We start from the raw sequence: 144,179 nt of genomic DNA, 5'->3' as shown, positions 1-144,179 counted from the left end.
CTAGAACCAAAGTGAAAGAGAACTTGGTAAATGATTGCTTTTAATGTGTGCATGAAGAAGATATACATATGTTGCTTCTCTTCATGTTTCACTGGCCAAAAGAAGAGAAATGGCCATACTTTAAAGGATAAAGAGGCATGGAAGTTCAGTTCTATAAAGTGTCCAGAAGGGCATCAGATATGTTTGCAAAAGTTCATATACAGCATGACAACAATGTTCAAGAAAATCTCTCCTGTTCTCCTTCATTATATTCACAGCACTAATCTGTACTCCAAATTGCGAGAGTGTTTCCCACCCCAAGAAGTTCTCAGGTTTTAGAGACATTTGTTGGGTGTACCATAATTTTAGCTTAGTTCTCACACTGTATACCTGGTATGTATGGTATGTGGTTGAATGCTGAGTCATGTCTGACTCTTTATGACCCCATAGATGGTAGTCCCGCCAGGTTGCCCTTTCCATGACATTTTCCAGGCAAGAATACCAGAGTGGGTTGCCATTTCCTTCTCCAGGGGATCTTCCCCAAGCATAAACCCACATCTCCTCTGTCTCCTGCATTGGCAGGTGGATTCTTTACCACTGAGCTACCTGGGAAGTTGTATACCTGGAAATAATGTCGAATCTCACAGATTCTACAAGTTAAGGGCTCAATCCCACAGGACTGCAATTCCCACCCCTCCACCCCCACCTCTGATGCTAATCCCAAGTTCAGCTTGTTACCCTACGCTTCTGACCAGTCAGCTCTCAATTGGAGGTTCCCATGACCCTCTCTTGAGGTCTTATTGATTTGCTAGAAAGTCTCACAGAATTCAGGAAAACATTCTACTTACTCAGTTCAGTTTGGTTCAGTCTCTCAGTCATCTCTGACTCTTTGCGACCCCATGAACTGCAGCACACTAGGCCTCCCTGTCCATCACCAACTCCCATAGTCCACCCAAACCCATGTTCATCGAATCAGTGATGGCATCCAGCCATCTCATCCTCTGTTGTCCCCTTCTCCTCCTGCCCTCAATCTTTCCCAGCATCAGGGTCTTTTCAAATGAGTCAGCTCTTCACATCAGGTGGCCAAAGTATTGGAGTTTCAGCTCTGACATCAGTCCTTCCAATGAACACCCAGGACTGATCTCCTTTAGGATGGACTGGTTCGATCTCCTTGCAGTCCATGGGACTCTCAAGAGTCTTCTCCAACACCACAGTTCAAAAGCCTCAATTCTTCTGCACTCAGGTTTCTTTATAGTCCACTTCTCACGTCCATATATGACCACTGGAAAAACCATAGCCTGGACTAGACAGACCTTTGTTGGCAAAGTAATGTCTCTGCTTTTTAATATGCTGTCTAGGGTGGTCATAACTTTCCTTCCAAGGATTAACTGTCTTAATTTCATGGCTGCAATCACCATCTGCAGTGATTTTGGAGCCCAGAAAAATAAACTCAGCCACTGTTTCCACTGTTTCCCCATCTATTTCCCATGAAGTGATGGGACCAGATGCCATGATCTTAGTTTTCTGAATGTTGAGCTTTAAGCCAACTTTTTCACTCTCTTCTTTTACTTTCATTAAGAGGCACTTTAGTTCTTCTTCACTTTCTGCCATAAGGGTGGTGTCATCTGCATATCTGAGGTTATTGATATTTCTCCCAGCAATCTTGATTCCAGCTTGTGCTTCTTCTAGCCCGGCGTTTCTCATGATGTACTCTGCATATAAGTTAAATAAACAGGGTGACAATATACAGCCTTGATGTATTCCTTGATTACTCATTTATTATAAAAGGATAAAAGTCAGGGCCAATCAAAACTATAGGACATGTGGGATATGGTATATGAGACGGGGTGCAGAGCCCCTCTGCTCTCTCTGGGCACTCTACTGTCCCAGCGTCTCCACATAGTCATCAACCAAGAAGCTCTCGGAACCTGCAGCTCAGGGATCATTGTGGAGGATTCATTATGTAAGCATGATTAATCGAATTGTTGGCTATTGATTCAGTAGCCAATTGAATTGATTCAACCTCTAACCCTTTTCAAAAGAAAGGGGATCAGGAGGTGATACTGAGAGCCCCAACCCTCTAATCAGATGGTTGGTGTTTCCTTGGCAACCAACCTCCCTCCTTATGGGCTTTTCAAAAGTTGCCTCATTAGCATAAATTCAGTTGTAATTGAAAAGGACTTGTGATGAATACAAAAAAGCACCTGTTTTACCTTTATCACTCTGAGCTATTTCAAGAATTGAGGATGAAACAAAATATTGTAAGAAAGGTGCTCCTGTTTCTCTAATTACTTAGGAAATTACAAGGGCTTGGGGAGCGGCAAGCCTGGAACAGAGACAAAAACCAAATATGTATTTCTTATCATAAACGGCAATATCAAAAACAACAAGAGAAAGTTAGAACTGATGTGCAGGGGAATACTGTTATATCAATTAAAAATTTGACTCTGTAGCCATTAAAAGAGATAATAAATCATTTTATTTGTTTTTAATATTCTTTTTGCTGAATCTGAGGAGGTAAGTCTTAGATTTGGGGAGACCCACTGCAGAGCATTTGGAAGAAGTTGAGTATTGGCTGGAGGGGGACGCCTGTGGAACACTGATGTTTGGATGACCAAAGAAGGTAATGAGAGAGGCCGAGGAGAAAATGTAAGTGCTTGAGAAGAACCAGAAGAGTCTTAAACCAAGACTGTAGAAAATTTGTGGAAATAAGTAGTTAATCCTGTGAAGTGCAGCAGAAGCCTCCAGGAAGTTAAGAACGGAAAAGAGACCACGGAAGTGGGCACTGTGGTGTTAGTGACATATTCACTTAGAACCCCAATGCATCTCAAATTTAAAGTCACAGTTCCAAGTTCATCCTCCTTTTCTCTGATCACACTCTTCCTCCGGCACTTTCTATTTTAATTTTTGGCATCTAGCCACCAAAGCTAGAAAGCTGAGAATAATTATATGCTCCTAGAACACCCACATCCACTCAATTTCATGCAGGTTTCTATTCCTGAATATTTCTCAGATCCTCCTCTTCCATCCATCTGTAGCCCACAGTCATAATTCAGGCCCTTGTTAGCATTTACCTTGACTATTTTATGACCTCCTGAGCAGTCTCCTTGCTTCTGGTCTTGTTCCTGTAGATCTGTACTGGTTATCTATGTCTGAAAAACAAATTATCTTATGCCTGTAACTTAAAATAACAGTAAAACATTATCTCTCACAGTTCCTGTGAGTCAGGAATTTGGAGAAAGCTTAGCTGTGCGGTTCTGTGCTGAAGTTGTTGTCAAGGTGTTGGCTGGGGCTGCCATTGACTGAACCCTTGACTGGGGCTGGGGATCCACTTCCAAGATGGCTCCCACACACGGTCCATAAATTGTTGCAGCTTTTGGAGTAAGGCCTCAGGTCCTCTTTGGGATTCCTGGTCAGTAGTCCTCCTCACAGAGTGACTGGAATCACCTCATGGCCTGGTAACCTGGCTTCTACCACAGCAAATGATCCAAAATGTCAAGAAAATGTGTTCATTGCTCAGTCGTGTCTGACTTTTTGCAACTCCATGGACAGTAGCCTGCTAGGCTCCTTGGTCCAGGGAATTCTCCAGGCAAGAAAACTGGAGTGGGTAGCCATTCCCTTCTACAGGGGATCTTCCCCACCCAGGGTCTCCCGCACTGCAGGCAGATTCTTTACCATCTGAGCCACCAGGGAAGCCTCAAGATGCCTAAACTGAGGCTCTAATTCCTATTATGACCTAGACTCAGAGCTTACATACACTGTACCCCATTTATCATGCAGTCTGTTGGAGAGAGGAAACACATGAGGGCATGAAGGTGTTGAAAGTTTAGCCAAGCTACTCCATGGTGTTGCTGCCTTAGTACCCATTTTGTTTAGCCAATTGGCCTGCAGAGACTTTAAACTGATGCCAGCCCCTCATGCAAGCACATGCCCCACATAGCAGCCCACAGAGCAAATGTAAGTTCCTTATACGACATCCCAAACAACCCCCGCTATCAACAGTCTCCCTTGTCTCCCAGCACCTGTATACTTTATGCTTCCTTTACTAAGACCTCCATTGGGCTTACCTGTCTGCAGGTCTTGACCTCTCTCTCTATCTGAACACAGCCTTGACCTTCCTATGTGATCCCTTGAGGTATTCCCTATATTTCTCCTGGGTAGTAGTGAACTTTTCTCTTATAATTTCTCCTGTCATCTGTTGTTGAACCTCGGCTCATCATCCAGCATCTTGGCATCCTGTTTGTTCAATGGAACATTTGTCTGTTCCATTTAACAAATGTTAATTTAACAGAGTCGGAACAGAATTCCAGGATCGCTCAGATAATCTCAAAGGCTGGTTACCTAAACATTCTCTTCATTGTTATCAGAATGCCCTCTTAAAAGCTCAGATGGTAAAGAATCCGCCTGCAATGCAGGAGACCTGGGTTCGATCCCTGGGTTGGGAAGATTCCCTGGAGAAGGGAAAGGCTATCCACTTCAGTATTTTGGGCTGAAGAATCCCATGGAGTGTATAGCCCATGGGGTCTCAGAGTCAGACATGACTGAGTGACTTTCACTTTCACTTTCAATTTGAAGTGGAAGTAGTGACATTACAGTGTGCAGGGAGACTGTACAGACTGATGAAGGTTTGGCACAGTTGCTATGGACTGGAGAGGAAGCAGTAGATTACAGTAGACAAGCAAAGAGATGCGTTGAATGACACTGAGAGTTCAGCTGGAGATCACGAATCTGTAGTGACACCAACCTGATTGTTCGGAACATATTTTTGCAGTGCTAAACATTCTAGCCACAGAGAAATAAGAGATTTTGGTTGTGATGCAGTGCTGGGATTTTAACAGGAACATAGAGTGTAGGAAGGGGGGTGTCTGGCCACTTGATTGCTGGTGAGGAATTCTAGTCATTAACCAAGATGCCAGTTTGAACAGGAAAGCAATTGAGTTTCAGAAGAAACTGATAAATTGAGAGAAAATGAAGTTTGCATATAAAATAATCAACAAGGATTTACTGTACAGCACAGGGAATCATATTTAATATCTTATAACAAACTATAATGGAAAGAATAGAAAAAATACATAGATATATTAATACACATGTATAACTGAATCACTCTGCTGTAGACCTGAAACTAACACAATATTGTAAATGGCATCGGAACATGTATAATATCATATGTGAAATGAATCGCCAGTCCAGGGTGGATGCAGGATACAGGATGCTTGGGGCTGATGACCCAGAGGGATGGTACAGGAAGGGAGGAGGGGGGGAGTTCAGGATGCGGAACATGTGTATACTTGTGGTCGGTTCATGTTGATGTATGGCAAAACCAATACAATATTGTAAAGTAATTAGCCTCCAATTAAAATAAATAATTTTATATTAAAAAATAAAAAGTAAAAATTTTAAATATGGGTTTAAATCTGAATCTGGTCTATAGTCTAGTTAACAATATTGTACAATGTCAATTTCCTGTCTTTGGTATTATACTACATTGCATAAGATGTTACTATTGATGGAAGCTGAGTGAAGGGGACATAGGGCTCACTGTATTATTTTTTCAATTTTCTCTGAGTCAATAATGATTTCAAAATAAAAATTAATCAATAAAGGAAGATATAAGGCATGATGGTGGACTAAATGGGATGGTGTGGGTGGTTGAGGAAGATGTGTTCATGGCGGTTTCCCAGTGACTGGGGGCTTGTCATTCAAATCTATGGATGGGATGCATGGAAGCTTCTCTGTGAATCTCATTAAATGTATTGATAGAGTCAGAACTCCTTATGGACAGTGACTGTGTCTCTTGGGTGACTGCTGGATCTTCAGCACTTAGAACAGTCAATATTTTGTTCAATGAATGAGTGAATGAATGATATCTCAGAAACTAATGCTGTGGTCAAAGTTCTAAAAGTTATTTATCTATTTTTTTCTCAGTTTATTTTCCAGAACTTACCCAAGATGGCCGTTAAAAATGAACACATGACTTCTAGAGACCATCCTCAATATTTTAGAAAAAGAATAGAAAATAATTCTTGTAGGAGAATAAGAGTTTGCTTGGGAAGTAAAAGAGACACTCTTTTTAATGGGGCTCTGGTGTTCCTTTTTAAAAAAGTTCTCTAATAAAACTTGTGCTTTCCTATTTAAAAGGGAAACCCACACAACTCTATCTAGAAACCTCTGCCCTAAGCAACCTCTTAGCTCTTTAATGGAGGGTAAAATAATTAATACCATTTATTAAGTACTTGTGTGGCCTGGCATTGTGATAAACAATTACATACATCATTTTATTTAATTTTCCCAGCAACCGTCTGCAGTTATTAGCTCTGTTTTACAAGTTAAGAAAATTAGAAACAGAAAGGTTATGTAAACTCTTTTCACATCGCTGAAATGTGGAGGAGCCAAGTTTAGATGCAGTCTGATTCCAAAGTCTGGCCTATAAAAAAAATTTCTTTCTATTAAAGGTGTAATTTACATACTGAATAATTCATCACTGTTAGCGTCCAGGTCCGTGAATTTGGACTAATACAGGCAGTAGGATAACTACGACCACAGTCAAAATGTGGAACGTTCCCATCACTTCAAAAACTTCTCTCCTGCTCCTTTGTAGTCAACCCCCTTTCACATACCCAGCTTCTGGCAACCACTGATCTTGCCTCTATAATTTTGCCTTTTTCTGAATGTCATATAAATGGAGTCATAGAATATTTAGCTTCTGAGGCCTGGCTTCTTTTACTTACTCTCATGCATCTGTGAGCTTCAACTCTGTTGTCTCATGTGTCATAGTTCCTTCTGTTATTAAACAGTACTCATTGTCTAGATGTATTAGAATTTGAGTATGCCATTCACCAGTTAAAGGACATTTGTGTTATTTCTGTATTTTAGCACCTAAAAACAAAAATTGCTAAAAATACTCACATGTAGGTTTTTGTGTGAACATAGTTTTCATTTTTTCTAGGGTAAGATTAGGAGTAGATTGGTAGATGTTCAAGTTGGATTTAGAAAAGGCAGAGGAACCAGAGATCAAATTGCCAACATCTGTTGGATCATTGACAAAGCAAGAATTCCAGAAAAACATCTACTTCTGCTTTATTGACTACACCAAAGCCTTTGACTGTGTGGATCACAACAAACTGTGGAAAATTCTTCAAAAGATGGTAATATCAGACCACCTGACCTGCCTCCTGAGAAATCTGTATGCAGGTCAAGAAGCAACAGTTAGAACTGGACATGAAACAACAGACTGGTTCCAAATAGGGAAACGAATGCGTCAAGGCTGTATATTTTCACCCTGCTTATTTAGCTTATCTGCAGAGTACAAAATGCCAGGCTGGATAAAGCACAAGCTGGAATCAAGATTGCTGGGAGAAATATCAATAACCTCAGATATACAGATGATACCAACTTTATGGACAAAAGCGAAGAAGAATTAAACACCCTTTTAATGAAAGTGAAAGAGGAGAGTGAAAAAGTTGATTGTAAAGTAAAAAAAAGTAAAAATTAAAATTAAAAAATAAATAAAGTAGAGAAACAACAACAACAAAAAAAACCTCAACATTCAGAAAACGAAGATCATGGCATCTGGTCCCATCACTTCATGGCAAGTAGATGGGGAAACAATGGAAACAGTGAGAGACTGTGTTTTCTAGGGCTCCAAAATCACTGCAGATGGTGACTGCAGCCATGAAATTAAAAGACACTTGCTCCTTAGAAGACAAGCTATGACCAACTAGACGACATATTAAAAAGCAGAGACATTACTTCGCCAACAAAGGTCCATCTAGTCAAAGCTATGGTTTTTCCAGTAGTCATGTATGGATGTGAGAGATGGACTGTCAAGAAAGCTGAGCACCAAAGAATTGATGCTTTTGAACTGTGGTGTTGGAGAAGACCCTTGCGAGTCCCTTGGACTGCAAGGAGATCCAGTCAGTCAATCCTAAAGGAAATCAGTCCTGAATATTCATTGTAAAGACTGATGCTGAAGCTAAAACTCCAATACTTGGGCCACTTGATGCGAAGAACTGACTCAATGGAAAAGACCCTGATGCTGGGAAAGATTGAAAGCAGGAGGGGAAGGGGACAACAGAGGATGAGATGGTTGGATGGTATCACTGACTCGATGGACATGAATTTGAGCAAGCTGTGGGAGTTGGTGACAGACAGGGAGGCCTGGCATGCTGTAGTCTATGGGGTTGTAAAGAGTCAGAAACGACTGAGTGACTGAACTGAACTGAACTGATCTGCTGACTCAAATGATAATTTTATGTTTTATTTATAAGAAATCCTGCCGTTATGACCACTATAGTGGTTCAAGTCATTCTCCTATAACCATTTTGGAGGGAGCTAATGAGACCACTAATAGCAAGTTGGAGGTACAAAGATTGAATGCTAAACTCCAGAAACCTAGCTATAAATCTTATATCTTATTGTGCCTTCTTCAAAGGAGTAATATTTGAAGAATCAATCCTTGCAGGTGCTTTGTAAGATGAAATTGAAAATTACATTGATGAAGTTTCTTAAATGAAGCATCTCTGTTGACCCTGATCTCCCTGCCTTGAAACTGATCTGTCCAATAAATAAATTAATGTTATATAACTGCTCATGAGGGGTTGGCTAGTACTGTACAAGAGGAAAGAGTGGTATGCCTGCAGGACTATTTTCTTTACAAGAGATGCTACAGGGCTATGTTTATAGTCATTCTATTTTCAAACTTATTTCTTTCCTGTCAATTCATAAATTATGAAAAATAAAAAATTAGAAGTGATACATAAAGCAATGACAAGTCACAAAATTAAAAGAAAAATGATAATGAAAAATTAAAATAAATGCTAGGATAAAAAAGAAGCAGGAAATAAAAATATAAAGTGATAGAAAACTATAAAAAATATAAAACTAGAAGGAAAATAAACAACAATTCAAGAGTACAATGAACACAGAGTATTGTTTTAAAAAGAAAAACAGAGAGGTTATTTTTAGGGCCTCAAGGAGGTTAAGGAATAGAGCCAGATTTTATTTTTACTGCAATAAGGAAGCAGACCAAGCTGAAAGTTTATGTCATGTATTATTTTGGCATTTTTCCATACTTATTTTCTTCATGGCTTGAGGTTCCCTACACATACAGCGTGGGCAGAGCTCCTTCAGACTGAGCTCAGGACAAAGGAAAGACCCCTGACCTCTCCCAGAACATTCTGTTCACCTTTAGTATTTCTCCCATTTTAAGATATTAGTGTTGCAGTTAATATGCTGTGTCCACTTAGCATTTGTTAAATTGGGTAGCATATCTCACTATAGATATTCTTCTTCAGGTTCTTGTCCCTTACAGGTTATTGCAAAATATTGAGTAGAGTTCCCTGTGCTATACAGTAGGTCCTTGTTAGTTATCTATTTTGTATATAGTGGTATGTATACGTTAATTGAAAACTCCTAAGTTATTCCTCCCCTTTCCTTCCCCTTTGGTAACCACAGTTTTTTTTTTTTTTTCCTGTATCTGTGAGTCTATTTCTGTTTTGTAATTAAGTTCAATTGTATCTTTTTTTTAAAGATTCCCTTATAAGTGACATAAAAAATGAAGTAAGTCAGACAGAAAAAGACAGATATCATATGATAAGGCCATATTATTTTCTTTCTCCTTTGTCAAGTGGCCAGTGGTGAATCCATGTCTCACTCTAAACAGCTAACAGACGTGTCTGCCAAGGACTCGTTGCCAAACCACTCAGAAATAGCCAAGGGCTTCAGACAAGCCCTAAATGCAGAGGTCTGTGTTAGGCGGCACTGGGCAGGCAGTCCATCACTGAGTTAATGGAGTTCCTTCTCGCTCAGCACTACAGTCACAGCTCAGAAGAGTCCCCGGGGGGCTGCTACTACATGAATTACCATCAGAAGCCCCCGCATCCCAAACAGACTGACCTGTGTGAAAGGCTGAAAGTGTGGATTAGAAACTGAGCAGGACGTTTCAGTGCTAGGATACCCACCTCTGTAGAGTCGAATTCACAAGCTGCCCATGCAATGTAATCAACCCACTGCCTTCCTACTGAATACTGCAGAATGAGCCCACAGATGCCTGTTCTTGGGGAAGTGGGTAGTTTCCCAGCCTGAAGAAGCACTGCTAGAAAACCACCCAGTCCTTCAGTAATGGAGGAAAGACCATATCTAATGTGACATACACTGACATCTCTCTTTCCCGGCTCCAGTAGAACTAAGGGTCTCATGAATCTGCCTTCAATTCTGCTCTTGGGACTACTTGGTAGTTTAGAAGACAGCGTTCTGGTTCAGCAGGATCAAGAGTGTCCTTCTGTGATAGTTCCTCTTGGGTGGGTTCATTGATTAACTGACACTCCAAAAAGACCTGGGTAAGCTGAGCAGGGCTTCCCTTGTGGCCCAGCTGGTAAAGAGTCCGTCTGCAATTTGGGAAACCTGGGTTTGGTCCCTGGGTTGGGAAGATCCCCTGGAGAAGGGAAGGGCTCCAGTATTCTGGCCTAGAGAATTCCATGGACTCTATAGTCCATGGGGTCACAAAGAGTCAGACACAACTGAGCGACTTTCACTTCAAGCTGACAGGGTCTCCAGTCTGAGCAGCTGGTGTTGTCCCCTATCACTGCCTGACGATCCACTCCTTCATTGCCTGGAGCAATGTCACCTTACTTCTCATACATTCTATCAATACCATGAGACCTGGCAGATCTCTCACATACGATTGTGTTGTGGCACACTGTGTAAAGGGGACCTACAGAGAAGATACATAAGGGTAAAACCCAGCCCCAGATTCTCTAGCCAAGGTTGCTTCCACCTGGTGACATTATCACCTTCTAAAGGATTCATGGCCACGGAGTTCTATAGTATTCAGGTAACATACTTACCTCTGCTTTGCCTGGCTTTCAAGCCCTGCCCTCCTCACCAACCCCCACACCCAGCCCAGGCAGTCAGAGACAGGGAGTCAGGTCTGTAGTAACAGCAGCAGACTCCTCCATAATCCACATAGGAGAGACGATGTCCTGAGAATGCTCCTTAAAGAAATGTGTGTTGGGGTTCTATTTTTAGCCTATGTTCACATTCCATCTTTGTCCTCTTTTCTTTTTCTACCTTAATCAACTCTATAATTTTCTGCTTTATTCAAGGTTATTGGACTCTTGTTAAGACAAAGATCTCAGAGAAGGCCTATGAGTAACACAAAGATGGAAGAAGTCGATACTATGCCCTGGGAACTTACCAGCTGATGTTTCTGAAATGTTAAATAAAAAAGCATATTTTTCCACATCACCAAACCTGACTTGGAGGCTGATTTACTCGGATGGACTAGAGTCTGAGATCAACTATGAATCAAGCAGGTTTTTGAACACCCAAATTGATTTTCTGTGAAGAAAGAAAAGCTTTGGCATTACAAGGCCACCCCACTGAACTACACAAAAGAACATTTAAGTTGTCTGATTTGTATTCATCTAAACATATCAAAATGTGACCAGAACTTTGAAAAGAGTGAAAGAATCTGGAAACAAGAAAATATGCAGAGGATTAAAAAAACAAAGTGGGGAAAGGGATGTATGGGCTTTTTAAGACTCCCATGGATTAAGGTCTGTTGACATAAAAACTAATTCTACCTACGTAAGATGAACTTTGCCAACTTAACAACAGGAGCAAAAAAAAGATAGTAACTATGTCTAACTATGAAAACCCCAATATGTTATAGGACCCTTCACCTTGAAATGCTTTCTACTTCAGATCATAGGCAATGGTGATCTGAGCGGTCTGCCCGTCCACATCATATGTACCCCTGCATGCATCTTGGCTTTTATCACTACTGTGGATCAGAGCTGACTGATATGACATTATCTGGTTCATCTCTGATTTGGGGGCTCTTCCATTTTCTCTTGGTGAGCAATGGGCTGTATGTGTTGGTTTCAATTTACAAAGAAAGGAGCTGCCTGTGTCTCCTTGCTGGGCTCAACCTCAGGGTTGTTTACTCATGAGTTTTCTCATAGAATCATAGAGGACTCTGGCCTCCTCCTATTGCTCATTTGTATGGAACAGTCCAGAATGTCCTTTTTTGACAAGGACATCACTCATCACTTTTCATCTTCCTGACGTAAATTCTGCCAATTTAGCCATTGTTTGTATGAGTTGGTGCTGAGTATTCCTACACATTTTAGCATCAGTCCCATCATCTCCTGTGCTTTTTGCCAACAACTGTTTTTAAATTAATGATACGTCTACTTCCCCTCCTTTCTCCATCTGTAGCAAGACCAAACTTGAGTTAGTACTTAAAGTTAGGAAGAGTAATAAGTCTCATTTAATTGCTTTTGTTTTAAATACACACACACACAGAAGCCAGGTGTATCTAGCATTTATCTCCTTGGAGTTGACAGGCCACAGTGATGATCTCAGCATGATGACATCTAACAAATAACACATTACCTCCGCCTTCCAGAGACCTCGAAGCTTTGTGATTTATTATCTGGCCTTGCCTTTCCCACCTGTTATTATTCCCTCTTTTGAGTCCTATTCAAGAAGAGATTTCATTTTTAGGATATGCTGTTTATAAAATTAAAAGCAGCAACTCTCATTTTCTCTTTTATGAGCAGGTTTCAGTTCGGTTCAGTTCAGTTTAGTCACTCACTTGTGTCCAACTCTTTGTGACCCCATGAATCACAGCACGCCAGGCCTCCCTGTCCAACACTAACTTCCGGAGTTCACCCAAACTCATGTCCATTGAGTCGGTGATGCCATCCAGCCATCTCATCCTCTGTCGGCCCCTTCTCCTCCTGCCCCCAATCCCTCCCAGCATCAGGGTCTTTTCCAACGAGCCAACTCTTCGCATGAGGTGGCCAAAGTATTGGAGTTTCAGCTTCAAGCTTCTATCCTTCCAATGAACACCGAGGACTGATCTCCTTTAGGATGGACTGGTTCAATCTCCTTGCTGTCCAAGGGACTCTCAAGAGTCTTCTCCAACACCACAGTTCAAAAGCATCAATTCTTCTGTGCTCAGCTTTCTTCACAGTCCAACTCTCACATCCATACATGACCACTGGAAAAACCATAGCCTGGACTAGACAGACCTTTGTTGGCAAAGTAATGTCTCTGCTTTTGAATATGCTATCTAGGTTGGTCATAACTTTTCTTCCAAGGAGTAAGCGTCTTTTAATTTTATGGCTGCAGTCACCATCTGCAGTGATTTTGGAACTCCCAAAAATAAAGTCTGACACTGTTTCCACTGTTTCCCCATCTATTTCCCATGAAGTGATGGGGCCAAATGCCATGATCTTAGTTTTATGAATGTTGAGCTTTAAGCCAATTTTTTCATTCTCCTCTTTCACTTTCATCCAGAGGCTTTTTAGTTCCTCTTCACTTTCTGCCATAAGGGTAGTGTCATCTGCATATCTGAGGTTATCGATATTTCTCCCAGCAATCTTGATTCCAGCTTGTGTTTCTTCCAGCCCAGCGTTTCTCATGATGTACTCTGCATATAAGTTAACTAAGCGGAGTGACAATATACAGCCTTAGACGAACTCCTTTTCCTATTTGGAACCAGTCTGTTGTTCCATGTCCAGTTCTAACTGTTGCTTCCTGGTATTTAAATGCCTGAGGCCAGATAGCTTCTATTGAGAGGGAGTCACAGTGATAATTAGGGAAAGAGAAGGCCTAGCCAGTGCCGGGAGCTGCAGAGTTGCTGCTCTGTGCCCTGAAGACTGCTGACTGGGGCTCTGTACACCTCCCTGGGTCCCAGCAGGTCAAGAGTTCAGACACTGAATGTTTTTCTAAGGAATAAATACACCACAGTCACCACGTCAGCTTTAAGCTGAGGACCATGGGGAGGATAGGTGAGAGTAGAAATAGTTTTCTGAAATGTCATCAGTGGGAATTGCCCAATTAAAGTTTGGTGTGGTCACCTGATGGACTACTGTGCAGACTTTGAAACTGAAAATTTCAAGCCGGTGAAGTCACCTGGGAAACTTTATGACAAAATGTTAGTATAAAATGTTTATGATAAAATGTTAGTATAAAAATCGGAATGCCCAATTTAATCAACACTATGTTGGCGGCAAGTAGGAAGGAATATGGAAAAAAAGTTTAATGAGTTCTTTGTTATATAGGTGGAATGGAGGAACTTTAAAAAATATATTTGCAATTTTTTAGATGGCGGCATTGCTTTTAAAAATGGAACCTGCTCATGAATGAATTTGAGCCTAGTCCATAATGATTATACCATTAAATCTTTGATTTTTCAAAAATGCTGTGTGTTTGATAGAAGGGTAAGATCTTTGAGGAATATAACCCTGTTCTACTCCCTGGTTCCCTGTTTCTCTCTCTTCTTCTTCTTTTTTTTTTTTTTTTTAGTATGTATTCATTTACTTATTTATTAGGCTGTGCTGGGTGGTTGCAGTATGCAGGATCTTGGATCTTTAGCTGCGGCATGTGGACTCTTAATTGCAGCATGTGGAACCTATACCCCTGAGCAGGGATCAAACCCAGGCCTGCATTGGGAACACAGAGTCTTAGCCACTGAACCATCAAGGAAGTCCCTTTCTCTCTTTTTTAATTTCCAGAACCTATAAGTAAGATGACTTAATGAAATATCATGACTCCAGAGAATTTGTGAGAATTTTTGAAGTGTAAGCATAGCACATGAGAAGTATCATATTAAAATTTTTCATAAAAATAAACAAAAAGAACTTTTTCATGTTCTTTAAAATGGTATTGATTTTTTAAAAATAAATTTTATGTGTGTAGAACAGCATCATATTTATAGAAAAATTGGAAAAATAAGATATAGTGTTCTAATGTGCTCTGTAACCAGTTTTCTCTATAATTAACATCTTACGTTAGCATGATATATGGTATATTTGAATTATTGAATCAAAGTCGATAAATTATTGTTAACAGCAGCCCATACTTTACTCATATTTCCTTAGCTTTACGTGTTGTCCTTTTCCTCGTCCATCCCACCCGGGATGCCGCATTACACTTAGTTATCATGTCTCCTTAGCCTCTCATGGCCGTGACAGTTTCTCAGACTTCTCTTGTTTTTGATGATCTTGGCGGCTTTGAGGAGTATTGGTCAGGTATTTCCTAGAATGTTCCTCCATGGTGATGATGTGTCTGATGTCTCTCTTGTGATGTGTCTAGGGTCATGCGTTTTGGGGAAAGACCACAAGGGTAAAATGCCATTGTCACCATATCATCTTATCAAGGGTACCTACTATCAACATGACCTGTTCAGTTGATGTTAACCTTGACCACCTGGCTGAGAAAGTGAAAGGCAATTTTAAAACATTTGAGGACTTGCATATCGCTAAGGAAAAGAGTTAACAGACATGGCAATATGCAACAAACGAACAAATATGACAAAGCTCAAATCTGTGACTCCCAGGATTTACTAAGTAAGAAAACATCACTCTTCACGTGAGCCTGTCTTCTTCTCTCCATATATCCATCTATTCCAGCCCTCCCTGACTTGGCATCAATATTTGCTTTTATTATATCTTAGTGACATATTCATATTTATATTGTTTCAGAAAGTAAAATGCCATAGACCCTCCAGAATTATTTGGAAGCTCTCATGTAGAGTTTTGTGCTATGAATACATAAGCTACTTTGTCAAGGGGGAGATTATGCACATAAAGATATCTTTCTTTCATATTGACAAAATGAATGCATTTTAGAGAGGGTCAAATTAAAACTGTGCTGCTGTGATGAATGTCAACTGCCTAAACCTCTGCAGATCTGGGTGAGATGAGACTTGCAATGAAAGGAGTCACTGGGGAGCAAGTACTCTTAAGTAGCCTCACTTTCTACTTCACGTTGTCATTTTCCCCCTACAGTTGACCCATTGGAGTTGCTTAATAAAATATTGAATGAATGAATAACTCAGTATTTGAATAAAGAGCTGAGAAGATATAAAAAGTAAACTCTTCGAGAGATATGGTAACTGTCAGGTCTGCTCTATGTCTTCCTAAGGAATGGACTCTATCCATGGCCTTTGCTCCATAAAGTCTTGGTTCGTTCTGTCAACTGCACACCCCAACCCAAAACACACAGATATTGGACAAACCTGATCCAAGGACAGCCAATTGATAGTCTTACCACTACTCAGAGGCTGACATACAGAGAGGAGCTGGCCTAACTTAGAGTCTTCCTCTTGGGAATTTAGAATAAGGAAAAAAAGGAATGAACTGCCAGCAAGCCATTTTACTGGCCCTGTCAAATTGAGAAGGAAAAGCTATGTGCAAGATGAAATTATGAAGTGGCTTGAAGAAGAGAGTAAAAAGCTGCTTAGGAAAAGATTTCCTTGAGGGAATCTGAGTCAGAGAGAAGCCAGCAAAGCAATATGAAAAGGACCAAGCGAAAAAAAAATCAGTGCCCAAACCTAAGTAATATCTAGGGCCTGTGACTTGTGATCTTTTCTGATTTGTGTGAAAACCTCAGATAATACCCACCTTTCTTCCCCAAAGTCGAGTGAGTCTCAGTTCCTTAGAGTTCAAAGAACATTTATGAAAACAGTACAGTTCTGTAGGCTTCTGGGCCAGTAACAGTCTGTTAAAAGATTTTTCAAATTTGAACACTTTTCCTTATTAAAAAATATATAATTATAATGCCTTATAATTGTGTATCCTACAGTCAAAATTTCAGTTTACTGTTTCCTAAAAGGTTTAGTTGAGAGTCCCTTGGACTGCAAGGAGATCCAACCAGTCCATCCTAAAGGAGATCAGTCCTGGATGTTCATTGGAAGGACTGATGCTGAAGCTGAAACTCCAATACTTTGGCCACCTCATGCGAAGAGTTAACTCATTTGAAAAGACCCTGATGCTGGGAGGGATTGGAGGCAGGAGGAAAAGAGGACAACAGAGGATGAGATGGCTGGATGGTATCACCGACTCAATGGACATGAGTTTGAGTGAACTCCGGGAGTTGGTGATGGACAGGGAGGCCTGGCGTGCTGCAATTCATGGGGTCGCAAAGAGTCAGACATGCCTGAGTGACTGAACTGAACTGAAATGAAAAGGTTTAGCTAGACATAATGGAGGAAAGAGGAAGAAGATAGAAAGACAACAATGACCACACCCCCACCTTTCCCAAGGCTAAGCTGGAGCTCTTTTCACAGAACGCGCCCACATTCTTTCACCTCCTTCTGGATGGAGCCCATTGCAAAGCTTTGAAGTCCAATTTGTAAATGCACCTGGGTGATGCATAAATCTGCTTGCTCCTAGAAGTTACTGGGCTGCTATTCTTAGTCATGGTAAAGACATGCATCTTTCTCATTGTTGATGTTTTTATGAGATTGGTTATGTTATGTGCTTGTTGAGTAATAATAACATTGTATTTGTTATTTTATAACATGACCAAAGAGTGTATTAAAATAAGCTACAAGTAGATTATTATGTATAACAACAGATTTATGAAACACTAATTAAAAGATGACTGTTATTTAGACCAACAAAATATTTAAATAAAAATATTTGGATAATTATGTTTCCCTTGAATGTACTCTCTGTTTCTTTTCCATGGTAATTTATTTGTTCCCTTTAGAGTACATTTATTGATACTTTCTTGGAGTTTAACTTTCCAATTTAGGAAACATTTTTAAAAAATCAACAGTTAAAAGTATAACTATGAAGTCTTCAGTTAATTTTTTAAAAATCTGTTGTTTTTAGTAACAGACAAAAATTTGGTACTTTCTGTGTGCTTCGTGAATTTTTTGAGCATGAAAATTTGAAAAGATTTTATTACTACAGCTGATACTTGAAAAATAAGGGAGAAGGTTTATCTGAGTATATAAGTTACCTATCCTCCTTATGTGAGATTCTTCCACATTTGCAGATCCAATACTAAATATTTATTATTAAAAATATCTGAATATAAGTGGAACTCCACAGTTCAACTGCCTATTTTTCAAAGGTTAAGTGTACATCTAAAGGAACAGAACATCTACATGTCTCTCCAGGCTGATTCATGGGATGCCCCATAGTGTTGGGTAGAGCATTCACTCAGTGTTGCATATGGATTCTAAAATGTAGGGGGAGTAAGGTTGCAATGAAAGAAAATGGAGCTGGGTGTGTGGACTTTGCAAACCATCAAAGTCAACAGACACTTTGCATTAAATGCTTTATACGTTCAATGGTTCACTTACAGGGAATTGTGAAAACAGAACTTGAGTTATTTGTGTGACCTTATAACAGTTCCAACTCCTTTTATCCAGAGATTGGCTACACAAAGATTGACTATTTGTTGGTGGCCTGCATAAGCCTACCTGTTTGAATTGGTGAGAATTATACTTCTTGGACATTGAAGTACTAAATGAATAGACCCAGATGCTAGTTTCTTTCTTACACACACACACACACACATATGAGAAAAATATACATGTGTCTTCTTGGAAGATGCTAATGGGTTAAAAGTATTCCTTCTCCTTTCCTTGGAAACTATGTGCAGTACCTGAGATAATGCTGTATCTACAGGGATGCTTCTGTGAATGTTGTGGTCCCCAAGAGATGGTTATTCTATTTCTACCCCATAAGAATATGGAAAGAATAACCAACTTTATTTTATTTGTTTCAGATCAAGAAGTTGTGTGTTTTGGTTTCTGTTCCCATTTTTTAAAATGTATTATTTAGAGCTCTCACATCATAAGCTCCTTCTTTATTTTCTCCTTTTAATTCTTTTGGCTGTTCCTCTCAAATTATAAAAGTGATGAAGATTGCTATGAATATTTCTGTGGAAAGCAAGATAAAAAGCCTAATGAAGGTTTATTTTCACACAAATGGCACTTGTGTTTTCTTCTTTGGTGCTTCTTAGAATTTTCCACTAAAGTAGTTCCAAATGGCAGAGGGTCATGAACACAAACCTAGAAATCCCCAGTCTTTATTTTGAAGAACTTGAAGCAAACTGCTGTAAACACAGTATTTCTTAGATATATTCTCTTTTTTCTTATTCATTTTTGTTTTTGCCTTATAATAAATATTCACATTTGAGTGATTTAATATAATTTCCTTCAAACCTTCATATACAAGTAGGTAATTGTGAGAGATGTATCTTATACTTCTTGTGAGTTGGCTACACATCCACATTGGTGTGTACGTTCGATTTAAGTATGAGCTAAGAATCGCAGAAGATGAATTCTTTTGCTATGGTTTAAATAATTCACTTATTATTTAAAACATTAATTACAAGTGATACAAATATACAAACAGAACTATCAAGTTTATGATATCCTTGTCATAACAAAAGCTTATGTCATAACAAGAGCTTATGACTGAATTTTTGTTAAGAAATATGCGATGATTTGTTTTTGTAAGCTTTGTCTAAAAGTTTATTGGGGGCTTCCCTGGTGGCTCAGCAGTAAAGAATCCACCTGCAGGACTTGCTTGGTGGCCCAGTGGCTAAGACTCCCTGCTCCCAGTGCAGGGGCCTGGGGTTCGATCCCTGGTCAGGGAACTAGATCCCACATGCCACAACTAAAAATCTTGTGTGCTACAACAAAGAGCTGGTGGAGCGAAATAAATAAATAAAATATTTAAAAAAGAAAAAAGAATCCACCTGCAATGCTGGGTGCACAGATTCAGTCCCTGCGTTGGAAAGATCCCTTGGAGAAGGAAATGGCAACCCACTCCCAGCATTCTTGCCTGAGAAATCCAATGGACAGAGGAGCCTGGTAGGCTATAGTCCATGGGGTAGTAAAAGAGTCAGACACAACTGAGTGACTAAACAGCAACAACAATAACAAAAGTTTATTAGAAATAATGAGTTTTTTTGTTTTTTTTTTTTTATGTAGCTGTCTTGATTGTCCTCCCTGATATGAAAGAAACAGCTAACAAAATTTTATGGGCCTCAACTTGCTGTCTAATAAAAGTCACCTCTGGCAAGATCTAACAGCATTTTGTGTATATTTCCAAGGTTACCTGGTGACCTTTGCTAAGTAAGCTGGAGGTAGTAAGTGGATCCATTAACCACAAATTTCTCTCATTCACCACTCAGGGTTCTTTGATTCTTTGAAATCATGGGATCCATCCCTGGAAAGATGCTCTCTTCACTTTGTATGTGTGTGCATTTGTTGCTCAGTCATGTCTGACTCTCTGCAACCCCATGGACTGTAGCCCAGAATGCAAATCCAATTTGTTCTCTTGGGGACCATGGCCCAAGCCTCTCTTTTTCCAGGGCCAAAACAAGAAATAATAATTTTTAAATCATTGTGAAGGCAGCACTATGAGTAGAGAATGTCAATCTCTGCGATTGTGTTAGAGTCCTGACTTTATTCACTTACTATATGACCTGTGGCAGAAAGTAAAGAAGAACTAAAGAGCCTTTTGATGAAAGTGAAAGAAGAGAGTGAAAAAGTTGGCTTAAAGCTCAACATTCAGAGAACTAAGATCATGGCATCCAGTCCCATCACTTCATGGCAAATAGATGGGGAAACAGTGGAAACACTGGCTGCCTTTATTTTGGGGGGGCTCCAAAATCGCTGCAGATGGTGGTTGCAGCCATGAAATTAAAAGATGCTTACTCCTTGAAAGGAAAGTTATGATCAACCTAGACAGCATATTAAAAAGCAGAGACATTACTTTGTCCACAAAGGACCATCTAATCAAGGCTAAAGTTTTTCCAGTAGTCATGTATGGATATGAGAGTTGGACTATAAAGAAAGGTGAGTGCAGAAGAATTGAAGCTTTTGAACTGCGGTGTTGGAGAAGACTCTTGAGAGTCCCTAGGACTGCAAAGAGATCCAACCAGTCCATCCTAAAGGAGATCAGTCCTTCATTGGAAGGACTGATGCTGAAGCTGAAACTCCAATATTTTGGCCACCTGATGCGAAGAACTGACTCATTTGAAAAGACCCTGATGCTGGGAAAAATTGAGGGCAGGAGGAGAAGGGGACGACAGAGGATGAGATGGTTGGATGGCATCACCGACTCAATGGACATGGGTTTGGGTGGACTCCGGGAGTTGGTGATGGACAGGGAAGCCTGGCGTGCTGCAGTTCATGGGGTCGCAAAGAGTCAGACACGACTGAATGACTGAACTGAACTGAACTGATGTGACCTGTGTGTGTCACTTCACCTCCTTAGTTTAGTTTCCTCACCTATAACATGGAAGCATTACTACTTACAATGTTGGGTTGCAAGAATGATTAAAATAGTAAATATAGATAAAGTGCTGTGAATGTCATCTGGTATTACAAAACGATTGGGTAAAATTTACGTACAGAAGTCTTTTATCATATATGGATATTTGTTTTATTTAAAAAGTGCCATCAATGCAGGGTTAATTTTAAAGGGTGGAACTCAGACCCTGCACTCCCAAGCGAGTTAGAACAGCAGACGTTGCTGCCACCCCCACTCTCATAAAACTGTGACAACGGTTCACAGCCCTCTATCTCCCCTAAGTCTCTGTCCCAAAAGATAAGCCATGAAGCTGTTGGAAAGAAGCCATCCATCATGACATCACTCGATATAATTATTCTTTAGAAACTCAGCTGTCGGCCTGAGGTGGAAGTGTCCTGGGCAGGGCTATCAGGAAACACAGCTGAACAGGCTTTGTCTTTCTGGCGCTGTCTTGTCTCTACAGAGTATTGTTCCAGGGTATACACTCTTTTGTTTGTTCCCACATTTGGACTGGCAAACTTTAACCTTTCAAAAAGTCAGTGATGAAGATGCTTGTTGACATTGACCTCAGAGACTACCTTTCAATGGAACCACTGGCTATTAATATTTTTTCCATCACCTTGGTCCCTTATTATCTTTTGATGATAAACCCAATGTGGATATTTTTCTTTGTTGTTGATAGCTTAGCAACCAGACTTTGGGAATCCATGTTTATACTGTTTAAAATAAGCCCAGTTTTCAGTTGAATCTGCTCCCACTACAGCACTGAGATGATACTTCAGAATGAAAAGGGCCTCATTGCAGCTATAAGGACATGCAACAAAAACAGGTTTCATAAACAAGAATGAGACATAGGTATTGTGCATGAAAAGAACAATGAGAACAAAGCTCTCTTGATTATGTTTAAGCACTTGAACCTCTAAAGAGAAAGAAGAATCAGGAACATTCATAGTTCAAAGAGCCTATCTGGAACAAGAATGGGATTCCCATCTGAGGAGAAGGTTACCATGTGACTGCTTCCATCCACTGGTTGATTACCTGCCTGAGGTCTGGAACTGTAAACCTAGAGAGGTCTTCTCTTAAGAGCACTTCAAGCACTTTCCCTTTTCCCATTAGTCCAGACAGGTAGAGGTGTAACAAATTTATAAAATGGTGGTTTTATAACCCATCTATAAGGAAATGGCAACCCACTCTAGTACTCTTGCCTGGAGAATCCCATGGAAGGAGGAGCCTGGTAGGCTACAGTCCATGGGGTTGCAAAGAGTCAGACACAACTGAGCGACTTCACTTTCACTTTCATTAAAAACAAAAATGAATGTGCACTCTTTACAGCAAAAATTCAGTGGTTATTGACATTATCAAACTCAAATTACAAAGAGCTGGTTTAAATATTAGGTCTTCATTGTCAAAAGCTGAAGTACATCGGGGGCAATGAGAAGGAAAGGAGGTTCTGAAATCTACATATTGGAACTTAGGGACGGAGGTGGTGTGTATTTCAACAGTGTTTAAAACCAATATGTACTAAAGAGTAAAATTATAGACTTCATTTCCAGACAGATCAAGGTTCAAATCCTAGCTTTGCTACTCAATGTATAAGACTTTTCTAGCTTCTTGCAATCTTGGTGTTCTCCTGAATAAAATGAAAATTTTTATAAGGTTGTTGTAATGTTTTAAAAAATAACGTATGCAAGGTTCTAATATGACAGATATTGAATAAATGATGGCTATTATTTAACTGTTAATTGAAGGCAATGAAGGAATAATACACTTTGGGACTTGATTTTGTAGCTACAGATACAGGATACATTTGGCACAACTCTCCTGAGTCAATTATGTAAGCATTTCTGAAACTTCTGTTGATACTGCATGCCACATCATTTCTAGCTATTATGGCATAGATAGGAAGAAGCAACAACAGGCAAAGGTAAAGCTTATCACTCTGTGTTTTCATGCGGTTGTATCTGATTTCTTTCCAAACTTAGTGATCCTAACATGTAGTGGACAACTATTGAATATTTTTGGAATAAGTAAATGAACCAATGAATTTATAATTTAAGGTATGATTTCTTCTCTGAAAGAAGTATGCAGTAAAGGAGAAAGAGATACATGTACACAAGTAACAGTAGGGAGAAAGACAGGGAAGGACATTGTTTACCCATCTCGAAGATTCTAACCAAAATGTTGTTTTAAAGCCTAAACCAGTGGAATGATAATGCCTGTGAATCCTTAATGGAGGGCCTGCTAAAATATCAAATCCATATACCCTTATTGATGCCTGCTACATTCTAAGCTTAGAGCTAGACAAAGAAACAAAGAAATGAATGATACTTAATTGGGGTTCTTGAGGAACTCACAATGTACTAGAGCTGTTACTGCTAAAGTCTTTATATTGTTACCTTGAGCTAGACCAAAAGCTTTACCAAACAGAGCGCTTGCTGTGTATATTTCCAAGTATAAACAAAATTATGCCATATACCAAACTATGCTTAATAAGTGTGATTGATTAAAAACTAATTTGAGGAATGTACCATATCAGGATAATACCCAGATAAATATATGCTAATGGAGTTATGTTTAATAACATTGAAATTGCATCTTTTCACATTTTTAATTATAGTGAAGTCTGCATGTTCATGGGGTATCCCTGGTGGCTCAGATGGTAAAGAATCCACCAGCAAGGCAAGAGACTTGGGTATGATCCCTGGGTCAAGAACATCCCCTGGAGAAGGGAATGGCTACCCACTCTAGTACTCTTGCCTGGAGAATCCCATGGACAGAGGAGCCTGGAGGCTTACAGTCCATGAAGTTGCAAAGAGTTGGACGTGACAGCAACTAACACCACGTGTTCAAGATTAAATTGAGAGAGACACTCTCAATCTTTTTCCCCCTAAAAATGCTTTTTTTTCTTGTTAGTTACTAACACAAGCCACTCACCATGATTCAGAATTCATTCATCTACCATCTTTCTTTTGGTTATTTTGTTGGGTTCCAGCACCTTTAGCACAAATTTATAATGAAAAGAAGCAGAAGAAAAACTCAGATCAGTGATTTGTCATATCTATTTGCTGTCACCCTGAAATTTTATATAAAAGATAAACAAATAAAATTGTTAATTAATTTAATTGCATGTTTTAAATAATCGGAATTTGAACTTCCTTGACCATTTGGTGATCTATCTACTTCCACTGTAGGCCATGTGATTCCACATTTACCCTCACCAGGGACCACAAACCAAAACCAATCCATGCATCTCAGTCTCCCTGAACTCAGTTTTTATTTCAGAGAATGGCACATAACCCAGTTAAAGACAAAGGAATTTTTCTAGGTCTTCTGCAAAAGGTGTCCTAGACTTTCTTTCCATTGAATGGATCTAAGAGGATAAAGGATTCCAATGCTGCTATTTTGTAATTTAGCTAAGACCACGGAGAAGGCAATGACAACCCACTCCAGTACTCTTGCCTGAAAATCCCATGGACGGAGGAGCCTGGTAGGCTGCAGTCCACGGGGTGGCTAAGAGTCGGACACGACTGAGTGACTTCACTTTCATGCATTGGAGAAGGAAATGGCAACCCACTCCAGTGTTCTTGCCTGAAGAAACCCAGGGAAGGGGGAGCCTAGTGGGCTGCTGTCTATAGGGTTGCACAGAGTCCGACACAATTGAAGCGACTTAGCAGCAGCACAGTAATACAGCTGAAGGCAGAACTGATGTTTCCATGGTATCGTTTTGGGCCTGACTACAGACATGCTGAAGCCATCCTCTAATCCTGAAAATTGCAGTAATAATAACAGTATCTTTTCTCCTAGGCCATTTTCGCTGGGATTTTGTACCACTTTAAAACAAGAGTCTGCCCACTTTGATTTTCCAGAACACCTTCTAATTTTAGATAACTTTCTTCTTTTCAATTAAGACAATTAGTTAAGTGTTAGTTAACTGTAAAACCCAGCATGCCTTCATTTCCATACTACTGTAAGACTTTTCATATAAAGGACTGCCACAAAGCCCTCTTCCATTTTACATAATTTTGCTCTGTTTTGGGTACAGAAAATACTATTTCTTTATCTGTGGATATCAAAGATGATTCTCATGATCTTGTTATTTTATGTAAGTTGGAATTATTGAAGTCAGACTTCCAAGAAAAACAAAACACCAAACACTAATTCCCTGAATATCTCCCTACCAAACTACCAATCCGGTCACGTGCATATGTATCGTCTGTTCTTTCTGTTAAGAAAACACACAACCCTTTCTATGAAAGGCCCATTTCTCTACTCATGCTTTGACCTTTCTCTCCTTCAAAAAAAGTCTTTCTTCTCTTAGAAAAAAAAGCAAAAAGAAAGTAAAAAGGACAATTACCCTCCTATAACTATATTAAACAGTAAATGAAGGAATGAGTAGATGAATGAATAAAACCTCTCAGCTCTGCTAACCTTCATCATCCTGCTTTTCTTTCAAGCTTCTCAAAAGAATTATCTTCATTTATCATCTTCGTGTCTTAATTTTTTCATCGATTATTCATTCCAAGTTGACTTTTACCCTGTTCCTTCCACCAAATTTCTTTCATCAAGGTTATTAAAGACCTCGCTGTCAAGAAATCCTGAGGTCATTTTTAGTTTTAGTCTTCCTTATCTTTTCATTAGCATTCACTTTTGGATATCCATTCCTTTTGAAATTCCTATGCCCTTAATTTTCACTATATTACAAGTACTTTGGCTTTTTTTCTAAAGTATTTGATCACTTCTCCATTTTTCTTTTCCAGGCTGATCTTTCTCTACACAGACATCAATTATCAGAATTCCTCAAAACTCAAGCCTATAACTAAAATATATCCTTGCCAAGGCCATTACAAAATTTATTTTTCCTTTTTGAATACAAGAATACTTTGCTATGTCAGGGAGTAATATTATGATAGTTTGTGGGAAAGAAGACTATTTTGAGTTCCCAAGATAATTTTGCTTTCCAAAGAACTTTGAGTACTTTCAAGATACTTCTTCCTTTCATGACTTACCTAGGGGGATAAAAAAAATAGCTGATGGAGTTTGTGTAGGGTCAAGGAATAAACTAGTAAGAAGTGGGGGAAAAAGAAAGGAAGAAGGGAGAGAAGTGGGAGAGAAGTGGTGAAAATGAAAGTGAAAAAAGTTTTCTGATAAATGTCTGAAGTTATAAAACCTCTGGGTCTTACAAATCAGATCCAAGTGAGTGGCCTTTTCCTTTTTCTCTTTTTTTGATTAGATATTGGGTACGCTGAGGATTTGAGAATGATTATATTCTAAAAGGTTCCTAACAAAGAATGTTCTGGTGAATGTGTAAATCAAACCCCTGTAACAACCAGACAGTCTCTCTTCAGTGTCTCCCATTAATGCTGTTTCTATAGGTCAAGGCAGAAAAAAAGTGATCTCAGTCTCTTAATGTATTCCTAGTGGATCACTATCATTATCTGCAATCAGTTCTATATATAATTAGAGGGCTTATTTTTGCATTACAAAAACTATCCCTAATTATGTGTTATTTGCAAATTGCTGCAGATCTACGTTCATCTTTATGATGAAACGAGGGTCTTGCTCCTCACTGTATTAATATCATTTCTACATTCTTTTTCTCCTACTCCAAATCTCTTTATTTAGTGGTAGGTCATATTCAAAATGTGTTTTAAAAGCATTCATCTAACTTTCCAGCCTCCATATGTGCGCTATGTCAAAACACCTATCCATCACTTGTCTGTCCTCTAGCAAAGGCAGATGGAGATAAGTCACTAAGACAAAAGCAGACAGTATAACAGGCTTTTATACAAATGTTGTGCTTTGCTATCTTGAGGTCTGACACAGATGCTTACTCTAATAATTTTCTTGTTTCTTTGTTTAAAAGTGTCTAGCAAAGTTATAATAAGGGATATCCTTTTGGGATGGACCTCCCTCTAGGCAAAAGGGATTCTTTTAACACTAAACAAATGAGTCCAGGCTATCCTGACTGAGTAGAGACAGGATAATGGAAAATAAGTTGATTGCTTCTTCAAACTTTTAGTATACCTAAGGATTCATATGAACCCAGAAGGTGAAAGAAAATTTTTTCAAACAAGAACAGTTTAGAAAACTAAGGAATATACAATTAGAACAAGTGATTTCACAGTCTTCAAAATTTATTTCAATGATTGACTAGGGTTATTGCCAGAAAATGGTTCTAAAGGCTAAATATATCTCCTAACACATAAATCAACAAAATCCTGAAGGCACTGTAAGACTGTGCTCAGTAACAAATGAAAGGAAATTCAAAGGGGTTAACAATGTGTCCTTATGGCTGTGTGAGGTGTGTGGACACCAAGAATTAGTAAGTTCCAAGCATTTGCAAATATTAAGAAAACCATTTTCATTTTCAAGTTTGAGATCAAGTTGAAACATTGAGGATGAGTTGTGCAAAAAAGACCAGAAGTTAAATCTCCATTCTGATGCTTATTTTCATTAGAAGTAGAAGACTCAATAGCAATAAAAGCAGTTATTCAAATTGATATCCATTATTTAGCATTTACTTATAAAATATATTTATTAAAATGTAGATTGTCTTGTCTCTATATTATTTCTCCCATTTTTAGCAATGTAAAAAATCCAGTGTAGTTGAAAATATATGAAGAAACATCACAGTATGGCATTGAATGATGACTTAATGAAGTAGTCCTTTAGGATACCTGAGGACACAACTTTTCATCATCAATATTATTACCAAAAACTTTTATTAAGAGATTCTTGCAATTGTTCTCTGTGTTAGGAAATCTAGTACTCCTTTAAAAAGCCAGTGTGGGTTCAAATATTTTTCAACCTCTTCCAATCCTTTACCTTCATCTGCCTCTCATATTCATGATTCTCCAGGATTCAGTATTTAGCCTGTATAACCTTCTTAAGTCGGAGAAGGCAATGGTACCCCACTCCAGTACTCCTGCCTGGAAAATCCCATGGACGGAGGAGCCTGGTGGGCTGCAATCCATGAGGTCACTAAGAGTCGGACATGACTGAAGCTACTTAGCAGCAGCAGCAGCAAACTTCTTAAGTAACCTCACTCCCTTTGTCAGTATTAATTAGTCTCAACAGATATGATAGTAATCTGAAGGCTCGGGCCATGAACTTAGGCTGCTGCTGCTAAGTCGCTTCAGTCGTGTCCGACTCTGTGCGACCCCATAGACGGCAGCCCACCAGGCTCCCCCGTCCCTGGGATTCTCCAGGCAAGAACACTGGAGTGGGTTGCCATTTCCTTCTCCAGAACTTAGGCTCCCTAAGTTCAAATCTCATCTCTCACACTCACACTATCTGAGGCTCAGTTTTCCAATCTGCAAAATGCAGAGAATAATACCTACTTGATAGAGGTGTGAAGTTTGTATGTGTTACCATAGTAAGGTGCTTAGAACAGTTTGTCACGTTGCAAGTAGTCAGTGCTTGTTGTTATTATCTTTATGTCATTGGTTCCCAAATGTAGATCTCTAACCAGTAACCAAAACTCTAAAAAACAAAACAAAACCAAAAAAACTCCTCAAGAAAAATAAAAAGTGTTCATAGCCTGCAGTAGTATCTCCTGGGAGGTATATTCAAAATGGAGATTCTCAGACTTCATCCTGTATTTCGTGAATTAGACTATCTGGGAATGAGACTCAGGAATCTGTGCTTTAACAAAATGTTCAGACATCCTGATACAAAATATCATTTGTAACCATTTTTTTTTAAGTTTTATATTTATTGTCTGAGTTATCTCTACTGGGTGATCCTCAAGCAACTAGACCTGAACTTGTCCCAAACTTGTTTCATCATCTCACCCTCAGAAGTCATCCCTTCACGGTCATTGACATCACCTGTCTAAGACTCAACATGACATCCTGAAGGTATCTTTGACCACTGACCCTGTCAATCCTGTATTTGATCCCTATGATGTCCATATTTTCTAAATATATCCTCCTCTCTCCATTCTTATTGTTACTGACTTCATTCATTTGATGATGAATTATTCAGTACCTACTATATGGCCAGCAAGGGATATGGCCATGTATATATTGAGACTTCAATGTAGGCAAGCTCTTGTTATTTCTCTCCTGGACTATAATAATCGCCCACTGACTGGTTATTTGTGTCTTGAGTGCTTTTCGAACAATCCTTCACACTGCTTACTAAAATGAAATCCAGTCGTGTCAGTCTCACGTTTAAAGCTCTCACTTCTAAAATAAAGTTAATCTCTAAGGTGTTGGAAACAACTTTTGCCAGGATGTGCCAAGACCCCTACCCTTCTTCATGTTACTCTTTCCACCTAGGACTTTTGCTTCAAGAACATGAGGAAATTGTAGATCCCTCTCCTATACCACGACTGTCAATTAAACACGCATGTGTTTGGGTGCTACTCTTTCCCAGATGTGTGGGAAACACATAACTTTGATATGAGAGCAGAGGTGGAGGGCCTTTAGCCCAGCCTTGCAGGGTAAGAAAGCTTCCTGTTTCATGTCTCAGCGCCTTTCCTAGTTGTGTTCTTTCTCAAAACCCCTGTAATCCCATTGTCCCCTCACCTCAATTCCCTCTTTTCTAATTTACCTTATTCATCCTCCAAGATTCATCCTCCCAGATTCATCCTCCCCAGTCAGTCCATACATCTTCATGCCAGACTGGCTTAAGGGACTCTCTTCTGGTATCTCAAAGAATCCTAAGTGTAGTATTCACTGCATAGGGCTAACATGATTGATTTATGTGTTCATCTTTCTGACCAGACTGAAAAGTTCCTGAGAGCAGAAATCAGTATCATTGGTGAATTCCTGGCAGCTCAGGAGTAAAGCAACCATAGAAATATAGGTACCGTCCCATCTGACTACCTCTCCTTGTCGTCTCAGTCTCAGTTGGTTTCCTCATCCTTTATGAGAGCACATTCAAACTCTGTCCAATATTCTTCCTCCTTCTCTTTACTCTGAGTCACTCTTTGACTTCCTTTGGCCATAAGAGCCAGCATTTTCAGAAGGGCTTCCATACTATGGAAGACAGACCTGAGAGAGTCTAGACCATCCCTGGGAGTGGGGTCAGGTCATTAGGGTAGGGATTCCTGTTCTCAAGTAATTGGAATGTCAATAACCTCAGATATGCAGATGACACTACCCTTATGGCAAGAAGCAAAGAAGAACTAAAGAGCCTCTTGATGAAAGTGAAAGAGGAGAGTGAAAAAGTTGGCTTAAAGCTCAACATTCAGAAAACGAAGATCATGGCATCTGGTCCCATCACTCCAAAGCAAATAGATGGGGAAACAATGGAAACAGTGGATGACTTTATTTTGGGGGGCTCCAACATCACTACAGGTGGTGACTGCGGCTATGAAATTAAAAGACGCTTACTCCTTGGAAGAAAAGTTATGACCAACTTAGATAGCATATTAAAAATCAGAGACATTACTTTGCCAACAAAGGTCTGTCTAGTCAAGGCTATGGTTTTTCCAGTAGCCATGTACGGATGTGAGAGTTGGACTATAAAGAAAGCTCAGCACCGAAGAATTGATGCTTTTGAACTGTGGTGTTGGAGAAGACTCTTGAGGGTCCCTTGACTGCAAGGAGATCCAACCAGTCCATCCTAAAGGAAATCAGTCTTGAATATTCATTGGAAGAACTGATGTTGAAGCTGAAACTCCAATATTTTGGCCACCTGATGTGAAGAACTGACTCATTTGAAAAGACCCTGATGCTGGGAAAGATTAAAGGTGGGAGGAGAAGGAGACGACAGAAGATGAGGTGGTTGGATGGCATCACCAACTCAATGGACATGAGTTTGATTAGATTCCGGCAGTTGGTGCTGGACAGGGAGGCCTAGCGTGCTGCAGTCCGTGGGGCTGCAAAGTGTTAGACACAACTGAGTGACTGAACTGAACTGAGCTGAGCTGAAGTAATTGGAGTAAATGGTCTTGTTTAGGAGTGGGACCTGGGCAAACACATTTCCTTCACCTCACAGGGAGGGTGGAGGCCAGAGGAAGGTGTCTCTAAGGGATAGGGCCCTGGCCATCTGTGTTTAAAGGCAGGACCAACCCTGGGTCTAACAATTGAATGCAGAGTAGTTTGTCATTGGTGCCCAGTACACAAATGACCCTCAAAATGGAACTTTGGATAACTGTCTGACTCTGCATGTCCCAATTTGCCAAATGCAATGTCATAACACACTCCTGTGCTGCCATCAACTGTAAAATGGGTGCCAAGAAAATTTGGGAAATCTGATTTTTTTTTCTTAATAAATAAAATACCGCAAATTTAGAGTTGTCACTCTCATGATATCACTCCCCCTGGCAATCTGAGTTGCTTTATGGCAGGAGAGAATGTGGTGGTGTGAGGGTGGAGAGATGCTGGGGGTGAGGCTCAGCCCACGCATTCTTTTCATAACTCCTCGAGAGAGAGGTTTCACTTATGGGGAGGCTATAAATTGTGCTTTTACTTTCCCACAGTTTTATTTTGGTGGGGAGCTTATCCAAAATTTTACTTTTCACACGAACTGTTGTTGTTGTTTAGTTTCTAAGTTGTGTCCAACTCTTTTGCAACCCCATGGATGGTAGCCCACCAGACTCCTCTGTCCATGGGATTTCCCAGGCAAGAATACTGAAATGGGTTGCCATTTCCTACTCCAGGAGATCTTCCCAGCCCAGGGATAGAACCCATGTCTCCTGCATTGGCAGGTTGAGTTTTTACTGCAGAGCCAACAGGGAAGCCTCTCTCACATGAACTAGATTCCTTAAAAAATAAAATCCTTTAAAAATACTGATGGTTTCAAGCTTTAAACACCAATTTTACCCCGAGAAAATGTGATTTAAATAAGAGGGTTTCACAGAAGTCTCATCAGTATCTTTGGAATAAAGCTGTGTTTCCTTCCTTGTTGAAAACAGCATCATACGGAAACAGAAAAAAGTTCTGGGAGCAATCTCAAGATTTTTGGATTAAAAATATATGAATTAACCATCTACATGTATAAACAAAAGCATAGTCCCTAAGATAAAATATCAAATCAATGTTTCAATGTCAAAATAAAAGAAAAATTGCTAATAAAATTGCCTTAGTAATAAAATCTTGATTAAAGGGAAAAAAGCAAAGAAAATTTAAGTCACAAAAACATATTGAAAACATATTTATAAAAAAAAAAAGAAGTATGCATTGCTGACCTACAAAATAGTATAAATGGCAGGCATCATTTTGACGTATCATTCCAAGATAAGGTGCATTGTGTGTGTGTGCGTGTGTGCTGAGTCACTCAATCCTGTCTCTGACTCTTTGTGATCCTATGGAATGTGGCCCACCAGGTTCTTCTGTCCTTGGAATTCTCCAGGCAAGAATACTGTAGTGGGCTGCCGTGCCCTCCTCCAGGAGATCTTCTTGACCCAGGGGTCGAACCTGCGTCTCCTGGGCTCCTGCGTTGTAGACGAATTCTTTACCACTGAGGCAGTGGGGAAGCCTAAAGGGGATTATTTCATCTCAAAAATAAGGTAATGATTAGAGTGAAGATGTGATTGTCCTTTGTATATTCTGACATATGTAGCACAAGTTCTATATTCAGAATCTGTCAATATTTAACTTATAATTGAAAATGACTATATCAGGTTGGCATTAGGCTACAGTGAGTTTCGTTGTCATAGCAAGTAAACTTTGTGGTTGTAGCTGACCAGTTCATTAAGCATCACAGTGCAAATGTAACCACCAAAAGTTAACATAATTTTAAACTGGAAATAGAAATATAGCTCTGGACAGCAAAAGCTAGGTTTGATATTTAAAACAAAAGATTGGAGTCCTGATCATACAGCTGGAGTATCTTAAAGTGGTGTGTATTCTAAGACGAATAGGAAGAATAGAAATTATGATGTCTCCTATATATGAACCTTCAAGTTGTGAACTTTCAAAGATGCGACCATGAAGCTTACTAATGAAGACCTGTTGGAATGGGAGACCCAGAGAAGGGATAAAGAGAGACTAGAGGAAAAAGAAGCAACTGAAGAATCAAAGAGATTCATGGTGCAGAAAATGGCAAGGGAATTTTCTTTATTTGAGGAGGCATTGTTAGTTTTTGAGGCATAGGACCAAAATGTAGAATGGTACATAAAGGTTGCAGCAGCCATTCAGAATGCAATCCAATGATACTGTGTCATCTATGATGAGAAAAAAAGAGCTGTTACCCAGGGCTTTCCTGGTGGCTCAGACAGTAAAGAATCTGTCTGCAATGTGAGAGACCTGAGTTCGATCCCTGGGTTGGGAAGATACCCTGGAAGGAGGGCATGACAACCCACTCCAGTATTCTTGCCTGGAGAGTCCTATGGACAGAGGAGCCTGGCAGGCTATAGTCCCTGGGGGTAGCAAAGAGTTGGATACAACTGAGAAACTAAGCGCAGCATAGAACCCAGACACCACTGGATCATTTGTTCAAAGAGAGTAGATAGATTTGAATTCAGCAAGGAACCACAACCCATACTAGCAAAGTCAAGGGTGAGTGATATTGCAGCTTGCCCCCCATCTTCTATTGCTGACAGTCCTTCAGCTCTACCATCTCCCACCCCACTCCCTCCTCCAGTCAATAACCCTTCTTGTCTGTTCACTTGATGCCAGCCTGTGTGTGCCAGCTATTGCACTGTACTACTGTATTTTTCAAAGTACTGTACTGTGAGATAAAAAAAGAAACAGTTTTTATTTTTTGTGTTTGCTTTTTTATATATTATTTGTGAGAAAAGTGCATGTATTAAAGTCGCTCAGTCGTGTCCGACTCTTTGTGACCCTGTGGACTGTACAGTCCATGGAATTCTCCAGGCAAGAATACTGGAGTGGATAGCCTTTCCCTTTTCCAAGGGATCTTCCCAACCCAGCGAACAAAACCCGATCTCCTGCATTGTGGGCGGTTTCTTTACCAGTTGAGTCACAAGGGAAGCCCCGTGAAAAAAGTTTTATAAACCTATTATAGTACAGTACTATATAGCTGATTGTGTTAGTTGAGTACCTAGGCTAACTTTGTTGGATTTACGAATAAACTCTCAGAATGGAACTTGTTCATATGTAGGGGACCTACTATCTACCATACAAGGAGTAAAGAAAGTGAGAGTATCCAGTTTAGAGAAGAGAGAACTCTTGAGAGATTTGATAGTCTTTCCTAGGATCTAGAAGGCTATCATGGAAATAGCAGAAACACAGACCTGCTTCCACACATAGAAATGTTCAGAAATGAGTTACAAAGAAATCAGATTCCTGTAATAGGGGTGTTCACACAAGGCCATTTGATGGAGACATTGTGAAGTGTTTTTTAAATCTGACCCAAGACCTATTTGAGAGTCATGAAGTGAAACCAGCTTACTAGATCATTATAGCATTTTTTCTCTTTACAGAGAATAAGAAATATTCATGTTCTCAGCCTGCAGGAAAGCTTATTATTTCATAAAACTTTTGCTACACAAACACACCACATACACACACATGCAAGCACATGAATTGTGTTCTAGGTTTCAGTTTAAAGTAATTTTTTCTTGTGAATTGCAGTCCAAAAAACAAAGCGTGAAAGTCAGTGTTTTGGTTGTCATCTTTCTAATTCCCAGAAGAAAATCAGGAACCAGACACATCTGAGCTGACATCCCAGTCACAAATCTTTCATTTAACCTCTTTATGACTAAGTTCCCCATTTGAAAAAGTGGAGAAAATCATGACAGCTACCTTTGGACTTTATACACACATAATATTTTTTTAAAGATATATCTAAGTGCTTAATGCTTTTTAAAGATTAGGTCATCATTTCTGCACTTAACTTCTTTGAAATGACTTTGAAGAAAATCAGAGGTTATTAGGAATTTCTTCGCGGTCCTAAAGTGATTAGGACTTGGCACTTTCACTGTTGGGGCCCACGTTCGATACTTGGTGTGGAAACTAAAATCCTGCAAGCCACATATCATGGCCAGAAAAGAAAAAGAAAGAAGGAAAGAAAGGAGGATAAGACAATCAGGGGTTCTTGAGGGTTTTAAAGACTCATTCCTTGTTTTCTTCTGTCACTGACCCTGGCATGTACAGACAGGTGGCCTTGATAAGATAAATAAATTAGGACAGTGTCCCTGGGAACTGGTTGCAGGGGTGGGGAAGGGTAACAGAGCATGTGTTCAGCAATTTAATACAATAACATGATTCATTCCCAGACACCCAGATGTAGCTCTCTGGGATTCTGCGATGACTTTGGAGGGAAAAGGACTCCTTCCATTTTTTTTCAATGGCTCTTTTGCGACTGTTAACTTTGGCTGTTGGTGTCTCCCCAGCTGGGACATTCATGTTATCAGAGAATTGGCCCCTCGTGTGTAAGCCCCATTGTGTGACCAAGGCTGCTGTGTGGGTTCTGTACCATTGGTGTTTATTGCTGTTTGGGTAACAGGAAGAAACCTGGTACTTTTGTACTGTTCAAACACTCATCCTATTCATGGCCACTGTTTATGCCAAAAGAAAATGTTCTCACAGAGAGACCAATAATTTAGAAAATATTTGAACGGGAGGTTGAATAGTTTCTATTGGAGTCTTTATTAGTGATCTTGATTTCTGAATACAATGGGACTCTGTTAGAAAATGTTCTCTACCATGGATTTGGTTTATTGCAAGCCAAATCTCGTTCCCCATGTACAGAATAAAATCTCTATTGCCACAAGACAAAAAGCTTGTAATATAGGTGACTCTTATTCCCAGCTTCTGGGACAATAGGAAGATTTGTAATCAAATAATATATATTTATATTATATATATTTATATATATTTGCATTGATACATAAATATTTATTTTATATATATAATATAAATATATATATCAATGCAAATATATATAAATATATATAATATAAATATATATTATTTGATTACAAGTACTCTTGCCTGGAAAATCCCATGGATGGAGGAGCCTGGTGGGCCGCAGTCCATGGGGTCGCTAAGAGTCAGACACGACTAAGCACCTTCACTTTCACTTTTCACTTTCATGCATTGGAGAAGGAGATGGCAACCCACTCCAGTGTTCTTGCCTGGAGAATCCCAGGGACGGGGGAGCCTGGTGGGCTGCTGTCTATGGGGTCACACAGAGTCAGACACGACTGAAGCGACTTAGCAGCAGCAGTGGCAGCAGCATATTAATATATAATGTAATATAGTTAGATTATAAATCTTCCTATTGTCCCAGAAGTCGGGGATAAGTATATATATGTGTGTGTGTGTGTATATATATATATATATATATATATATCACTCATTGGGAATAAGAATATATATATATAGCACTCATTGTAGAAAATGAACAAACTAAATAAAATGTGAGATGTCATTGCAGATATTTTAGAAAGTACAAAGGTGGTACTATTCATTATCCTTAAACATTTAAACATTTTCCAAGTTAGGATACTGAATTGGGTAGATATGAAAGAGATTTAGACTCTTAGGAATATCTGAAAGTTTGTTAGGTGGTGACTTATCTCTATTACTTTTCATTAAAGTAGTACAACTGAGGAAGACTCACTTCTTTGAAATGTTATTTATGGGTATATAATAAGCTATAAGTCCTCAAAATCAAGCATGCTTTATCTCTGTAACAACTTTATTTCTCTATAAATTAACTTTATTTATCTCCTAATGTCTAGAAGTTTGTACCTCTTAATCCTCTTAACCTATTTCACTCTTCCCCAACTCTTAGCTTAGCAACCACTAGCTTGTTTTCTCTGTCTATGACTCTTTTTGTTTTGTGCTTATTGTTTGGTTTTTCTTGGATTCTGCATATAATTAAAGTCATATGCTCTTTGTCTTTCTCTGATTTATTTCACTTATCTAAGTCCAGCCATGTTGTTGCAAATGGCAAGACTTCATTCTTCTTTTAAGGTTGAGTAATATTCTTGTGTGTGTGAGTGGGTGCATGCCACACACATCATATGAGTGGCAGAGAGGGAAGTGGATTTCAATGTATTTTACTTTGCTAAAGTAAAATTGGCCATAAATGAGCTTATTTCTTTCTTTCTTTTTTTTTTTTGGTGTTGACAAATTTGTTTTAATATATAATATATATATACACTCACACACACAGTCATAGGCCAATGTGACAAATACCCTTCTCTGCCTAGGAAAGGGTGCCATCATACTCTAGGTTCCTGGAGACTCTCCAGAAGGAGCCCAGGCCTGGCAGTCTTCACAGGTGACACCCAACAGGGGGCGGGGGCACTTTTATTAGACAAATGGGAAAGGATGGGGTGCACCTTAGGTGTACTGTCGGGCACCTCACACAGGCCCAGAACTCTGCTGCACCCTCTTCAACAGCTCCTCATCCTGCATAGACAACTCTGTCAACTTCTTGCCCATCCGGTCATGGATGCCCAGGTACTTGGAGACACACAGGTCCAGGCACATGGACTTGCCCTTGGACAGCTCTGCTTCCTTGTAGTGGGGAGGCATGCACTTCCGGTGGTAGGCACTGGTCATTCTGTTGTAGATGTCAGCCATCATCTCTACTCCGGCACTGCGGCCAGCTAGGCCCTGAGTGGGTCTATCTCAGCCCTGCGCCCTGGAAGAGATCTCCTGCGGGCCTCCTAGTTCCGTGTGCGCGGCCAGGGAAGGGCGGAAGTACGTGGGGAGTGACGGGAGGGAAGTCCAGCCAAATCAGCCTATTTCTATAAAAAGCAATAAATACTTCGGACCCTCTAAATTTCTTTATACCTTCTCTATTCAGAAGATGTAGTCATCCTTTTAGTGGACAGTACTTCTTAGAAGGGATTCTTCAGCTTGACTAATGGATGGCTGCTTGACATATCCAGAGATACATGTTAATAACTTTAGTCCTGCTTTTGACATGAATTAATCATTTCCCCTCTTGAGGTTCTCTTTCACACAGTTAAGTTCTCTCTACCCATTTCTGATAAAGGTGTTTGTAGTGGTCATTATCTCAGATTGGGGCAGATTTTTTCTGAGATAGCTTGCCTCTCTGAGGTGATCTAAAGGGAAATCAAAAAGTTCAAAAAGTAATAGTCTCATGTGAAGAAGGAAAGAGGGAGACAGAATTAGATGAACTGAAAAGCTTTACTTTGCAGTGCTGAAAAATTCGTGGTTATTCAGTGGCTTTGGGACTCATATTAAGTATGTTTCACCCCTCCATTATTCAGTGGTTTCTAAAATGAAACCCACCAAAGCAGCTTTCATTGCAGTTAACTATTTCCAAAATATATATAAACAATCATAGAAAGGTTCTCAGAAGTATATTGGGAATCAAATAAAAACATCTGAATTTATCAGTATATTTTGATAAGAATTTTTATTTAATATTTATCCCTTTAAAGTTGAGGAAGATGTAGGGCAAGCTAAGAACTGCACCCCATAAAGCACAAGCCAGTCTATTTTTTAAGAGTATAAAGAAAAGCAGATACATATAAATATTCTGAAACAGATGAAACAAAAATGAGGCTAATGACTCAACATTTTTGATACTTAACAGTGGGTTGACTTAGTTTTAGTTCCAGGCGCGGGCAAAGGTTCAAATTGGAACTCATTTTATTCAAACTGGTTTTCCCACCATCTTTAGTTACATCGTGACTGAACTCCCACCACTCTGCCTCAAATACCAAACATTTTGCCAATACTTTTACTGGATTAAAGAAAGAGCTGAAGTAAACGTGTTGTGATATCCCCAAAGAACGCGTATCTTTTTTTCACCAGTTCCCTGTATTTTCTAGAGTCTTTCACTAATGTGAGACTGAACTCAAACAAGACCACATCTTTGCCGCCAGCTATTTTTGTAGAGAAATCATCTGTAAAGGACAGACACACTCAGTTCATTGCCCAGCCAGCTTCCAACTAAGTCCAAACCCATTTAGCTGCAAATCCAATATCATTATTTTGTACAAAATGTCTAGCCACTTTCCTTTAGACTACAATCCTTAAACTTTGTGCAATCCAAGGAATGCCTGTTTATCTGTCAAATAAAGGAAGGAAATGGCTTCATCTTGACTGACAACCCTAAGATATCCTAGAAAACCTTTTAGATCTACTATGCAGTGAGGCTGATAGGTTAAAGCCATGAACTTTTCTTCCTCTCACAGTAATATTTTAAGGTTTATGAAAACCATATAAAACAAACTAGATTTGTTCCCATAATCTCAGACCTCTGGGCTTAGTTATTGATTTGTAAAAACCCACTTACACAGGAACATTTAAAATGTGCCTGTTACCAAAATACTTTGGAGAATATTAATTTTTGCCTCAAGAGTATCTTAAAATTACCTCATTCCCCACTGCTGGTACCCACTTCTATCCTAGTGTGAACTGTTTCTTCACAGTGGAAGGACTTATATTCTTTTTTCCATCTCTTTTGCATAGCATCAACTGATTCAAACCAACCATGGTTCTTTAAAAAAAAAAAAGAGATATAATCGATTTACAATGTTTCAAGTGTACAGCAAAGTGATTCAGTTATAGGTATATTTATTCATATATTTATTCTTTTCAGACTCTTTTCCATTATAGATTATTATAAGAAATTGAATATAGTTCCCTGTGCTATACAGTAAGTACTTGTTGTTTATCTATTTTATATATAGTAGTGTGTATCTGTTAATACCAAACTTATAGTTTATCCCTCCTCCCTACCTTTTTCTCTTTGGTAATCATGTTTGTTTTCTATGTCTATGAGTCTGTTTCTGTTTTGTAAATAAGTTCATTTGTATCATTTGATTAGATTCCACACATAAGTAACTTCATATATTTGTCTTTGATGTTCTTTGCTTATTGTAATAATCTCTAAGTCCATCCATGTGACTGCAAATAACGTTATTTTATTTTTTATGGTCAAGTAATATTCCATCATATATATGTATGCATGTGGTTGTGTGTGTATACCACATCTTCTTTATCCATTCATCTGTTGATGGACATTTAGTTTGCTTCCATGTCTTAACTATTGTAAACAGTGCTGAAATGAACACTGAGCTGCATGTATCTTTGAATTAGAGTCCTTTTCCAGATATATGCCCAGGAGTGGGAATGATGGATCATGTAGTAACTCTATTTTTAGTTTTTTAAGGGAACCTCCATACCGATGGTTCTTTTTTCCTTCAACTGTGGCTTAGTTCCCCAAGGATGCCATCAAACAGTTACTCTAAAGGTTTCCACATTTGAGTTGTTCTCAGGCAAGAGTCTCAGGCTGAAGGTAAAGGACACAGGAACAAAGAGATCCCAGGATGGTTGGTGTGCTTGATTGAAAAGAAGGAATCCTACTTTGTGCCAGAAATTACTGTTTATGCTTGGAACACAATAAGTGCTATGGTAAGTTATTAGCAATGCATTTCAGTTAAGACCAAAGGCCTGGTCATAATTACAAAAAAATCACAGAGATTTGTAAAAAGAGCACGTAATACTTTGGATAATTCTGATAATTTATCATACTATTCCAAATAAAATTAATCTGTGAAGCAAACATTTCACACAGGATTCAATCAGTGATCAGTTATAATTATTTTCTGTGTGTGGTCTTGGAATGTAAGAAATAGGATTCTGCCAGTAGCATGTCATTTCCTGCCCAGTTATGCCCAAAAGGCCAAGTGGGTTTATGTGTTCATAGAAGAGTATGAGTTTGGTCTGATAATGAGCTTTAGTTTAAGATTGGCGATCAATTACGTAAAGCTGTTCCCATCTAAATAAGCATCTTGGAGATTATTACATTACTTAAAAGTGAAGTGCTGTAATATGCTAATTTCACAGTACTGAATCCTGCCAAAAGTTGGAGAGGAAGTACAGTGTTCCTATTGGGCTGTTTATAGCCTAGAGCTTGTCAGCTTCAGTCCTTATCTGTATCATGACCACAGTGTTACATAGGTACTAGTTGTCTCTGTATTCAAGATACAGAGATATACCTTGCATTAAGATAAAATATCAGAGGAGATATCATGGAAGGGCTTTATATATAAATATATATATGAAGGTAAGAGTGAGTGGGAGGTGGACTGGGAGGATGGGAGTGTTCCCTAGTCATGTCAATTCATACTTTAAACACATTAAAAAATCATCTAAGAAATAGTCTGATCACGGCTTTAATTAGTCCCTGGTTCAAAACTATCTGTCCTGAGACTAAGCATTTGCTATGGACCACTTACATGGCAATCAGAATGATAAAACCATGTCTATCAATCAATCACATTATCTTTCAGTATATTATTTTGCTGATCAGATTGTGAAAAGTCATATTTATTCAAAGAAGTAATTCAGCCAAAAGGAAATATAACCAAAATGATATAATGTGGGTGAGTTTCAAGGAAATATTAGAGCTATCCTATTGACATTTTCATAAAAGGGACAAAGAGAGACTGTGTTACACTTGAAATGTCCCAAGAAGAAAAGTATTCTAAAAAGAAAAGTCAAGAAAATACTGCAAAGAAAATTCAACAATAGATTGCCTAATTAGCTATCAAGAGTATGTTGTAAACATTGCCTTCCTAATCCCCAAAACATTTGGTATAGGAATATAAAAATAATCAAGCAGTATAATTATTTAATGAGGTAAAAGCACAAAATAATATAGATAGCAGTTGCCAAAAATCTTCAGTAAATAAAAATCTATTTGAAAGCTTTTGAAACTGATTTCATTGCAGTGCAGAATGATGGAAAAGGAAAAGGTCAATACCAATAATCAGTACTGTTGTACATGGGGAGGTTGAGATAGGCACATTGCATTTTCTCTCCCAGCATGAACGAATCAGAGCAAATGGAATAATTTACCAACAATACAAATCATTGAAATGCAAGTTGCTCTCAAATCCAGAGATTCTTTCCACAGTATCTGCCTGAAAGATTGAAAGCTGAGTTGGTTATTTGAAATGATTTAGCTATTTGACACCAAATATCTAGGAACAGGTACACAGATAAGAACTAAAATTCTGTCAGTGGACCCACAGGAAAGGTGATTCCAAGGCTACTTACCAGCTAATATATATATTCAGGTTTTCTTATTTTTAGATGACTAAATATAAAAAGAGAATTCTACTTCCTACTTTTCAAGTAGAAGGAAAAAGCAACACAGGCATATGCATCCTGAAGCAAATAAACTTCCTTAGCCCAATCTCAAAAATGACCTTAGTCACCATCAAATATAAGGCACACTGTGGTGAAGGAGAAATCAGAGTAGAAAGACACAGTGTTTTAAATGAATTAAACAAAAACAAAAGGCTTACTTTTGCAAATCTTGCAAAAATATATGACAACATGGACACATTGCTAGACCTCCCAGAGCCCAGGAAGAGGTGCCCAGAAACTTATGTTTCATTAGTTTCACAGTGAATTCACCTGCACTCTTTGTCCTTTGGATTTATGCCCTTTAAAAGTTCCTTTATTTTAGGGTGACCAATTGTTACATTCTCTCTATTCACTGAGAAAATGAAGGAAATAAAGTATGCATGAAAAGTGGGATAGGGATGAAAGACAGTTAAACTTTCATCATCCACATTATGAAATTAATGAAAATATCTGAAACTGAAAAAATCAAGAAAAAGCAGCATAAACATGTTACTTTTTTAAATGGAGGGAAATAAGCTATAAAAAAGTTGGAAATGGTTGTCACAGGGAGAGAGTAAATGATAAAGAGTGAGGCATAGAAATATTTTTTGTGAGAAGCCTTGTCCAATATTTAAAAATAAAATTTAAAAAATTTAAATATACTTAAATGGATCGCAAAGAAAGGCAATGCCAAAGAATGCTCAAACTACCACACAGTTGCACTCATCTCACATGCTAGTAATGCTCAAAATTCTCCAAGCCAGGCTTCAGCAATACGTGAACTGTGAACTTCCAGATGTTCAAGCTGGTTTTAGAAAAGGCAGAGGAACCAGAGATGAAATTGCCAACATCCGCTGGATCATTGAAAAAGCAAGAGAGTTCCAGAAAAACATCAATTTCTATTTTATTGACTATGCTAAAGCCTTTGACTGTGTGGATCACAATAAACTGTGGAAAATTCTGAAGGAGATGGGAATACCAGACCACCTGACCTGCCTCTTGAGAAATCTGTATGTAGGTCAGGAAGCAACAGTTAGAACTGGACATGGAACAACAGACTGGTTCCAAATAGGAAAAGGAGTATATCAAGGCTGTATATTGTCACCCTGCTTAACTTACATGCAGAGTACATCATGAGAAACGCTGGGCTGGAAGAAGCACAAGCTGGAATCAAGATTGTCGGGAGAAATAGCAATAACTTCAGATATGCAGATGACACCACTCTTATGGCAGAAAGTGAAGAGGAACTAAAAAGCCTCTTGATGAAAGTGAAAGAGGAGAATGAAAAAGTTGGCTTAAAGCTCAACATTCAGAAAACGAAGATCATGGCATCTGGTCCCATCACTTCATGGCAAATAGATGGGGAAACAGTGGAAACAGTGTCAGACTTTATTTTTTTGGGCTCCAAAATCACTGCAGATGGTGATTGTAGCCATGAAATTAAAAGACACTTACTCCTTGGAAGGAAAGTTATGACCAACCTAGATAGCATATTGAAAAGCAGAGACATTACTTTGCCAACAAAACTCTGTCTAGTCAAAGCTATGGTCTTTCCAGTGGTCATGTATGGATGTGAGAGTTGGACTGTGAAGAAAGCTGAGCACTGAAGACTTGATGCTTTTGAACTGTGTGTTGGAGAAGACTCCTGAGAGTCCCTTGGACAGCAAGGAGATCCAACCAGTCCACCCTAAAGGAGACCAGTCCTGGGTGTTCATTGGAAGGACTCATGCTGAAGCTGAAACTCCAATACTTTGGCCACCTCATGCAAAGAGTTGACTCATTGGAAAAAACCCTGATGCTGGGTGGGATTGGGGGCAGGAGGAGAAGGGGACAGCAGAGGATGAAATGGTTGGATGGCATCACTGACGTGATGGGACATGAGTTTGAGTGAACTCCAGGAGTTGGTGATGGACAAGGAGGCCTGGTGTGCCGCTATTCTTGGGGTTGCAAAGAGTCGGACACGACTGAGCGGCTAAACTGAATTGAAATGGTATCTTACAATGCATTTTGTTCTTCAGCTTGTCTTTTCACTTACTACACCTTGAAGTTTTTTTTTTTTAGAGCAGTACAGATAAATCTACTTCTTTTTCTTAATGACTGTCTAATCAGCTATTTTATTGGTAAAATGTAACTTATTTAACCAAGCTGTTACTAATGCACATTCAGTTTGGTATCAGATTTTTTAAATTATAGAACCTTAGTGGCAAATCCTTCATGGCATATTTTTACTTGTATATATTTAGAATAAATAGCTAGTAGTGCATTTTTAAATGATTGTTTGAAAAGGGTTTTATATTTTGCATTTTTTTAAAATACATTTTTCATTTTGGACTAGTTTTTTAAAAATAAAAATGTGGAGGTGTATAGACAATTCTTGTATACTACATAACTCATATATTGCACATTAACATCTTACATTAGTGTGGTCTATTTTATATTAATGAACAAATGTTGATAGATTAAAATTAACTAAAGTGCAAACGTTATTCAGACTTCTGGAGTTTTTAACTAATGTCCTTTTTCTATTTCAAGATGTGTGTTTTTTGGTATTTATCCTGCTTTTTTTGTTGTTGTTTGTTTGTTTGTTTTATCAGTTGCTGGTCTGTGGCTTGGTGTTAGTCATCAATTTTGGAAAATCCTTCTCCATTATTATTTCAAATATTTCTTCCTGTACATCGTCTTTTTCTTCACCTTCTGATATATTAATTACATGTATGTTACATTTTTAAAAATTATACTACAGTTGTTGGTTGTTATATTCTGGGTTGTTTTTTTTTTTTCCTCTTTTTGTTTCTTTGCATTTCAGTTGGGAAGTTTCTGTTGACCTAACATTTAGCTAACTGATTCTTTCCTCAGCCATTTCCAGTCAGCTAATAAGCTTCTCAAAATTATTCTTTATTTCATAACACAATGGTTTTGTTATATTGTTTAATTTTTATTCTTTCTTAGAATTTACATCTCCCCACTTGCATTACTCATCTCTTCTTGTATGACAGATCCTTTCAACATCTGTGTCACATCTCAGTCTGATTCTGATGTTTGCTTTGTCTCTCCAGAGCGTGTTTTTTCCTGCATTTGGCTTGCCTTATAATTTTTTGTTGAAAGCCAGACATGTCATATTGGGCAAATAAATATGTTGGCCGCTAGTGTGAGGTTTTATGTTGATTTGCTAGGGAATTAGGCTGTGTTTCATGTTTGAAGTAGCAATAGATGCCAGTGACTTTGAATTTTTCTGGTCTTCTTGTTTTTGACTTTCCTCTTCAGTGATGGCTCTCCCCAAATGCTCTGCACTCAGAGAGAGTTTGCAGATTTCAATTCTAACTATGCAACTCCCAGCACGTTCTCTCTCTCAGGCTAGGCCACACTCAGCCTCCAGCAATGTGTCAAAATTGTCATGTAAGTGTTTGTGACTTCAGGGGCACCTGCTCTTGGTAAGCAAATGTGACTCTCTATTCTGTGACCTCAGTTCTCTAATGAGTCCAAGAAAAGTCACTGATTTTCAGTTTGTTCAGCTTTATCTCATCATAAGAAGTGACCACTTTCAAGGTCTTTACACATCAGGCTGAGACTAGAAATCTCCTAGCAGAGGAGATACCTGGATAAATATTGGCAAGTTACCCTCCAAAAAATTTTCACCGATTTATATTTTCATCACTATAACTTAAACTTAGTTTTAAATAGTTTGACATCCACACTTGCTAGTATTTGACTTTGAGACTGGGAGACAAACCTTAAGAGGATAGATATTGGAGAAAGTCTTAAAGATAACTTACATCAAAATGCAAATGTATTTTTGCGATGTATTCACATATCTATTAAATTTTACTGTTGTGTGGTGGTAGTTGTCTGTTTTGATTTCCAAGGGGACTCATTAGTTTGACCTAAAGAAGGATAAAGTGGGGTGAGGTGGATTGTGTTCGAATATATTTTAAGAATTCCTCCAGCTATGCTCTTTCTTCATAGGTAATAGGCAAGAACATTGACTTGCTGAAAAAACTGATAGGTTTGTAGGTATCTGGACTTCCACAAACAAAATGTGTCCCAATTTTCTGGAAGTTAGGAATCAAAATAGAAACTTCTAACCTTGGTCTGACTCCAGAAGGGAACAAAGTTCAGCTATTGAGTGTATGTAGCTGACTTTTACACAGAAATTAATCTTCTGTAGTTTCAAACCTTACCTCTTCTTTCCTCTTTTAAAACAGAAATATTCTTCATTAGAATTTCTCTGTTTCCTTGATTATGTGCCAGGAAAATAACGAGTGCTTTTTCCCAATCTATCATTCTATGTAGAGATGATGAAGCAGCAATGAGTTGATTTTTCTCTTTTCCCACGTGAATGTTATTTTTCCATAAATGTTTTTTTCCATAAGTGGAAAATACACTTAAAATCCAGTGAATGCTTTTTCAGTCGGCACATGGCAAAATTCTAACAACTCAATGATTTTGTTTTTCTGTGAAACACAACCTTTCAACCATTATTTTATTTCACTAAATATTTTATACTGAAATAGGTAACCTTTGGTGTAACGGAGAAAAGATGAAAAAAAAAAAGTCATGATATTTATCTCAGAATCAAAACAAAGAAAAATTGATTCAAATTATTTTGAATAATCAAGCCATCTTAACTCAAGCTTAATTTACTCTGAAAGTGAAAGAAATGAAGCCTGTTTCAAAAGGGCTACTTGGGACTTCCACGGTGGTCGAGTGGTTAAGAATCCACCTTCCAATGCAGGGGATGCCGGTTCGATCCCTGGTTGGGGAACTAAGATCCCACGTGCTGTGGCAACTAAGCCTATATGCCTCAACTACTGAGATAGCATAGCATGTTGAAAAGCAGAGACATTACTTTGCCAACAAAGGTCCGTCTAGTCAAGGCTATGGTTTTTCCAGTGGTCATGTATGAATGTGAGAATTGGACTGTGAAGAAAACAGCGCTGAAGAAGTGATGCTTTTGAACTGTAGTGTTGGAGAAGATTCTTGAGAGTCCCTTGACTGCAAGGAGATCCAACCAGTCCATTCTGAAGGAGATCAGCCCTGGGATTTCTTTGGAAGGAATGATGCTAAAGCTGAAGCTCCAGTACTTTGGCGACCTCATGCAAAGAGTTGACTCATTGGAAAAGACTCTGATGCTGGGAGGGATTGGGGGCAGGAGGAGAAGGGGACGACCGAGGATGAGATGGCTGGATGGCATCACCGACTCGATGGACGTGAGTCTGAGTGAACTCCGGGAGTTGGTGATGGACAGGGAGTCCTGGCGTGCTGCGATTCATGGGGTCGCAAAGACACAACTGAGTGACTGAACTGAACTGACTGAGCAGCTAGCAGGCCACAACAAGAAAGAATCCTATGCACTGAAACAAAGAGCACACGCCTCAGTGAAGATCCCTGCATGTGCAGCTAAGACCTGATGCAGCCAAAAGAGAAACAGCTCCCTAAAAAATAAAAGCTTAAAAAAATTTTTAATGAAATGGCTACTTAATTATTGTTAAAAATCACAGTGTCATTTGCTCACTCACTTTAGTGTCATTTGTTCACTCACTTTTAAACAAAAATGTTTACAAACAGTAACTTAATTCTATATTCTAAGGTTAATTGGTTAATTCTATATTCTAAGGAATATCAGAAGGCTTGCCATTCTTATAGACAATAAGTTATGAAAAGGAAATAAAATATGAAACAAAGCCAGTGTGCTTATTGACTCTTTGTTTTGTTAAGCTCTGTGCTCAGAAGATATTGTCAGCCACAGTGAAATGTGACCTTACAAAATGTTATCATTTAATATCATAAAAAATGAAAAAATAAAACAAGTCACACCAGATACTGAGATTGTGACAAACTGAAGAAGTTGTTTCCACAGTTATATGATAATGTTACTATAAATAGTGTTGAAAACTGTACAAGTTTTTAAACATAAGTTAGGTCCAACTTCTGACTTACTTCTAACCACAGAGGAATATCTATTTCATAGTTTAATCCATTGCCCATCTGGATCCCAATCCAATTCTTTCAGACATTCACTGTCTTTCACTAAAAAACAACTTTAGGACCTAAACAATTTAAGTAAATATGAATTACATTTTTTAGAAGAGATCATGTGGCCAATAAAAGTAAAATTATCAAAATGAAAGCTTACTATCTGAACATAAGGCTTTTCACTTCCAAATCCCTCTGCTTCTGTTTTAACAGAGTTTCTGAGTGGGAGAATGTACAGAAATCGCCCACTTTACAGCTCACATTATAAACCAGCAGCCTAGAATTAGAGGAGTTTTATCCATGTATGGAGAGGCACTGATAATTATAATATCTTGTACATTCAGTGATCAGAAATTACCCTTGCTCTATTATTTCTCTTCAAGTCAAAAACAAGTTTCTCAAAAGATTCTCATGCTACTAAGTTGTGCTTCAGTATTTGTTTATCTCATCAAAATTGTGACACACAAAATTTATGTGTCATTTTTTCTTGTTTTGGACTGAAAATATAATTCCAGAGAATACTCTCAATCCTGAAAACTTTCTTATCATGAGAGAAACAATACCAGGAATGATGGTGCCACTTAGGTCTGTGCATGCTAAGTTGCTTCAGTTGTGTCTCTTTGCAACCGCATGGACTGTAGCCTGCCAGACTCCTCTGTCCATGGGATTCTCCAGGCAAGAGTACTGACGTGGGTTGCCCTGCCCTCCTCCAGGGGATGTTCCTAATCCAGGGATAGAACCCACATCTCCTCCATCTCCTGCATTGCCAGGTGTCTTCTTTACCACTAGCACCACCTGGGAAGCCCTTAGATCTGTAGTCCTGCCAAATAAACACTAACCCTAAGCTTTTGACAAGAGTCTTAGTGATGAGAGTCTAATCGATTTCACGATAGTTTAGGGGCTGAAATTTAGTTTATGACTTTTTTAGATTGAAGATTAACTACTTTCAATAAGTGGTGTGTCCACTCTTATCTGTGGGCTAGATCAGAGATTCATTTTACTCTGAACAGACTAGGAATTAGAAAGAATGGAGAAAGAGAAGTGGGAAATGGGAAATATAGTTGACTTTTTGCCTTTAGAAAATTGGGCCTTTCATATTGGTGACCTACTCTCAGATGCAAGAGTGAAGAAGTACTTACACTAGCAATCAACCCCCGTGGCAATAAAAATCATGTCAGTGCCATCTCAAGCATGTCTGCAGTAAGCTACCAATTCTTTTTGGAGACCCATTACCTCCTCTCTTTTCTTGATCAATCAACCTGCCTACTTACCTTCTCAAAAAAATGTGTTATTGCTCAGAACCAATGGTTTGTTTTCTTTGGCCTCTTTTTTTCCTGATTTTGCATTTTTAAGCTCTGATAGTAGCATCTTCTAACATTTTGGACCTAAGTAGTCTGTGCTGTGCTGTGTTTAGTCACACAGTCCATGGGATTTCCCAGGCAAAAGTACTGGAGAGGGTTGCCATGCCCTCCTCCAGGGGATCTTCTCAACCCAGGGATTGAACCCAAGTCTCCTGCATTGCAGGTAGAAAGATGTCTATATAGTTCAGTAATCTGTTTGTTGAAAATGTATTATCCTTAGCCTGTGTGTTGCTACCAAATACAGCATCTTCTTGTACAATGAAGTAGGATTCAATGTAGAATAATGAGTAAGAGCTCAAGCCCCAGTGTAAGAAAGCATGGGGCCATGTCCAATCTCCACCACTGTATAGATGTATGTTCTTACCAAACTATATAATTCACTGGGTCCTGTTTTCTCATTGGCAAGTGAGTGTGAAAATAAAACTAGCGTCATGGGTTTTTGAGTCAATATTAAATGAGCACTTAGCACAGAGCATGGGAAATAACAGACTCAGTAAATGTTTCTATACAAATAAGTTTCAGCGAATGGCATTATAAATCTACTCTAACTGGAAAGAAATTGAATACAGTATCCATACCTTGTTTTTGACTTCCCAGATGGCTCAGCAGGTAAAGAATTTGCCTGCAATGTACAAGACACAGGAGATGTGGGTTCAGTTCCTGGGTTGGTAAGATCCCTTACAGTAGGAAATGGCAACCCACTCCAGTATTTTTGGTCTGAAAAATCCCATGGACAGAGGAGCCTGGTGGGCTACAGTCCATGAGGTCACAAAGAGCTGGACATGACTAAGTGACAAGCACCTAAGTCAGATACCTTGTTGAAAGTGATTCCTTGGAAGTGTGGTAAGGAGTTTGTCAATGGATATGCATCTTAGAATCATGTGCTCATTGTGTGACTTTCTGGATTAAAGACACAACTTAGAGGGCATAGACTGACTCTGATTCAGATAGGCAATAGACCCTAAATGTCGTCCATTATGCCTTAGGCATTAGACAAATTTGTGGTATTCTAAACATTACCAATTGTTAACTAATTTAAATATTAAAGCAAGACTGAATTTCTGCCACAAGTAAGGTTCAAAGGTTTTTATCAAAGGTCCAAACAGGTGGTCCGGTCCATTTTGTGAGCTCTTCCTTATAAGCTGACTTAAAATACAGAGTAGACTTTTCAGAAACTTTCGTTCTAAAATCATCGAGACTTGGCCTTTCAGTTATGCATCACGATTCAGCAGAGGAAGAAAGGGTAAAGAATCAGCAATTATTTTCTAGCCAATTACTTCTTGCTAATTTTGAGTGAATTCACATTTCTATAATAAGGTATGATTTGAAATTTAAAAGATAAGTGGTAGATGAAGTAACTATTCTCCAAACATTAGGCTCAGTGTTCTTTGTGAGCTCCTATAGCTGTATGATGTAGTTATGTAAAGTCAAAGTAAATTAGTCATTTTTTTTCATAGCAATGTGCAATAGCTCATTTGTTTGTTATCCCTTGTTTGTTTATGACTACCCAACAATGCTCTGATCCAGTCTTTGACATTTATTCCTGCAGGTCAGCAGATGGCATAAAAAGAAGTTAAACACCAAGTTGTCAATTGACTCTTTGTTAGTTAAGTCTGGTGGAAATTTTGATAGAAAAATGACATTCAAAAGCCACTGTTTAAAATAAGGTTTGTGAATGATGCATGGTTTCCAATATTCTATTCTTTGCTTTTTCTCTTTTACCACTGATAATCCAGATTTGGCTATAAATAACTCTCCAGATGCAGAGGCTAAAACAGTCAATCGACATTCTCTGCAGTGTCTTTTATGAGTTCCTGGATTAGTGCCTTCCCCCCCCCCTTTTTTTTTTCTGATAAGGAAATGTGTTCAGCATGCCTTATGCTGGTACTTCAATATTAGCTCTTTTTCCACAGGGCATTCTAACTTAATATATACAAAATTATAGATGCTAGCTAGCATATACAAAAAGCCATATAAGATCCTGATACTATCACCAAGAAATTTCTTTAAAATAAGCCACATTCTAAGGCAATATTCCTCAAAATGCTACTGTTGCAACTCAAAGGAGGAAAGAGGCAATCTTTACATCCCTCTACCATCTCCTAAGAAGAGGCTTGCTGTGTCCCAGTGTCTTATGCCCTGTATTGAAAATGTCAGGGGTAACATTTAGCCTATTTCCTCTTGCACTGTTCTTCCATCTCAATTCCTGGTTGATAAGCGGGCCCTATGGGCTTGGATTTCCTCTGCCCAAAATAAGAAATAGATAATGGACTAGCTATAACAATCATTGTTGCAGAATTCTGAGTGACTGAGGTTAAAATTGGTAATAGTCATTAAGATATCAATGCAAATCATTTCTATCTTCATCTCTAATTTAATAAAAAGTCTTCAACTCAGGTAGCTAGATTATTTCTCCATGTGTATTTCCCTGTATTTTGGTTAGTCTTACTGCCTAGTTTCTACGAGGATGAGTTATAAATTGCCCTGCTGTTAGTCTTGCTGCCTTGTTTCTGTGAGGCAGGATTATAAATTGGAGGAGACTTTGCTGATCCCAAAAAGATTTTCTGAAATAGCTCTGTGGTCAAAATAAGAAATAATTATTGGGAAGAAGCAGTTTCTCAAGACAACAGTAAAGGAAGAGTTAGGAGTATTAGTCTTTTGCCCCCAGGGCTGGATTCATGGGCATGCAAAGTGCTCAGGAGAGCCTTGGGCTTGGTTTAATTCTCTACTTTTGCCAATTTAAGATTCTTAATTTTATTCTCAAACTCGTGTTTTTTACGTGAAACCAAAAAGAACAGTGGAACACGTGCACGAGCAGGGAAGATACATACAGTATGCATGATTGCTGACTCGATTCTGCCCCATTCTCATCAAGTGTTCATGATGACCCTTGAGCAAAGCAGAGGAATTCACTGAGACTCAAAGCAAGTACAAGAAAAGTGTATTAATTAGGTCTATGACTAAGGGAGTGGTGGGGGGAGGCAGTCTGACAGCCATGAGAGGTCATGCTTTCCTTTTGCATGAGAACTTGCTTCAAACGTAGATAGGAAACAATGGAATTCTAAGAAACAAGAACAGGTAAGGAACTCTATCACATCCTTTCTTACGCTTGTTTAGCTGATCACATGTGCTAGCAATCATGACATAAAGGAAACAGAAAGAATGATCTATTATTACCTTTCTGTTTAGTCCTTTCTTACCCATCTAGTAGTTGAGGGTATAGCGTGTTAGCAGAATGTATGAATACTGAGATGTGAAATAAAAACAGTTGAGTTAGTATCCTGTAGCATTTTCACTCTTCCAGAAAATACATATTCATGTATGAGCTACAAAATACAAATTACATAATTACATAAAAGCACTTTACTGCTTTTACTTTTGTATTTGAGACTGGCATGCATAATATAAAGATGAATGATAAAATTCATGAAGAGACTTTAAAGGTTTATGTTTTCTCAATTTATAATGGCATTAAATAAAAAATTAATAAAACACCATGACAAGTCAAGAGAGAGATGGTGGAAGAAAGGAAAAAGCTTTATATTTAAATATCTCCAGAGTTTCATCTCTAAATGTGATAGTACGTTGTTTTCTGCTTTTTGAATAAGAGATTCTGTATTTTCCTTTTGTTCTGGGCCCTGCAAATTATGTAGCTGACGCTCGTTGCTCCAGAGCTGCCTGCTAATTCATTTTGCTAAGTCATGAAGACATGCAGTTTGGGAAGAATGGAATGGAGGTGAGGCACTGAGAAATCCCTCAAGCTTCTTCTCTCCAAAGGCCTGGAGGACTCTATTTATTGAGGTTTTAATAAATAGAGGTTTTAATGAGGTTCTTTCTTGCCTTATTCTGAAATTATTTTAATAGTAGTAGTTTCCATCAGTTTCCTAACCAAAGAGTGGTCTCAATATTCCTCCTTGTTTCTGATTTTCTAAACACACACAAATTTAAGTTATCTTTGCTTTCATTACTTCCCACAGAGCAAGTTCAAGAGCTTGTATTCAATTATCTACCTTCAAAACCATTTCCTTTTCATTCCATTTTTAATCTCATAATTTGAGGTCACTAAAAATATGCTACAAATATCCTGCAGAGTTTGATCCTTTCCTTTTCTCTTTTTCATTGTGTTCTGGTTTTTCTTCTCATTTATTCTTAGACACACAGAATTGCAGTCAGGATCTAGGACTTTGTAGATGTCCTATTGGTTTCTAAGAAAGAAAAAAAAAGATGAGTCACATCACTAATGCTGTTTAAAGTTCTCATAAGAGGCCACAACCTACTGACCAAGATGTCAATAATGTTTTAGCCCTGCCTGCCTTCTAGCTGCTGCCTTTCATCACCTTCAAGTAAATCTTTTGATCTTAGTATAACCTCAGTCTTGCCTTTTCAGTTGCTTTGATCCCAAATCTCACACTGTCGAATTCCTGGAGTCTTAGAATCAGAAAATGCTAAGAACTAAATCCTCTTCTGATTTCTTTTATCCATATCCTAACAGAAACTTTAGTCTGAGAGCAGTTTTCATGCTTGGCCCCTGTAGATGTACCCTGCCCCATTTCTGCCTTATTGTCAACATTCCAGAAACACTGTTGTTTATAGTTTTTCAGGCTTTCCTCATAGTTCATTTGGTAAAGAATCTGCCTGCAGTGCAGGAGACGTGGGTTCGATTCCTGGATTGGGAAGATCCTCTGGAGAAGGAAATGGCAACCCACTCCAGTATTCTTGCCTGGAGAATCCTATGGACAGAGGAGCCTGGCAGGCTATAGTCCGTAGGGTTGCAAGAGTTGGACATGACTTAGCAACCAAACCACCACCATAGTTTTTCAAATGTGCCTAGTGTTTCAGATCCCCTTACATTTCTCATGTTAGTCCTTCTATTTAGATCTCCTTCCCTATCTTCTTCACCCAGATAATTACTTTTCAAGCCTCAAGTATCATCTCGAGCATAAGTATATCCTCACAGTTCTCATTACAAGGAAAAATAGATTTTTCTATTTCTTTCATTTTCTATCTATATGAGATGATGGATGGTCACTAAACTTAGTATGTTACCATTTCGTGATGCATGTAGATCAAATCATTATGCTGTACACCTTCAATTTATATAGTAAAAAAAAAAATGAAAGTGTTAGTCTCTCAGTTATGTCTGACTCTTTGAAACCCTGTAGACTGTAACCCAGAAAGTGAAGAGGAGCTAAAACGCCTCTTGATGAAAGTGAAAGAGGAGAGCGAAAAAGTTGGCTTAAACCTCAACATTCAGAAAACGAAGATTATGGCATCTGGTCCCATCACTTCATGGGAAATAGATGGGGAAACAGGGGAAACAGTGTCAGACTTTATTTTGGGGGTCTCCAAAATCACTGCAGATGGTGACTGCAGCCATGAAATTAAAAGACGCTTACTCCTTGGAAGAAAAGTTATGACCAACCTAGATAGCATATTCAAAAGCAGAGACATTACTTTGCTGACTAAGGTCCGTCTAGTCAAGGCTATGGTTTTTCCAGTAGTCATGTATGGATGTGAGAGTTGGACTGTGAAGAAGGCTGAGCGCCGAAGAATTGATGCTTTTGAACTGTGGTGTTGGAGAAGACTCTTGAGAATCCCTTGGACTGCAAGGAGATCCAACCAGTCCATTCTGAAGGAGATCAGACCTGGGATTTCTTTGGAAGGAATGATGCTAAAGCTGAAGCTCCAGTACTTTGGCAACCTCATGCAAACAGTTGACTCATTGGAAAAGACTCTGATGCTGGGAGGGATTGGGGGCAGGAGGAGAAGGGGACGACAGAGGATGAGACGGCTGGATGGCATCACTGACTCGATGGACGTGAGTCTGAGTGAACTCCAGGAGATGGTGACGGACAGGGAGGCCTGGCATACTGCGATTCATGGGGTTGCAAAGAGTCGGACACGACTGAGTGACTGAACTGAACTGAACTGAGAATGTAACCCACAAGCTCCTCTGTCCATATAATTCTCCAGGAAATAATACTGGGGTGGGTAGCCATTCCCTTCTCCAGGGTATCTTTCCCGACCTACGGGTCTCCCTTTACCATCTGAGCCACCAAGGAAGCCCCAACTTATATAGTACTGAACATCAATTATATCGCAATAAAACTTGAATAAGTAAATTAATTAAATTAACTGAATCAGATGTGCTTTAATAAAATATATGATATCTCTTCTGGATATTATTTATGTGGTCCTAACCCAGAGAACACCAATATATGTATAGAAATTATATGCACTAGCATTATTCTCCTAGGATTTTTAAAGTCATAGAATCTTAAAATTGGAAAGAACCTCTGAATATCACACTCAATGCAGAAATCCCCTTTATAAAATTTTTCTACTCGTTATCCATCTTATAATTTCATTTCTTTTCTATTCTCTTAACTATGGTTGAAGGAAAAGGATGATAGATAGAAAGTGATAGTTAGATAGACGCGTACTTTCTATCCAAAGCCAATTGCCAATATAAATTCTCTTTTCCAAAACCTACTGAAATCAAGAATGAGCTCTTCAAGTCAGATATAGGGGAAATGTCACCAGAATCTTTTACAATACCTAAATTTGGGCAAGTCTTTTCCCAAGGATATCCCAGAGAGAAGACTCCACAAAATTTCCAGGTATTCAAGAGTTTTATTATTAGCTCAGCTAAAGATAAGCCATTTAGAGAGCAGTTTAAGTTCTACTTATGGGGTTTAGCTAGAATTTTTATTTCTTAGGATTTTTTTGAATCTTTTCCCTTCTTGGGAAAGTTAACTGCCCGGGTTGTTATTTTCCTGTGTCCTGCATCACTTATAAAATTGATGTCTGTTCTTTTTAGATTAGAACAAGTATAGTCGCCTCCAAGAAATAATTTTCAGGTTTTTCGAGTTTTCCAATATCAGTATCTGCTGTAAGTATGTACCTCTGTCACAGCTACCTTCACATAAACACATAGACATGTGTTTATACAGACTCATACAGACTTTAGCAAGCCTTGATGGTCAGACTGAAGATTGATGGTCACCTGTCCACATGCCTAGGGGAACCTGTTTGATGATCAAGGCCTTGGCCCGGAACCCTACACATGAATTTTCCTTCATGAACTGCTTGCCAGTTCTTTATGAGATTTAAGGGTCTCTGACCTTGTTCTGTCTCTCTGCTAATTCCCAGTACTGCTGAAATAGACAATGCATACCTAACTTCATCAGCTTGTTTTGAGAGTCAAAAGAAAAACAATATTTATGCAGAGTTAAAGTGCCATGGAAGTGGAAAATTTTCATGTTCACTCTTCTATCCATACTGTGAGTTAACTGTTTAGGTTCCTTTGTATTATAAATTGGTTGGTACAGGTGGAGTACAGCAGAGAAGAAAGGGCAACGATAGGTGGGAAGAGGTATCTGAAAAAGGAAAAATGGACTAAACAGTGTTGGCTTGTTTCATGTACTGATTTAGACCTCTTCTTAGTCAGAGAGTCTTTATTGAATCCTGAATGTTTTTCTCTGAAAAGAAGATGAATTGTTAATAAACCAGGACAATAGGATGGAGAAACTTCTTACTCATGCTTTAATGCTGTGGATTACTTCCTCTTCCCCTTTCTTGTCCTTTAAGAACCAGAGTTGCCCCCCATGATAAATAATGAAGGCGGACTTGCTTCTGGGAAGATTCCCTGAGTGCCCACAGCACTCAGACTATAGTTCAGTACCACCATCTGTGGCCTGTGGCATTGTGCCCACTGTAATAACTAAAGCAACAAACACTTCCTGGTCCAAAAGTCACCAAGCGTGCATGTGCCGCCCAAGGGTCATCCCGGAGGCTTTATGTCTCTTCTCTGACAGAGCTAGTGCTTCATCATTGAGCCAGGATGGCGGAGGCTTTGACTGTTTTTTTGAATTTTATTTGTAATGTTCCTTCTAGGCTCCAGACTCACTGGAGACATCCTGACACTGTCTGCTTTGTCTAGCACGATGTGATGCCCTTTACCTACTAAGAGTGAGTGAGCCTCATAAAGGTGCTGCCTTCCCCCCAGAACAAACAACGGAAATGCATCAGGAGAGCTCAGCTGCAGACAGAATGCACATCATGAAGCAGGAGCCACCATGGGATTCCTTAGATGAAAGCCAATTTCAATGAACATTGTGTTTCAAAGCCTGCTTCCTCTTGCTCCGTAAGAGCCGCAGAAGGAACATCCCACTTGCGTCTGCTGACACAAAAGAATGCTGTGGCTGGGAGATCTTATCAAGCCTTCCTGCGCCACAGTAACAGAGCTCCACTTGTGTCTTGTAAGAATTACTCATTGTTTCATGGGGACGACTGGCTCCTTTGGGTGGGATCTGATGGCATCTCATGGAGTGGAGGTAGGTGGTGCTGGGAGGTCAGCCAGCCACATGACCCAGCTTGCTGGCTTCGGGGAAGTCAGAGAGGGGAGCAGACTTCACCCAGGCTGTTGAATAGCAAAACACATAAGGTTAAACTATTAAAACAGGCCTATGGGCTTCCCAGGTGGCGCTAGTGATAAAGAACCCGCCTGTCAATGCAGGAAACAAGAGATGCAGGCTAGATCTCTGGGCTGGGAAGATCCCCTGGCAGAGGGCAAGGCAACCCACTTCAGTATTCTTGCCTGAAGAATTCCATGGACAGAGGAGCCTGGTGGACTACAGTCCACGGGGTCACAAAGAGTTGGACATGACTGAAGCAACTTAGCACACAACACATACTGTTCACTTACTACTATCTTCACCTGTGTAAGTTGAGAATAAAAATTAAAAGTGTTGGTCAGAGTTTTTCTGTCGGTATAAGCTGTTTCTTCTCTTTTAATCAATTCACCTAAAGCTGGGTTATTCTGATAAAACTGAAAAGAATAAAGGAAAATTTTTTTGAAAATAGAAATACATTGATTTAAAGCCATCTCTGGAGAATTTAGATGCTAATAAGTAAACATATTAGTGTTTATGACATAAACCTCAAAAATAAATACTTTTTTATGAAGATGAACCTCAGGTTTAAAGGCATCACCTTTACATTTAAGAATGTAAGTTAATAATATTGGATTAATTAAATTTGGTCAATTCAAAATGATGCATCCTTCGCTTAGAAAGTTTGTGGCTTCCCAATTTGGGTCTCTTCTAATAGGGAAAATTGATGGTTACCTGCTTAGCTGTGTGGAGAGTAGAGTTAGAATTTTCTTCTCTTTCCTCTTCTTCTTTCTAAATGCTTGCTGAGTAATTATTACATATAAGAAATACATAACTGGAAGTATGATAGGCTAAGAAAAAAGGATGACCATGTGTTTCCCAAGGGGACAATGCTTGAGATTAACAGTTTTAATCCCTCCCTCCTATATCTCCATGTGGCACTTTCTGAAATGCCCTTTGCCCTAAATGTACTCACATTCAGTTGTTTCAACTACAAGAATTATTTTCCTATTTCTCTGTTAAGATTCTGAAAATCAAAATATTACCAAAATACATCTCTGATATTAACATATTTTTTATTGAAATTATCAAATGTTGTAAATAGATGGTTTTCTCTCAGTGAGCTGTGAACATCTTGAGGAAAGGAGTTGGATAACATTCATCTTCTTGTCTCCATTGCCAAGCAAAATGTCTTGCACATATTCAGTTCAGTTCAGTTCAGTCACTCAGTCCCGTCCAACTCTTTGCGACTCCATGGACTGCAGCACGCCAGGCCTCCCTGTCCATCACAACTCCTGGAGTTTACTCAAACTCATGTCCACTGAGTCGGTGATGCCATCCAACCACCTTATCCTCTGTCATCCCCTTCTCCTCCCGCCTTCAATCTTTCCCAGCATCAGGGTCTTTTCAAATGAGTCAGTTCTTTGCATCAGGCGGCCAAAGTATTGGAGTTTCAGCTTCAACATCAGTCCTTCCATTGAATATTCAAGATGATTTCCTTCAGGATTGACTGGCTGGATCTCTTTGCAGTCCAAGGGACTCTCAAGAGTCTTCTCCAACACCACAGTTCAAAAGCATCAATTCTTTGATGCTCAGCTTTCTTTATAATCCAACTCTCACATCCTTACATGACCACTGGAAAAACCATAGCCTTGACTAGATGGACCTTTGTTGGCAAAGTAATGTCTCTGATTTTTAATATGCTGTTTAAGTTGGTCATAACGTTTCTTCCAAGGAGCAAGCGTCTTTTAATTTCATGGCTGCAGTCACCATCTGCAGTGATTTTGGAGCCCCCCAAAATAAAATCTTACACTGTTTCCCCATCTATTTGCCTTGGTGAGATGGGACCGGGTGTGATGGGACCAGATGCCATGATCTTAGTTTTCTGAGTGTTGAGTTTTAAGCCAACTTTTTCACTCTCCTCTTTTATTTTCATCAAGAGGTTCTTTAGTTCTCCTTCACTTTTTGCCATTAGGGTGGTGTCATCTGCATATCTGATTATTGATACATATTTTTGTTGACTAAATACTTATTGGATGGATGAATAGATGGATGGATGGTTGGATGGATGGATGAGTGGATGTCTGGCTATGCTGCAATGTGTAGAGTTACACATGACGGTTCAACTTAGATTGTCTACGTGGTTCTTGACATGACCACAACTAGGCCTTTCATCATCTAAGACTTTATTATCCCACTACGTTAGATGCATAGAATGAAGAGATTTTCAAGATCACATAGTTCATTTCCTTCATTTGACTGTCGAGGAAATGAGACTCGGGGAGAATCTGATTTATTCATAGTCCCCCAGTTAATAAACGCCAGATCTGGGTTAAAATCCGGATCTCTTTCTTTTTAGTCAAATGCCCACTATACTATTGCTTTCTATGACTCATCTTCAGAGGCTTTAAAGCACTCTGTGGAGCAATCTGTCTCTCCTGGCTTGTCTGAGCAATGTGAGAGAAACCTGGCTAGAGCAGAACTGGGTGAAGGGGACCACCCTGGAGCTGCTGAATTCATATGCTGATGGTGCTGAAGCAAGGTAAGAACAGGAGTGACTGGCCTTTATTCAGGCTGATATTATTCCGTGTTCCTCTCAGAAGGTGCCTCACTCATAAATCAGTGGGTGGTGTCCAGTCCCTCCCTAGTCTCCTGGATAACCTTTGGCAATAGCATAGTCCAGCCCTATTCCAGTGGCCAAGATTTCCATTTTATGCAGAGACCAGCCTTTCAAAGCCCTTTCCAAAGAAGCTTACAACTTCTCCACTTAATGATGAGGTTGATGTAATGATGCTATCTCTAGGTCCTCCTGCCATCAGGAAGTGCTTCCAAAATATCACGAATGATTGCCTACACTCCTGTATCGCTTGAGTTATGCCCAGTTACACTGCATCTAAATGCTTGTGGTTAACCTATACTTAAACAATATGTTGTTATTTAAGAATTTAATCTTTTATTTTGTAACAAGCTCTAAGGTAAAAGAATCTGGAAAAGAATACATGAATCACTCTGCTCTACACCTAAAATTAACACATCAGTCAAATAAGTCAACTATACTTCAGTTTAAAAAGAAAAAGAAAATCTAACCTTTTAGATTCAACTCTTTTAGAATGAACACATAATAACAGAGATGAATCTCAAAATAATTATGCTGAGTAAAATAAGACAAACAAAAAGAGCATATACTATATGATTTCATGTATATAAAACATTTATGCTTCTGCTTCAACCTGACTAACACAGTATTTTGGTTGAATTTTAAAAGGTTGCATTTTTTAAAAAGTTCAGTTCTGTTCAGTCGCTCAGTTGTGTCCGACTCTTTATGACCCATGAACCGCAGCATGCCAGGCCTACTTGTCCGTCACCAACTCCTGGAGTCTATCCAAGGCCATGTCCATTGAGTCGGTGATGCCACCCAACCATCTCATCCTCTGTTATCCCCTTCTCCTCCTGCCCTCAATCTTTCCCAGGATCAGGGTCTTTTCCAGTGAGTCAGCTCTTCTCATCAGGTGGCTAAAGTATTAGAGTTTCAGCTTCAACATCAGTCCTTCCAATGAACACCCAGGACTGATCTCCTTTAGGATGGACTGGTTGGATCTCCTTGTAGTCCAAGGGACTCTGAAGAGTCTTCTCCAACACCACAGTTTAAAAGCATCAATTCTTCGGCACTCAGCTTTCTTCACAGTCCAACTCTCAGATCTATACATGACTACTGGAAAAACCATAGCCTTAACTAGACGGACCTTTGTTGGCAAAGTAATGTCTCTGCTTTTGAATATGCTATCAAGGTTGGTCATAACTTTCCTTCCAAGGAGCAAGCATCTTTTAATTTCATGGCTGCAATCACCATCTGCAGTGATTTTGAAGCCCCCAAAATGAAGTCTGACACTGTTTCCACTGTTTCCCCATCTATTTCCCATGAAGTGTTGGGACTGGATGCCATGATCTTAGTTTTCTGAATGTTGAGCTTTAAGCCAACTTTTTCACTCCTTTTCACTTTCATCAAGAGTCTCTTTAGTTCCTCTTCACTTTCTGCCATAAGGGTGGTGTCATCTGCATATTTGAGTTTATTGATATTTCTCCTGGCAATCTTGATTCCAGCTTGTGCTTCATCCAGCCCAGCATTTCTCACGATGTACTCTGTCTATAAGTTAAATAAGCAGGGTGGCAATATACAGCTTTGACATACTCCTTTTCCTATTTGGAACCAGTCTGCTGGTCCACGTCCAGTTCTAACTGTTACTTCCTGACCTGCATGTAGATTTCTCAAGAGGCAGGTCAGGTGGTCCGGTATTCTCATCTCTTTCAGAATTTACACCTCAATTTTATTAAGGCATAATTGACATACAATAAAATGTACAAATTTAAATTGAACAATTTAGTAAGTTTTGACACATGCATACATTCATGAAAGTATCATTATTTTCAAGAGAGTGAAAATAATTATCAGTCTCAAAAAACTACTTCTTCCTCTTCTTAACCCGTCCCCAACCATACCACTCACTGCCTCTCCTCTCCCACCTCTCCAGGCAACCACTGATGTGCTTTCTCCTATTCTTGATTAGTTTGCATTTGTTAGAGTTTTATTTTATTTATTTATTTTTTGGCCTCACCACACAGCTTGTGGGATCTTAGTTTCTCAACCAAGAATTTTGAACCCAGGCCCCATCAGTGATAGTGCTGAGTTTTAACCACTGGGCCACTGAAGAATTCCGTCTAGCACTTTATGTACATGAAATCATACAGTATATGCTCTTTCTGTCTGTCTTATTCCACTCAGCGTAATTATTTTGAGATTCATCTCTGTTGTTATGTATGCAGTATAGTTGGGCTTCCCCAGTAGCTCAGTGGTGAAGAATCCACCTCCAGTGCAGGAGACATAGGTTCAATCCCTGGGTTGGGAAGATCCCCTGGAGGAAGTCATGGCAACCCACTTTAGTATTCTTGCCTGGAGAATCCCATAGAATGAGGAGTGTGGTGAGCTATATAGTCCATGGGGTTGCAAAGAATCGGACATGACTGAAGCGACTGAGCACGCACACACATATAATGTACTTACAGAGATTTGACCGAATGGAATTGTTGTATATGGTTAATTCACGTCTGTAAAGTTGTTGTCTTCACATCTGATGCTGGAACTTGAAGTCCAAGGAAAGGCTATCAGGAAAAGAAGGTGGATGTAAAATGGGGAAGAGCCTATTTCAGAACAAGCTAGAATCCAGGTGCACAAGCAGTAGTTCAAAGGAGACTGAAATTTGTATCAGTCCTTAACGACTTTCACCTTGATTACATAGATTTCCTGCAGAAGCAGGACACTCATCACAGAGCTAAACATACATACCTGGCCCAGGAGTTGGAGAAACTGGAGGAAGAGCGGGACACAGAGGAGTCACAGGCCCAGCTGCTGCCTCCTGCAGGAGGTGAGACAGCTGTGAAGAAACAAGCTATGTACAAACTATGAAATGGCTGCAATTTCACACCACCTCCAAATTTTGCACAAGAATGTCTTTCTGCCCACTCTTAATACACAAGAGAGAGATTCTGAGAAGTACAGTTCCGTGTCCTCAAGTTTACTTACTGTCAGAGTTACTCTTTGACAACTTGGTACTCAAAAACATTTTTAAAATCACACTTTATCTCCAAATGAAGATAATAACACAGTCATGTCTCCACCTAACATGATGCTCCTATCCCAAGAACAACCCAAACACTAATCTTTGCCCAGAGGAGGATCCAAAGTTTTTTTTTTTCTTCACTTTGGGTGATGTTGGATTTTGGTGTGCACCTTGCTAATTCACACTTTCCCTTTGCTATCCTTTACTACATCTATTAACACATCTTATGTTAGATAAGAAAATGAGAATGAGACATAGGACAAATGCAAAAATACTTGGGTAAATATATATATGTATAAGCATATATGCATATAAACTATATATAACTATACATTTATTGTTGTTGTCATTCAGTTGCTATGTCATGTCGACTCTTTCGCGACCTCATGGACTGTAACCCACCAAGCTTCTCTGTCCATGGGATTTCCCAGGCAAGAATACTTGAGTGGGTTACCACTTCCTTCTCCAGGGGATATTCCTGACTCAGGGATTGAACCCATGTCTCCTGCATTGCAGGTGAATTCTTTTAACACTGAGCCACCAGGGAAGCCCACACACATATATACATGGTCATATCACAGTGCTGCATTTAAAGGGGTTACAAAGAGTTGGACACAACTTAGTGACTGAACAAAACCAACATATCACAGTAAGAAAGAAATACTCATAACTGTTACAGTATTTATATCTGCAACTGGTTGTGTGGTCATAGCTGATATTTATAACTACTTCCTTCCACTTCCATTTCATATTCCCTTCATCTTCAGCAAATACTTCAGCTAGTTGTGGATCCTTGCCTGGTGGAGTGAACCAAATCTTCATCCCTGAAGAGTCTGGATCATTAGCAGTCTTAATAATTGAACTGATATAGCTTTATCAGAAGATATGGGAATATTGAGATGCAACCAAGAGGATCTTTAACACTGGAGACATTTTCTCTAACCTTTTTGTGCAGAATCAGCCCAGGTTCTGTCACTCCCTTCTTTCACTGTTGATCCAATGGCATGAGTCAAGGGGCACCCAGTTTAACAGAGTCATCCTTGGGTGCCCTGATGGAAGCACTTATCTCTTGGGAACTAAGACCTCTGGACCAGCAGTGCCTAACATCATAGGGACAGGAAGCAAAAGTTTACTGGATCACCAGGGACAGTACGAGAGGAACCTTTCCCATCACTACCCCTTATTCCAAGACCTATGAATCCTGGGTGTGGGAGAAACAAAAATAAGCATTGGATGATGATTTGGAGCATGTCTGATCCTGGACATCTCACCATAACTGAGTCTTCAAAAGGCCATTCTATCATTTTGTCAAGCCTGCTGTTTCAGGGTGATGGGGGAACATGACAAGACCAGGGAGCTGCGTGAGGCAATGGCTGTACCTCATTGGTTATGAAATAATTTTTTTTTGGTCATAAATGATGGTTTGTGGAATATCATGGTAGTGAATAAATCATTCTGTACATGGTTTTGGTAGTGGCTTGGGCAGAAGCATTGTGGGCTGGGAAGGCAAATCTATATCTAGAGTAGATGTCTATTCCAGTAAGAACAAAACACTGTCCTTTCCAGGATAGAAGATCTAATCTAATGTAATCAACATGCCAGTAAGTGGCTAGTAAGTATCTGGGAATTGTGCCATGCCAGGGCTTACTGTTGACCTCTGCTATTAACATATTGGGCTCTCTCAGCAGCCATAGCCAGGCAGTCCCTGGTAAGCAGACGACTATGAGCCCCTGCATAATTTTCATCTCAGCTGCTGTGGTCACTTTATTCATGAGCCAACTGAGCAATGACAAAGTTGCTGGAGAAGCAGGCTGAATGAGGTCCACAGAATGGCTCATCTTCTCCATCTGATTATTAAAGTACTCCTCTGTTGAATTCACCCTTCGGTAAGTATTCACATAGAAACAAATATCTTCACATGCCTTGACCATTTGGAAAGCTCTGTCAACCTGCTTTCCCTCCAGATCCCTTTGACACCAATTTTTCAATCATGTTCCTTCCAAATCTCTTAATGTTCAGCCAAGTATTAGCCATGGCCCATAAATTAGTGTAGACTTGTACTTCTGGACATCTCTCCTTACTAGCAAAATGGACAACCAGGGGCAGTGCTCAATATTCTGGCACTGGGAAGATTTCCTTTCACCCTTGGTCTTCAGGGTAAGGCTGTTAAGCTTCAACTGTCCATTTTGTTCCTCACTGACCACTTTTGCATGCCATCTGCCTATTGTGCAGAACCATGTGCAGAACAGGCCTGACCTGAGTGTTTTCTTCCTCCAACACAGGGAGCTCCCCAGGAGGCCATAGGTACAGATTAAGAGAAAGAAGGCAATATATCAGGGGTAGAGGCTCTGGATATACTGGCCACTTGCTCTTACAGCATACATGTGCCTTCACGTTCCGCTCAAGCCCAATTTTGTATATAGCACTCTCTCTTGAGAATGAAATACTTCAGTGCATGTTTAACCTTATGGCTCAGTGGGTCAGGCAATACTTAGCTCAGGTCACATGGTACATTAGTAACCCCTGGCCAAGCGTTCAATGTCTACTAAGACTCAGTAGCAAAATATAAGCTATTTCTTAAAAGAATAGTTATCCACAGAGGATGGCAGGGCTTTATTCTAAAATCCCAAGGATTCGCGTTGTGATCCACCTATAGGAAGCTGAAAGAGGCTCTAAATATTATAGCAGTCGTATAAGTCAATGGCATTTCAAGCACCATTGGGTCTCCTGGATTATGGTCCAAGTGTAACCAAGTAGGACCCTGTGGGCCTTCCTGAGGTAGAGCCATACCCCAAATCCTCCCCAGTAACTCCTCTCTGAAGGACTTAGATAATAGTATTTGATGCACACCTCCTGAGTTATTTTATAGATGCTAAAGTGTGTGTTAATCTGTCAGTCATGACTGACTCTTTGTGACTTCATGGACTGTAGGCTCCTCTGTCCATGGAATTCTCCAGGCAAGAATACTGGAGTGGGTTGTCATTCCCTTCTCCAGGGGATCCTCCCAACCCAGGGGTTGAACCTGCGTCTCCCATATTGCAGGCAGATTCTTTACCATTTGAGCCACCAGGGAAAACACCACTGAATGAAAGACATTAACTACTTGAAGATCATAAACCCCTAGACTTCCCGGTGCCTGACGATTGATAATGTTAACCCCTGTGACACTGCCTTGTTACCTCAACATCAGCTAATCAGAGAATCGTGCACGAGTTGTTCATACACCCTGTGACTGCTGCCCCCTTCACCTTGCCTTTAAAAATACTTTGCCAAAACCCTTCAGGGTGTTTGGGGGTGGGGGTGGGGTCATGAATCACCCATTCTCCTTGCCTGGCCCTGAAATAAATCCTTCTCTGCTCAAAAGTCTGACGTTTGGGTTTATTGGCCTCACTGTGCATTGAACACACAAACTGGTGTTCAGTCACACAAGTGGCGGTGGCAGTCTGGGCTTCGTACAGAGCTTGCTCTTGTTCTGGGCCCCTGCTCGCAACTTGTAGCTTTTTAGGTTACTCAGTAAATGTGTGAAAAAGTGTCCTTAACACGTCACACACTGGACCGCTAGATATTTCCCTGAGGTTGCAGGTCCTTGATTTTTCATGGGGTTTATTCCCCACCCTCTGATAGGTGAAAGTCTTATCACTGTGTCGAGAGCAGTTGCTCCTTTTTGCTCACCTTATGCGTGAATCAGAGAATCTGGAGGATCCGGGCATGATGAGGCAGCTGTAAGGCTGGCCACCGTCTCACACCAACGAGATGTGCCAGCAGGTAAGCAACAGAGTGAATGAGCAACAGTACAGGCGCTGCTTCCCTTCCTCCCTCCACATCTCCCACGAGCATCTTTGTTAGAGCCCATTTGCACCTGAAACATACAAGAACAGAAGTTCCAGGAAATGTAGTTTATCCTCACCACATTGACACATTACAAAGCTATCACAAATACAATTTATAATAGATTATTATAGGGTGTAGAAATGAAATTAAAAAAAAAAAACCAGTAGATGCTTATCCTGGCATGATCTTCTTTCCTGAGGAATCCATATGACAAAATAATTTCTCTTACCTACAGGGCCTTGATTCTACAGACTGTGTGTGCTATGTTCTTACCCTGGGGAGATTTTCAAGAAAGAGCTATTTCCAGAAACATATATTATTTTTAATAAATAAATGCTTAACAATGTGAAAATAGATTCACAGTTTGAGTGTATTTATCCATTGCTTTTCCAGAGAGGCTGAAGCTTGTCTTTTTTTAATGTTTAGTCTTCAAAGAATAAGAAGTTGCTTTTAAGTTAAAAAGTGTGCTGCGGGCCAGCAGCAGGGAGATATACTTCTGCATCATGGGGAAGAGAAAGCCTCAGAATTTTCTCTCCAGGCCGCCTGGAATGCTGCTCATCATGGTGCTTGAGAAGGCCAGTGTGGCTTCAGAGTGGACTGTCTGTGCATCTTAGCATGCGGAATCTTCCTTTTGTTTCTGAAGTCTATTGTCTAAGAGAGAGCTGACATTAACTTTTGTCTCTTACTTTATGAACCTACAGCTTCCTCTTAAAAGTGGTTAAGATGATTGCAAGGAAGGCATGTGTATGTGGGGTAGAGGGACAGACGTTTCAGTGACTTAAAAGACAGAATTCTCAGCTGAGAGCAGCGAAGGGAAGAAAATGTCCAAATGAAACCAAGGGGAAGGTGGTTTTCAAGTCAACCTTTTCTTATCTCAAGCCAACTCATGACTTCCTGATGAAGACATTTGTCCACCCATCGGTGCTGGTGTTTCTAACTATTCCCATCATGCAGTAAAAATTGTCAACACCTGCCTCAGGCTCAGGAGTTGGGAAAAACCACAAGTGGGCAAGAGACATAAGGGCACAACCAACATGACCATTTTAACGATGAAATTGGTCAACTGAGATAATTTGCTGAATTGAAGCGTTAAAAGAAGTCATATAGTGTCTTTAACATCGTGTTGGCTGAATAATCATTTAATAAATATAATTGGATGGTTGCCTAAGTAAAGAAAAGAGTCATATCTGCGATTCATACAAACATTTGGCAAGTATTTTGCCCTATTCCCAAAGAATTCTGATTTCTTTTTCCCCCCACCATTTTGGTTCTTGAAGGTTTAAAATCCCAAATAAAGTTGATCCTTAGGATTTGAGCATATTGGGCTCACATTAGAGACCCTGAACCACTGCACAAAGGAGGGAGGGACATAGAACAGAATGGAAAGAATTATTGAAATTTTCCACCCATGAACTGGACACACCTTCATGCAAACAAGACTTTTAGGCTAAGGCTATATTTTATAATAATGTGATAAAACACTTGATAAGCCCACAGAGGATAAGCAGTAGTTTTGGTTTTTGGTTTTTTGTTTTTTTTTTTTTCCAATTCTCTGAAATCCAGTACCACCTGCTGAGCAGTTGGATGGAAAAGCCATTTGTCATCTCTGTTTCCAAATGTCTATTTCCTTTCTGGAGCCCCAGCAGTTTGAGGTGCTGTCAAAGGTGAGAGGCCATCGTGTCAGTGGCTCTGATCTCACATCCACACTTGTCCTTACTGTGTCCACCTCCACCACTTGCTAGCCAGCTCTGACAAGAGGTGCTGGGCTGGGAGGTCATGGGAGGAGCTGTCAAGCATGTTCCTTTCTGGCTCTGCAGTTGTCTTTTCATCACTCAGGAAAAGGCAGAGAGTCAGAGACAAGCTTCTTGAGTGCTTTCTCCTTTTTGTAGGCCTCTCCCAGTGCTCTGGAAGAGGGGCCAAGTAACCCAGTCCCTTGAAAAGCTGTCTCAGTCCTCAATACCTTGCTTTCTTCCCTCAACACCTCTTTGAAACACTATTCTTATAATCACAATGAGAAAATAAAATTACTTAAGCTCTGTTCTTAATAATAAGCACTCAAATAATGGCAAAGGTGATCTTACAACTATGGCTATGGCTTCCCCAGTTGCTTAGTGGAAAAGAATCCACCTGCCAATGCAGGAGACACAAGTTCGATCCCTGGGTCAGGAAAATCCCGTGGAGGAGGAAATGGGAACCCACTCCAATATTCTTGCCTGGGAAATCCCATGGACAGAGGAGCCTAGTGGGCTACAGTCCATGGGGTCCCAAAAGAGTTGAACATGACTTCGTGACAACAACGTGGATTAACAGACTTTTTCTTTAAAAAGAAGTGATCCATCTTTTACATTTTCATTTGTATTTGACTTTCGACTGCCAGACCCAGGAACACTCTGAAGCTTCCTTGTGGTTTGTCATATGTTATATGGTACTTTGATGCTTTGCAGTTTTCAAAAAGCCTTTACACAAAAAATGATCTCATTGCGTCCTCAGATAACCCTGGGAGGTGGGTAGCATTGATGGCTATTCTATCACCACCTCTCATAAGGGGGGGAAAAAAAGTAAATAAGTTATGTAACCTGACCAAGGTCACTCTGCTCTTCAGCGGTGGAACTAGATTTCAACAGAGGCATGTCTCTGGAAGATTTCTTTCTTTCTTTTAATCTATTTCATCACAACAAGCCACCTCTGTGAAGGAAAGGTGCACACATCCTTCTAATTCAACATTCAAGTTAAATGGCTGCAAAATTATAGCTACAGTAGCTATGCTTGTTAGGTGACAACTTTTTCCATATTTCTATTTTCTTCTTTCCCTACCACTATTATCATTTTCCTCCCTACCCAACATCTCCGATTTAACATTTATGAAAGTAATAGTATCCTCTTCTATCTCTCCTCTCTTTTCTCTTTTTTTCCTCCCTATTTCTCTCTCTCTCCTTTCTCTGTCTCTCTCTCCCTCTCTCTCTTTTTCTATTTTGTTTTTGTTCACTGATTGGGTACTAAAAGTAACACGTGACTGGGATTTAAGAGAATCAAGCTTGAGATATTTGTTTCACATAACTTCTCTGGCTCTCAGTTACTTTACTTGCAAAATTTTTTTTCCCTGAAATAATGACTTTTCCACAGGAGTGAAGAACAGGAAAGCAAAAACGACTTTTGTGTTTATCAAAAAATATATATAAGGCTAAAAAAGCTGAGAGCGACTTTGTAGGTTTTCTTATTTTAAGTTACAGATGAAGGGTTCAAACTTACAACTTCTGTCTGTAAGTCAAATATTCAGTCACTTTATTTTATAGAAACTTCCACTAGCCTCACCAATAAGCCATTTTTAACATGAAATGCCAAAACAGACTCTGCAAAATTTAGGAAAGAAATCAGAGTTGCCTCCCCACTATTATTAATATCTGATCATTTCTCATGTTGATGGCATTTTTAAAATGCAAATTAACAGCCAACAAAATAACAACAAAGGAAAGAAAATGAGATGGTTCTTCATTCTAGTGCTCTATATTTCTGGTTTTGTTTGTTATATGAAGTGATGGCAGGTGATGGGGCTGATTAAGTACAGACTGAAATGAGCTGTATTTAGATACTGTCTACAAAGGTTTTTTCCTAGGAGGAAGTCCTTATTTAACTTAACCCCGTGGTTCTATAGACTTGTGTGCTCTGAACACAGCTGCATAATTAGTAATCATCATTAATCATTTCTACTTCTGTACTTCTATCACCAACAAAATTATAGCAACCTATATTTTTAGTAAACTCTAATTGCAAGTTTAATTTAATATTTATTTATCACTTTAAGAAGCAGTTTGCTGAACTGATTATACAAATCAAAAGTGATGTTTCTGAAGATAGAAAGAAAACTTCCCATCAGGAATAAATAGGTTTTTCAAAAGAACAGTGTCTGCCTCTTGGCAAAAGGAAAAAAGAAAAAAAAAAAAAGTGCCAGAAAATCAGGCTTTAGGGCCTTTTCTACCTTTAATGTGAAAATGAGTATTCATGTGGGATGGCTTTAGACTACCTATTGGAAAATGCATATCAAGTAACAGATGTATAATTTATGGAACTGATTGCTTTAAGCAAAGAAGCTTAAAAATGAGTTTTGCAAGCAACTCAAGTTGTTCTCATGAGGCAAATGTATGCTAATTACTTAGAAGTGAAACCTGCCCTTGAAATATACGCAAAAAGGAAAAGAAACTTGAAGAAATGATTAAGCAAATGTTCCATCACTCTCAGAAGCATTTTCTAGACTCCTTCTATGGGAAGAGGTCAGGTGGTGGTTTATACTCTTGAAAACTCCATTAGATAGTGAGCCTTGAACAGATGAGTTTCTCTCAAGGAACTGTACATGGATATTCCCCAGGTACTGATTCAGGATTTCCAAGCTTTCTGGGTGGATGGATTAATGGATGTATCAACTGGAGCTAAGAAATGTTCTTTTAGCTAGACTCAAGATGTAAAGCAGACAAGGGCCTATTTCATTTACAAAATTGAGTCATTCAAAGACTCAAGGACAAAAGTCCGACAATGTAGATGACTACCATAAAATTATCACTGTTAGAGTTACATTATAACTAGAAGCACTGGATTTTAAAAGCCAAGTCATATGTTGTTAATGGCCTGAGGTCTGCAAAAAAAAAAAAAAAATTCTCCCACAAAGGCCCATACAAAAAATGTTTTGAAATGGAGTCTGAGACCTGGTAGCACAAAAGTGCCGTAAAGATCCCTAACTGGCATGGGGAAGACTAGGGGACAGGGGCAGTCTCTAAAGTAGACAGAGCTCTTCAATCACATGCAGGAACTGGTGCTTTGAAAAAGCAAACCACCAAAGACAATACAGGTAAATGTCATAGCAAATCAAATTAAACATCACTAGCATCTTATTTCCTGGTTTTGGTTTTATTTTGTTCTGTTTTGTTGCTATTCATTTTAATGCCTTCTTTGGAAGAGATAAGCTTTCCCTAATTTAAAAAGAAAAAGGAATGGCCATTTAGAGTATAATGGATAATATACAGTAGAATCTTATGTAAACAAATTATCTACTAGCTACAAGCTGCTGCAATTTTCATGAATTTTAAAAATGAAAATTGAGAAAAAAAGTCACCGAAAGTCAAAAATTAGGTAAAGTTAAATCATATATTTATAGAGATATATATATAAGTGGTAAAATTATAAAGAATAGTAACATAATTGCTAACATAAAATGAAGAATTATTGTTTCATGGAAGGGGCAATAGAGAGAGGGAGATGTGATCAAGAGACCCTATATAGGTGGAGGGATCACAAATATAGATAATATTTTATTACTATTTATGTTGGTGATGTATGCATGAGTATTCATTTTATTATTATTCTTTAAACAGCACATAAATATTATCATATACTCCCATAAATGCATAATTGACAATTTTGAGTTTTTCAAAAGAGATGGGTCAATTTTTTACAATTTCATTTCTTTTCTTGAAATCCTAACGCTCCTATCTTCTGAAGGTAACCTTCACCCAGAGAAATCTGTGAAGAAACTCAGGACACAGTGTTTACAGACTCATAGACCATGTAGCCATAGAGCAAAAATAAACAAATTAAAAATCAAAAGAAAAAACCCCTGGTTGGATGAATTTTAGAAGTTGGCCTCCCTTTATACTTTCTGCCTTAGTCTGACACTCAAGACCTTTACCAGTGGAACCCAATCTTCTAAGAGTATTTCCTAGAAATTCCCTCCCTGTGAAGCCTCTTTCCTTGTTAAGTATGATTCCCTGAGCAAGACTTTACCATTCCCTGGCAAAGCATAAAGCCATTTTCCACCCTTGTGCTTTGATTATCTCATGCCAGTTACCTGTATTTCCCATCCTCTTGATGACTGACCATCATAGTTTGACCTCTTCTGGGAAACCACTGTGATAACCTCATAACCTCAGTCTGCAGCGCTCTGGCCTTTTCCTGAACTCTTGAACAGCTGCCTATTTAATTCTGTGAGTAGTTAATCTTGTGGGCTTTGTAACACCAGAATTTTCATCAACCAGATTGATCTTCCTCCTTGGCACAGAGCTGGTCTGTATTTCCTGTCCTCCCTTGCAGCTAGCTGCAGCCATGTGATTGAGTTCTGCCCAAAGCAGTGCAGATACCGGTGCATCATTCTTCTCCAGCCCTGTTCTAACACCTCCCACAAAATCCTCCATGCCCTCTTTCTCCTCATCTGTGGTTGTTCCACAAACCCAGTGAAGCACTTTAAAGCTCTAGGATCTGCAGACAGTACCAGGAGTCAGCCAACTTTTTCTCTGAAGGTCAGATAATAAGTATATTAGGGTTTTGAGGATACATAATGTAAAAACCTTTCTTAGCTTCTAGAATTAGGCTGGATTTGAGTTGGGGGCTGTAGTTTGTCAACCCCATCACAGATGAAAAGATCTTGGATTTCAGAATGTCTATGTAAAGCACAGCTCTCTTCCTCCCTGCTCCCACCTCTCTCATGTCTGCAACTGACCTACTTGGACTATGAAGGGAGTGATACTTTTTACTGTGTTTCGTTTTCTCTGAACTATAGCAATGAGATTTTCCATGGTCAGATGCAACAAAGAGATAACTATTGGGGGAATTTGGACGAAGTAGAGTTCCAGTTTCAAGAAGTTGGGGTCCATTCACCCCAATAGTCTTCTTTGCTAAAATGTTGATTCTAGAAATATTTAGTTTGTTCCTTGCTTTTTTCTAGTTATTGTCTAGGAAACCATTGTTATCAAACAAATCTGCCTAGGCCAGAGGAGCCTGTTTTAAAATCATAGCTTTAAAATTCAGCAGAAGAAATCTCAAGTTGGAGGAAAATCAAGAAAAGAATGTGAAAGAGTAAACAAAGAAAGAAGATGTGCGCTTCACCACAGAAATTAAATCTGCAAAGCATATGGAAACCTCAGGTGCATCTGACTCACAATATTAATGTTTTCCCTAAGATCTATAATCTTCCTCCCTCTCTTCTACTTTTCTGAAATAACCCACATCTGTGAAGCTTCTTCAGTTTTCGTTTTCTCAGTCCCTGCTGATACACAGAATTCACTAGTATCTACATGCTCGGGCAGTCTTTGGTAGTAAGTTAGAGTGAGGTAATGAAAGATTTGGAACAAAAACTCCCCACTGCAGCCTGGTTCGCTCAAACAGCCTGCCAAGATGGTGTGGTTCTCATGTGAAGAAAGTGCTCCTTCACCTGTATCAGCAAGTTGTTCTCCCAAAGACAGCAAATTGCATTTGTTTTGACCTTGAGTAAGTTGCTATTTCCCTAGGCTGACATTTGTTCTGTTCCTTGAAGCTGCAAACCACTTCAAGGGCATGTTTTTCTTTCTACACATACTGTCTTCACTTACTGATGTGCAAAATTTGAGCGACACAAAAGGAACATGAATACAAGCAAAAAGCCAAGAGACTCATACCTGTTCTTGCATTACACTTCCAGAACCAAAGGAAGGAGGAGTCTTTCTGATTGTGATGTGAAAAGTAGAAAGTGATAACTTCCTATGTTTGTCTTAGTCAAAGGAAGTTCAAAGGCTTCTCTATATTCTGGATTCCCACCTTCCTATCTCTCAAATTAGATTTATACATACATATTTTCACTAGAGCAAGCTACAGAGTAGAACTTAATTCTCAGCAGCTACTAACAATGGACTCTGAGCAGTTATTTATATGTGAACTTTGAATCTACCAGCCTTCGTTCATTATTTGATGAGCTATTAATAGTACTAATAACATATTCATAGCTCATTTGTTGATTCTTCCAGGGTTCCAGCATTTCACTCCGACCTCTCAAAATCATCATTGTGGGCTTTAAGAAGCAACAGAAAACCCAGCTGAATAAGAACTGGCTTCCTTTCTGGCTGTCCCAGTAGATATTGTTTAGTAGCCGCAGTATTCATGGTGCCTGTCCCTTGGGCTTGGACACCAGATACTGCATGCCTGAGTCTAATGCATCCAGGAACCAGAGGTGGAGGTGGTATGGGATGAGGGGAGAGTTGACTGACTTTTGCATCCCATCAAAGGTGAATGCTGGGCTCCTTTGTTTAGATTAGTCTAGAAGAACCCACAGAGAAGGTGATGGCACCCCACTCCAGTACTCTTGCCTGGAAAATCCCATGGATGGAGGAGCCTGGTAGGCTGCAGTCCATGGGGTCGTGAAGAGTCAGACATGACTGAGTGACTTCACTTTCACTTTTCACTTTCATGCGTTGGAGAAGGAAATGGCAACCCACTCCAGTGTTCTTACCTGGAGAATCCCAGGGACGGGGGAGCCTGGTGGGCTGCCGTCTATGGGGTCGCACAGAGTTGGACACAACTGAAGCAACTTAACAGCAGCAGCAGCAGCAGAAGAAGAACCCAAAGGGATAGAGTAGAATTGACCTTGTGTTGAAACTCCTAATATTGTTCTTCTAATGCAATAAAAAAGGGCAGCTGTCCTGTAAATTTCTTGACATGTTTATTTCACAGGAAGGGTGTCACTAATTTGATTAATTTTTAAGGACTAGTTAGATATCTACCCCCCCCCAATGAAAAGATAAGCAATTTTAAATTTTGAGTATCTTAAGAGTGCCATGGGCCCTTGTGAAATTCTGTTTGAGAAAATTCATAGAAAGTTACTGTGAAGCAACCATATGCTTAGAAAGCTTCTTGTTTAAGACTCCATTGGGTCAATTCTGAGGTTATTCTGGGAGTTGGATGCATTTGTTCTCTCTCTGAATCACAGTTTCTGACACGTTATTTTACAAGTTCTTGATCTTTTTCTAAAAACTGACAGGCTTATGGAGAAGTTAATAATTCAGTCAGTAAAATATGCTTATGTCTGCAAACAACAGAGATCAAAAAAGTGCCCCATTTTTACTGTGAATCTTCCTAACAATATTAAATATGCAAACCCAAATTTGACTTAGAAAACATGCAAAAGATTTTAGCCTTTAAATCTTCTCTGCAGGTTTCCCTTATCATAAAATGTTTTCAATTTTGCTTGAGGTGAAACAATTTAGAGCCCAGCTTCAGACCACTGTGTCTTATATTACAGAATTTAAAAAGGGAAGAATGTTCTTAGAAAAGTGTGGCCTATGTCAAAAGTAGCTGTATTACACCAAAATGACTATTTCTACATTATTTCCAACTAATAGAAAGATAAATTTGAGCATGATTTTCTTATAAATGATAGCTAATGTATTTTATGAATGCATTGGTGCAAATCAGATTTGATATCACCATATAAGATACAGCTACTTTTGACATAGGCCACACTTTCTTAAGAACCTTCTTCTAATAGGGGCATTGGTGGTTCGGTGGTAGAATTCCTGCCTCCCATGTGGGAGACATGGGTTTGATTCCCAGTCAATGCATCATGCTCTTGTTTGTTTGGGGGCTTCCCTGGTGGCTCAGATGGTAAAGAGTCTGCCTACAGGGCAGGAGACCTGGGTTCGATATCTGAGTAGGGAAGATCTGCTGGAGAAGGAAATGTCAACCCACTCCAGTATTCTTGCCTGGAGAATCCTATGGACGGAGGAGCCTGGCAGGCTACAGTTCATGGGGTTGCAAAGAGACACAACTGAGCGACTTCCCTCTCTCTCTCCAAGGTGATAGGAGTAAGACTTTTCAGGTCCCTAATGATTTCTCTATTTTCTATAGTCATTTGCAATGATATTTCAGTTATATTTGGGGTGTAGCTGTCAAACTATAAAAATAGCCTCCTAGTCCACAAAACAATATGCTGTCTTCAAATTAAAGATGAATATTCTGTTTTAGAACACTAAAAGTTCCATTCCTTGAGTTGCTATTCCATTCATCCAAAACTTCACAGAAAATTACCTACTAGAAGCTGAAATTCACGTAAATAATTTGTGAAGCAATACATAAATTCATGAAAAGAAAGGAAATCCTTTGTGCTGACAGACTTTGCGGGGAGCAGTAGTAGAAGGACCAGCTCTTCTTCCCCTGGGATCCTTGGTTTCCTTTGCCTAGAATCCTCTTTCTCCATATTTACATGGCTGCCTCCATAAGATGGTTAAATAGCATCATCAACTCAATGGACATGAATCTGAGCAAATTCCAGGAAATAGTGAAGGACCGGGGAGCCTGGTTGCTGCAGCCCATGGGGTTGCAAAGAGTCAGACACAACTTAGCGACTGAACAACAACAATTCCATCTTATCTTGGGAACTCAGCAAAAGGCTTAAAGGTTACAGATCAAATTGTTCTGATCACTTAACCTAAGTAGGTGCCCTATTATATAATTGTTCACATAGTCCTTAACACTAACTGATATTCTTGGTTTCTGTTTAATGTCAATCTCCTTGCACTTGGAAGACATGAATTTTGTCATACTCACTCTGTAATCCTAGTATCTAGAATATCTACAGCAGGTATTATAGATTGAACTGTATCCTCAGCCCCCCAAAATATGTTGATGTTCTAACCTCCAACACCTCAGAATGACCTTCAAATAATTAGAAGACGGTTGTTACAAATGTAATTAGTTAAGATGAGTTCATATGAAGTAGAGTGGGCCCTTAGACTAAAAACACTCTCTTATAAGAGAAAGGCATACAGAGACACTTTGTGAAGATCTAGACACATGGAGATGATGGTGATATAAAGAAGGCTGTGCTACTATAAACCAAGGGATACATGGGGGCTACCAAAAACTGGGAGAGGACTTAAGAAAGAATATGACTCTACCAACACCTCACCTCTTCTCAAGTGCTGACAGCTGATATTCTATCCCTTCACCCAATGGCCAAATAGGTGCCTTAAAAATGATACTAAAAACTGGGATTTTTGCAATAAAAATTTGTATAAGAATGGACTGAAGAGTATCATTCTATTGCAGTTCTCTGGTTTGGCTTAAAGTAATGTTGCTATAATTTCCATCAGAAATATTTGTAGGAGAGAAGATTTTTACCATAACTTTGTACTACTGTTATTGTGAATTTCCATGTTTCAGCTAGCATTAGTTAATAATTTAAAAATGCATTATATATATATTTTTCTTTTTTGCAGCAATAAGAGCATACCTTTCGGACAATGGATGGCATCAGTGTTGAACTGAAGCCAACTCCTGGTGTTTTAAAGAAAAATTTTCATGACACTTCTAAGTAAGCAGATTCAAAAGACAGCATGAATCAGTCTCAAAATATTCTGGGTAATTAATTCCCAAAGTTTGCATGACTTAAACAGTAATAGCTCAAAAACAAAAATTCAAATTGTTTTCATTGTTAGAGCTGATTTTTAGTGATTCCTTTTTTAAAAATCTGAAATCACTTGAAAACCAATTATATATATGTGCATGTATGTGTATGTGTTCAAAATCACCAGCATTTGGGAACTGAAAAGTTTTATTATGAGATCCTTAGAAAGGTTACCCCATTTATATATCCCTTTATATCAAATATGGGCTTCCCTGGTCACTCAGCTGGTAAAGAATCTGCCTGCAATGCAAGAGACCCTAGTTTGATTCCTGGGTCAGGAAGATCCCCTGGAGAAGGGATAGGCTACCCACTCCACTATTCTTGGGCTTCCCTGGTGGTTCAGATAGTAAAGAATCCACCTGCAATGTGGGAAATATGGGTTTGATCCCTGGGTTGGGAAGATCCCCTGGAGCAAGACATAGCAACTCACTCCAGTATTCTTGCCTGGAGACCCCCAGAGAAGCCTGAGAAGACAGAGGAGCCTGGCAGGTTACAGTCCATGAAGGGCAAAAAGTTGGACAGGACTGAGCAACAAAGCACAGCACACATCAAATACATCAAATAAGAAGCTAAATCATAAAAAGCGTCTTCATTTACTCCTCAGTGCCACAAGAGCAATTTGTTTAAAGGCAGACATATCACCTTATAACTGCAACTTTCTCTCAGTCTGTTCCGGGCATAATACATAGTATTAAGTAAAAAGAAGCAAATGGATGTACTGAAAACAAAGATCAAACTTTGTGGAGTCATGTGCAGGGTCTGAGAGCATTTCCTGTTTCATAGGAAACATTCACATCATGACTTGTCATCTATACTGTCTAGCCCAGTGTCTCCTAACTTCCTGGAATAAAACCAAACTAAGCAAAGCAGTAAAAATGTCAATTTTTCTGTGTTTTGGAATTCCAAACTCTTATTACTAGAACACTAAATCTTTCAGTCTGCTGACTGTTGTGCCATCCAAAATTAATAGTGGTTTTTAATGGTTTATTTTTTAATGTAATGCTTCTATCTACATTCCATAAATTATAACAACTTATTTTAAACTTATTCTAAAATTCTGCAAAATATTGGCTTAGTATTCAAACCTACCTCTGCTTTTACTTTAGCAAATGACTTGAACAAAACTCATTCTCCCATAAATATTAATTGGGTTTTAGATGCTGGCAAATAACCAGAAAGTGAGTAATATAAAAGTCATACTTTAGTTTATCCTGTGGATTTGCCATTTGTGTCTCCTACAATACTTGTTGGTTGAATGATTTCCAAAGCTGATCTATATTCCAACTTTGCCTTTATAAGAAATCATCCCATATGGAAACAGGGTTATATTTTATCAGCACCATCTCCACCAACTACATGACCATCAACACTTTTCAATTTGTAGAAAATTCAGCATTATCTGCCAAGTTGTCAAGATGTCAAAAGTGCATAGATTATTTTAACAAGACTACTTCCTTTGTAGGTGAATTTTAGGGACTCACATCAGGTGTGGGGAGCACTTCTATGCCACATGCTTTCACATTGCAGAGATTAGTAGGTTCTTATTTTCTGTTTGAAGCAAGCATTCATAGAGAGTACAAATTCATTCAGCCTAAGGAGAGACATTTCAGATTTACCCAATCTGGAGTCTTTATTATACCAGTAAGGAAATAAAAGTGACTTACCAAGCCACTAAAATCCAGATTTTCTCACTGTCTAGGCCCAGGTCTTATGCATAGCTCTTTGAGGAAAAACGAAACACAGAATTAACACCTACTGAATGTCATCCATGGGCCAGACACAGTGATAGCTGCCAGGCACTGTCATCTTTCAAAACAGAGTTTAAGGGTTAGACTCCCAGTTCAATTTCTTCAGTGGGAAATTGGTTCCACCTCTTATTACCTAGTTCTCTGATTCTTAGTTTCTTCATGTATAAAATGTGGTTCATAAATGAACCTTCCTTACTGACAAAGACTAAATGAGATAGTTATTATCAAAGCCTTAATAGTGTTTGGCACATAAGTGAATATTGAATGAAAAAGTATTGAATAAATTGAATATTGAGTTTAAAAAAAAGAGGAAAAGAAACTTTGCATGTCATTGGGGTTAGGGAAGATAAAGCAAGTGAGAGTAGATTTTATGTCTATTTTACAAATGAGAAAAATTATAGTTGGGTAAAATTCAGTAATTTGCAAACAAATTGCAAAAGCAGCATGTGAAGTTTCTTTCTGTTTCAACCCAAACTTCCAGTTGTGTCTGCTATGTCACAACAACTTGTAAGAAGGATAAGAGGATCAGGGAGCTAGAAACAGCATCGGGACCATCTGCTTGGAGAGCAGGCTGCTTTGCTCATGCTGCACTCTGAAAGCTTTCTGGCAACTTCCCAGCAACTCTAGGAACCTATGAAACTCTGAACTGGTGCTCTGCCCAAGTGGCAGAAGTCAATGAGAATATTCAGGTGACAGTGCAAATATTAGTCCAAGTTAAAGTCTGGAATGTAACCTTGGCTTCTGTTAGCTCATTACCAGTCCATTCTCAAGGACAGGCGTTGCATGTGCTCTCTTTCTGTACAGCTGACTCACCCCATGCCCAGCATGGCAAGAGCTTGCTGGGTCAGCTCTCCTCATGACGTGACCCTCGGCAGGTCACCAACCTCCGCAAGACTAGGTTAAGGACAGAGTCGCAGGCCACACTGCCAACCACCTAACTCAGATTCTTACAGAATGAGATCTTGAAATATCATCTAATTTTTATGTAAACTTGTCACTGAGGTCAACCTTGTATCAGAAAAAAACAAAGAAGTACAGATCCTGTAAGTGTAGTCTCATTAATTTTCATGAAACAAATACAATTTCAAACCAATTAGCAAAGCAATCCAGTCCAGAAGACAACTCTTTGGACTACCTATTAGTCACTCTCTCCCAAGGTAACCACCATATATTCTGACTTCTAGGATCATAGCCTACTTTTCCCTATGTTTGAAATTTATATAAATGGAGCCTCATAGTGTGTGTTCTTTTGCATCTGGCTTCTCTGACTCGACAGAATGCATCCATGTTGTTGCATGTAGTTACAGTTTGTTTGTTCTCATTGTTATATAATAGGGGGTCAACTTTCTGTTTTATAAATAAAGTTTTATTGAAGCACTGCCAGGCTAATTATTTGTTCCCCCTCCCCCGCCCTCCTTTCTTTTCTTCTTCTGATGGCCTAGCAGTGGTAAAGTTTTATTATGATTTTCTGAGCAAATATTAAGAGGAGAATGTAATATAATTTTATGAATGTTTTCCAAGCAATGAGTATGCTCAGTTGAATCACATTCTCTCAGAAATTGGCAGTACCTACTATATATTGTCACCCTGCTTATTTAACTTCTATGCAGAGTACATCATGAGAAACACTGGACTGGAAGAAACACAAGCTGGAATCAAGATTGCCAGGAGAAATATCAATCACCTCAGATATGCAGATGACACCACCCTTATGGCAGAAAGTGAAGAGGAACTAAAAAGCCTCTTGATGAAAGTGAAAGAGGACAGTGAAAAAGTTGGCTTAAAGCTCAACATTCAGAAAACGAAGATCATGGCATCCAGTCCCATCACTTCATGGGAAATAGATGGGGAAACAGTAGAAACAGTGTCAGACTTTATTTTGGGGGGCTCCAAAATCACTGCAGATGGTGACTGCAGCCATGAAATTAAAAGACTCTTGCTTACTCCTTGGAAGAAAAGTTATGACCAACCTAGATAGCAGATTCAATAGCAGAGACATTACTTTGCTGACTAAGGTCCGTCTAGTCAAGGCTATGGTTTTTCCAGTAGTCATATATGGATGTGAGAGTTGGACTGTGAAGAAGGCTGAGCACCAAAGAATTGATGCTTTTGAACTGTGTTGTTGGAGAAGACTCTTGAGAGTTCCTTGGACTGCAAGGCGATCCAACCAGTCCATTCTGAAGGAGATCAGCCCTGGGATTTCTTTGGAAGGAATGATGCTAAAGCTGAAACTCCAGTACTTTGGCCACCTCATGTGAAGAGTTGACTCATTGGAAAAAACTCTGATGCTGGGAGGGATTGGGGGCAGGAGGAGAAGGGGACGACAGAGGATGAGATGGCTGGATGGCATCACGGACTCAATGGATGTGAGTCTGAGTGAACTCCGGGAGATGGTGATGGACAGGGAGGCCTGGCGTGCTGTGATTCATGGGGTCGCAAAGAGTTGGACATGACTGAGCGACTGAACTGAACTGAACTGAACCAGTATGAAGCTTATTTAACTTATATGCAGAGTACATCATGAGAAACACTGGGCTGGATGAAGCACAAACTGGAATCAAGATTGCCAGAAGAAATATCAATAACCTCAGATATGCAGATGACACACCCTAATGGCAGAAAGTGAAGAGGAACTAAAGGGCCTCTTGATGAAAGTGAAAGAGGAGAGTGAAAAAACTGGCTTAAAACTCCAGCATTCAAAAAACTAAGATCATGGCCTCTGGTCCCCTCACTTCATGGCAAATAGATGGGGAAACAATGGAAATAGTGACAGACTTTATTTTCTTGGGCTTCAAAATCACTGCAAATGGTGACTGCAGCCATGAAATTAAAAAACACTTTTTCCTTGGAAGAAAATCTATGACAAACCTAGACAGTGTATTAAAAAGTAGAGATATCACTTTGCCAACAAACGTCCATATAGTAAAACTATGGTTTTTCCAGTTGTCATGTACAGATGTGAGAGTTGGACCTTAAAGAAGGCTGGATGCTGAAAAATCAATGCTCTTGAATTCTGGTGCTGGAGAAGACTCTTGAGAGTTCCTTGGACAGCAAGGAGATCAAACCAGTCAATCCTAAAGGAAATCTACCTTGAATATTCATTGGAAGGACTGATGCTGAAGCTGAAGCTCCAATACTTTGGCCACCTAATGCAAAGAGTCCACTTATTAGAAAGGACCCTAATACTAGGAAAGATTGAAGGCAGGAGGAGAAGGAGATGACAGAGGATGAGACGGTTGGATGGCATCACTGATTCAAGGGACATGAGTTTGAGCAAACTTCAGGAGATAGTGAAGGGAAGCCTGGCATGCTGCAGTCCATGGGGTCACAAAGAGTCGACGTGACTGAGCGACTGAACAGCAACAACATACATGAAGATAGATGAGATATATAAAATCTTAATAGAGATAAACATTTGCAATTGATTGCAAACATACTTTCGACCTCAATGAAGCAACTGTATACTCCCCAAAACATTTCATTCTTTATATTAATGGACCCATATTATCAAAAAATATATCAATTATTATTTTGTTTATCATGTTATTAATTTAAAAATTGTGAAAACTATTTTCTTTCTTGTTATTATAAGTACCTACATCCAACATAATAGCCTTAGTTTTGCTTTTTCTGGCCCACAAAGCCTAAATATTTACTCTGTAGTTCTTTACAGCAAAGGTTTGCTAATCTCTGCTTTAGATAGTTTTATTGTTGTTCTTTAGTTGCTAAGTTGTGTCCACCTCTTTTGTGACCCAGTGGACTGTAACTCACCACACTCCTCTGTCTATGGGATTTTCCTGGCATAAAATGGTTTGCCATTTCCCTGTCCAGGAGATCTTCTTGACCCAGGGATTGAACTTGCGTCTCCTTCTAGGCAGGCAGTTTCGTTACCACTCCACTTTAGACAGTGCCCTCTACTAAAAACTAAAAGTATGCCCAGTAATTTCTTTCTCTTGTTTCTGAGTCTTGGATCATTTTTTTCCAATAGAAAGAAGCACACGTCTTTTCTCTTACAAAGGTTATGTTCAACACAGAGAAATCAGGCAATAAATATAAATAGATCATAGGTAAGGGAATATTATGATGAAAATAAGGTGATATGATAAATATGGTGTGATAGAGTCATAGGGATGCAATTAGATTGGGTGGTCAGTTAAGGCATGACTATGGAGGTACCTGGGAGGTAAGCCTGAATGATAAGAAGAGGTCAGATGGGCAAAGATCCTGGGCTGGCTGTGGTAACACTGGGAATAGTATGTGCATAAATCTTAAGGCAGAAATGGATTTGGTGCTTTTGAGGGAAAATAGAAAATGCCAGTGTAGCTAGACCAAGATAAGAGTGAGGTATAGAGAGAGAACTGACAGCACCCAGGCCAGGTCTCTTGTCTGGCTCCTGCATGGATCATAAAGACTTCAGACTAATTTCTGTCTTGTGTACAGCTACTTCCACACAACAATGCCACAGTTTAGTTGCCTCAGAGACTGTTTGGCTGCCAAAGTTGAAAATATTTACTATCTGGCACCTTACATAAAAAAAGTTTGCTGACCCTTGCTCCATAGTATTCAATTGCCATATATCAATATTTCTTTATTCATTCTACTTTGGATGGGTATTTGGATTATTTCTAGTTTTGAGTTAATACAAATAGTGTTGCTGTAACTATATATGTTTTTGGTAGTACATATACCTATTCCTATTGGATGTATGGCATGTGATTCTTTTTTTAAGCCTTTGATTGATTCTAATATACAGACAGGTTTGGACATTTTTACTTTAGAGATGTTTAAAGAGTTGAAACCCAAAGTGTGTAAACTGCCTTGCCCAAGGTCACACAGAAAGTATTTGGCAAGACTTGAGATTGATAGACATACCTCTGTTTCATGGAACAGTTTTGTTTTTCCACTATAGTTCCTGTAATCTTTATCTTTAAACATTAACTTACAAGGGCCTTTACTTATACAAGGTCCTTCACAAATGTAACTCTTTTCTGCCATATCTGGTTGTACCTTTTTAAGAACAGGCATGATTATATAAATCACTTAACCTAGCCCTTCATTTTATAAATAAGTAAACTGAGGCCCAGGAATATTAATAATTTGCCCAAACTAGGCATTTGAATCTTGACTTTTATCATGTACTCTAAAATGATTTTGAACTTGCTGTTACATTTGCACTTGTCATTGCATTTGATAACATTCCAGTCAATTCACTAACAAAAGGAATATCTATTCACTCAACTATTTAAATTTACAGAAATATCTAAATTAAAATTAATGATTTATCCTTCCCCTTCCAGCTATATAGCCTCTCCGCTGCTGCTAGATGATTCCTCCTAACAGCTTGTATTTTCACCATCTATATATGAACATACTAAAATTCATGTAACTTGTATGAGTCCACAACTTTGATGAGGAGAAGTACAACACTTTTTCTTAAGCTCAAATTAACTTCTATCTTGAGGTTCCATCCCATCAGTTAGGTAGCCACTCAGTCTCAGTTATTCAGAATAACTTCCTTTTTCCTGTAAATTGGCTAGCATTTCAGGGACAGAGAGAAGGTTATGCAGTACCAAGAAACTGAGTGGGAGGTAGAGCGTGTGCAGCATCTGCTTCTTGGTAACCATGGTGATACTGACACTTCTTTCACCTTATCTGGGCCTTGGTCACCAGTTCCCACAGACACATCAGCCCCTGTTGTTAGACCCTGTCAGGTGAGTGGATCTCTGTGCTGTGTCTGAGCCATGGCAGTCTCTGCCAGCTTATCTGATGCCCTATAGCGATTTCCTCTGTGGGCTCTTGCCAGCCTCCCTGGCCTCCACCTGGAAGTCGAGGTCAGTTTCTTCTAGTCTTAGATCCCACCAGCCGAGCTGTAGTTTTCCACTTGCCCAGCTCTATGGAGGCATTTTGTTTTGGGCCCCTTTTTTCCAGGCTCACCGCCAATGCTCACTGCTTTCTTTCTAATACATTTTCATCTCTCCCCAAGCCGGGGGCATCTACTTTCAACCTTTAATAAGAATCTCTGTAAGATGCTTTGTATATTTGTATTTTAATTATCTTTTTTTAGTCAGGCAGTTGGGTCCAACCCCTCTCTTCTCCAACCCTCAGATATCTGCAAGTTTGACTTTTTGGAAGCCAGTTGCTAGAATGATTCTTCTCTCTATTCATACCTCACTGGGAACAACAGACCTGGAGCAGTTTAGAGGCTTGAATGGGGGTAAGGGTAGAAGGGTGTAAAATGTGTACTATTGGAAGAAAAAGAAATGGTTAATATCTCAAAATATTATCCCACTACAAAAATAGGCACATCTGGAAAATAATTATTTCATTTTGCTCTTATTCTAAAATTGGCATTATACATCAGACTGTAACTTATACTTTTTCACTGAATGCATCTTGGAAAATGCATGCATACAGATGTGCTTCATTATTTTCAATGGTTTCATAGTACAATTCAATTATTATCCTTGTCGATGGATATCCAGGTTGTTTTTGTTACTATAAATAATGCTGAATGATAGTATTAACCAATATTTATTGTGGTCTTAAAATATAGTAGATGATGTTTTAAGCACTTAACATGCATCTTATCATTTAATCTTTATAAAAATTTCATGTGATATATATTTTTCATCTTCTTTTTCTGCAGATGAGAAAACTGACGCACATAGGATTGAATAACTTACAAGGTAAGTTGTCAATGTGAATCCCAAGTCTAACTATAGAGGCCATGCTCTTAACCATCACACGGTCCTGCCTTCCTCAATTAATAAGCACACTTGTATATATATTTATATACTTTATTTTTATTTCTGTGAGATAACTACCCAGAATTGAGCTTATAGGTAAAGTCTCTGTGCATTTTTATATCTTGACAAGTCCTGTCAGATTACTTTTGGAATGAAGCAATTTACAGAACCATACCAAGTGTTCAACGGTATGGGTTACGCACAAGACTTAACAACAGTGAATGTCAGGTCTTGTCTAAAGTTATTTCATGCCAGTAGGAACACTGTCCCTCCACCTCAAATGATGACCAGGTATTTCAATTTTCACTCTAGTGACTACTAATGTAGATGTCAAGCATCTTTTCTTAGGATTATTGGTCCTTTGTATTTCCTCTGCTGTGAATTGCCTGTTCACATCTGTCATTTTCTAATTAATTTGTAAAAACTCTTCGTGTATGAGGGATATTAAGCTGCCGTTTTACATGTGTTGTAAATATTTTCTCTTCTTTTGCTTTATACCACACAGTAGTTATATATGTTTATTTATTTGACTCTTTCATTTTATTCTTTATGAAATAATTGCATAGTACTCTATAGTATGAATTGCTTTTTCAAAAATATGTTAATTTACTCTGTTCCCTATCTTGCAAAAGAAAACTTGTTTCATTCCGTAGCTATATAAATGTTTTCCTGATTTTTCTTTTTTATGGTTTTACATGTTGTATGTCTAGTTCCTTAATATAGCTGGAATTTACTTTTGGATGTTATGAATAGGAGTTGATACTATTTTCTTGCTAATAGATAGCCAATTATCCCAATCCCATGTATTGTGTGAATTTTCAATTGTTTGTATATTGCATATTACACTTCCTTCCCCAGTGACTTCCACTCCCAGATACACTTGGATCTACTTCTAGACCTAATTCTTTCCAATTGATTTATCTTTCTTAATTTCAGTATCATTCCACTTTGATTTCAGTAACTGTAAAGTAAATTCAGATATTTGTTGAATGAAGTACACTCCCCCATTTCTGAAACAGAACTATAAAGTTTACTACATACTTTTCCTTCTTCAGATATTCATAATATCTCAGTAGATCAAGAGGCTATCTTAAGTGGGTTTTTTTTTTTTTCATGAATGAGGAAGTGCAGACTTTTCAGGCAAATGAAGCTCCTTACGTCATATGATCTAATATCCTTCAAATTTTGCTAATATTATCAATGAACTGACCTTGAATTTGAATTTGAATTCACATTTTATTTCAGTTTTAGACGCTATCTAAAGTCCAGACAATAGAGAAATTGGCCAATGAGGGGAAAAAAAGCTAGGGAATTCTATGACTGATAAAAATCATTATTTTGTTTAAATAGAAATGATTAATTTAGCAATAACTTAACTTGAAAGTTGAATACTGTTACTCCTGTGATGTAATGTTTATTTTTAGTGTCCCTTCCCCTGACCTCAATCTTTATCACTAATTTGTACCCAACTATAATTTTAAAAGGTTTTTATTCCAAGCTTCATTATGGATGTGAGAGAGTTGCATTTATGGGCTTTTTTAAATGCCAAGATCTTAACTAATTTTCCATCAAATTCCATGGGCGAGTTGGTTCTTGTGAGTTTTGCCTAGGCTATTCTTATTTGTAAATGTAGCTCCATACGCGTATTTCTCTAGATGTAATATCTATGTTTAAGTAATCCAAATAGAACTGCCCTGCATTAGTATATTGCTAATTCATAACTGAAACTGGCACAACAATTCATGTGCTGTAATATCCATTACTGCTTCCTACGAGTTTTGAAAACCTTCTTATTTTAGGAAGAATTCTGTCTCAACATCCATCACAGTGGATTTTTGCCCTCATTTCCTTAGTATTTATTCTGGATGGTATTTGAAAGATGACAAGGATCTATTTTGGTTGGGGACACTATTCTCTTCCCAGAGAAGGAAGTGAGAGACCCCGGCGCTTTGTCTCCAGCTCCAAAGCTGTTAGACAGATCAGACAAGGCCCTCGGTCTGCCAGGCTCCAGGAAGGCTTCTCTCTTCTGATGGAACAGCTAAACAATTGTTACTATTTACAATGGGCCAAATGGACAAGTATTCTTAGAACAATAAGAAAAGGGAAAGTCGGCCACCAGGCAGGAAAGAAGGCTTTCAGGCAACATCAAACCTAGAGAATGTGAATGTCTTTTAAATGTAAACAGTTTACCCATAGCACCTCTTCAAATAACAATACCAGGGGTGCTTGCAACGTGCCAGGCGCTTGACACACACTATTATCTCTAATCCCCTAACAACCACACCAGACAAGTATTAATCCAATCTGACACAGGAAGAAATCAAGGCCAAAGAGCTTATAATAACCACTCCATGGCTGGTAAATGTGGAATTCAACCCCAAATTTGTATTATACAGCTAATATATATCCTTTCTTACCTACCTTGTTTATAAATTAAAAAATAGGTGGAAGTTTACAGTTTTTAATGAGTGAATCTATACTCTTCTCACAAAAATCACAAGGTAGCAGTTAGGTCTCCACTGATAGACTGAAATATGTTCTTTTTGACTTTCTCTGAATCCTGCAGAGACAATGGGAATCAGAAGAAAACTTGCTAAATGCTCTGTGATAGGGCAGCCTCCTTTGTCACATACATAATTATCCCTGCCTCTGTCACTCTCTAGGGCTTCCCTGGTAGCTCAGATACTAAAGAATCTGCCAGCAGTGCAGAAGACTCCCGTTCCGTCTCCAGTCTCCAGGTCAGCAAGATCCCCTGGAGAAAGGAATGGCTACCCACTCGAGTATTCTTGCCTAGAAAATTCCATGGACAGAGGAGCTTGACAGGCTACAGTCCATGGGGTCCAAAACACAACTGAGCAACTAACACTTTCACTTTGCATCACTTTCAAGCTCTTCAAATGGCCCATGGGATGAACTCTTACTTTGATTATACTAACTCCAAACCTTGAAGACAAATGTGTAGATTAGAAATCTATATTCACAATAATCATCATACTAATTTTTAACAGAATGATTGGGTTATATATAGCACAAGTATGATGAAAAATAATCACCAGTTTAAAAATATTTGGCCTTCTTTCCATTAGAGTTTTAACGTTTCACTGAAATTTTCTGTAAATGCTAGATCAATGAAGCAAATCTTACCTTAATTGCATATAATTTGCAACAGGTGAGAGGAGAAAATAATGTATCTAAAAGTGAGGTGCTCATTGGAATGTTTTGGATATGGAGTGATACATGAGAACAAGTCAGTATTTGATTTAAGGACTATAATGAATCATGAAAAGTTACTAGTTTTCTAGTTGCTTTAAGTACAATGACAAAATCATTTTATTTTTTTGCTAACGTTTTCTTTTGCTCCAATGGGCCCAGAGCGTGCTCTCCACTTAGGAGGACAGAGGAAATGTTTGTGTGTTCTCCTTCTCACTGCCTAGCACCACACTCCCATTCAGGTTTCCTTTCCTGTCCTCAACTCCTGCAATGGAACTGCCACCAGTTTGGGGAACACCCGCTATGTGAAGGGGAAGGGAAATTCATGCTCCCATGAGCTCTTTCTGATAACATTTTCAAGGATTGAATATGCTTATCTGACTTATTTGTCCAAATAGCCATTTGTTAGTTAGCATCACAGAAAGCAGGATTCTGGACAAATAAGTCAGATGAAGCAGCAGAGGGCAAGACTGTACGAGAAGATGGGATAATGAGAGGAAGATGACTGGCATCCTGTTAAGGACACTGAACACTAAGAGGCGGATGGAGTGGAATGGGTAGAAAATGAGAAGAAAGAAAGCGTTAAAGGAGAAAGTATTCCCCAAAAGGAAAGGTGGAAGACTTCCTCATCCTTTTGCCTAAGTTCTCCCAAAGTCTATGTTTGTTTAAATGATCCATCTTCAGGACACATCAGACACATGACTGCCATTCCTATAGTCCTCTTCAGAGGAAAGCTGCTGTAGCCATAGCACCTGAGGAAGAGGTTAATCTAGGAAATTCCTCAGGCATAAGTGGCCATATTTGCTCCCTACTGACGTGCTTCCCACAGACAATTGGAGCAGGGTTCATGCCTAACCTAGTAATCTAGTTAGACCAACAGCCTTTGAAATGGTCTGACGTCAACAGCTCTGCCCTCTAAGAATAATGATGATTGCTTGTACAACTAATTTATTTTTACTTAAAAGAGCAATTGATAGACCAACTGTGGTTCTTCATACTTTTATATTTGGCAGACATTTTCTTGAAAATGAACAAAGTGTGTCTGTCATTTCAAAAAAAGACCTGGCAATATGTGTTGTGAATGATAAAATTTAAACTTTCAAGTGAAAAATAGAGTCTTGGAAAATGTGTAGCTGCCATTTTGAGCTTGACAGCTTTCCAAAACTTAAACACTTAAAAAAAAATTTCTGACATAGATGATATTATTACATGTGATTTCTTGGATACTGTGTCAGCATTTACAAGACACCATGTACTTCACTTAACCAAATTTTCCAGATGACCAATACTTAATGTTACAAAAGCCACAAGTGAAATATTCATTTAAAGTACAGGGTAGATCACTTAATTTTTTTTTAGAATAGTGAATTTTAATATAACCAAGTAGTCAAATTTCACTGATATGATTTCAAACTTCACGTCACAACTAATCTAAGAAACTACCACTTGCTGAGTTTCGGTATTCTATCGAAGAAGAATACCATAATCATCTGGAAAGGATATTAAAATGCCCCTCCTTTTTCCAAATACTTGTCTATGTGAGGCCAGATTTTCTTCACGTGCTTCAACCAAAACAACATAATGCAACATATTGAATGCAAAAGCAGATATGAAAATCCAGCAATTTAAAAAATCATACATTAAAACGATCTGTAAAAATGTAAAATATAGCTATGTTTCTCCCTAATTATTTTCATTTCACAAAGTAAAGGTATTTTTGAGTAATGTTATTTATGTTAACAGATAATGAGCTGATTATCATTATGTTAAATGCATTAATAAATATTTTTAGGGCTTCTCAGTTTTAATTCCTGATATAGTAAATAGCAATTGATGTAATCCAAAAACAAACAAACAAACAAAAAACACTTTGAGTTTCTCAATAATTTTTAGAAGAGAACTTAAGATCAAAAAGTAGAAACTACTGCTTTTATTTCTATTTCTTCTTAGAAAAGGTAGGTAACTCTAAAAAGGTACTACATTTATTTTTTGTTGCAAAAGGAAAAAAAAATCAAATATAAAAAATTCAGAAATGTCCAAAGGGAATTTTTGTTCTTAGGTTGAGACCAAAGTTCCAAGTTACGTATATGAAAAGTAAAATATACAAAGGCCCACCTAACCAAAATACTTTCTGGCATACTGATAGCATGTTACTAGGAATCCAGCATAGTGTATGAATGCAGAGTCAGCTCCTAGGTTACATTTAAACTAAGACAATAATTGCATGAAAGATTTAATCATTAAAAGTGCAAAAATGTCATCTATTTTGAATCAAGTAGGAGACTTTCATATTTTGAAAAAAAAGTGTATTCTTTAATGTCACCAGATTTAGTTATTAAAAACTGGGAATTAAACAAAAATCTCATTTTCATTGTCATATTCATGTACAATATTCAAGTAGCAAAAATAAAGCTAAAATTTTTAAAGTCAGGTACAACTGTTTCTTCAGAGATTTTGATAGTACAAGAAAGAGTATGTTTTGGTGAAGGTGGTAGCTTAAGTTTCAGTCAAATTTTGTTAATTACAATAAATTTCAACAATAATTGTTTCAATTATTGAGCTTCCAGAATGTGTTTTGTTACATGTTGCATTAAATAGGCTATTATCTCTGACTTAAAATACTTTCATTTATAAGATTTTTGTGTATATAGTCATTATAATAAATATCTGGTCTGTAACTTTTTGGGTTTGGATGCCATACTGATTAATATTTTTCACTAAGTAAGAAATGTTGTTGTTCTGTCGCTAAGTCATGTCTGATTCTTTGTGACTCCGTGGACTGTAGTCTGCCAGGCCCCCTGTCCATGGGGTTTTTCGAGGCAAGAATACTGGAGTGGGTTGCCATTTCCTTCTCCAAGGGATCTTCCTGACCCAGGGGTCGAACTTGCATGTCCTGTAGTGGCAGGTGAGTTCTTTACCACTGAGCCACCAGGGAAGCTCAAGTAAGAAATAGATATATTTTAAAGAACACAGATAATCACAGACCAGCCATAGTTATACTTCTTATACAAGTGAAAAACTGAAATAAATTTACAAAGTAGCTGCATTAACCAAATTCAGTATAATTTAACTATGATAGTTGAATCAGCGATGTAGTTTTCCAGAAGTTAAACCACTGCTGGCAGCAAACTCCTGACTTCCTCTACTACAGCAGATTTCTTTTGGTTTGACGTGAAGATACTGCACTATTATTACACAGTCAGATGGCTATATTCACTCACAGCTCTTCTTAACCAAACTACAACAAAACCTTAAGTATAAGATGTGATAAAATCATTGTTCTTCCTCATGTTCCTATTAGCCAGAGCGCCTGAATTCTTTGCACACTGAATTCCCCTGATTGTAGCCATTTAGAAAGTGATCACCAGATAATCCCACCTTTGATCACACCAATTATTTTTTTAGCTTTAGAAATGAAAATGCAAGTCTTAAAAATTCGGTGGAGAACTTGAGTGACCTCAAGAGGGTGCCCTCAGAGTCCAATTGAGGAAACCATGCTCCAGTTGGAGAAAGCCTTGGCTGGAGCTGCAGGAAATAGCCTGCCTGCAAAGAAGGTGGTCAAGGATGTTTTTATTTCTGACATTGGAAATATCCAAGCTTATCAAAGCTTTCCGAGCTATCAGAGCTAACTGAAGGGGCACAAGATACAGAAGCTAGTCCTCAAAAGAAGAGCTTTTCTTTATCTTGAGAAAGTGAAATTTTACACATTGATTTCCACTTTCCAAGAAGGAGCACTATACCTTTCTCCAGTGAAAATAGGAAGTTTCCCTGTCAAGGACACTTTTACTAGCAAATTTGATATAAAATTACTAGTGAGTATATTTTGGCAACATTTGCCCAATCTAAAATCTAAAGCAGAAGTCAGTAAACTATACCAACTGTAAGTATAATTCAGCCCACTGTTTTTGGACAAGTGTGAGCTAAGAAAGTTTTAAACATTTTTAAAGTTTTGTCTAAAAAAAAGGAAAAGATAAGCTGAGAAATAAACAGAGAAGGTATGCGGTCTGCAAAATACAAAAGAGTTACTCTCTGGCTCTTTTACAGAAAAGTTTCCAATACCTGCTCTAAAAAATTGCTTACTTTTTAAAAGCAGTATCAGTCTTTTCTCCGGGGCAAGGTTGACAGTATTCATTTTCTGTCTATTTTTCATCTTGATCCTCGTTCATCCTTTACTTCAGCCTTGCTGTCAAATTAAAGGCTTTTAAGGTGACTTCCCTGGCAGTCTAGTGGTTGGGACTTTGCCTTCTAGTGTGGGGGTTGTGGGTTTGATCCCTGTTTGGGGAGTTAAGATCCCACATGCCTCTCAGGCAAAAAGCCAAAACATAAAACAGAAGCAATATTGTAACAAATTCAACAAAGATTAAAATGGTCATTAAAAAATCTTTTTTTAAAAAAAGACTTTTAATATATTGCTATCTATATTAAATAAATTATTTCATTCATTCCTTTATTTTAAAAACAGGTGAGAAGGCAATTTATATTAATACTACTATTGAAACAAACCACTAAAATGGAATAGTCTGTTTTTTAATTTTTTTTTTTCTTATGGGCCAGTAATCTTGAGAAAAAGCAAATGTGACCTATTTACCTTAGATGCCAACATTAGAGCAAAATCATTCTTTCTTATCTTCAGTTTGTCTTCTCATTTTTTTCTTTGTTAATAAAAAATGTAGGCCACTAACTTTCTCTAAGTTTGAGAATAACTTGAAGAATGTTTAATCTGTGCTCAGGGTTTCCCACGTGGAGTAAGTAATTACTAGACCCAGTGAAGGACAATGGAACATGAACTTCACCTTCTAAATATCTTTTCCCATTAATTAAAGCATGAATAATATTTGTTTGGTAAAAATCTAAGTGGATTAATACTCTTTAAGCCTTCGGAGAAATTCACTTTCAGAGCTGCCAAAGGGTTTATAAGCTTCATTAACAGTCCACTTTAAGTATGATTAAGTGCTTAGAATATTTTTAAGTACCCAGGAATTAGTTGTTTGATTAACTATTATGGTCTCCTTTACCTGACTCAGAGAACACATTAAAATAGCTGAAGAAATGTCATTAATTACTCACTAAGGAAAAAAAAATGTTGTGGGTAAGAATCTGGGTTCTATGTCATCTTCAATGGATTATTTAGGAAAGAACATTTGAAACTAAGTCCACAGGAAAAGGCACTGGGACACAGATTGCCGCTGAGAGCATTTGGTCCTCAACACTGAATTTGAAAGGCTAAAGAGAATCATGTTTTCTTCCCTGAAGGCAGATGGGTGCTTATTAAGAGCTTCCTTCAGCAAGAAAGTTAGGATCCCTGCCACATTCTCCACCCCCTCACAGCCTTGGTTTCTTCCATTCTAGAGTTCTCCACAGGAAGCAGGAAATAAGCACTCTAAGAGGGGGGCTGTGGAGCCCCCTTGGCTGCCCGGGGACTCATCTGCATTCATCTGTGGCCTAGATGGTGATCCCGTGGAAATGAGAGACATCTCGGCTGTTCAGAAACGCTGATCCAGAACTTAGCTCAAGAAGCCCTTGGAGTCGTTAAGGCTGCAGCCAGCTTGTCCTGGCACGTCATGCACACACCGCTTTGGGCACTGTTGCCAGAAAACAACTCTGTAAGGACTGTGGGGCAAATCGTGCCTTCTGAAAAAACTAGTAAAGGTCTCAGAGGACAGAGAGGGTGCTGCTTTGCCAGCCCCAGCAGAACCCTGCCCTGCACTCTACCAATCCGTATCTGCAGACTCAAGGCCTGGTGATCGGGCCCCTGTGACTGTGGGCAGCAGCCCTCCCCAGAGACAAGACTACATACAGCCTGCTTGAGCTGCTCTCTTGGGTACCTCACTGCTGCCCCTCAACTTCCAACAGAAGCTCCATTCTTTCCCTGACCTCTAAGGCCAGCTTGGACCCGAGTCCTGACAGGCCTAGGTTCTCAGACTTTATCCCTCCAAGTGGCCATGAGCCAGGGCAGCTGGGATCTCTGGATCCTAATTTACTGCCTCCTGCACAGCCCCGACCCGATGACCACACCCCCACCTTTGCCTCTGTTGGATCTTGAGCTCCAGAGCGCTGTGGGAGCAGCCAGCCAGCTTGAAGTCTGAGCTTTGCCCTGTGCCCTACAATTCAGTCTCATCTCCTCCTCAGGTTTAATGACACTTGCTTTATGTATGTACCTGCCAGCTCTGAACTCCAGCTCTGTCTTAACTGGCCTGTTACCTGGACCACAGAGCAAGGCTGGCAAGGATTCCTAACATCAGTCACTTCATGCCTATTCCCCATGTTTGCTGAAGCTATTTGTGTGCTTCCAGATTCCAGGGAATCTCTAGATACAGGACAAGCATTGAAATTAAGGGAAAGAGAATAATAGGGAGCACCTTGTCCCAGTAAATTTGCCCTGTGAATGCTGGGGGAGAAATTACTGAAAGGAAGTTCTTATATCAGCACTGACAAGTATTCTTAAGGGAAGGGGAGGCTTGGATGATAGATGAGATGGATGTTCACAAGAAGTAGAACAAGACTGAATAGCAAGTTCATCTCTTTTACTTGGCTCCTTTCATAGACAACAAAATGGAGGACCAACAATATAAATTGACTTGACCAATATCACTCTGGTTAAAACAGAGCAAAGTTGGAATCAGCATCTTGCTTCCTGGCTGCTACAGTATTCTCCACCTTCATTCTTTCAACAAGCATTCATTGAGTGTCTATTCTAGGGCATGCTATTACAATTTACCAATTCTTGGGTATATAACAGGTGCTTCCCTGCTGGCTGAGACAGTAAAAAATCTGACTTCAATACAGGAGATCAAGTTCAATCCCTGGGTTGGTAACATCCCCTGGAAAAGGAAATGGCTACACATTCCATTGTTCTTGCCTAGGAAATTCCATGAACAGAGGAGTCTTGTGGACTATGGTCCATGGGTTTGCAATGAGTTAGACATTCCTGAGCAACTGTCACTTCACTAGAAAGATACAAAAGAAATATAACAAAGAGTAGCCATTTTAAAGGACATTGATCTGGTTTTTTAAAAAGGAAATATTTTAAAATATTCAGTATTTTTAAAATATTAAGTATTTTAAAATAATACAAGGCTATTTATGCTTGTGGGTTAATAGAAATACATGTAATAAATTTTCATGGGAATTCAGAAAGAACAACCATCAAATTGGGCTGTGATTCTCAAGAAAGACATGTTGGATGGTACAGATATTAAACAGAAAGACAAGATAAGATTTAGATCCTTTGACAGGAATGAGAAAGGATTTTTAAGCAGGAGAAACTGAAGTTTGTTGGTGATTTAGAAGAGAAGGCTATATCATTTGTGTGGGACACATTATAGAAAGCCTTTGGAAAAAACAATCAAAAGTGTACAGTAGGCACTGGGGAACCATTGAGATGTTTAGCAAGAGAGTAGTAAAGAGTCAGGCACGACTGAGCGACTTCACCTTCACTTTTCACTTTCCTGTATTGGAGAAGGAAATGGCAACCCACTCCAGCGTTCTTGCCCGAAGAGTCCCAGGGACAGAGGAGCCTGGTGGGCTTCCGTCTATGGGGTCACACAGAGTCAGACATGACTGAAGTGACTCAGCAGCAGCAGCAGCAGTGATGATCAAGGTCTTTTTGGGTAGCTCACCTGGTAAAGAATCCACCTGCAATGCAAGAGACCCTGGTTCAATCCCTGAGTCAGGAAGTTCCCCTGGAGAAGGGATAGGCTACCCACTCCAGTATTCTTGCCTGGAAAATTTCATGAATAAAGGAACCTGGTGGGCTACAGTCCATGGGATTACAAAGAGTCAGACACACAGTCATAAGCAGAGCAATGCTTTAGGAAGACTAATCTGGTAAAGCTAGGATGGGAGGCAGTGGGAGTGGAGGGAGAGAATGAGAGCTCAGAATTGATGACAAGCTACCAGGTCATTAAAATAGCATCTAATTATAGAAGATTCTTATAGAAAGTTAATTATGTCATTTTCAAATACTTGGAGTAAAGTGATCTCAAGACAAAAACAGAACTGTCACCTTTGGGCCTGACAAATCTGCTGAAGCCAAGAATTGAGATTGTGTGTTTCTATCATGAAACTTTTATAGAAAGGGATAAAGGTAATGCTCAAAAATAATTTGTTCTCAGATTAAGCAAACCACTTTCTCCCCATACAAAACATTTTATCGATAATTTGGGTTCACATCTCTTTCACAGCTGGCACAAAGTTAAACAAGACTAGTTTATGCTAACATAACTAAAAATTCTCCATGAGTGTATTCTAGATTAATAAGCATTTGTTACTCTTTCAAGAGTTTAAAGATACAAATAATATTAAAAACAACAATGAAAGATAGAAAAATGAAGTTCATTCCCAATTCCACTTCAGCACCAGCTGTTTCTCCTTTTCCCATGTCCTTTTTTTTCCGGGTTTGTTCGTGTGCTGCTGTGTCTCTTTTTACAATGGTGAAACCATTTATCCATAAAAAGATGTAGTAAAATTGACTACCTTTGCCCTTAACGTAATTATCCCATTGTATTAAATACGAACTGTTGGTTGGTAGATGGCAATATGAAATGGATGGAAAGTTGGTTTCCCTGACTCTGAGCTCTTCAAAGTAAAGATCATATGGTTTGGAATCTCATGCAAAAAGCCTGTTTAAATACAGCAACTCTGTCGCTAACTGTCTTCTGCTCCAACTAGCTGACTAAATGATGAAAGGTAACAGCTGCAGTACTTTCTTAGTGTGTTCCTTGTGTGTCTGTGTTTTAATTGCCAAGTTAGCCACTAATCTCTCTAGCGAGTTAACAATGGTTATATCTTATGGAAAAAATTATCTACATCTCTTCATATGGATTTTAAAGAAATTAAACTCTGGCTGTTTATTACTAATATATTTTTGAGATCAAGTCATCATTATTGGAAAGGAATGTTGTAATATTTACTCCGTTAATGTTTGAATACAGCTACATTCAGATTCTAGTCATAGATTGGATTGTGTGTCATGGTTCACTTGTTACCAATCAAGTCATTATCCCCAATGAACCAGATTTGCTTGCCTGAAGGCAATGTTCTAGGATGTACTACATTTATTCAGAGGTTTTTGGTTTGTTTATTTTAATAACCCTTATTAGCAAAGCATGAAACTTGAAAGTTGTCCAAATTCACTACCAAAATGCAGCTAGAGCTCCAATTTAGTGATGAAAGTAGAAAAAGGTCTTGATTCTCAATGACCTTCTGTCTCGATTTACACAAATTTGCATATGCATTATGACCTTCACTTATGAGTTACAGAAGCTAAAATGAAATTAGGTAATATTGTTGTCATCAATTGAATACATGATATGAAAATAAAAGTAAATTCCAAAAAGGCAAAAATTAGTTAAAATGCTTGATATAATTTCATCACAGTAAATGTCCAATAACATTATATCTGCCATGAAGATTATTTTACGGCCAAAATGATTTTTGTGATATTTTTAAGAAACTAAAATCCATTTTCATAGTTCCAGATTTTATTCCGTTAACTGATATTCCATGCAATGCTTATGCCATAAGATCCAGAGCAAAAATGATTGGTGCAAAATATATAGTTGTTATTATAGTAATGATCTCCACTAAGGATTACAGTGCTCACTATTTTACCTAAAGTTGGGGGGGAGATCAGTATTTCATACAAACACATTTTTGGCCACAAGTTAATTTTTATTGTCTCTTGCTTTTTTAAATTAAGTGCCCTCTGACTGAAAAGTGTTTCTCCGTAATAATTAGTAGTAATAAAATAAAGGTATATCAGAAAATTTTCCACAAAGGTTATCTCAGTATATTCTCAGAGTCTTGGGAGGTAGTAATTATCGTTATATTTTTTGACGGGTCAGGATATTGAAAGCCAAACGAAATAAAATTCTTTTTAATTCTTATAACAAGTCAGTGGAAAACCCATATTTTGAGTTCATGGCTGGCTTCCCAGTACATTATTCTTTCCATCAGCCATGTATATCATGTGCTGATTGCAATGGAGCAAGATTGAAAGTCCCCCAAAAGGTTACCTTAAAACTGTTTTTATTGCTACAGCCAAAGTATTTTGTCATAGTCAAATACAGTGATTCACAGTCACGTGCTCAATCTGCATTGGTCCACCAGTGCTTTGCTTGGCACAGTTTTAAAGCTCTCGCTTCTAAGTGGAAACATGTGCCCTCCCTCATCTTCTGTGTGTGCTCTACCCTCATCCAGTACCCGCCCTCTCACCCGGATGCTGCCACATCTAATGAGCTTACAATTATTTTTAAACTTCGTTCCATGAGGTGATATCTGCATACCAGCTAAAGGGGAGAATGTAATCCATCTTGCAGAAGTTAAACCATGGATCATGTGAAGAGCAGGAGGTGGTAAGAAAGGAATATTTGATGAAACTCTCCATAGAAATGTCAAACTCAGTATCACATTTCTATCTGACTCCAGATTTTAGAGTTCAAAATGTTTGTGCTAGAACCAATCAGTGGAATCAGTTCAAGTCTGGAGAAATATTTCTTCCAGATTAACAAATAAGGAAAGAAAAAAAAAGAAAGAAAGAGAGAGAGTGAAGCAAGAGGGAAAAATAGAGGGAAAGAGAAGAAATGGATAGAGAAAAGAGAAGAAAAGAAAAAGATGAAGAGAAAAAAGAAGGAAAAGGGGAGGGCAGGTCTTTTTGTGTATACAAGTTTTACTGCTCTTAAAATAATAATAATAGTGGCTTAAATTAATAATAAATTTGGCCACTGAAGATAGTTCTGATTCTGGGTAAAGAATCAATAAGCTTCATCTGACCAGTGGCCATAATTGGCAAATTCCTACCAGAGGTTCAGTTCAGTTCAGTTCAATTGCTCAGTCGTGTCCAACTCTTTGCGACCCCATGAATCACAGCACGCCAGGCCTCCCTGTCCATCACCATCTCCCGGAGTTCACTCAGACTCACGTCCATCGAGTCAGTGATGCCATCCAGCCATCTCATCCTCTGTCGTCCCCTTCTCCTCCTGCCCCCAATCCCTCCCAGCGTCAGGGTCTTTTCCCATATTCAACTCTTTGCATGAGGTGGACAAAGTACTGGAGTTTCAGCTTTAGCATCATTCCTTCCAAAGAAATCCCAGGGCTGATCTCCTTCAGAATGGACTGGTTGGATCTCCTTGCAGTCCAAGGGACTCTCAAGAGTCTTCTCCAACACCACAGTTCAAAAGCATCAATTCTTTGGTGCTCAGCCTTCTTCACAGTCCAACTCTCACATCCATATATGACTACTGGAAAAACCATAGCCTTGACTAGGCAGACCTTAGTCAGCAAAGTAATGTCTCTGCTTTTGAATATGCTATCTAGGTTGGTCATAACTTTTCTTCCAAGGAGTAAGCGTCTTTTAATTTCATGGCTGCAGTCACCATCTGCAGTGATTATGGAGCCCCCAAAAATAAAGTCTGATACTCTTTCCACTGTTTCCCCATCTATTTCCCATGAAGTGATGGGACCAAATGCCATGATCTTCATTTTCTGAATGTTGAGCTTTAAGCCAACTTTTTCACTGTCCTCTTTCATTTTCATCAAGAGGCTTTTTAGTTCCTCTTCACTTTCTGCCATAAGGGTGGTGTCATCTGCATATCTGAGGTTATTGATATTTCTCCCGGCAATCTTGATTCCAGCTTGTGTTTCTTAGGTACCAATGGGTAAAAATGATCTCAAAGAATATATATATATATAAATAAAGTACATTTAGTATATATATTTAAGAGTATATTTAGTATATATTCCTATTGAAGAACAACAAAATTACACATGAGAGAACATTTGGACAACTGTCCACATAGTTGTTAGGAGCAGTTGCTTGAGTCCATCTGAGCTAAGGAAGGGACATTACACTGCCCTGCCCCTCTGCTGACATTTGAAATTTTTTCAGTTTGGGGTTATGATAAATACAGGTGTGGCTTCTATAAATACTCTCATATCAATCTTTGTAGAAATATATATATTTCTCTTGGAAAATACACGAGAGCAGAATTACTAGGTCATGGCATATCTACATGTTTAATTTTATAGGAAAACAAATAGTCTTCCAAAGCAGTTGTATCATTATATACTCCCACCAGCAATGGATGGGAAATTCAATTGCTTCTTAATTCCTCACAAATATTTGAGGTTATCAACTTTTAAATTTCTACTTTTCAGGATTGGAGTGAAATGATATCACACTATGGTTTTAGTTCATATTTCTTGATGACTAAGGATGTTGAACAACTTTCCAAGTACACATTAGATTTTGTATATTTTCTTTTGTTAAAACAGTGTTCAAGTCTTGTCTCCTTTCCTTTTAAAACAGAAAAACCAATTAAAAAATAAACAAAACTTTTTGTAGGACATATTTATATTCTATGGACATAAGTCCTTAGTCATATATATTAAGCCAAGTTAGTGACATCCCGTTCCATATTTTTAGTTTTTTGATGAGCAAGAGCTTTAAACATCCCCATGGAAAAGAAATGCAAAAAAGCAAAATGGCTGTCTGAAGAGGCCTTACAAATAGCTAGGAAAAGAAGATAAGTGAAAGGCAAAGGAGAAAAGGAAAAATATAAGCATCTGAATGCAGAGTTCCAAAAAATAGCAAGGAGAGGTAAGAAAGCCTTCCTCAGCGATCAATGCAAAGAAATAGAGGAAAACAACAGAATGGGAAAGACTAGAGATCTCTTCAAGAAAATTAGAGATACAGAGGGAACATTTCATGCAAAGATGGGCTCAATAAAGGACAGAAATGGTATGGACCTGACAGAAGCAGAAGATATTAAGAAGAGGTGGCAAGAATACACAGAAGAACTGTATAAAAAAGATCTTCACGACCAACATAATCACGACGGTGTGATCACTCACCTAGAGCCAGACATCCTGGAATGTGAAGTCAAGTGGGGCTTAGAAAGCATCACTACAAACAAAGGTAGTGGAGGTGATGGAATTCCAGTTGAGCTATTTCAAATCCTGAAAGATGATGCTGTGAAAGTGTTGCACTCCATATGCCAGCAAATTTGGAAAACTCAGCAGTGGCCACAGGACTGGAAAAGGTCAGTTTTCATTCCAATCCCAAAGAAAGGCAATGCCAAAGAATGCTCAAACTACCACATTCATCTCACATGCTCATAAGGTAATGCTCAAAATTCTCCAAGCCAAGCTTCAGCAATATGTGAACCATGAACTTCCAGATGTCCAAGCTGGTTTTAGAAAAGGCAGAGGAACCAGAGATCAAATTGCCAACATCCGCTGGATCATTGAAAGAGCAAGAGAGTTCCAGAAAAACATCTATTTCTGCTTTATTGAATATGCCAAAGCCTTTGACTGTGTGGATCACAATAAACTGTGGGAAATTCTGAAAGAGATGGGAATACCAGACCACCTGACCTGCCTCTTGAGAAACCTATATGCAGGTCAGGAAGCAATAGTTAGAACTGAACATGGAACAACAGACTGGTTCCAAATAGGAAAAGGAGTATGTTAAGGCTGTATATTGTCACCTTGCTTAACTTACATGCAGAATACAACATGAGAAACGCTGGACTGAAAGAAGCACAGCTGGAATCAAGATTGCTGGGAGAAATATCAATTACCTCAGATATGCAGATGTCACCACCCTTATGGCAGAAAGTGAAGAACTAAAAAGCCTCTTGATGAAATTGAAAGAGCACAGTGAAAAAGTTGGCTTAAATCTCAACATTCAGAAAACGAAGATCATGGCATCTGGTCCCATCACTTCATGGGAAATAGATGGGGAAACAGTGGAAACAGTGTCAGACTTTATTTTTGGGAGTTCCAAAATCACTGCAGATGATGCCATGAAATTAAAAGACGCTTACTCCTTGGAAGAAAAGTTATGACCAACCTAGATAGCATATTCAAAAGCAGAGACATTACTTTGCCAACAAAGGTCCATCTAGTCAAGGCTATGGTTTTTCCAGTGGTCATGGATGGATGTGAGAGTTGGACTGTGAAGAAAGCTGAGCGCCAAAGAATTGATGCTTTTGAACTGTGGTGTTGGAGAAGACTCTTGAGATTCCCTTGGACTGCAAGGAGATCCAACCAGTCCATCCTAAGGGAGATCAGTCCTGGGTGTTCTTTGGAAGGAATGATGCTAAAGCTGAAACTCCAGTACTTTGGCCATCTCATGCAAAGAGTTGACTCATTGGAAAAGACCCTGATGCTGGGAGGGATTAGGGGCAGGAGGAGAAGGGGACGACAGAGGATGAGATGGCTGGATGGCATCACTGACTCGATGAACATGGGTTTGGGTAAACTCTGGGAGTCGGTGATGCACAGGAAGGCCTGGCATGCTGCAATTCATGGGGTCGCAAGAAGTTGGACACGACTGAGCGACTGAACTGAGCTGAACTGAACTGAGTCTTATACAAGTACCTCACAGTTCTGATTACTATAGTTTTATAGCAAGGCATGAAATATGATGTATATTTACCTTCTTGCTTCTTCTTTTCAAATTTGTTTTGGCTATTGTTACTTTGAATCTGCACATAAGTTTTGGAATCAGTTTGTCCACTTTGGGGGAAAAAAAATCCTCCTTGGACTTTGCCTGGGATTATACTGATTCTATAGATCAATTTGGGGAGAACTAAAATCTTAATGATGTCCACTATTCCAGCTCATAAATATGGTGTATTTTTCCATCTTCTATTAAATAAGTCTGCTTTTATTTCTCTCAACAATGCTTTGTAGTTTTTAGTATAATGTGCGTAGTCACTCAGTTGTGTCCGACTCTTTGCGACCCCATGCAGTGTAGCCATCCAGGCCCCTCTGCCCATGGGGATTCTACAGGCCAGATTACTGGAGTGGGTAACCATTCTCTTCTTCCAGGGGATCTTCCCAACCCAGGGATCAAACCCAGGTCTCCTGCACTGCAGGTAGATTCTTTACTATCTGAGCCACCAGGGAAGCCCTTTGGTACAAAGGTCTTATATTTTACTTTGGAAAATTCAGTTATTTGCATTTGTGTTCTTTAATAATATTATAAATAGAATTACTTTCTTAAATTTCATTTTAAATTATTTTCTATTAGTAGATAGCATTGATTTTTGAATATTGAACTTGTATTCTAAGTGAACTTGCTAACTTTGCTTTAGTTCTAGCAGTTTTTTTTTTTCTTTTTGAGGAATCCCTTAATATTTTTTACATGTCATCTGTAAATAAAAATAGATTTATGTGTTAGTTGCTCAGTCATGTCCAACTCTTTGTGACCTTATGAACTGTATAGCCCACCAGGCTCCTCTGTCCATGTAATCTTCCAGGCAATAATACTAGAGTGGGTAGCCATTCACTTCTCTAAGGGATCTTCTCAACCCAGGGACTGAACCCAGGTCTCCTGCATTGCAGACAGATTCTTTACCATTTGAGCCACCAGGGAAGCCTGATTTTATCATAGGGGATTTAAAAATTATGAGTTCAATTTGTACCTGAATTAGATTATTTTTACCACTGAGGATGCTATTAACCAGGCTTGCAAAGCATATGTCCAGGGAAACAAGTTCAGAGACATTTGACATTTGGATTAGACAAACTGAAAGTTTGACACACTGTCTTGGCAAAAAAATAGAGAACCAGGCACTCTTATATTTTACTAAAGGGAAAAAAAAAATTATAATTCCTTAAAGAAAGAAGACTGGAAATATCAACATGACAAATGCATTAACTCTTTAAGTTAGGAAACCAGAAACCAGAATCTAGCTTTAGTTACACCTGTACCCAGACAAAAAAAGGGCTTCCCATTTGGCACTAGTGGTAAAGAACCCACCTGCCAATACAGGAGACATAAGAGACGTGGGTTTGATCCCTGGGTCCCTGGAGGAGGGCATGGCAACCCACTCTAGTGTTTTTGCCTGGGAAATCCTATGGACAGAGGAGCCCGGTGGGCTACGATCCATAGTGTTGCAAAGAGTTGAACATGACTGAGGCAACTCGGCATGCACATGTACCCAAGGAAAATAGAATATGCAAAAGGATGCCTCTTGCAGCATTGTTTGTAATAAAAAAGACTAGAAACCATGCAAGAGTACAGCCTCTGGGAGACTGGTTGACTGAAATGAGAACACTTATATACTGAAATATTATGCAGCTGTCAAAATGAACGAGGAAGATTTCTATATACTGCTTTGGGGAAACCTATAATTAACTAACTAATTAAATTACATATAGGTATTAAATATAAATATCTAGGTACATATACTTATATATATAATTTACGTAATTAATTTTTGGCTGTGCTGGGTCTTCATTGCTACACATATACTTTCTCTAATTGCAGTAAGCAGAGGCTGCTCCCTAGTTGCGATGCATGGACTGTGATGACTACTCTTGTTGCGGAGCACAGGTTCTAGGTGTGTGGGCTTCAGTAGTTTCGGCTTGAGGAGTTAGTTGCTCTATGGCATGTAGGATCTTCTCTGACAAGGGAACCAACCTGTGTCCCCTTCACTGGCATGTGGATTCTTAATGACTGGACAACCAAGGAGGTCTTCTACAATGTATTTTTAAATGAAAAAAAAATAGTGAAATGTAGAAGAATAAGCTTGAACTTTCATATTAGAAATAGAAGTATGAGAATATTTACTCGTATATGCATAAAAATATAAAGCTAAACAGAATAAAAGGTAAGCAGAAATTCAGTGATAACTTACAGTGAGGGGGGAGAAAGTGGTAGATGGGGACAGAGAAAAGTGACATAACCCAGTGTGCTTTTGTATAGTTTTGATTTTTGAGCCATGTTCAAATAAAATTTTTTGAAAAAGAAAATAAACTCAAGAACACAGGGAAATATTAGAAAAATGCTGTAATACAATAACATACTCAAGCTTCTGCCTTGCTAGATGTGGTTTGGTGGGGTGGTAGCATGTGGGGAAATCTCGCCTACCAGAAACGCAGGGCAGGGGCTGGGGGGCTTGGTGTTCACAGGGGTGGTGTCCAGGCACCAAGCCATTCCGAACAGTTGGAGTGTTAGCCCAGTTTATCTTGGCCCCACGCATGGTCTGATTCCACTCATTGTCTTGGCTCTCTTCAATGGTAACTCCGGTCATGGAATTGTCCTGGGAAAAGAAGTAATAGGTTATACAGACCAGCTTCCTTTCCCTGTAACCTGGCTCTACGAAGGTTCAAGGGAAACATTAGCAAGTGTTTCCATCACTTTTCTTTGAAAGGCCTTTCTATAATTACCTTCTGTCTCTCAGGAAGACAGTTCCATTGCACCTAATCTAAATTTGGGTTTCCTAATTCCATTGCATATCTTATGAAAATAGTTTGAAAAATGCAAATAGTCATTCTCTCCGCTGATGTTTCAAGGAGGCAAAGATTCTGAACTGATTCTTCTAACCAGAGCTTAAGTTGGATGTGGATGCATGCTCTCAGCCACCTCTCTTGGAAAATTCAGAGATACAGGGCAGAGGGGATGCCCTTGCTGCTTGCTCAAGCAGACTAATCCTTCTGGGCATTCAAACTCAATAGTCACTGCTTCTGGAGTCTCCCTTCAGCTTTGACCCCAGCATCACCTTTTAATAGGCCATATCTTCTATTATTCATAACAGTGGAGGACTGCATTGGAGTTGAAAAAATGTACAACTATCCCAGGATGAGGAATGAATGCATCTGGGGCCAGATAAAAGTGCCATCTGCCTAGACTCACATTATACAGCAGAAAAAGGACAGTCATCGCCCTTCCCTTCCTCTTTATGTACCAGTGATTTGAAGGGAAACATGAGGAATACACATATGTCCCCTGTGCAAATCTGAAGGCAATTGGTTTAGGTGATGTGAGTGTGACCAACACAAAAGCCAGGAGTATTATTTTTATGGCCATTCCCTCAGTTCAGTTCAGTCGCACAGTCATGTCTGACTCTTTGTGAGACCCCATGGACTGCAACATACCAGGCTTCCCTGTCCATCACCAACTCCCAGAGCTTGCTCAAACTCATGTCCATTGAGTTGGTGATGCCATCCAAACATCTTATCCTCTGTCGTCCCCTCCTCCTGCAGCCTTCAATCTTTCCCAGCATCAGGGTCTTTTCCAATGAGTCAGTTCTTCGCATCAGGTGGCCAAAGTATTGAAGTTTCAGCTTCAGCATCAGTCTTTCCAATAAATAGTCAGGACTGATCTCCTTTAGGATTGACTGGTTGGATCTCCTTGCAGTCCAAGGGACTCTCAAGAGTCTTCTCCAACACCACAGTTCAAAAGCATCAATTCTTCGGGGCTCAGTTTTCTTTACAGTCCAACTCTCACATCCATACAGGACCACTGGAAAAATCAGAGCTTTGACTAGATGGATCTTTGTTGGCAAAGTAATGTCTCTGCTTTTTAATATGCTGTCCATGTTGGTCATAGCTTTTCTTCTAAGGAGCAAGAGTCTTTTAATGTCATAGGTGCAATCACCATCTACAGTGATTTTGGAGCCCCCAAAAATAAAGTCTGACACTGTTTCCATTGTTTCCTCATCTATTTGCTATGAAATGATGGGACTGGATGGTATGATCTTCATTTTCTGAATGTTGAGCTTTAGGCCAACTTTTTCACTCTCCTCTTTTACTTTCATCAAGGGGTTTTTTAGTTCTTCTTCACTTTCTGCCATAAGGGTGGTGTCATCTGCATATCTGAGGTTATTGATATTTCTCCCAGGAATCTTGATTCCAGCTTGTGCTTCTTCCAGCCCAGTGTTTCTCATGATGTACTCTGCATATAAGTTAAATAAGCAGGGTGACAATATACAGCCTTGACATACTCCTTTTCCTATTTGGAACCAGTCTGTTGTTTCATGTTCAGTTTTAACTGTCCCTTCTTCACCTGCATACAGATTTCTCAAGAGGCAGGTCAGGTGGTCTGATATTCCCGTCTCTTGAGTAATTTTCCACAGTTTGTTGTGATCCACACAATCAAAGGCTTTGGCATAGTCAATAAAGCAGAAGTAGATGTTTTTCTGGAACTCTCTCACTTTTTTGATGATCCAGTGAATGTTAACAATTTGATCTCTGTTTCCTCTGGCTTTTCTAAATCCAGCTTGAACATCTGGAATTTCATGATTCACATACTGTTGAATCCTGGCTTGGAGAATTTTGAGCATTACTTTGCTAGCATGTGAAATGTGTGCAATTGTGCAGTAGTTTGAACATTCTTTGGCATTGCCCTTCTTTGGGATTGGAATGAAAACTGACCTTTTCCAGTCCTGTGGCCACTGCTGAGTTTTCCAAATGTGCTGGCATATTGAGTGCAGCACTTTCACAGCATCATCTTTCAGGATTTGAAAGAGCTCAACTGGAATTCCATCACCTCCACTAGCTTTGTTTGTAGTGACCACTTGACTTCATATTCCATAAGATCTAGCTCTAGATGAGTGATCACACCATCATGGTTATCAGAAGCAGAAGATATTAAGAGGTGGCAAGAATACACAGAAGAACTATACAAAAAGATCTTCATGACCTTCCTTCAGGACAAGTGAAAAGAGGAATAGAAGCTCTTCCCTAAACAATTGGACAAGAAACCAAGAGCATAAAGAGGGAAGCGCAATGAAAATACATGTGTAACTCAGGCGTATAAGGTTTCTCTTCCACCCAGTTTACACAACCTATAGCTCCTTTCTACTTAAAATGTGGTCTACAGACCAGCAGCATCAGCATCACTAGGCAGCTTGTTAGAAATGCAGAGTCTCAGGCCCTCCCTCATTCCCTCTGGATGGGAATATACAGTTTAACAAGATCTCCAGGTGGTTCAAATGCACATTAAAGCTTCAGAAGTACTCTCCTGACCTGCAGATGTAAGTAGAATGGTATCTCCCTCTCACTTGAGCTCTTGCTTTCAACTACTCTTCCTCTGTACTTTAGACATCTCCCAGGCTTGGAGTCAGAATGAACCCAACAGGTTCATTCAGAAAGGTGCATGTTCTGTATGTGACCCACTGAAGTGATGGGATGGGATATACCTCCCTTTCCTTGCCATCCTGTCCACTTGCTTGGCCCAGAGCAGAAAGATTAGATGTTTTAATAAAGCAAACATCTATACTTTTCAAATCAAGGACAATTTAGAAGCATTCCTAAACTAGGAGAGGGAAGGTTGAAACTCTCACCTTCTTAAACCACACCCTTCTCAAGATCCCTCCTCTATAATTCCATCCATCTCCCAGGACATTGTGGTAGAGTGTTCCCCTCACTAACTCTTCATGCTATCCTCCTTATCCCCTTGCAATGAGTCAGGTCTGTGACATTCTTTCTAAAGTTGTGGATTTCAGCTCACCTGTGAGCGATGTGGGTAACTCAAGGTCCCCATGTTGGTAGTGGAGATGAGGCTTCCTGATCCAGTTTGTGGCTCCCCTTCCACACCAGAGTGAGATGCAAACAGATGGGTCCTCTAACTAGGGGACTTGTTGAAATAGCCCATCATAGTGTGACGAATAAGAGCACAGTGTGGAGCCAGATTCCCTGGGTTTTAATCCTGGCTCTACTTGGAACAGCACCTGCTAACATTGAATAAGTATCTGCTATCATTATGTGGTGGAGAAGGAAATGGCAACCCACTCCAGTATTCTTGCCTAGAGAATTCCATGGACAGAGGAACCTGGTGGGCTGCTGTCCATGGGGTCACACAGAGTCAGACACAACTGAAGCGACTTAGCATGCATGCATGCATTGGAGAAGGAAATGGCAGCCCACTCCAGTATTCTTGCCTGGAAAATCCCAGGGACAGAGGAGCCTGGTGGGCTGCTGTCTATAGAGTCACAGAGAGTCGGACACAACTGATGTGACTTAGCAGCAGCAGCAGCAGCAGCAGCATTACGTGGGTGCAAATAATTTCTGAAATTATTCAGGATACTTTTATCTTGTGAATGTAAACAGCAGTTTGTCCTGATTAGTTTAGAGCCTGATATAGATTAACAGGAAGGAAAAGTGACATTTATGCCAAGGCCACTTGTGCTGGGCAAAAAGGGAAGTCAAGATTTCTTGGTATTTCTTCCTTGGCCTCAATCTCCTGACTTCACACATAGGTTTATTGCATCTGAACATCTTGAATTACTCAGAAAAAATGACACTGCATTCCCAGTGTTCCAGTTCTCCATTATTTCACGTGACTCTCACATTACTCTTTTTGCAAATATTTGTCATATGGGGCATTGTTGTTAATTTCTTTACCATGATGGTGGAATGGAGGAGTTGACATGCAATGATTTCCATATAATTGTGTAACTATAATAAATAGAATTAAGGACTCAAATGAGCTAAATACAAATAGGTAGAGAATTTTAGCATTGACATTTCTCTTTTTAGCAATATGCTAATTGTATTAAGGTCTTTTTTGTTCAGAGGTAATCAGAATAGTTCCCAATAAATTTGGATTATTGAGAGCAATAATCCTTGAGTGACGAGATGTTCTGTGTAGTGAGTCAGCCCTGTGGTAGCATCCTGCACTATGTATCTGTTATTGTGGCTCTAGGAATCATTGCCAAGCTGGTTAATTTAGTCCAGATATTAATTAGATGGGAATTCTATTTTGAAAAATGCAGAAGCTTACAAAAAAGAGAAATGTCTTTATGATCATATCAGGTGGAATTTCTATGTAGGTTTAGAACATTTATAGATTTTCTATGAAATTTGCAAAGTTATTTTTATTTTTTTAAGTGGCAGAGTAATGAAGAGCTAAAGGATTTTTTATATAATTATGAGAATTCTGATTAAAAGAAACTTAAAAGATCACTTACTGAAACATTTCATAAAATGTTGGCACCCTTGATGGAGATTATCTGTGATAAAGCTGGGAAATATATAGCCTCAGGAGGCAAATGAACTGGGGCTTAAATACCAGCCAATACTTCCTGGTTAATGTTTGACCTCAGCCAAGTTGATTAATTTCTGTTAGACTCAATTTCCTCATCCACAAAAAATGGTACATAAAACCTACCCTAGAGATATTGATAAGGATTAAATGAGATAATACCTATAAAACACCTAGCATTATGCTGATGTTTGTCATGATAAATGCCATAGAAAGCATCCAACCATAGTAAGTGCCCAATAAAATTCATAAAAGCAAAACCCTACCAAACTCTTAGTTCAATGAGATTTCTTCTTGTCTACCTACTTTGAAGAGTTGCTGGTAGGGATAGATTTATAATATTTAAAGCACTTATCACATGGAGGATGCTCAACAGATTATAGGAATTATTAGTATTTCTTGATGAACATTCTACATCTTTCACTGATTCATCAAATATTATTACTGTGTGCCAGTGCTCTAAGGAAATCCAACGAATAATACACTGGTGTTTTCTGTCCAAGTGTGGAGGCAACTGATTTGAAATGCTTCAAGTGGGACAGGCAGAGAGAGGCCAGGATTTTGAGGCATGTAACAGGTAGATGATGGTGGCATTGACTGAGACAGGGCAGAACAAGGACAATAATTAGACTCTGGGAGAAAGGTATGAGGAGGAATTAAGAGTTGTATTCTTCACATATTGAGATACTCATGAAACATTCAGGTGAAAGGTCACAGAGATGGTTGAATAGATGAGATTACAGATGACATTTGGCTGGAGAAAATAATGGTTTATCACATGTTCATGGAATTCAGAACAATAGAACTCAATGAAGAGCTGAAAAAAGTTGTGTAGAAAGATTGCCGCAAACTGAAATTTGAGGAGCTCCAGCATTTAGAACTTCATGAAGGAGAGGAGATCAATAATACCCCAGGAAGTCAATGTCATTGTTGGATGGCTTAAATGTTTAAGATGTTTCATTTTGAGCCTGCCCCTTTGGAATTTCAAAATATTGGACTTTTAAGAACAACAAAGAACAGGTCTTTTCTTTCAAGTCGATGAGGAAGGCTCCCTGCATGTCTACTGGACTTTTCTCCTTTAGCCTGAAAATATTCACATGTCCCGGAATGTGACTCAGAAGCAGACATCACCCAAACCCTACTCTTCCAGCTTGACCAGCCAGCCACCTGCAGGACTCCTAAGCAAATACAGAGTGAGATGGAATAAAAGGAAAACAGATGAATTACTTTCAAAATCCACTGCTGTGGTCTTAATGAATCATGACTGTGGTTATTATAACTAACAGAGCAGTTGTATAAAGCATGGAAATAATCTTAAAAAAAAACAAGCCTAAGAGGGCAAACTCTAAAGTCAGTTGTGCTTCCAGCAGCTTTAAAAATATGGAGTGAGAAGGCATGCTCTGGCGATAGAAAAACAACTACAAACCAGCTGGACTTCTGCTGGAATTAAGATGAACGGTTCACATTTCTTCCTTGAGTTCATGACACCAGCTAACTCATATATCTCTGCCTGGTCCTTGTTTTGCTTCCCGTTTCAGAACTCCAATTTACGGCATTTTTTACTCAGCTGTGTGAAATTATATTTGGACATACATTAATTGACATCACCCCAAGCTCTGTCCTCCACTCTTCATTTTGCAAACAATATTTATCTACTATTTCTTTGGTACTTACCCCAGGTTGTGGTCTTGCTGTATTTTTATATATCTAGAGAAAGCCATATGCAAAACCAGGTATTATTGGTAAAAACTCCAGCCATTAGGCAAAAATAAGATTTTCTTCTAGTGCTCTGTGTAGAAATGGGGATTTATCTGCATTGGGTTTTTCAGACACCTCTGCATATTTAACAAGGCTGTGCTACCTATTGGGGGTTTCCCTGGTGGCTCAGATGGTAAATTCTTGACCAAGAAGCAGTGACTAGCCAAGTCAGACCATTTAACATGGCAGGACCATGAAGTGTGATCTCCATCTATATACTAAGTATCTGACCAGGTAGCTGGTTGAAGTGGTTCTACTCATCATGATACCGTGACTCAGAGCTGAATTTGCTTTGTGATGCTAATAATCACCCAACCATAGAACCATAAGCTGGGATGTCTTAACCTGGGAAGCGTTGTGGCTCTTCCCACCACTTTTCTAAGGCTCACTTCCTCATTGGCAACTCCTTCTAAGGACATCTTCTACCTCCTTCTGTTCCAAGCAGTAACTTTTCAAATAATAATTATCATTCTGATAATGTCATTGTTGTTGTTTAGTCACTAAGTTGTGTCCAACTCTTTTGCCTGGACTGTAGCCCTCCAGGCTCCTTTGTCCAGGGAATTCTCCAGGCAAGAATACTGGAGTGGGTTGCCACTTCCTTCTCCAGGGGATCTTTCTGAGCCAGGGATCAAACCCATGTCTCCTGCATGGTCAGGTGGATTCTTTACCACCAAGATACCAGCCATTATTATTACCAGAATAAATCAGAAACAGTTTTAAAAATGTGACGCATGTAGGCTATTCTTTAGGAGATTCTCATTCAGTAGATCTCAAGTGGAGCCAGAACGCCACACTTCCTGAAGTTCTTTCTAAAGCTTTCTGAACCAGAGTGACCAGGTTTGAAAACCACATTTCTAAAGAATCCAAGTCAGAGGCTTACAGTCATGGCCTTGCAGGTCATGTCTCCTCTCTGGCCTCATTCTATCTGGTTACAGCCATCCAGTAGCTGTCTTGGCCAGTTTGTTCCCACTCTGACCATTACTGTTCTTCAGATTGTTCTGATTCTCAAGTCTTAATGGTCTTACTGGTTACTCCAGATTCTCTGATCTCAATAATCCTTTTGATTCCCTGTCCTCATTCAGTGAGAAGATCTCAATTTGGCTTCCATGGCTTGATACAAGAACAGTGGCAGAGACAACACTTATCAAATATCCATGCACTCCAAACAGCTCTCCACCCCTCTACTATGTTACTAATTTTACCCAAGGGATTGGGAGCAGTAGACACACATATAATTTTCGGGATTATGCTCTTAAAAGCTGGTGTGAGCTTACATGCCTCTCCTCCTCTATAGCAGCAAACCTGGAAGTCGCATAGTGAGATGGCGTCCTCACAAGATGGCTCAGTCATGGATGAAGGGGAGTCTCTGCCAGTCTCCATCAGTCTCTATGGGAGCAGTAAGTAAGTGGGTTTTGTTTTTGTTTTTTTTTTTTTTTTTTGCTGTACCACATAGATTTCAGGGTTGATTTGCTACCATAGCATAGCCAATCCTATCCAGGACTAAACAGAAAGTGCAACTTCTGGGTAAAGTTGCTGCCAAGAGAACTGAACTCAAGCTATCATGATCCATCTGCCTAATAATGTCTTGTTTCTTTCCCCTCCAAATAGCACACTGGAAGCATCCACTGGGCACCACAGAGGGCAAGTCATGCTAGTTACATGAGATGAAACAGTTTTGCTTAACAGTGAAAAAAATGTAGTTCCCACTTAAACTTGACTGACATTTCAGAAAAATAATTTTCAATCATCTTTAGTCCTTTTGACATTTTCCTTAACTCTTATACATCCTGTACCAAAGGTGACAAACTCATGTAGGAGATTAAAATGCATGCAATAGGCAGATATAAAATAACAGACAACGGTATGGCCTCACATTTGGAACAGAATAAATAGGAGGAGGCTTGACCACTTAAAGGTATTTCAAGCAAATCAAAGAAAATAATAACTTCAACTTAAATAAGAGGCTGTAGCCCCACTCATCAACCTGCCATGGCAGCTATGGCCTGAAGTTGTAAATTCCCCTTGTAACTCTTGTCAGGTCTAATAGTCATTTTCATACTATACATATGAAAAAATACTATGCAGCTATTAAAAAATGTGATGTGAAAGAACAGCAGTTGGTAGAAAAATTATATATATATGTATATGTGTTGTGTTAATTGCTCAGTTGTGTCCAACTCTTTGTGAACCCATGGACTGTAGCCCACCACTCTCCTCTATCCATGGCATTCTCCAGGCAAGAATACTAGAGTTGGTTGCCATTTCCTTCTCCAGGGGATCTTCCCAACTCAGGGATCAAACCCAGATCTCCCACATTGCAGGTGGATTCTTTACCATCTGAGCCATCAGGGAAGCCCATATATATATATATACACACACACACATATATATATACACACATACACATATATATATACACACACACATATATATATTTAAATTTTTTAAAGAATTAAATTTTGCCATTTGCAGCAATATGGATGGTCTTGCAGGGCATTATGCTAAGTGAAATAAGTCAGAAGGAGAAAGACAAATACTATATGACATCACTTATATGTGGAAACAAAAATAGAACCAACTAGTGAATATATCGCAGAAGCAGCAGACGCACAGATACAGAGAACAAACTAGTAATTACCAGTGGGGAGGGAGAGATGGGGAGGGGTGATATAGGGGTAGAGTATTAAGAGATGCAAACTATTAAGTAGAAAATAAGCTACAAGGATATATTGTACAACAGGAGTACAAAGTCAATATTTATAATAACTGTAAATGAAGCATAACCTTTAAAATTGTGAATCACTATATTGCACATGTATAACATATAATGTTATACATCAACTGTATTTCAATAAAAAATTACATAAGTTATATTATGTTACCAACTTTGTAGAATAAAAATGTAGGAAAAAAAGGCTAAAGGGTACCTATCCCTAGTTAACAGAGTTAATATTCACTCCTAGTCAACAGAATAGGTATCACTGGGTTATAGGATTATGGGTAATTTTTACTGAACTTTTTTTGTGTATTTTCCATCTCTTTTAAAATAAACACATTATTTTAGTCATCAGGAAAATAAATGTTATTTTAAAAATCCATATTTAGAGGCTTTTCAGGTGGCTCCCATGGACACAGGAGCCTAGTGGGCTACGGTCCACAGGGCCGCAAAGAGTAGGACACGACCGAAGTGACTTAGCATTTGCTCACCGGTGGCTCAGTTACGGAAGGTCCACCTGCCAGTGCAGAGGATGGAGTTCCAGCCCTGGGTCTGAGAGGATCCCGTGTGCCTCAGAGCATCTGGGCCTGTGTGCCAAAACTATGGAGCCCGGGAGCCACAACCGCTGAAGTCCACGAGCCCTAAAGCCCATGCTCCTTGACCTGAGGGGCCGCCATAATGGGAGGCCTGCACACCTCAGTGCAGAATGGCCTCTACTCGGTGCAACTAGAGAAAAGCTGTGCAGCAACAACGACCTGCACAGCCAAAAATAAATACATATTGTTTTTTTAAAAATCCAATATTTAGGAAAAAAAGGAGCAAATATATACATTCTCATTAGCTATGAGAACTTCTAACATTTTAATTCTAAGTATGTAATTTATAATATAGTGTGTGTGGTATATTTTAAGTCTAGCAATAGTTTACTAAATTATATAAATACTAACCTGGAACTGCCATTCATTTACAAATTCCAGTTAAATTGAAACATCCATCTCTATTATCCTTAACATATTTCAGAAAGAAATTACACCCATCTTAATGATCCTCATAACTATCTTGCAACAGACAACCAACCGCAACTGAAAAATACACCACCATGGGCACAAATTGTAACAGGCAATGAAAAATTGCCTGTAATTATTACAACTACCCAAAGAATACAAATAATTAAGAACAATTTTTGTTCTCCAAGTTTTGTTCCGCGGTTTATTCGTTGGAATGGCTTGGCAGTGGCGAGTTCACAACTGTCCTGAGACTGGTTCATTAAACCCTAATCTGATTAGGGCTTTTTGTTTCTTTGTTCTCTGTGTCCTCAGGTGGCGATTTTGGCTGAACATTACAAATTTTTGACCCATGTCAGGTACAGAAACATAACTTTGCCTGTGTATTACATAATTGGGACACAATTTTCAGGCCTCAATCCTAAAAGGCAACTCTACTCAACAGAGTTCCATTTCTATCCAAACATCTTCAACAAATAAATCTTGTTACATATGTAACAAAGCACTACACATGCATTTATGTGTGGATAGCCAGATGTGTCTAATTTCCCTGAGCATTTACCACTTATACATAACTTGCTTTTCAAAAATTATTTTAAAACTATCCTAAATGTTATTTATTTCAAGAAATTCAAGGTTGATTTCATGAAATTTGGAGTCAGATAGCTGGAGAAGGAAATGGCAACCCACTCCAGTACTCTTGCCTGGAAAATCCCATGTACGGAGGAGCCTGGTAGGCTGCAGTCCATGGGGTCGCTAAGAGTTGGACACAACTGAGCGACTTCACTTTCACTTCACTTTCATGCACTGGAGAAGGAAATGGCAACCCACTCCAGTGTTCTTGCCTGGAGAATCCCAGCAACGGGGAAGCCTGGTGGGCTACAGTCCATAGAGTCGCACAGAGTCGGACACGACTGAAGCAACTTAGCAGCAGCAGCAGCAGCAAGATGGGTGGAAAACATGGTAAGGGGGATAACTTGTCAGGAAAGGGGAGTATAACCTAGGGTCGAATCAAAAGGAGAGAATCACAAAACTATCTGGAAAAGGCTTTCCATTAGAAATGTAATAAGGACCCAGCAAAATCTTCAGTGGTGTTCCTAAACAGGTGGCACTAGTGGCAAAGAACCTGCCTGCCAATGTAGAAGACATACGAGACACAGATTCGATCCCTGGTTGGGAAGATCCCCTGGAGAAGGGAATGGCAACCCATTCCAGTGTTTTTCCCTGGAGAATCCCATGGACGGGGGCCTGGTAGGCTACAGTCCATAGTGTCGCAAAGAGTCAGACATGACTGAAGCAACTGAGCACAAAATCTTCAATACTGAAAAGCAATTATGGGTCATCATGCTATGCTGGAGGGCAGAAAAGATTGTGGGAGACCATGGCCAGTGAGTAGCCTATAGCCCAACAGTCACTGTGGATTTTACCCTATCAGTCAGTCAGTTTAGTCGCTCAGTCGTGTCTGACTCTTTGCAACCCCATGGACTGCAGCACACCAGGCCTCCCTGTCCATCACCAACTCCCGGTGATGAGTCAAATGAATCAGCTCTTCGCATCAGGTGGCTAAATTATTGGAGTTACAGCTTCAACATCAGTCCTTCCAATGAACACCCAGGACTGATTTCCTTTAGAATGGACTGGTTGGATCTCCTTGCTGTCCAAGGGACTCTTGAGAGTCTTCTCCAACACCACAATTCAAAAGCATCAATTCTTCTGCACTCAGCTTTCTTTACAGTCCAACTCTCATATCCATATATGACCACTGGAAAAACCATAGCCTTGACTAGATGGACCTTTGTTGGCAAAGTAATGTCTCTGCTTTTCAATATGCTATCTAGGTTGGTCATAACTTTCCTTCCAAGGAGTAAGCGTCTTTTACCCTATAGGCATAAATAAACAAATGTCAGAAATTTTTGACTTTAATGAATGCATTCAGAATTTTATAATCAAAAAAGCACCTAGAAAAGACAAGTTGTTCTGCTAGACTTATACATTTTATGTTCTTTAAAAATAAAAGTTTTTTTAATGTGCTTAGAGAATCCCAGGGATGGGGGAGCCTGGTGGGCTGCCGTCTATGGGGTCACACAGAGTCGGACACGACTGAAGCGACTTAGCAGCAGCAACAGCAGCAGTTTAGGAGATCTAAAAGCCTTATTCTGGTTTGGTAAAAAATTCAGGTGAATATGGAATTAAAAATGAAGACATATATCAGGGTAAGAACCCAGACCTTAGCATGTTTTGCATGAGACATGAGTCCTGAAAGAGCAGAGTAGGCATATGGCTCCAGAAGGTTCTAGAACGGTGGCTTCTGAGGGTGTGGCCCACTCTCAGGTTTAGTCTACAGTCAGCTTTCCTGACAGTGAGCCTCCATCAAGACCCCCAGCTTTTAGGTCCTGGAGTAGCCGGTAGTTTAATGGAGACACATGCTACATTCAGAGAGGTTCTAATTGCAATTGGTGTTGTAATATTTACACTGTTGAAGGTGTTTGGTTCCTTTTTTAGGAGCTGAATATGAAAACTGTCTGCCAGACTGGCTGTCAACCTGTGAATGATGGGCCGTACCATATGACGGAAACAGGCATGACGACAGAGTCTTGAATTTGGTCTGTGGAAGATCTCCTCCTGTCTGTAATTACACCAAAATGAAATGTCCTCAGTTGCAAAGAACCAATGAATTGTATTTTAAAATCTACAGAAACACACCGGTGTCCCCCATCACCATAATATGACTCCAGGTTCTAAGTTTGTGACACTGAGAAAGAAACAGAAAATCCATCTCTTTCTTAAGCTTCAGATGACTGAGGACTTGAAGAAGGATCAAAGAAACCCTTCCAGGCTCTCTATTTTTTTTAGTTTTTGGTGCTTACCATGCTCTCCTAACATTAACAAGCTTAGTTCCATGATGCACCTACTGGGCCAAAAGATAAGATTTTCTTTCCCCTAAATCACGTTTTCTCAAATAGTTTTCAAAGCTGAGGTATAAGTCTTTTAATAGAATTATGCAAATGTTGCCCTAACTCCAAAAGTTTTCAGAACTAAATGCCTCTTTGAAGAGTCTCTGTATTTGCAATGTCCACATGAGGAAACAAAAGCTAGGAACAGCAGGCGATGAGGGGACAATGATGACACCCCAAACTCCGGTTTTATTTGTCCCCAAAGGTACTTTGTGTAAATTCAAAGCAACTTCTGCTTCTGAAAGGTCAGACTTGCTGGGATGAAAATGCTGACTGGTCATTTAAGGGATAATCCTCTTGGCAGAGTAGAAGCCCAGCTCGAATGCACCTCACTCCTGATTTGAACTGTCTGGATGATGGGATAAAAACATCTAAGGCCCAAGCCCCCAGGGCAATGAACACTGAACACTTGCATCCCTCCCAAAACTGAGATGCAAAAAGTACATTTGAAAAAAACCCTTGGATCGATGAGAAACAACTTAGTATTTCCTAGTTTTTCTCTTAAAATAATGGAAAACTTTTCTTTGTTAATGAGGCTCAGGAAAAGGTAACATAAACAATTTCTTTCACGGTGACACATGCTTAGCATTTCAGCCAGGGTAAGACCCCTTGTTTAACGGAAGACTAGTAAATTCATGTTTGGAAGATATATTGCAGAAAAGCATGCCAACTGTCCTGATTCCATAATTCTTGGGTTTTCTGCTTGTGGGTTAAACAAAAATCACATACTTAAAATTGCCACAGGTCCAGGGGCACTGCCGTATCGCTCACCTTGAAACTAAGAGCTGATGAACAGTATTGGTTTTTTATTTTTATTTTTTGGACTCAGGAAATGTTGCAACAAGAAAACAGTGTGTATAGTTTAAAGCAGTCCCCTCTGCTCTACACCGAGATGATGCAGATTTTAGGCCATGGCCACAGCTCCAAAGCAGCTCAGAGCATCCCAGCTGCCCTCCGAGCTGACTGCTTTCCATCAGCTAGCTATTCTCTCTTCAAGGTGAAGGTCCCTGTTGTCCCTAACAGAGTACTGGAAGGTGAAGTGTTTGGCAAAGCAGCCTCAGACAAAGGACAGGTACAGAGAGAAGCAGCACATGGGACCTGACCCCAGTTCAGCTTTTGAGGGTCACTAGCTAAGGATGACATTTACTGCAAACACATCATTTCTTCATAATGAGGTCTCAACTGAAAAGCCAAGTCCCATCAGCTCTCCAAAATCCATGTTGATATTTAAAAACACACATGAGAGGACAAACCTCCAAAACTCCAGCCCTTTCTTTCCCCTAGAGTCACGCTTGCCTGCCTTGGCACTGTCCCTGTGAGATGCCCTTAGCAGACACAGCTCTGTGGCTGCAGCTGGGAGGTGAGTTGCTTGCCCAGAGTGTATTTGCCGCCGTCAGTCTGGGCAATGTTTTTCGGTGATGTGCACATTCAGCTAGCATCTCTGCCAAGGAGCTTAAGTTGGGAACAGTGGCAGTTCCAAGTATGCAGTCTGATTTCAAAATCAAGTTCCTGTGCTTCTGCTGTATCCGAGTGTCCCCAGTCATGATGGGCTTGACTGTCACTCTCTCAGCTGCTATGTAACTTCCCTTGCAGGTTGTTCGATATTTATCTGGCTTTAAAACTGGCATCTAGGTCAGCAGAAGTGGAGGAGTTTCTTCCTTGATTTATTTGTTCTTCTTCATGTTCAATTATGATTAGAAGCCATCTCTACATAGCTGCTCTATAATTTGTACCCTGTTCACTTCTGGGATTTCCTCTAATAGCACTGTTCCATAGAATAACATTAATATTATGAAAATGAAATCCATTTTTACAGTTTAGCATGAAGCGGATGGTGTTCTTTTATTAAAAATTGCTGAAGGCTGCAATTTGCAAGTAATTAGTTAACCCATGTGAGATTTAACTTTCACGTGTATTTTCTCCTAGAGAACATTTTCCTATAAGCAGAATGACAAAAATGAAAAATTAAGTCCAAACCAAACACACCTATCAAACTAATTCAGACCACAATAGCAACATCTCTCTGTTGCCCATATATCTCTGAAAAACGTGGCTCCCCACTTTGGTCTGAAATGTCAGGTTTGTACCAAAAAAAGGGTGGGGCTGTTGGTGTTTTTTGTTCAGTGGGCTTATTTTCTCCCCTAAAATAATATGGGGGCTTCCTTGGTGGTTCAGACAGTAAAGAATCTGCCTATAATACAGGAAACCTCATAGACACAAATCGATTGCATATTCTTTTCCAAGAAATTTCTGCAGCAAGGTTTTCAGATAGGGTCATTTTACAACTTTAAGTATGGCTAACACAGCAAAGAGAATAAAAAGATGTTTTGGCTGGTACACTCGGGTATTAGTTTGCAGTCTTGAAGCTAACTGAATAGCCATAGACTCTGGGTTGAGTCCAGGGAATGGCTCTGATTCTCTATCTCGTTCAAACTGGTTTGGTTGCCTGAGTTAGAAGTGCTAAAAGGGAACAGAAAACCAATATCCCTAGTGGCTGCTTTTCTGAGCATCATTACACAGGGTACAGTTGTGAAAGAAGGTCAGGAATGACAAGCAGACTGGATTGTGCCTCAGGGTAAAAAAGATCAATCAGAACTATATGTATTGACTATACCATAAAGGGACCATCAATGTGTGTGATGGATTAGCTTGTTTTCTAGTTTCACGCTTCTCAGAATTTTAAAATTCAGCATAGTCATTGCAGAGTAAAGCATTTTCCACTGGTCTTATCATCTTCGAATGTGCCCTTCGAATGTGATGTTAGAACTGTTAAATATTAGCTTTTTCTTTATTTTTCTGCCTTCCCTGTTAGAGGGTTAAGTGCTAAGGAACCTTTTCGCTTTATTTACTCCTCATTTTTAGATCTGCACCAGTGCTGGGCACATAGTGCTTGCTCAATAAATGTGTGTGGACTAAATATTAATCAATCTCTATCAGTTTTATGTACCATAAAGCTGACTGATGATATGCCTATAGCTTCTGAAACAACATTACATTATTTCACACTCACTGAACATCAAAAGCAAAATCCCCACTTTTTAATTTCAGCACACAGTATAGATTGCTAACATTTTGAGACTTTTAATATTCTTGCTTGAAATGAATGGAGGCCTCCTCCTCATATGGAAAGTTACTGATTGGTTATCAGTAACAGCTTATGAGATTGTTTATTTCTTGAATAGAGGCCAGAAATAATATTGGAAGAGAAAACTCTTTCCAAAGTTCCCTTCTGAATGCACCATCCAATGAAAGAAAGCTGAGAAAACATTACTTCAAAGTGCTTTCAAGAAAGTGATGTCAAATTTTGCACTGATGTGGTGCTGCTTTTATTTCATATACACACACATTATCTGCTTTTAATAAAATGTTGATAGAGAAATCTTGTTACAGCTGGAAAGAAATGTGGAACAAATGTCCTCTTACAACTTGCAAATTTAGCCAGTATATTCTAGGTTCTTGGATTAGCAGGCTTGTCTCAACTGGTGTATTTTCTTTAAAAAAGGCAGATTTCTAGGCCCCACCCTGAAACTTCTGATCAGTAGGAAAAAGTAGGGTGCAGAAATCAGAAATGTTTATAATCATGCCATGTGATTTATATGCGAGCTGTCTGCAAATGTTACTTTGAGAAAAATAGAAATGCCCTTATTGATAGAAGATCCTATAAGATCATGGCTCCCTTTAACATAATTTTCATTAGATTGTAATTTAGGTACTTGATTGCCAGACAAATACCTATAAGTTTTGATTACAAGAAAAGTAAAATGTCCAAGAGCCTATTAGACCATGCTCATCTAGTTCTAAAAATGTTGATCATTTCTATTTTTCAATAGACAGGCTTTTGTTTAGGTTGGCACTACAAATGCTGGCAGAAGTCAAATGCAGGGGGAAAAAATCAATAGAAATATTTATTCTTCATTTGGCAAATCACAAAATGTTTTCTCCCATGTCATCTGATTCTCAGAGTAACTCTGTGAGGGAGTCAGCATAGGTATGCTACTCTACTAATAATTTTGCATATGAGCAAACCCAGGACCAAAGAGATTCTCACTTGCACAATGATAAGTAGAATTAACAGCAAAGGGCCCATCCCTCCTGGGACTGCTCATGTCTAGTTTAGCATTTAATGACTCTTCATGATCCCTCGGGTTTCCCAGGTGGTTCAGTGGTAAAGAATCTGCCTGTCAATGCAGGAGATGTAAGAGATGTGGGTTCAATTCCTGTGTCAGGATGATCCCCTGGAGGAGGAAATGGCAACTTACTCCAATATTCTTACCTGGAGAAGCCCATGGACAGAGGAGCCTGGTGGGCTGCAGTCTAGGGGGGGTCATAAAGAGTCGGACATGACTGAAAGACTGAGCATGCACACATGGGCCGTTACATATATCAAAATATATTTTCTCATTGCTTTTCTTCTCTGACTGTTTATCTCTAGAGATACTGCATGGAGAGATCTCAGTACATTGCCCAGCTCATGGTAACTAGGAGGAAGAAAAGGAGAGTTGGATTGTTATTGTTGTACTTAATATTAAATGAGATAATGTGTGTGAAAAGCCCTTTGTAGGTTATACAATAGTAAATATACACATGCATATATTATTATATGCTTCTGTGACTATAGCATATATACATGTATTATTATTATTACTATTTATCTTTTCGTAGGCATTAAGGCTTCAAAACAGGAACTCTTGAGATCACAACAAATTTGGTGATAAACTGTAAAATGAAAAAAATGGAGGAAGGAATACATGCAGAAAGAAATAATACTTTTTAGAGTAAGAAATGAATTACAGTATGTTGAACTTTGAGGAAGTACTCAAATTGAAGTTAAACTGTGGGAGGAGATTTATGACTTGTCTCCAAAATGTCCCCAAATGGCACATAAATAAATAAGTATACGCAAGCTTAGAGTGTCTCTCTTTTTTTTTTTTTTTCTCAGAAAAGTTATTGTAGCTGAATTCAATTCTGCCTGAGATGTTGGTTGCTTCAGAGGAACCACATAGACTGGCGCCTGTGCTGTGAGGTATCCTGACTGGACTGAGGGTATCTTTTCTATTCTGGAAGCAGGGAGGCATTTCTCAGCAAGATTCTTTGCTACTTCTCACAGCCCGATAAGGGAATGTAACACAGCCTGCCTCACAGCCTTGTTATTTTCATCTCTCAATATTTTCTGGTCTCTGCACCTCATCTATATGCCCATAATTCGGGTATTGCCAGTTGTAATCAAATCCTACCTTGGAAATGTCAAACCTGAGTGGAGAAGAGAGCAGTCGTTCCAACAGCTGCTGCTCTGGGCTGTTTTGCTGTGTCATAGCGTGAGGAGTGTTTAGACATAAAGTTGAATTACCAGAGTCTTTTCATCAAACAAACACTGCCTAAGAGTGGTATAAATAAGTGACGTGATGCCTCAATGAAGCCAATTGTTCAAAATAGGAGCAAAGTAAACATCAACTTACTACATGTGCAAACCTTGGTATATATTAGAATGTTGTTGTTTGGTCGCTAAGTCATGTCTGACTCTTTGTGACCCCATGGACTATAGCCCACTAGACTCCTCTGTCCATGGGATTTCCCAGGAAGAATACTGGAATGGGTTGTCATTTCCCTCTCTAGGAGATCTTCTTGGAGCACGGATCAAATCTGTGTCTCCTGCACTGGCAGGCAGATGCTTTACCACTGAACTACCTGGGAAGCCTTCATATTAAAATAATTTTGTATAAAGGTCTGAGGGGCTTAAGACATTTGTCTCATCTCTTTAAGTCTGAAAAAGAGAAAATAAAACTTATCTTAGCTGATAAATTCACAAATGTTATGCATCTCACAGCAAATTCTGATACACATTATTATTTTGACCCACCACTGATTGCAGTATGAATTGGACCTAACTTAAACTAGAATCTGGATCCGATCATACCTGATATGCCTAAGTCACTTGGCACACTGGCTGCCAATGTTTCACTGATCCTGACTAAAATGCCCACTTAAGAAACTCATAAGTCTTAGCCCCATCTAGAAGCTCATAAATCTCCTTTTAATTCCATTATACAATACAATACCCACCCGATGCCAAATAAAGGGTGCATTCAAACAGTATTTGAGAAACAAAATTCAACATGCTTCTCTAGAAATTCTTACATCTATTTTTTTAAGGGAAAATTTTAAATTGCTGGGAATGGGTACTTTTTCCTCTTCTTGAAACTTGTAAGGAGCTTGAAAGCAAAAGACATTTTTTTCCTGTGACATTTCCCTCCAAATAGAGGGAAGGAGAAACAGAAGACACAAAAACATGATCATCCCCAAGCCCACTAACTAATCTGGTCTTTTGAACCAGAAAGAAATAAAAATATTTCAAATTCTTTGCAGATATCTGGGATTTCAAGATGAAGCAGACTCTCTAGTCTCTCCACTCCATTCCTTTGCTCCCATATCCGAACATCTTCAGGCCGATAAACATCTACCCACAATAAGAGCTTGGTTTACTGAGCATCTACTGTATATTGCACCCTAGACTAGAAGCTTCACAAATCTCACTGCATTTGGAATTTTCAATCCCTGGAGGTACTGTTTACACGCTTTGCAGGTAATAAACAAGGGTCAGAAAAGGTAGATACTTTGCCTAAGATGCTAAGATAGAAAATTTGAAGCCAGGTCTATCTTCCTCCAAGTCTGTGTGCTGTATTTCTGTCTGCACATCTGCACTTATGTGATTCGCTGCACAAAGGTATATCGAACTTACGCTATCTAGATTCTCTGTTCACTAGTTATTTGATTCTGCACTGGTCACTTAACTTCCTAAAAAATAAGTTTCTAAAAAATGGAAATAACAATTCTTATTCCTTGTTTTTTATACAATTGAAGAAGTAATATGAAATAACATATATACAGTATTTTCTAAGTGCTAAAAAAGCTTCCAAATCACAGGTGTGCATTACTTAGAGATAGGTTTGACTATACAACTGAAAAGTCCAAAATGATTGTGGCTTACATGAGAAGAAATCAGTTTCTCTCTCACGTGAAAGGTGACTTGAGGGAAGTGGTTCGGGGAGATCTTGGCAGGTGCCCAATGTATGGCACCCACAGTCCCCTGGTCAGGCTGTAATACATCACCCCGTGGTACCATATGGCCTCACCCACACTGACTACATCCAGCAGATGAGAAAAAAGTCTGAAAGAAGGGAGCACTTCCTTTCACAAGTGTCTTTTGCCAGAAGTTGAACACATTTATACATTTCCCATTTCCCCATAATCTTAGGCTACCCACTAAAGCATTTAGAGACACAAATCATGTTCAGATGACAATACTGAATAATAGGGATTTTGAGGCAATGAGTCATTTTCCCTTTGACAGCATAAGTGATACTTTCAGATTCTTTCTTTTTCTTCCTTTTGACTGCCGGTTCTTAATTCCCAGACCAGGGATCAAACCCATGCCCCTGCATTGGAAGCACGGAATCCTAACATCTATACTGCCAGGGAAGTCTTCCGATTTTTTCTAAGAAAAAATACACATTAGATATTACCCTCATTACTAGGGTGAATATGTTTCCCATATAGTCACAGAATGACTATAGGGATTGTTAAAAGGCACATGGTTAGTGGATTAAAAAACAACAACAACAAACCAAGATATTTGATATTTGATAGTTGCACCTTCTACCCCCCCCCCCTTTTTTTTTTGCACAAAGCAGCTGGACAGAAAATATAAAACTCATCCAATCGCCAAATGTTGGCAAGAGAATATTCCAAACATCCTGAAGAATGACTTCAATGTGGCTTTGAGGAAACATAACTAAAACCAGCATTCATCAAACCAGAACACTATAACCAAAAATCTAGAACTTGAAAAATTGCAAAGTAAAGAGAAATAAAAATTCTTTCTAATTCTTTCTAGTAGCTGTGTGAACAGTAAACCATGGGGGCTCAGAGCTTATGTAGAAAGACCAACCACGCAACTGTGGAGGGAAACTGAGAGAAACATCAAAGTCAAAGGAACTCCAAGGGGCCTGAGTAATGGGCAGGACCCAGGTGCTCCACAACGAAGTGAGGAAATGGGAGGAGTTTGGCGCCCTGGGACAAGGAGGTTTAGGCAGGCGGTTATAAATAGCAGAACTCATGCAGCCTATCTAAGCAGCAAAGGAACTGAACAGTATACAGAGCAGCTGCAGGTGAGCCGAAGTGCCAGGCCTGGCAGCCCCACACACAGCTCCAGACAAGCTCCACCACCCAGGAGACCCGAGTCCAGGCTGACACCAGACACCGGAAGTTCCGCCCCTGCTGCCACAAGCCCCACCTGTCCTGTCGCCCTCACCAGAAGAAATAAATAAATACTATATTCCATACGTTCCTGCTTCTCACTTCCCTCTTCAAATGAAGGCCACCTGAGGCGCAGAGCTGGGTCACAGGCTGCAGAGGACCTGGCGGAAGTCTCTGGTTTCTAGCTGGAGGATTTGAGTGTGAGTCCCTCCAGCACTCCTGCCTGGAAAATCCCATGGACGAAGGAGCCTGGCGGGCTGCAGTCCATGGGCTCGCTAAGAGTCGGACACGACTGAGCGACTTCTTTCCCTTTTCACTTTCATGCATTGGAGAAGGAAATGGCAACCCACTCCAGTGTTCTTGCCTGGAGAATCCCAGGGACGGGGGAGCCTGGTGGGCTGCTGTCTATGGGGTCGCACAGAGTCGGACACGACTGAAGCGACTCAGCAGCAGCAGCCTCTCCTCCCAGAAAGCGATTCCAGGGCCTCACCACCAGCAAACCCCCAGATATTCTTGTAATTATTCCTTTGCTCATTACTAAGTGCTCAGTGAACCTATTCTTAAAAGGGACATAATTTTCTTCTTTACTGCCAGTTCTAGACCAAGTTTCTTGTCGAATGTGCAGCTGGGCCCATCTCAAACCAGATAAAGGCCTGAAGCAGGGTTGTGAAAACTACATCACTGTTTAAGAAATCATTCTTTGGGGCAGGGGAGGGCCGAGCCATGGGGGAGAGGAGGGTAATGAGGGAACAAGAAGAATAAGAAAAACAAGATATTTGAAACTTGGGAATAAAATATTTCCAGAGAAGAATTAATAATAGTCTTCACATCTTCATTTGGGCTTCCCTGGTGGCTCAGCTGGTAAAGAATCTACTTGTAATGTGGGAGACCTGGGTTCAATCCCTGGGTTGGGAAGATCTCCTAGGGAAGGGAAAGGCTACGCACTCCAGTATTCTGGCCTGGAGAATTCCACAGACTGTATAGTCCATGGGGTTGCAAAGAGTCGGACACGACTAAGGGACTTTCATTTATTCAGGTGTAAGAGCGAATGCATGCCACATAAATGACAAATGGATAATTTAAATTGCTAACATTAGTATTTAAAAATTGGGAATTTGAGAGGCATTGGTCTGGCACTCCTTAAGAATAGTCATTATCACCAGGTAATTATTAACTGTTCATTGTTATTTATTGAGAGGTTACTCATGCTAAATGCTACTGTGCAAAATGCTTACTTTCAACATCTCCTTTGACTTTCACAATAACCACTTTAGGCAAGACTAGATTCAGAGAATTTAAGTAACTTGTCTAACCGGTAAGGAATTTCAGCATCATAAACACTTCTCTAGGAGGCTATATGCTTTAATTTAATCTCTAAGAAGACAAAATGTCAAGTTAGGACCCTGGAGATCCACAATACAACAATCTGCTCCAAATAAATTTCATTTCATGTATATCTTATCTTTGTTTTTCACAGATCTTTAAAATGGTTTGCTATGTCTTCCTTGCTGGGAATTTAACCTTCATTGTTTACAAATTTATGCACCTATGTACAAAGGTACTTACTTATTCTAGGTATTTTTGTTTTTGTTTTCCATAAGAAGGAAAGAACTAGAACTCTAATGTCATCAGTTAGGAACTTTATAAATAAGTTTTGACATACCTACATAATGACATTTTAATGAATTATTTTAAAGATATTTTAAGATATTATTTGAAGCTTAAAATATCTAGATGAAAAACAGTGGTTATGGTGTGATTCCATTTGAAAAGCTGGACACACAGATTTATATGCCTGTAGATGCGATGTGTAAAACACTTCTAGGAGGATATGCAAATGTGGCAGGAAGGGAAAGGAATTTTAAAGAGCAAGGGAGACTTTTACCTTTCAGTTTATATCTTTTATCATTTCAGTGTTCTACTTTTACACTTACTGAAAGGGAGTGTTTTCAGTAAATTCTCTGTGTTTGAAATGCTGCTGAGCCTTTTGAAGAAGCTATTTTATGCCTTTCTATCCTTCATTTTTAAATTATAAAGCTGAAGAGAACTTTTGTTTTCATACCGAATGTTTTTATATAGTCTTGGTTCTTCAATGTTTGTGGCTAAAGCAAATCGCACAGTATTAATATGCAAACATTTGCATATTGGTCAAAGTTTCCCTCTAAATAAAAAGAAGAGAGAATCGAACGCCTAGAAGTGGTTAAAATGGTCAATTTCACATTATATATATTTTAACCACAATTTTTTAAAAAAGATACAGAGCTTCATAATATGAAGTACTGAATGGGAAGTACTGAATGGAAAGGTAAGACTTCTTTGGTGCCTGCTAGGGCCAGGCTCTGTGAAAAGCGTGTTGCATGTTTATCTCTTTGAATCTTCAGACTTCTACAACCTTGCTGTTTTTCCTGCCCATCTCACAGAGAACACTGAATGAAATGATTTGCCCAAGGGCCTGCAGCTGGCAAACAGTGAATGCAGAGGAAGCCCAGAAATTCTGATTCCAGACACAGGAAGCCATGTGTTGATATATTACTCTTCACAGCCTCTGTAATTCAAATGAGTTTGACTGCTGGAAATACACCTGTGACATTCCCAAAGAAACTGACTCACCTCCTTGTATACATACACAGTGCAGCGTGAAGCTTAAAGACATTTAAAAAATTATTTAGCCCTAGTATCTGGGCATTTTAAGGCTAGTTTTTTTCTAATTTATATAAAACAAGTTTTGCATCAGTACTTGATATTCTTAGTTATTAATTTGTAGGTGGTGTTTTCCATATACAATAAGTAACTGGAGTACACTGGCTAACTAAATTTTCTGGCTATATCAGTGATGAACAGAAAACGTTTGTTTTCATCCTATTACCGAAAACATTTGAAATATGTTGGTATACCTTCTTTTCTTAGTAAAATAATAATAAAGTCTTCTTCTGATAAAAGAATTTCTTGTGCAGTTATTAACATACCAATAATCATTGTCTAAAAATATGTTAAGCTGAAAAAAAGGACCTGAAAATGTCCTTTTTATAAAATACTAAATCATCAATAGGAGTTTGTTTTAGGTAATTTCCTCATGTTTCTAAAAGTAGAATTTTCAAAGTGCTTCTGGCTAAGTGGATTTCACTTAATAAGGTTTGGCTAAACACTGATGTTTCATATAGTCCCACAAACACGTAAGTCTTGAATTACTGGGTTTGGAGAAAGCTCTACATTTAGTGAAAGACACTAAATGCAGGACAAATACTGAAAGCATTGTTTGTTATTAATAAAAAAGATATCGTGCTTTTACAAAATACACTTTCCTGCCACATCCTAATCCCTTCTCTTAGCCAGATACTCCCTTGGAGAAGATAGGTAGTTGTGATTCTGTTCTCTTTTTCTTTAGGTGCACTCACTAGTGTGTGTGTGTGTGTGTGTGTGTTGCAAGATCCTTAAGAATCAGCTAATCAAACTTCTAACCTAGCTGTAGACTTGCCTTCAGCAGCATTTCCAACAGACTATAATCAAATCTGAAAGGTAATTCTTTTATTAATAGTTATAGGACATCACTGGACATTCTTCAGACAATTCTAGTTGCTGTCATCCTTCTGCCACCAAAACAGTCAACCATGGATACTAGTTCCAGCACCTAGAGAAACTCAGATCATGAACACACTCACTTTTCCACAAACAAACTTTCCAAGTGTTCTTTGCCCAAGACTTTGCCTTATCCAGTTAGGGAGTTACTGAAAATGATAAAACCAGAGGCTGTACAAGGCTCCTTATAAGGTCTAAATAAAATACTTACTGAGATGTATTGCCTTGTCTTATGTGACAGAGTATCCCAGACTGAATTTATTTTTAACATGAATGGAAGCAATGCACTTGCATTATGTATTTGAATCGCACAGGTATCTACATCCAATTGTTCTCAGGTATCAACATCCAATAGAGCTATGCTAGAAGCCATGCAAAACGTGTTTGACTCCTTGTAGCAAAGTACTCAGCTCACAGGATGAATAAATGAAGACAGAATGACAAGCAAAAATATAATAATGATCTACACATCCAATCATTAACACACTAAAAGGCAGCAGGAAAACAAGAGCCCAAGATAACAAACAGGTGAAAACAAAAGTCCATAATTAGACCTTAAGAATGTCTTTAGTTGTGAAATGTGGGTGATTTACCTGGTGATGCTGGATGTGGGTTGGGAAATGTTCACCTGTCTTAAACTATCTGGTAGGAGCCAACCTGACTTCATGTTTTGCCAGTCTACTGGGTGTTTGCTCTACTGGGAATTATTAGCCAACCAGTTTGACAAGAGTTCTTTGTTTTTTTTTGCACTGATATGATTTATTTACTGAGTTGCCTGAACAAACAGGTTGTAATTTAGGCTATTGTATGAAGAAGCCTGAAATTGTTTTTTGGAGAAGTTAGAGCTCTCTTCCAAGGAAGGACTATTAGACAGTTACAGTAACTGATGAGAAATGAGTCTTTTAATGCCCACATGTCAGTGAAGCCACTGGAGGGTGGGGAAGCAACATTGTAGATTAACATGAATGGTGGAACACAACTCATTGAACAAGTTCCCTTTGAAAAAATTCCCAGCCAAATACTTCCTAACCCCTCTCCTCCCTGGGGTACTCTTAATAGACTGGAAGGGGAGTTTACACTGAATCCTTTGGTGCTTGTTATAAAGACATTCTAAATATTTTATTTGTAGGCAATTTGATGGAGAGAGAAACCAGGCGACCTGTGGGAAAACATCACCCTTTGAAAGATCAAACTTGAAATCGAACCCCAGTTCTGCTATCATTAGCCTCATGACATCAAATGCTCTCTGAGTCTGTCCTCAACTGTGAAACTTATATCACCTACGTAAAACACCCATGGTTGTGTCTGGTACAGTGGTTCTCCAAGTGTGGTCCCCAGACCAGCAGCAGCTTGTTGGAAATGCAGATTCCAAGCCCCACCCTAATGAATCAGAGGGAGATGGAGGAGAGAGTAGCAAGCTGTCCAGGAGACTGTGATTAGCACAGTAAGTTCTGAGAACCACTATCCTGGCATATGGAAATTTCCTCCAGAATGGCAGATGTTATAAACTTCATATTAGTCCAGTACTTTACAGCAAGGGCTTCTCTCATGGCTCAGTGGTAAAGAATCTGCCTGCCAATGCAGAAGATGCAAGTTCAATCCCTGGGTCAGGAAGATTCCCTGGAGAAGGAAATGGCAACCCACTCCAGTATCCTAGCCTGGGAAATCCCATGGGCAGAGTAACCTGGCGGTACAGTCCATGGGATTGCAAAAGAGTCAGACACACACTTAGCTGCAAAAGTCAGACACAATTAGTTGCAAAAGAGTCAGACACAATTAGACACTATAATTGTTTAGCTTACAGAGTTGCTTTTCTGCCCCAAATACCATCTATTAATACTTGGCTCAGATCTTCATTTCTTTTGACCCAATAACTTCACTTTGCAGAGTTTTCCTCAGGAAATAATCAGAGATGTTCAGAAAAAAAATATGTAGTTGGTTATTCACAGAGGAATTAGTCGTGTAGTAAACATTTGGAAACTAAAGTTAACTAAACACTATGGGATGGATTTAATAAATTATGACATGTCTAGGTAATGTAACAGTAATGTAGCAATTAAAAAGTATATCATATATTGTGTTTACCAGAGCAAGGGCTGAAAATCAACTAGACCAGAATCACCTGGGAGTCCTTTCAAAATGCAGATCCTGGTCTTTATCTCGGATTTATGAGTTAGAATCTGTGAGTGAAGGACCTGAGAATCTTTCCTTTCCATGTGCTCTCAGGTGACTCTTATGCAAACTCTTTGTCTTAGGCAAACAAATGTTTGAAAATAGTGTTTCAAATTAATACTTAATAACATGGCAAGTATTTGTGGTATATTACTGAGTGAATAAAAACATTACAAAGCAAATATTTACAGTGTCTCAATACTATAGGAACCATGGACATGTACATTAAAGATGACCAAAAATACATGTGCTAAAACACTAAGTAATTATCTCTGAATAGTGAAATGGCAATTTTGGTGGTTGTTTATTGCCTTCTTGTTCTAAATTTTCCACATTTTTCATAACGTGTAGCTTCAATGAGCAAATGAATATATTTTCAAAAGCCACATTTTAGTGTGTGCCTTATTGATCTATGGAATGAGGACTTCATGTGTATACTAAAGGAAAGAAAATTCTGATGTAGACACATATGAACAAGAAATTTAAAAAATAATAAAATCAAGACATTGATAGACTTCCCTGGTGGTCCAGTGATTAAGAATCTGCCTGCCAATGCAGGGGACGTGGGCTCAAACCCCGGTTTGGGAAGATTCCACACATTCCAGGACAACTAAGCCCGTGTGCCACAACTACTGAAGCTTGAGCCCTAGAGTCCATGCTCTACAACAGGAGGAACCATTGCAATGAGAAGCTCGAATACCACAGCTAGAGAGTAGCCCCCCACTCGCTGCAACTAGAGAAAGTCCCCGCCCACAGCAATGAAGACCCAGTACAGCCAAGAATAAATAAAATTTAAAAAGTAAAAACATGGATGCACAAAGCAAATATACTTGTGTCTCAAAAGGGAGGACATTTAAGTTTGCTTGAGGAGTGGGGGTCAAGATAAATTCAGAATAAGCTTGGAGATCATCCCTGCTCTTCTCCAGTCCCTGGGCTCTGCCCAGTGGATACAGATGCAATCTGCCATCCATTAAGCAATGCAGGTGGCTCGGCATACTGCTGACTCTGTGTGTCCTTGATGATGATGGAGGACAGAAAGAAAGAAGCAAGAGGATGCTAACCTGGTACAGAAGTTGCTGAGCATTCATGAATCTCTTTTATAATAGGAGAGTAGCCCATTTTTCAGGGGTGATATAGGTGTGGTACTTTCTGAAGTCAGAGCAATGGTGTAAAAACAAATCACAATGGTTGTAAACATTACAACTGAATGTCTTGGCCAGACCCCTCAAGTGCCCTGTGATTTGGCACTAGCAGGTAAGTGATAGGAGTACCTGTAGGAGACAGTCTCGTGGAAAATGCTCCTCCACCCCAACTGACCAGAGCAACCTGCAGTTAAAGAAGTTTCAGAAAGGGACACATATTAATAAAATGGGAAGACTTATTGGAAGAGGTTCCTCCCTTAATGAGTATTTCTTATCTGTCTGAAAAAACTAATCTACCTGGGATGGGTGTATCCCTAGAAAGGATCACATTTTACAGCAAATTGTGTGGTTAAATAATTTTCTTTAAAGGGAATCTCTAGTGATTAGAAACCAGAACACAGTCCTGCTTAATTATCAATATATGCTATACGTTTTCCAGTAGTCATGTATGGAAGTGACAGTTGGACCATAAAGAAGGCTGAGCACAGAAGGACTGATGCTTTCGAACTGTGGTGTTGGAGAAGACTCTTGAGAGTGACTTGAGAGTCCCTTGGATTGCAAGGAGATCAAACCAGTCACTCTTAAAGGAAATCAATCCTGAATATTCATTGAAAGGACTGATGCTGAAGCTGAAGCTCCAATACTTTGGTTATCTGATATGAAGAGCTGATTCATTAGAGAAGATCCTGATGCTGGGAAAGATTGAAGGCAGGGGGAGAAGAGGACGACAGGGGATGATATGGTTGGATGGCATCACCGACTCAGTGGACATGAGTTTGAGCAAGCTCTGGGAGATGGTGAAGGCCAGGGAAGCCTGGTGTGCTGCAGTCCATGGGGTTGCAAGGGTCGGACACGACTGAGCGACTGAACAACAAAATGCTGTACAAATGATCATTCTAAATCCTCTTTCTCTCTCTCAAACTCTCTCTCTCTAAATATATGTAATCTATATAGCTTAATATATATTATATATATATTTTAATACTTTCTCTAATTAGTTTTAATTAGAGAATCTAATAGACAACGACTTAGGTTTTTGCTAAACAATACTGGGAAGAAAATAACACAAACATAAAAGGGGGGTGAGTTCACCTTTCTTCCTAGAAATCTTTCCAGCAAGTTTCTATTACTTTTCTCTTCAGAAAAGAGTTCATTTTTAAAAATTAAAAATAGTAAATTGCACTTTTTTGAAAGCATGTGATCAGTTTGTTTGTTAGCATTCTGGAAGGGTAAGGGCACACATGCACAAACAAATTTCAATGCAAATGCTTATTAGCACAAAATATGTGCATATTTATAAAAGTCAATTACATTTCACAATAATTTCTAAATTACCCCATAGAGTTCAGAACCACTTCAGCTGCTCAATAAAGTGAGAGAAATCCATTAAACTCCTGAGTCCTGCTGAGTGTCCTGATGAGAGAGAACAGGAGCTTAGTCATTACATGAGGAAGAAGGAGTATGTGTTTAAGGGGGTCCTTTTAAGATCTAGACCTTAACCTAGTTTACTTCAAGTCACATGGTCTCCTTCCTTTCCTCTAGCAAATGAATGAGCCAGGATCCTCTTACTGATTTGTATGCTGTAAGAAGTGGTTGATGAGCTAAGCTCAGCTTCCTGTCAGAGGTAAGACAGGAAGCTGTATCTCTGTAGCTGGATATGTCCAGAAGTTTGGGGAGTGACAGGGGCGGTGGTTTCCGGGCACTCCTGTTCTTGAAAAAAAATGAAGTGAAATGAAGTCGCTTCAGTCATGGCCAACTCTTTGTGAGCCCGTGGACTATAGCCTGTCAGGGTCCTCTGTCCATGGGATTTTCCAGGCAAGAATACTGGAGTGGGTGTCATTTCCTTCTCCAAGGGATCTTCTCGACGCAGGGATTGAACCTGGGTCTGCATTGCAGGCAGACTCTTTAACTTCTGAGCTACCAGGGAATCCCTTAGACGCAGGCAGATAAGGCCCAAGCCTGAGGCACATGCTTTAGTTTAAGAGGTAAGAAAACTATGCAGCCAAGGGACATGCCCACCTGGAGCCAATGTACTTTCTTCTAGACCATGTTTTGGATACCCCAAAGCTTGAAACTTTCTAAATGTCCCAGCCTGCATCTAGAACTTGTGTGGTCCTATGCTTCTTGTGCAATATTTGGGGGATACATCTCAGAGTCATCTATGTGGTAATGTGAGTTGCAGGTTAAAAGCCATGCATGTACACCCGTGGTGGATTCATGTCAATGTATGGCAAAACCAATACAGAATTGTAAAGTAAAAAAAAAAAAAAAGCCATTTGGGGACTTCCCTGGTGGTCAGTTGGCTAAGAGTCCATGCTTGCAATGTAGGGAGCCTGAATTCGATCCCCGGTCAGGAAACTAGATCCCACATGCCACAACTGAAAAAACAATCCCATATACTGCAAGAAAGATCAAGGATTCCAAGTGCCACTAAGAAAAAGTTATGACCAACCTAGACAGCATATTAAAAAGCAGAAACATTGCTTTGCCAACAAAGATCCATCTAGCCAAAGCTATGGTTTTTTCAGTAGTCATGTACAGATGTGAGAGTAGGACTATAAAGAAAGCTGAGCGCCGAAGAATTGATGCTTTTGAACTATGGTGTTGGAGAAGACTCTTGAGAGTCCCTTGGACTGCAAGGAGATCCAACCAGTCCATCCTAAAGGAAATCAGTCCTGAATATTCATTGGAAGGACTGATGCTGAAGCTGAAACTCTAATACTTTGGCCATCTGATGTGAAAAACTGACTGATTGGAAAAGACCCTGATGCTGGGAAAGATTGAAGGTGGAAGGAGAAGGGGACGACAGAGGATGAGATGGTTGGATGCCATCACCAACTCAGTGGAGTATACTCCAGGAGTTAGTGATGGACAGGGAGGCCTGGCGTGCTGCAGTCCATGGGGTCACAAAGAGTTGGACACGACTGAACTGAACTGAAGACCTTGCCCAGCCAAATAAATATGTATTTTTTTAAAGTCATTTAAAGTCAAGGGTATATCTTTTATTATTTTTTTATTGAGATATAATTAAATGCCATCAAATTCACCCTTTTAAAGTGTAAAATTCAGTCTTCCTTATTGTATCAACAAAGTCATACAACCAGCAGATCATATTTACTGTGGTGCTTCTCCCAGCTTGTTCACTGTAAAGGCCTTTTCAAAAAGAAAGTGTGTACTTAGGAATCCTTCTTTCTAAAATGTACAAAACCTAAGGAATATTTAAAAGGTTCAAAGTAGAAACATGGCACTGTGCTCTGCTTCAGTTCTTTATGACTCTCCTCTTAGAACCACAGACCATGAAAACCAAAATCTTGGAAGATGAGCATAGCAACTTAGCAGGTATGGGTGAACATTTTTTTCTCCAAAAGGATCCTTCACTCCTAAATAGGATCAAGAATGGGGAAATATAGAAACATAGATAGGGCTTCCCTGATGGCTCAGTGGGTAAAGAATCTGCCCGAAATGCAGAAAACATGTAGGAAATGCGGGTTCCATCCCTGGGTTGGGAAGATTACCTGGAGGAGAAAATGGCAACCCACTCCAGTATTCTTGCCTGAAGAATCCCATTGGCAGAAGAGCCTGGCAGGCTACAGTCCAAAGGGTCAAAAAGAGTCAGACACAACTGAGTGACCTCGCAAGCACCCCATCCTGGTTAATAAGATATGCATCGTATTTTTTATCCTTGTAGACAGCTGACTTGACTACAGTCCAACTAGCTGAAAGTGGAAGATTCAGCCACAAAGCATCAAGTCTTTTATAAATGATAACCCAGAGTTATTTTTTGTAGTCTTCCCCCTTCAAATTTATTTTGTTTGTAGACATGACCACAGTTTGAAGAACAGAATATGTGCTCAGAAATGTGCTACATTGATAAATTATGCCACAGAAAAAGAGGCAGGCTATATTTTTGACTTTTCTGGTTGACAGTTACAATTTGCATTTCTTACTTTCCGTGTGTGTCATCATCGCTTTTTCCCTATAGGTTTCTCAATGTTCTCTCCCTGCTCCTTTCTTGTTTTCTTCCATTTTGACCCCATAATTCCTGAATCACCATTTCGCCACTTGTGGTTGTTTTCAAACTAATGTGTTTCACACATACGTTCCAGGGATATATCCATCAGGAGAAAATTGCAAGTGCCAGTAAAAATCATCTCCCTAATTTGTTAATGCATGTCTGAAAAAATACAGAAAGTGTGAGATGAATACAGAAATAACTTGAAACAGAAGGCTGAGGAGTGGGAAGGAGAGGAAATGTACATAATAAGTAGTTTGCTGATCTCCCCCCTCATAAGCTAAGCCACATGTCACTGCCTGCTACAGGGTTTGTCTACTGCCCGCATTCTCAGCATCCACCAGTGGAGTTCCAGGCCACTGACTCTTGGGGTTCAGGCTTGTCAGTCCGTGATCATTCATGCATCCAGCATGTTCCTTTCCTGGCAACTCTTCTAAGAGATGGAAAGTTGTAGCCTCATTCTAATCATAAGGTTCCTTGGGAAAAATCTCTTGGATGCTGTACAAACCACTCAGTTCTAATCTTTCACTAGGGATAACTGAAATTTACAAGTCTACCATTATGATCTGTATTTGTGGTCCTTGTGATTTGTATTAACAATAAGCTTCCAGAGTGTCAGAAAGAGTTCACTGCATACACAAAGGCACCAAAGATACTGAGGACTTTTGCTGCGTGAAGAGCATGGTGCACATTACCCTGTGTAGTGGAGATGAAGAGTTGCCTGGCCTGTTCTTTCTGTGTTCAGCTTAGAGAAGATTACTAGGCACAGTCCCATTCGAGGCACAGAGGGGCTTGTAGGAATCACTTGTTCTTGAAAAGCACAAGAAAAGGACTAAGGAAAAATAAATAAGCTCGTGATAAAACAATAGACTCACAAGTACATGCTGTGGCATAAAATGTGTATACAAATGCTTAGAAAATGAGGAAATCATTAGGTGGAAGCAATCTGAGCAGACTTCATTACAGAGTTAATTATTCAGCTGACCCTTGTAAGAACGATAAGATTGAGTTGGGCAAAGTAGAGAGAATTCCTTCTGAGCTATAGCAGAAGAGTTGGAGTAAAAGAACAGAGAGAGGCAAAAGTCCTAGCAATGTAACCTGAAATTTAAATGTTATCTACTCCACAAATCTTTACTAGTTAAAGGCAGCCACATGACCTAGTTCTGGCCAAAAAGTTAACTGAATTCTGATGGGTGCCTGAGTGACAAGGCTTTACTTTTTTCCGTGCAGAGGCAAACACGGCAGCCACAAACTTCTTTCCTCTCATTCCTGCCTGGAAAGATACAATGAGTCTGATGTGTGAAGCTGCAGCTGCTTACCTCCAACATGAAGGAAAGGCCAGAGAATCAGAGAGGCTGGACTTGACACCTCTGGCTCCTCTGTACATGGGGAAAATAACCCCTCTTGGTTATAAGGCACATTTTTTTATTAGTTGTAGCCTAGCATATTCCTAGTTGATATTCTTAGGTGGGTTTTTGGTCAGGAAGACATTGCCCAGATTTTAGTTGTACTGGGTAAAAGAAATTTTAAAATAAATATGCACAAGATCATAAGTTTATTTCATGAGAAAGTGAACGTTTTAGAGCTTGCAAGTTTATTGAGTTGAAGAATAGCACTTAAATAATTCTCTCTATATGTATATCCATTTCATAATTGTAGCTAAAAGCAGATTTCCTGAGCTTCAGCCACATTTAGTCCATTAAGCCTCACTAGCTCAGATGGGCATGTCTAAGCCCTTCTGTGTGACCACGAATTTAATGTCAGCTAGGATTTCAAGGGATAGATCCTTTTACAGCGTCATTTGTTTTTCTTTAGTTTCTCTCCCAAGTCCACGAAGTAATGAGTATCTGCTGGCATTTTTTTTTTTTTTAATATTTGGAAGATTGTTGTATCTGCTCCAAAAATCTAATCTTTTTACAGGGCTTTCTCATATTTCATAAAATAAAAGTGGCTTAAGAATGCATAGTCTCCAAACCCTTCGAGAGTTACTTTTTCACCAATTTTAGTAACTGTCAGCAGGGATAAAGGATAGCATGTCTTAAAAGCAACAATTTTCCACAGACTATAAAAACTGGAAGGGACTATAAGGACTAATGAATCCCATCACTGGTTGATCTTCAAAATCGTCTTTTTAAAGGTAAAATTTCTGAGATTCATCCCCAGAAACCCTGATCCAATGGATTGGAAATGAAGGCCAGAAATACCTTTCAAAAAAATCTCTCCAAATACTTCCTAGGCATGCTTGGGAAGCGCTAATCTAGTTCAGCACTTCTCCAAATGTCCACATCACCCAGCTTGGGAGCAGGTTAGAAGGTAGTCTCTGTTTCAGTAGATCTGCAGGTGGTCTGAGATGCCGTTTCTCTAACAAGCTCCTAGATTGATGCGCATGCGGATGTCCGTGAACCGCACTGTGAGTGAGGAGCCTCCAGGCCACTGGCCACCTCTGTGTGTGACACCTCTAGGTGTGACAGCTGAGACCCAGAGAGGTCAAATGAGTTGTCCAGGCCACACAGGCATGGAGTGAGTGGCAGCACCAGGACTAGAGCCCAGCTCGCTGAATCCCCAGGCTGGTGCTCCTCTGCACTATTTCTCTGACTCCAGAAAAGTGCCATCTGTCCATGAGACCAGCTGGTATTGGTGAAGGTCAGAGAACACGGAGTCTCTTTGGCTCACTGTCTTGTTTTACTACGGAAGCTAGGTCTTTTGTGATCCCTTTGGCTACCTATCTTCAGCTTCTCTTTCTACTTCCTGTGCAGCCAGTGGTGTGCTGGTAAACATTTAACTACTGGCTCTCCAGATGGAGGGAGGAGAGAGGGAAGCCCTGATTTGCAACAAATACTGGTTTCTATGGTGTAGACTTCTAGCACAGCCAATTACAAGATACTGATGAAAGAAATGTTCACATATTGAGACCTAGGGAAGTTATTCTGGCTTCTACATGCGTTAACTTAGATTTTGTTTTTATTTTTGGCTGTGCTGGGTCTTCACTGCTTTGCTTGGGCTTTTCTCTAGTTGCAGTGAGTGGGGTCTCCTCTTCATTGTGATGCACAGGCTTCGCGTTGTAGTGGCTTATCTGGTTGCGAAGCACAGGCTCTAAGTACGTGGACCTCAGAAGTTGCAGCACGCAGGCTCAGTTGTTGTGGCTCTCAGGCTCTCGAGTGCGGGCTTAGTAGTTGTGGTACAGGAGTTTAGTTCCACGTGCACATCATGCGGAATCTTCTTGGACCAGGGATCAAACCCATGTCCCCTGCACTGGCAAGCAGATTCTATCCACTGCACCACCAGTGAAGTCTCAGAGTTAACTTAAATTTTATGCTAACCCAAACAGCATGTTTGTGGCCCATCAGACATACACTGTACATCTGCTTTGATTATCAGAGAAAAGGGTACATTGACCAGAAGTAAAGAATGTCCATGTTAAAAATAAAGATTAAATGCCTCTCTTCCTGGGATGTCAATGCTGGTACTCGTTAGATGATAAAACTCCCCTCCCTGGTGCTGAGGCCATGCTGACTTGCTGTGTACATGGTGACCTGTGTGTGTGTGTGTGTGTTTTACCTTGAAGCTGTGTATCCCTGACTTGTTTAATATTCTTGACAAGATATAAAACTGTGCTGAAAACCCTGCTTTTCCATAGTTTCTCAGAGTAATCAGGGAAGCAGGTTTCTGAGCTAGTCTTCAGTTTGGCTCAAATTAAACTTTTCTGCTCTTATTATTGATTGCTTATTGATTACTGACTATACCCACCTGAGGTTACTGAACCTGGAGCTGGATAAAGGTGCACACAACCAGCTCTCATGACTTAGAGGGAGCTAACTCCAGCCTTTCCCTCCTCCGGCTCTCCTCTGACCTGGAGGAGTGGAGGCCACAGGTCAGAATGGCAGTTGTGGTTCCAGCCAGGCTGCTAGGAGTTGGTACCTGGTTAGGGGCAGGAGAAGAAATAACACTATTGTTTTTTTGCTCTATTTTGCCTTGTTTTGTCTGCAACTTTTGGAATCTCACGGGGACTCAGGGACTGAACCTGGGCATGGCAGTGAAAGGCTGGAATCCTAACGACTAGGCCACCAGGGAATTCCCAAAATAGCACTATTGTTTTTCATGCAAGTCAACCTCCGGTGTAACTGGTAAGGATGTATTGATTGTATGTTAACAATGGAAATGTCTTAGGAGAGCTAATTTCCAAGAAGAGCAGAAAGATCACGGGGAAAGTATCAGCTTATAAAGGAACTAAAACATTTAGAGACTGAAAACAAACAAGTAAGCAAAAATGAACTAATTAACCCCAAATTGGACAATATATAAATGGGTGCTTGCGTTTCATAAAAATAGAACCAAAAAATGGATTAATTTTTTAACTTAATGTTTTAATGTATTTACATTTTAATGCATTTACATTGTTGTGTTAATTTCTGCTGCATAGCAAAGTGCCTCAGTTCCACATCCAAATACTTTTTTCATTATAATTTATTACAGAATACTGAATATAATTTCCTGTGCTATACCATAGGATCTTGTGGTTGATCCATTCTACATAAAACAGTTCGCATCAGCTAATTCCAAAGTTCCAATCCCTCCCTCCTCCACCCCCTCTCCCTTGGCAGCTACAGGTCTGTTCTCAGTGTCTGTGAGTCTGTTTCTATTTCACAGGTAAGTTCGTTTGTGTCATATTTCAGATTCCACCTGTAAGTGAGATCATA

The sequence above is a fragment of the Oryx dammah genome, unplaced genomic scaffold (genome assembly GCF_014754425.2).
Source record: "Oryx dammah isolate SB20612 unplaced genomic scaffold, SCBI_Odam_1.1 HiC_scaffold_4, whole genome shotgun sequence".
Lineage (NCBI taxonomy): Eukaryota > Metazoa > Chordata > Mammalia > Artiodactyla > Bovidae > Oryx > Oryx dammah.
This window is presented reverse-complemented; position numbering follows the sequence as displayed.